General features: G+C 43.2%; 16 protein-coding genes across 22 annotated transcripts; 9 read left to right on the plus strand and 7 right to left on the minus strand.

Moving 5' to 3' along the window:
* The first annotated feature begins 1914 nt into the window (after positions 1–1914).
* LOC306712918 (parvalbumin alpha-like) lies at positions 1915–4207 on the plus strand. The gene is made up of 5 exons (XM_079182395.1): positions 1915–2020; positions 2542–2622; positions 3128–3260; positions 3537–3646; positions 3764–4207. Exons 2-5 carry the CDS (start codon positions 2562–2564, stop codon positions 3787–3789), a joined length of 330 nt encoding a protein of 109 aa, XP_079038521.1. The 5' UTR covers positions 1915–2020; positions 2542–2561; the 3' UTR covers positions 3790–4207.
* A 2481-nt stretch (positions 4208–6688) lies between these two features.
* pvalb9 (parvalbumin 9) lies at positions 6689–10312 on the plus strand. The gene is made up of 5 exons (XM_079182173.1): positions 6689–6907; positions 7898–7965; positions 8729–8861; positions 9243–9352; positions 10034–10312. The coding sequence occupies exons 2-5, from the start codon at positions 7905–7907 to the stop codon at positions 10057–10059; spliced, it is 330 nt and encodes a 109-aa protein (XP_079038299.1). The 5' UTR covers positions 6689–6907; positions 7898–7904; the 3' UTR covers positions 10060–10312.
* A 1299-nt stretch (positions 10313–11611) lies between these two features.
* Positions 11612–14024, minus strand: LOC306713409 (zinc finger BED domain-containing protein 4-like). Its single transcript, XM_079183084.1, has 5 exons — positions 13918–14024; positions 13530–13653; positions 13175–13314; positions 12022–13087; positions 11612–11942 (listed from the first exon to the last, which is right to left on the minus strand). The coding sequence occupies exons 1-5, from the start codon at positions 14014–14016 to the stop codon at positions 11617–11619; spliced, it is 1755 nt and encodes a 584-aa protein (XP_079039210.1). The 5' UTR covers positions 14017–14024; the 3' UTR covers positions 11612–11616.
* A 109-nt stretch (positions 14025–14133) lies between these two features.
* On the plus strand, positions 14134–22505 carry ccz1 (CCZ1 homolog, vacuolar protein trafficking and biogenesis associated). Its single transcript, XM_079183014.1, has 17 exons — positions 14134–14214; positions 15073–15121; positions 15226–15322; positions 15433–15530; positions 15858–15951; positions 16042–16122; positions 16217–16264; positions 16404–16487; positions 17101–17276; positions 17846–17927; positions 18272–18333; positions 19162–19273; positions 19547–19580; positions 19784–19901; positions 20877–21035; positions 21751–21878; positions 22002–22505. Exons 2-17 carry the CDS (start codon positions 15108–15110, stop codon positions 22055–22057), a joined length of 1443 nt encoding a protein of 480 aa, XP_079039140.1. The 5' UTR covers positions 14134–14214; positions 15073–15107; the 3' UTR covers positions 22058–22505.
* Positions 22506–23114: 609 nt separating this feature from the next.
* dlgap5 (discs, large homolog-associated protein 5) lies at positions 23115–29238 on the plus strand. 2 transcript variants are annotated; one of them, XM_079182202.1, is made up of 19 exons: positions 23115–23204; positions 24095–24342; positions 24433–24620; positions 24792–24869; positions 24975–25014; positions 25114–25194; positions 25324–25410; positions 25509–25583; positions 25718–25755; positions 25854–26101; positions 26267–26440; positions 26536–26624; positions 26715–26875; positions 26961–27062; positions 27185–27434; positions 27554–28155; positions 28258–28408; positions 28777–28820; positions 28972–29238. In XM_079182202.1, exons 2-19 carry the CDS (start codon positions 24105–24107, stop codon positions 29077–29079), a joined length of 2754 nt encoding a protein of 917 aa, XP_079038328.1. In that variant the 5' UTR covers positions 23115–23204; positions 24095–24104; the 3' UTR covers positions 29080–29238. The 2 variants fall into 2 exon arrangements, with proteins under 2 accessions (XP_079038328.1, XP_079038329.1); XM_079182203.1 differs by having other exon boundaries at positions 25721–25755.
* A 528-nt stretch (positions 29239–29766) lies between these two features.
* Positions 29767–34738, minus strand: rsph10b (radial spoke head 10 homolog B; the record flags this gene model as incomplete). The annotated part of the gene is made up of 17 exons (XM_079182876.1): positions 29767–29981; positions 30086–30185; positions 30638–30769; positions 30876–30980; positions 31179–31327; positions 31469–31548; positions 31928–32036; positions 32156–32345; positions 32437–32541; positions 32588–32698; positions 32836–33012; positions 33124–33244; positions 33324–33409; positions 33481–33654; positions 33806–33874; positions 34195–34285; positions 34371–34738. 17 exons carry the CDS (start codon positions 34736–34738, stop codon positions 29767–29769), a joined length of 2382 nt encoding a protein of 793 aa, XP_079039002.1.
* A 184-nt stretch (positions 34739–34922) lies between these two features.
* Positions 34923–40411, minus strand: pms2 (PMS1 homolog 2, mismatch repair system component). The gene is made up of 15 exons (XM_079183047.1): positions 40257–40411; positions 40021–40160; positions 39715–39801; positions 39523–39625; positions 39251–39434; positions 38504–38671; positions 38138–38235; positions 37926–38025; positions 37647–37731; positions 37410–37562; positions 36451–37297; positions 36186–36353; positions 36003–36103; positions 35707–35876; positions 34923–35286 (listed from the first exon to the last, which is right to left on the minus strand). Exons 1-15 carry the CDS (start codon positions 40268–40270, stop codon positions 35143–35145), a joined length of 2562 nt encoding a protein of 853 aa, XP_079039173.1. The 5' UTR covers positions 40271–40411; the 3' UTR covers positions 34923–35142.
* A 538-nt stretch (positions 40412–40949) lies between these two features.
* eif2ak1 (eukaryotic translation initiation factor 2-alpha kinase 1) lies at positions 40950–48828 on the plus strand. Of its 2 annotated transcripts, none has more exons than XM_079182307.1 (15): positions 40950–41297; positions 42384–42551; positions 42699–42835; positions 42988–43031; positions 43127–43226; positions 43325–43405; positions 43499–43592; positions 43707–43752; positions 44012–44396; positions 44506–44614; positions 44737–44843; positions 47430–47544; positions 47652–47731; positions 47864–48097; positions 48375–48828. In XM_079182307.1, the coding sequence occupies exons 1-15, from the start codon at positions 41102–41104 to the stop codon at positions 48498–48500; spliced, it is 2022 nt and encodes a 673-aa protein (XP_079038433.1). In that variant the 5' UTR covers positions 40950–41101; the 3' UTR covers positions 48501–48828. The 2 variants fall into 2 exon arrangements, with proteins under 2 accessions (XP_079038433.1, XP_079038434.1); XM_079182308.1 differs by lacking the exon at positions 40950–41297 and adding an exon at positions 42057–42195.
* Positions 44707–47006, minus strand: LOC306712866 (ankyrin repeat domain-containing protein 61-like). Of its 2 annotated transcripts, none has more exons than XM_079182309.1 (5): positions 46790–47006; positions 46439–46533; positions 46080–46245; positions 45679–45876; positions 44707–45558 (listed from the first exon to the last, which is right to left on the minus strand). In XM_079182309.1, the coding sequence occupies exons 1-5, from the start codon at positions 46970–46972 to the stop codon at positions 44974–44976; spliced, it is 1227 nt and encodes a 408-aa protein (XP_079038435.1). In that variant the 5' UTR covers positions 46973–47006; the 3' UTR covers positions 44707–44973. The 2 variants fall into 2 exon arrangements, with proteins under 2 accessions (XP_079038435.1, XP_079038436.1); XM_079182310.1 differs by having other exon boundaries at positions 46439–46568; positions 46790–46926.
* Positions 48829–49292: 464 nt separating the features above from the next.
* On the plus strand, positions 49293–57894 carry usp42 (ubiquitin specific peptidase 42). 3 transcript variants are annotated; one of them, XM_079183167.1, is made up of 18 exons: positions 49293–49362; positions 50775–51024; positions 51427–51633; positions 51793–51903; positions 52135–52234; positions 52759–52826; positions 52934–53004; positions 53437–53519; positions 53624–53735; positions 53822–53962; positions 54325–54425; positions 54548–54716; positions 54843–55535; positions 55657–55739; positions 55841–56950; positions 57198–57505; positions 57615–57680; positions 57823–57894. In XM_079183167.1, the coding sequence occupies exons 2-17, from the start codon at positions 50784–50786 to the stop codon at positions 57674–57676; spliced, it is 3660 nt and encodes a 1219-aa protein (XP_079039293.1). In that variant the 5' UTR covers positions 49293–49362; positions 50775–50783; the 3' UTR covers positions 57677–57680; positions 57823–57894. The 3 variants fall into 3 exon arrangements, with proteins under 3 accessions (XP_079039293.1, XP_079039292.1, XP_079039294.1); XM_079183166.1 differs by lacking the exon at positions 57823–57894 and having other exon boundaries at positions 57615–57750; XM_079183168.1 differs by lacking the exon at positions 57823–57894 and having other exon boundaries at positions 57201–57505; positions 57615–57750.
* Positions 57895–60711: 2817 nt separating this feature from the next.
* LOC306713475 (cytohesin-3-like) lies at positions 60712–86897 on the minus strand (the record flags this gene model as incomplete). The annotated part of the gene is made up of 13 exons (XM_079183169.1): positions 86662–86897; positions 74782–74864; positions 74323–74387; positions 73421–73487; positions 73176–73294; positions 71246–71326; positions 71015–71127; positions 69003–69151; positions 68749–68860; positions 64769–64845; positions 63010–63081; positions 62744–62898; positions 60712–60784 (listed from the first exon to the last, which is right to left on the minus strand). Exons 1-13 carry the CDS (start codon positions 86678–86680, stop codon positions 60712–60714), a joined length of 1185 nt encoding a protein of 394 aa, XP_079039295.1. The 5' UTR covers positions 86681–86897.
* An 8400-nt stretch (positions 86898–95297) lies between these two features.
* On the plus strand, positions 95298–100427 carry LOC306712899 (ras-related C3 botulinum toxin substrate 1-like). The gene is made up of 6 exons (XM_079182373.1): positions 95298–95553; positions 96808–96879; positions 97005–97122; positions 97634–97696; positions 98310–98469; positions 98996–100427. The coding sequence occupies exons 1-6, from the start codon at positions 95519–95521 to the stop codon at positions 99124–99126; spliced, it is 579 nt and encodes a 192-aa protein (XP_079038499.1). The 5' UTR covers positions 95298–95518; the 3' UTR covers positions 99127–100427.
* A 314-nt stretch (positions 100428–100741) lies between these two features.
* Positions 100742–103229, minus strand: crym (crystallin, mu). The gene is made up of 8 exons (XM_079183022.1): positions 103029–103229; positions 102795–102945; positions 102582–102644; positions 102381–102482; positions 102026–102209; positions 101808–101929; positions 101610–101694; positions 100742–101521 (listed from the first exon to the last, which is right to left on the minus strand). The coding sequence occupies exons 1-8, from the start codon at positions 103196–103198 to the stop codon at positions 101448–101450; spliced, it is 951 nt and encodes a 316-aa protein (XP_079039148.1). The 5' UTR covers positions 103199–103229; the 3' UTR covers positions 100742–101447.
* A 2033-nt stretch (positions 103230–105262) lies between these two features.
* Positions 105263–106769, minus strand: snu13b (SNU13 homolog, small nuclear ribonucleoprotein b (U4/U6.U5)). Its single transcript, XM_079182090.1, has 3 exons — positions 106591–106769; positions 106297–106417; positions 105263–105741 (listed from the first exon to the last, which is right to left on the minus strand). Exons 1-3 carry the CDS (start codon positions 106591–106593, stop codon positions 105479–105481), a joined length of 387 nt encoding a protein of 128 aa, XP_079038216.1. The 5' UTR covers positions 106594–106769; the 3' UTR covers positions 105263–105478.
* A 546-nt stretch (positions 106770–107315) lies between these two features.
* Positions 107316–113019, plus strand: uqcrc2b (ubiquinol-cytochrome c reductase core protein 2b). Of its 2 annotated transcripts, none has more exons than XM_079182059.1 (14): positions 107316–107399; positions 108278–108379; positions 108599–108748; positions 108914–108978; positions 109075–109131; positions 109266–109390; positions 110335–110432; positions 110523–110580; positions 110732–110827; positions 110920–111119; positions 111228–111308; positions 111409–111485; positions 112479–112632; positions 112730–113019. In XM_079182059.1, exons 1-14 carry the CDS (start codon positions 107367–107369, stop codon positions 112811–112813), a joined length of 1380 nt encoding a protein of 459 aa, XP_079038185.1. In that variant the 5' UTR covers positions 107316–107366; the 3' UTR covers positions 112814–113019. The 2 variants fall into 2 exon arrangements, with proteins under 2 accessions (XP_079038185.1, XP_079038186.1); XM_079182060.1 differs by lacking the exon at positions 108278–108379 and adding an exon at positions 108156–108242 and having other exon boundaries at positions 107325–107399.
* A 951-nt stretch (positions 113020–113970) lies between these two features.
* On the plus strand, positions 113971–120895 carry LOC306712795 (modulator of smoothened protein-like). Its single transcript, XM_079182215.1, has 3 exons — positions 113971–114410; positions 118792–119004; positions 119688–120895. The coding sequence occupies exons 1-3, from the start codon at positions 114305–114307 to the stop codon at positions 119870–119872; spliced, it is 504 nt and encodes a 167-aa protein (XP_079038341.1). The 5' UTR covers positions 113971–114304; the 3' UTR covers positions 119873–120895.
* The last annotated feature ends 1324 nt before the right edge of the window (positions 120896–122219 follow it).

Consider the following 122219-nt stretch of genomic DNA (forward strand, 5'->3'; position numbering starts at 1 on the left):
TGCAGACACCCATAACCTTACTTGATGGGTTTCATCCCTGCTGTGAGATATTTGTAATTTAAACCTGATATTGAAGAAGGGCAGGAATAGTTCCAGTATCTATGGCCGAGTCGTATGAGGTGAGAGACCTCACTTGACCACGGCCAACGTTAAAGGCCAAAGACGGGTTTTATTGAGCTTTTAAGAAGATTTGAGCTGAAAACAATATATAGTGCTTTTACTCTGCCTGCTGAAAAAGCACACACCTGAAGCTACTGAAGTGGAGGAAGTGACATATTAGTCAACGTATACTTAAAGAGATCAGACTTTGTGGAACTGAATCTGGAGTTAAAATAGATTACATAAGATACCCATAGGTTGCCTGTATAAATAATATATAATACAGGTTTAATTATGATTGGGACAGGCAATTCAGATCTGCTGATAATTCAATATTAGCTTTAGTCTCAGGATCATCTCAACACTGCCACCTGATGTATGATGGGTACATGACAGCCTGCACCTGTCATGAGAGCAAATATGGACATGGAAAGACCCCCATGTGCTAGTTCATTCATTTCATTGTCTGATGCTGTGGGAGAACTCTGTGTCATCACGCAACCACACGGCGGCTTAACACTGAAGTGTTGAGTCTATGATGATACCCATGATGTCAGCTTTTGGTGTTTCCTGAAATAGTTTCATCGCCATATGGAGAAATGGCCTGAATGGGTGTAAGAGCTCCAAAAATAAAACCTGGCAGACGGTCCTCATCTGCATGTTCAGTAGATTCTGATGATATGTGCTGTTGAATTAAAGCATTAAAGTTGGATCACTTGACTTGTCCAATCAAACGCCTCCCCCTCTTTGGCCCCCTAATTACACTCTCCGATAAAGACTGGTGTACCATTTATAAAAATGCAATTAATTAAGGAGGAAGACTAAACAGCTAAACTCACTTTCTGCAGCTATTGATTAAGTCTCGTGTCGACAAAACGCTCCACTACATTGAGCCAAACGCAAGAACAGAAAAATGTTGTTGGATATATTCCTCTTGCGATCTTTGCAGAAAGAAACAAAAGTATACAAAGTCTATGAAATGCAATATGATTTTTAGACTCGGTCACCACATAACCATGGCCTGTGATAATCAATCACAACAACCAGACTTTTCTGACACCGGCATGCCAGCAAAGTCGTTGCAGGCATTTTTGCGCATGCCAACATGGCTCGTTTTCACCAAAACGGTACAGTTCAGAGGCTCATAGTAGGTAATTAATCCTGATAGGTGACTGTGGTGTGAAAATATAGGGTAGCTTGTGCTTTGCTATAGGCTACATAATCAGAAACAACCTTTTTTTATAAATGATTTCTTCGGCAAAATGAAGATGTAAAGTGACATTTAAAAGGGGCTTTCACACAATGTATTTTATAAACATACCATCCGTCACAATAAAGATGTATTCTAAAAGTCACATTGAAAAGTTGAATGAAAACCTTTACGTTGCTCATGAGAAAAGTGTTGGACGCGTGCTCATATCATGGCTCAGTCTCTGAGGTTCATAACAACAACGTCATTATTAAACATACCTGTCTGACACTCTAGGTAGCTGCAGTAACTCACTCCGTACAAACCAGCTTGACCTGCCCGACAATTTGAATGAACAATATAAGAGTTTTCCTCTCATATGCTCTGCACAGTTTAACTGATCAAAACTACATGGCCGCAGAGTATGTTTCACCCAAATCAGCAGCGTATATTATTAGCCCTATGCAATATCAAGCACTTTTGCATAGGCCCACACAGCCTACCATTTAAGCATCTTCATTTATGTGCATATAAATAGAACAGCTCTGTCTACTGGACACATTTTTCGACCGACTGCTTCGACTGCTTTGCACACAGTGTCTATTACATAGCCTATGCATCATATTTCGGCCGGGTGAAGGTATATAAGCTTGCGAGAGCGGCTGAGGTAGTCACTGCAGTGAGCACATCAACCTGAGACAATCCACTCTAGCTTTTGGAGATATCCCTGAGGTGAGTTGCACTGAGGAGCTGCCGGCCTTTCGGCAAATCTACTGCCTGACTCAGAGAGTGTTTCAGGGCTTCAACTTCATGCAACGGGATACAAATCGAGGAAAGGGCCGCACAGGGCCAGATTCTGAACATCAGAGGCTCAGAGTTGGGCTTTGGACTAACTATGGACCCAAATGGCGGAAAAAAGCTATTTGCCAACCAACCACAGCTGCAAAGGATATTTGATCTTTTGCCTCGGAGGGCTTGGTTTTGGGAGAATTGGACTACCTTTTCTGATCATTTGTGCCTTGTCTTTTGGGGCTGCCAGAGAGGAATACTCACAGAGAGGAACTGTAAAATATATTGCATGATATAATGAAGATTACTGTAGCTCCTTAACTTTGAATGCTGAATCCTGACCGAAAGTGCAGTGAGGGAACTTAACATGCTTTACAGATTCAAAGTGCAACTGCTTAATCCTGTCTGATTTGCTACAGCTGAACTGATGATCTGATGACTTGTCCTCTGCTCTCCTCCCTCAGTTAACAAAACAAACAACAAAATGGCATTAGCAGCATCCCTCAACCAGGCTGACATCACTGCAGCCCTTGCAGCCTGCCATGGTAAACCCCATCACGAACATGACACAGCATTACAGTTTAGGAGAGCCTCGATGATACTTTATCAGACCTGTGATGTCTTACTCACTTGTAGCTGAATGTCCTGCAGCATAATTCACTTGTGCATACAGAATCACATTACAAGAGTATGCAACGAGACACTCAGAAGGTGCTCCTTGCATCTTTGCAGCGTTTATCATTACATGTCCTCTGAAACCCATCATGGGGCTGGATCAATAGTACAGTGAGCATGCAGAATGTGACTTTAATGCCATTTCTGCTTGTCTGAGCACAACGGCTTTATTCCAATTCACCAGTGAAGCTACTGTAAGAAAACATCACCGCTGCAAATTAAGCTCAAATGCTGATTGAGAGTCAGAGCAGAGGAATAGCAACCAACTGCCAGACCTTGAAAACGAAAGGGCCAGTGCAGCTGCAGAGAACACTTCCGTTCCCGGTTTGATAAATCTACAATGTCTGATGTAATCCCTTATCTGTCTCCTCACAGCTGCCGACACTTTCAAGTACAAGGAGTTCTTCGCTAAGGTCGGCCTGTCCGCCAAGAGCGCCGATGACATCAAGAATGCCTTCAAAGTCATTGACCAGGACAAGAGTGGCTTCATTGAGGAGGATGAGCTGAAGTAGGCACCATCTCTTTTAGACTTTCACCTCTTTTTGAAAATTTGGAACCAAATTAAATGAATTTTATGGTGAAATCTTAAATGATACAGAACTAAATACAATAAGAACAACACAGCGAGTAAACGGCTTTGGATATTTTCTGAAATAAGACCTCGACAAAAACCTGAAACCAATCAATTCCTGATCTGGCAGAAGACATAAATAACGACCTATTTCTGGTCGAATGGCATATGTACTGCAATGCTCAGCAATTTCCCTCTGCTTGTCCTCTCCAGACTGTTCCTCCAGAACTTCTCTGCCTCTGCCAGAGCTCTGACCGACGCTGAGACCAAGGCCTTCCTCAAGGCCGGTGACTCTGATGGCGACGGCATGATTGGAATGGATGGTGAGGAAAAAAAGAAGAGCTTTATCTGGAATTAGAACCAGTTCTAAATATATGTGAAGACCTCCAAAGATCTTTAAGCAACACTGAAAATTCTCTCTTTCTGTCTTCTTTCTGCAGAGTTCGCCGCCATGGTCAAGTGCTAAATGAAGAACTGACGAACAGCTTACTTCATTACTCTAAAGGAACAACTTGAGCCAAGACATACTCCTCTCTTCTTCTCTTCTCTCTCGCTCTCTCTCTCTCTTCAACTCTCCACAACAGTTTTATACATTTGACCTTTCCCCCCCGGACCGTAAACAAACTGCTCCCCCCTCCTCCCTCTTCTCTCTCTCTCTCTCTCTCTCTCTCTCTCTCTGGGCCATGCTCACCCCTTTGCTGTCCAGGATGAATGTACCTGACTAAGTGTATAGGGTGGTTGACTTGTGTCTTTCTCTCTCTTTCTCACTCACTTCTGTCCTCGTTTTACTATGTGAGTTTTGCTTACTGTGAGATCAGTGATGATGCACTTTTATGGGAAACGGACAGACGATGAGAAAACAATAAAGGTTCTTTTTCAATAACTTTGACCCTGGTCTTCAATACGGTTGTGATTCCCTAAATCAAAGGAACAAAAAAGAAAGTTTTTTGACAGAAAGCTAAACACAAAAACAGTCAAAGGCATTGGTCTCAACACTGCCATGGCTTCTTAAGTTTTTACACCAAAGAAGATTATTTACATGAGTCTGGGAACAAGAAACACATTTTCTTGCACAGCAGAGCAAGTGATCTAAAACTCTTACATTTAAAATAAAATAAAAAGCCACTGAGGCCACAGCAACCACAGTGACCAGTGACACTAATGCTAAATGATAAGCATTTAGCTAAAATGCTAATCTAATGCAACAGCAGCACAAGTCGGAATAATTCAAAAAGTCACAAGCTAGACTCAATGATATGCACTATATTACCCAATGTGTGCTAACATTAGCCACAATAAGCTACTGGTCATACCAGACCAAGTAAGGCTGTATAGCAGCATAGCCCCTGACTGTGCCTACACATACAGTGAGATGAGATTAAATTCCCTGGCATGTCTTGCTCGAACTAAAGATGGCTCTGCATTGATAGGAAGCAGCCACAAGGTGGTGCCTCTGATCTGTCAGTAGGTCAAGAGGCTTTCACTCGCCTGATGGTTTCACATTGAAAACTTGGGAGACTTGGAAATACAGTGAGTTTGCTTTCTGAGCTTTGCATGAGTGATAGTTCGCTCTTTTACTTTAACACGCTTAACACGCTTCTGAACGAGCTGTCAGTGTTGAGCCAGAGCGTCGCTGCATGTGATTCTTTTAAGAATAATGAGATGTATTCCCTTGGTTCTCGTTACAAAATAAAGCATCCCTCCCCTCTCTGCTGTTGCCATTAGTGCTGACTGGATTCGCAGGAGACGCTGCTGTGTCGGATGGTTTGAAAGGCTTCCCTTTGCACACAACAGCCTCATCGGTTTAGAGTGGCCAGTTGTCATGGTGAGCAAGTACAAACCTTATAAACCCTAAAAACAAAAAACTTCAATCCCCCACCCAACCCCTCATTTTACAGCATGGCTAAATGAAAACCATAATACACTAAACTCACCCAACATCTCAAACTCTATTTATTTCAACTGAATAGTGTTGTATTTGTCCTCTACTGCCACAGAACTAGATGTTTGATGAAGTAGATAGGTTACTTTGTAAAGTTCTGCTCAGGATCAACACGTATTTCCAGTTTGTAAACGTCCTCAACGACTAAAGATCATTTAAAAACAATTATCACACACAGCGATTAGTAGAAAACAGAAGAAATCACAAGGGAATGGAAGCTGGGATCAGAAGACTCCTGAGGTGCGGAGAGAGGACTGAAGACCTGAAGACTTGAGCTCTTATCGTCTGTAAACTCAGGGCAGGACCATAGCCTGGAATTCTAGAGGAAGAAAAGCATGTTGAATTGTGAATCGTCTGCAGAAATAATTACTTAAGGTGGTGGTCAACAGTTTTTGAATCGTCCAAATACTTTATCCTATTGATATTGCTGGTAACTGTACGATAGGCAAAACCTGGGAGTAGCATCTGACTTTTGGTGTCAATGCGGATGGTTTCTATACTGAAACACAACTTATAAACCCCAAGAAAAAAAAATTCAATCCCCCATCCAAGCCCTCATTTTACAGTAAGTCAGGTTAGTTTGTGCATTACAGCATATCTAAATGAAAACTATAATACACTAAACTGACCCAACATCTAAAACTCAAACTATTTCAACTGAATAGTGTTGTATTTATCCTCTACTGAAACAGAAGTAGATGTTTGATGAAGTAGATAGGTTACTTTGTAAAGTTCTGCTCAGGATCAACATGTACTTCCAGTTTTTAAACTTCCTCATATTTAGACATGCAACACAGTTAAATAATCATGCTTGTATTCCGCATACTTATTCCCTGCTCCCTGCTCCCTTTATGTTATTGATGAATCAGCTTGCAGTTGTGTACATTCATGCATTATTGTTGCACATAAATGGGATGAGGAATAATTTTAGAGCATTCCTCTCCCTCTGATGACATCTGTTAGAGATGTGTTAGAGATTGGTAATAGGACACCACATGGGTTCTTTTTAAACTCAGTCAAATACAGAGCCTAAATAGAAAAATAAGCATTAAACCCCTATAACACAATATAGGGCCACAGACAGAAAACGATAAGAATATAATGAACGAAAATAAAAATGCACCCAGTCAGACAGGGTTTTGCCTAGTCCTTATCTTTCACTGACAATCATTGTGTATCAGTGACATAATGTCATATGAGGATAACACTGAGTCCTAAGATGATTTATGACCTGCTGCTCTCATCTGAATTTCGCAGATTATTCACTAAAACCAAAGAGAGAAAGGGGACCTGATTAAATTTGAGATATTTAAGCTTCCACATATGCACCTGCAGAGACAGAGGGTGGGGAGAAATTTAGGAAAGAGTTGATCGGACAAGTTGATGACAGCAAGGGTGAGACAGAAGGAGATATCAGTCAGTGCACAGCAGTTACAAACAGCGCAGGTTAATTGGCAGGTGAGGAACACGAGAAGGGGGCGGCTGGCTGCGGAAACATTTGATCCGCCGACAGGTTGGAAACTGAAGCATCTTTCGGCGTATATAAGACGGAGCCAGCTGTCAGCGGGCACCACAAAGCCTTATCTGCTGCCGCTGCTGCTGCTTTGAACCTGAAGCCGGGGAGGAACCCAAACCAACAGCGGTGAGTCCCACAGATGCACGGGACACACACACACACACACACACACACACACACACACACACACACACACACACACACACACACAGGTGTTGGCCAGGTGTGCTGCTTGCCTCCTCTCGGAACAAGCAGTGGAATCATAGCCTATACTATTTTATTTTTCACTTTTATGCACGTTTTAGAAATGTTTAGCCTCGTGTGAAATTCTACGTTAGCCGACTTTATTTTGCCACCAAATCCTCCAAACTATGGAATAAAAGGAGCTGAGCAATTAATGACTTGATACAAGTTTAACATATTTGGTCAATAATAGGATTTGTTTTCAGCTCACTAAGCATGTGATTCCTATAAGTGATTCCTATAAGGTGATAAACACATATAAAACACTATAGGCATAAAAACACTATTTGAACTTAAATTACTGTACTAAAAATGTTAGGGGTGGCAGGGGGTCAGAACAAGTTACGTATTTTTTTTATTGTTACACAAGCAAGACAAGTCTGACTTTCAGAGCAAGAGAAACCTTTTCTGATGCTAGGTTTATATTTTTTCCTTTATTCTGGCGAAAATGTTTGTCTTTTTAGGAGGATGGACCAAATATTAACAACACTGTCGAGGATTTAAAAAGATATATATATATATATATATATATAAATATATAAGCTTCACCCCCCCTTCCCACCCCAATAACTTGTACAGTCCCTAAGTGCCAAATCTCTTGCACAACTGCCCAATCCAATTAACTAGTTCAAAGAAGTGCAGTGAATAGCTCAGTTATTAAGAGGCCGTGGGGAAATCCAACCAGGACGTTTGCGGGTCTCGGTGATTCTCTACATTTTATTCTGACAACTTGAGCATATTTGCCAAACAATCATGACTTGCGTTTTGATGGGATCATAATATTAACCTAGACACATCTTTAAATACAAAAGTAGGTCAATCCAGCATGACACAAATAATAATACAAATATATTTTCTTTTCTTTGAACATAGGACCAACATGTCGCTCACCTCCATTCTGTCAGCTGAGGCCATTGAAAAGGCTGTCAAGGACTGTGAAGGTAGCATCTCCACACACACACACACACACAGAGAGAGAGAGAGAGAGAGAGAGAGAGAGAGAGAGAGAGAGAGAGACACGCCCTGCCCTATACCAATGCTTGAATCGAAGTTATTTTTCATTTGACTGCGAGCAAGGAAATTATGCAGAATATGAGACTCATCCATGCACTTCGACATTACAGCACCTGAACAGGAGTAACAGCTTTATCTCTCACTAACTAAATAATCCACAATTGATAAATCAACCTGCTCATAATCTGTGTAGCATCCAGTCACTCTCGAATATTCAAAACACTCTCCGGCTAAATCGTCTCTACGGCTGCATTGTTTTCAATATTCTACAGTATCCTCTCCACTAAATGTTTATCCAGCTTTCACTGAATTTGAAAAGGTTTTCAATCATCTTGTCTGTTTTAGCGGAGGCATGTGCCTACTGGACTTAAAGGATAAAGACAGGGGTGGAAAATCTCCCACCTGGACAGCAGCCACATGCTGTTTTAATCTCCACATCAGCTCCCAACTTGCTGAACCTCGCGGGTCAGCCCTAACCCTATTTTTACTTCAGTTCTTATCTGTGCGTGTGTGTGTGTGCGTGTGTGTGTGTGCGTGTGTGTGTGTGCGTGTGTGTGTGTGCGTGTGTGTGTGTGTGTGTGTGTGTGTGTGTGTGTGTGTGTGTGCGTGTGTGTGTGTGCGTGTGTGTGTGTGTGTGCGTGTGTGTGTGTGCGTGCGTGTGTGTGTGTGCGTGTGTGTGTGTGTTTCCAGCTCCGGACTCATTCTGCTACAAAAAGTTCTTCCAGCTGTGTGGCCTGTCCTCAAAGACACCCCAGGAAGTCAAAGATGTCTTCAAGATCCTCGATGAGGACAACAGCGGCTTCATCGAGGAGTCTGAGCTCAAGTGTGTGAGACAATGACCGGATGTATAATTGTTCTCTGTGAGACATGATAAATCTAAAACTTTGATGCCTTTACCCGCATATACATTATCCTGATGCTGATGCTGTAATTATTTTGTACCTTGAGTCACTGTAAACACAGTAATGCACTGGAAACAATCAAATATTGGTGGTAGTAGTATTGTATGGCACCATTGAGCCGCCTCGTGATAATCTGTTAATGGGCAAAGTGTTGTTATTGCCTTTGTGTTTTATAATTCCATCTGAGGATCGGCCCGAGCCGTGCAATTTAGGAATTGGTGCATTTATGTGCTTATTAAAGCGCACAATTGACTCTAATAATTACACCACATATACTTGTGTGTGTGTGTGTGTGTGACTAGGTACTTCCTGCAGCGATTTGTCCCCGGGGCACGGACACTGAGCGAGGCAGAAACTAAGAGTTTCATAACAGGGGCTGATGATGACAGTGACGGCAGAATTGGAGCAGATGGTCGGTATCTAATTTCTCACATTGTGTTTGTACAAACTCATGATGTAGGCAGAAATGATCTGAGAACACTTTCAACTTACTTACTTAGAAGGTTTCTACCTTGGTGATTTCTTCAGCATGTTCACTCAATTTTGAAATGTTTAATTCTAATGCAATTCAAGGTTTTCTCCTGAAACACTGTTGGACCTGTACTGAGGTTTAACTCAGTGGATCATGCGGTTTAGATTTTGAGCGATTTGCTCCTGATGTTAAAAAAGTTTTGTATTGAATGTCGTCTCTGTGCCGTTCCTCAGGCTTCTTTACTTGCAGTAAACAAAGGACTGACTATTAAAAATAACAGCAACAACTTGAACATTTTTACTGTTGAGGTTCGGTCGAATCCATCTTTTGAGCTCAGAGTTGACATAAAATGTTTCCTTCGATGTTCATTTGCAGCAGAGAGTACTTGAAATGGTACAGTATTTTGAGGATCTTTGTTTAACCATGTTGTTTCAAGTCAGTCATCCGCATTGACACCAAAAGTCATAGCGTCCAGATGCTACTCCCAGTTTTTGCCTATCGTCCAGTTACCAGCAATATCAATAGGATAAAGGATTTGGACGATTCAAAAACTGTTGACCACCACCTTAAGTAATTATTTCTGCAGATGATTCGCAATTCAACATGCTTTTCTTCCTCTAGAATTCCAGGCTATGGTCCTGCCCTGAGTTTACAGACGATAAGAGCTCAAGCCTTCAGGTCTTCAGTCCTCTCTCCGCACCTCAGGAGTCTTCTGATCCCAGCTTCCATTCCCTTGTGATTTCTTCTGTTTTCTACTAATCACTGTGTGTGATAATTGTTTTTAAATGACCTTTTGTCCATTTAAACACAACAGGCTTTTCATGTGTCTTTCCTACGGGTACTTCTATGTCTTCTACTCTGTGCACATCTGTCAACGAATGAGATGAATAAACATGTGGAAACACAGATCACGTCTTTGTACTTATGTCCTCTGAGATTAATTAGTATGGGTAAACAAATGCTCTAAAATGATTCCTGATTCCATTTATGTGCAACAATAATGCATGAATGTACACAACTGCAAGCTGATTCATCAATAACATAAAGGGAGCAGGGAGCAGGGAATAAGTATGCGAAATACAAGCATGATTATTTAACAGTGTTGCATGTCTAAATATGAGGACGTTTAAAAACTGGAAATACGTGTTGATCCTGAGCCGAACTTTACAAAGTAACCTATCTACTTCATCAAACATCTACTTCTCTGGCAGTAGAGGACACATACAACACTATTCAGTTGAAATAAATAGAGTTTGAGATGTTGGGTGAGTTTAGTGTATTATGTATTATATTTTGATATAAAGTTGCTAACAAATTACAATTATAAACAAAAAATCATCACTTCATTGAACACAGACAAGAGAAGATGTAGTTTAGAGACAAACATACGTGCAGACTCATTATTCATAGATCATCTAGCAAAATGTTTACAGTTTAGCTATTTGAATTTAGTATAAGTTTAGTTAGGCTTTAAATAATTACATTTGTTTATAAATAAAATATATGAAACATAAATTGGGATGATGTGAAAGTGTTTGTGTCGGTATGGAGGAACTTCTTTCTTAATTGAAGTTAACAGCGTCATTATAATCTTTACAAAATATATCTTCAAAAACCTGAATGATATCTAATACGAGACTCAGCTTTAAACAAATATGAATGTATTATTAACCCACACCATTGCACATTCAAAAGTGCTTTCGATATCCCAGAAGTTACTCAACTTCGCAGTATGGAGTAGGAACCTTTATTTGTCCTGACATCGATTGTACACGAACAGTTGAACTTGTGACACCGCGCTGTCAAAAGCAGGAAGTTAAACATGTAAAGTATTATGCGGCATCTCCATGGGCATCTCCTCTTACTGATCTCATTTCCTTATTTTAATTTAGGCACTTTCTAACCAGGAGCACCTGGAAGTAGTGATGGGACGATGATACCTCAAGGAGTGTATTGACACACTAAACAAACTGTGTCGGCACTGTATTGATACTGTGTTGGTCACCCAATAGTGACCCCTGCAGTAGTTATAAAATCATTGCAGGTAAAGAAAGTCCTTGTTCGTGTAAATGCTAAAACTGAGTTGGTATGTAAAATATAGCAAATTAGAGTAAAAATTCAGAGTTACAATTTTGTAACTTATGTGCACATTTGTCAACTTAACTGTTAAATCATATGAAATAAAAGACAAAAAAGTGATCAGTTCATGAATTTTTATTGAGAAACAAAAGTTTTTCGAGTGTCTTTGCTCCAAGGCGATTTCTCCTCTTACACACCAGCTCCCCAGCCTTGGAAAATACTCTTTCGCATGGTACAGACGATGATGGTGTGCAGAGAGTTTTAAGTGCAAGTTGATGAAGATGTGGGTATATGTTCTGGTTCCATTTCCAATATTGCAAAGGATCTTGGTTTCTGGGTGTGTTTGTTTCTGCCAGGTAGCGTTGGACTTCAATAATGGAGTCAGCTGTTGCGTTCCTCGTCTTCTGGGTCTCTGCAACCTCCATATCGAAAGTCTTCCAGAGATTGTGCCCTAAAAAAATAGTCAATCATTACTTCATTATCACATGATAAATCATATCACAAAGTGCCACAAAAATGTATTTTCATACCTGAACTGGGTTCTGACCCATGTGAAGAGCTAGGCTCTCCTTCTCTTGGGTCAGGCTCTTGGCTCCTCATTTCTTCTGCACATTCTGACTGCAGTCTCTTCACCGCTTCACTTGCCTTTTGCTGACTAACAAATCCATTCTTTTTAAATCTGGGATCTAACAGAGTTGCCAGAGTCATCACACTGAGAGATTCTATGCCGCAAATAGCGTCAGTTAGCCGCTTCCTCAGGTTTTCAGCCAGTTGCTGAGCAGCTGTTTGTGTCACTGTTGTGGCCTGACGTTGAAGCTCAATGTGGAGCATTCTCATCATGGGAATGACCTTCGACCCAGAGACCCTTTTTTCCTCAGACAGTTCTCTTGTAGCTTGGTCAAAAGGAACAAGAACCCTGAGCATCTCTTCAATGATCTGACATTCTTCTGGAGTCAGTGGAGTGATGCCAGGTTTTAATAAGGCCAGTGACACCCAGACTGCCTCCTTCTGCTCAGTCATTCTTTCAAACATTTGGTAGGTACTGTTCCATCGTGTTGGCACCTCGTTTATTAATTTATGGCCCGGTGTTCCCAGCTGTTGCTGTATTTGAGTGAGCTTCTCTTTAGCAGTCACGCTCGATCGAAAGTATGTCACAATGTGTCGTGTTTTGTTGCGTATTTCAGTCATTGTTGGGATTTGATCACATGATTTTCTCACAATTAAATTCAGGGAATGGGCTATACAAATGGTATGCCGTATTTGCAGCATTCGAGCACATGCAGTCATGTTTGCTGCTGCATCAGTGACAAGACACCTGACCTTTCCTGCTATGCCCCACTCCTCCATGAGGCTCCTTTTAACCGTGGCAATGTTTTCTGCAGTGTGTTTCTGAGGAAAATGCTGCACTGCCAAGACTGATGAATGGAGTTCATGGCTTTCTTTGTCCACATAGTGGCCAGTAACAGCTAGATATGCCTCCATATTCATGGACGTCCACATATCAGCTGTTAAAGTAACAGCAACAGCACTCTGGAGGTCCTTTTTGGTTTTCTCCTTCTCCTCCTCATATCTCTGGCTCACCAAGTCCTTGATGGTCTGAAAATAACCATACAAATACTGTTACACCAATAAAATATAGTTATATAGTTAGTACAAACATATAATTAAAATTCTTAAACATACCTTCCTGCTGGGTAGAGCATACGAGGGTACAATAAGCTTCAGGAGCTCCCTGAATCCCTCATTTTCAACAAAGCTGAGTGGCTGACAGTCTTTGATGATCATATTGACCACTGCCTCATCCACTGCTTGCTTGTTAGGAACTGCAAGCCAAAAGGAACTATTTTGTCAAAAGCTTAATAAAAGGACTGTAATTCTTACAAACAATATCAAATAGACATAAGACGACATGGTGGTGTAGTGGTTAGCACTGTCGCCTCACAGCAAGAGGGTTGGAGGTTCGATACCAGGCCTGGAGCCTGTCGTTTTGCATGCATGTTTTTTTTTAGCACAATTTTTAGAGAGAATTTTAACATACCTGGGGTACTCTCACGAGTATCTGCCAATTCTTCATTGCCATGCCGAGCTCTATAATGCCTCAGCATTGATGAAGTGCTCTTATTGATATAAGATAGCTCTGTGGAGCAGAGCCGACACTTCACCTACAATAACATAAAAAGTTAATTTATCTGAAAACAATTCAAACCTCTTACCAGAACATTGCATTCACTTGTTAAACAAAATAGACACCCTATCTCATGATTACGAGATCAGGATCTCATAATTACATGATGACATGAATAAAGCAACTGTAAGGCTCTTTAACTGACTATCATATGAATCACAGGTCATTCACTTGATAAACTGATAAAGTGATTGCAATGCGCCACCGTAAAAAATAGTATATAAAGGAGAAAAAGATTTACCTTGTTTGGCGTCACGAGATCAAAATTATTCCACACCGGGGAAAACTTCCTAGGACGATCCATGATCAAGCAAAACTCCATCCGACAAACCCACGACATGTTGATACAGTTTGTTTCCTGATAAACACACTTTGGCGCGGCACATCCAAACGACACAGTTCCTGTATCGGTCACGTGATTCTTTCTTAAAGCAATACACGCACCGATACGAGGTTTCCCTCTTGAGCTCTCGGCACAGTGCTGATGCACCAGTGTCGCTCGTCCCATCACTACCTGGAAGTGTTCGCGCTCTGTAAGGTGAGTGTGACCGTCGTGTTATTCTTCCACCGTCGCGCTTCACTCAGTTTTCCTCCGCCTGGAACACAACTCCACAGCTAGCAGAGACAGCTAGCAGTTAGCTAGCTAACTAGCTGCTCAAACTGACTTAACGTCGTGCTTCTTAACGTACAGAGCCACTGTACCGAAGGAGAAGCTTAATGCACGTTAAGGTTTTAACGTTACACTCAACACCATGCTACCTTCAGAGGGTTGTTGTGGTTACCTGACACTTTGGTAGTTTGTTGGATCGGTAAAACAGAAATATTGCACATTCATTCATAAATCCTCGAGGAGCCTGAAGGAGAATGAGTACGTTACCCATGGTGCATGCATTTTACTGCTGACAGTTAACATCACATTCCGTTTCCAGTGAAACTAATGCATTACAATACAACAGCCCTGCAGTAATAACTCCTACACCTTCATGAAGGTTGTGTCTAATTTTTTGTTTTACATTCAACTTTTATGTCCACATTTTGGGCCATAGTTTGTGATGCAAATGATCAGTGCATCCCTAGTCCAGGTGGCTCAGTGGGGAGAGCGGGTTGGCCTTTTAACCCCAATGTTGGCGGTTCGATCTCCGGCTCAAACTGTCTTAGCACGTTGAAGTGTCCTTGAGCAAGGCACTGGCTGCTCCTAACATAATTAAGGATGTGTTGAATGCAGAGTGTGAGTGTATGTATACAGCAAAGGTAATGAAGTGTTGTTGTTTTGTTTTTATCCCTAGTATAAATGTCTTCTGTACTGTGTGTGTGTGTGTGGACCCTTGAGAAGTCAATGATTATTATCTCTAGATTTGTCATGTAGTAATGTGATTTACTTGTCTTCATTCTGCAGGCACACGGCATGCAAACCACCGGCGCGTTCCACTAATGCTGATGATTAGGTAAAGCGGACGCGTTTGTGTTGATGCAGTAATATATCTCGAGGTCTTTCAGCTTCTAGCTGTGTTATCTGCTTCTGTCAACTTCCTCTTTGTGTCCGTTACAGTCCCAGAATGGCCTCAGGAATGCAAGAGAAACAGTACACAGCATCCCTGCTCAATTTCTTCGTTTACAACCCCTCATTTGGGCAAAAGGAAGGAGAGGTGAGGAGGATTCCCTCGATGACGATAGTTGATTGAATCACTTCATTCTGGTAATCAGGAAAGCATTTCGGTGGTGTAAATTGCTAATTCAAGATGTTTGTTTTTTTTAGGAAGAGAAGAAGATCTTGTTTTATCACCCAAGTGATGTGGAGAAGAATGAGAAGATCAGAAATGTGGGCCTTTGTGAGGCCATTGTTCAGTTCACAAGGTAAAGAGTTCCGTTCTGTACTTGCAACAGAAGCCGAGTAAAGCTGGAGCAGCATTGTCCCAAACATCCTGAGTGGATTTCAATGTTTATTTAGCATCCTGGCATCTTGTCAAGACTTGAGTGGATTTAAAAATGGCGTCGTTTGATTGTCTGTGTTCAAGAAAACTGAAAGGAAAGTTCTATTTCTCTGAACCTGAGGTATAACAGAATAGGGAAATGTCGCAATAAGTGGTCAGACACACACTGATGCATATCTAATGTCTGTAAAAGCTCTTGTTTTGGGTGTGTCTCCTTTTGTTTTCACGGTCATGTCTTCTACCTTTTCAGGACTTTCTGTCCAACAAAACCAGCTAAATCCCTGCACACGCAGAAGAACCGGCAGTTTTTCTTTGAGGCCGAGGACAATTTCTGGATAGTCATGGTATCTCAAAGGCTTCCGTGTACATTATTTGTTCAGTATTCACTCTGTTTGTCCTGAGATTTTGTTTAGCTAATCAAATTCATTCCTCAGGTGGTTCGAAACCCAATGATTGAGAAACCAAACAAAGATGGTAAACCTCCCACAGTAGAATATCAGGAAGAGGAAGTACTTGTGAGTACCGAGAGATACTCATCAACATCTGTATTTCTTTCATTGTATATCATCAGGTTAAAGTTGTACTTAACATGCCCTCTTGCCTCTGTAGGACACTGTTTATGGTGCAGTGGTGCGGCAATGCTACAGTATGTACAAGGTGAGTTTCAGGATGTTTTGGAATCTGTCTACAACGTTGTTCTTTTGCATTTTTCCTCTTCTTCTAAAAGCTGCACCCAGACTCTTGATAATGCCAAAAGAGTCGTCTCGTAACAGCGATTACTCTCCTTGTGCTGCAGCTCTTCAACGGTACGTTTGGCAGAGCAATGGAAGCCGGCGGAGTGGAGCTGCTAATTCAGAAGCTTGACAAGTTCTTCTACAGGGTAAAAAGCTCATCCGTCCAAAAACATCTTTTCTTTTCTAAGCGGATGTGTTTTCTCTTTACATGTCTAGTGTAATATGCTAAAATATTCATTTAAATGTATGCGCACATAGTTAATAATAATAACCACAAACTCTATTTGATTTGCACCTTTCATACAAGAAATTAAGAAGAAGAAGAAAATAATAATAATTTATTATTATTTGTCTACATTAGCTGCCTTTGCCTCATGCAACGGTCATTGCCGGAGCGACTCATCTTTAAGCATTAACGCTTATGTAAAAGTATAAAAAATTAATTTCTAATTAAGGAACACCCTTCTTAAGTTAACACAGGCTTCCCTCCTCACCATGTAACCCAAAGACGGAGAGAAAAAGAGAGGCTGTGGTGTGGGGTGTCAGAGGTTGAATGTCAGGATGATGCAAGCGTCTCCACAGAGCATCAGTCGCAGCGTTTCTTATTCCTCTGTCTTTATTGCGCTGTAAGCCAGCCCGTTATAGGTGGGTAAACTAACCCCTTTCTCCTTTCCTTCTCCTCTGTCTCTGGGCTGTCTCCCGTTTTTTTTTTTTTTTTTTTTTCTCTCGGTGTGTTCGTGCACCTGCGGGCGTTTCCAGTATCTGCAGACTCTCCACTTGCAGTCCTGCGACTTGCTGGACGTATTCGGAGGCATCAGCTTCTTCCCACTGGACAAGATGACCTATCTGAAGATCCAGTCCTTCGTCAACAGAGTGGAGGAGAGCCTAAGCCTGATCAAATACACAGCCTTCCTGTATAACGACCAGCTTATCTGGTACAGACTGAACACTTGTTGAACCTATGTGTGTGTGTGTTTGGGTGTTTGTCCCCCTGGATGTGTTATTGTAGGGCACAAACTTGTACAACCCTGCACATATTTGCAACCACACACCAATGTAAAATCCCAGCTTTGATATCTACAAACAGATCAGGGCACGCTGGATAAACAGAGGTGGCTTTAAACGCCACCTGTTAGCCTCTTTTGGTTAATGTGCCACATGACACGTCGTTGCCTTTTTAATTGTGCTGACGGCTGGGTGGGTGAGCACGGGGGGGGGGATTACGTGATTCCTAATGAAATGACTCGAGAGCAGCGTGACCTTTCATCGTGAACCGTCACTGGCCGTTTAATTATTGTCCAAATTAAGCGGTGTTGCTCTGGAGTATTCATTAAAGCGTAATTACAGCCAGGAGACACTCGCCTCATGATGCATAACACAATTGACAGCACACACACACACACACACACACAAAATGTACACAGCCACACATTTTGTTGTGCGTTTTAGCAGGGTGTGTGGTATAATGCTGCTGCTGTTGTTGTTGTTGTTGTTGGGTCTGCAGGAGCGGACTGGAACAAGATGATATGAGGATCTTGTACAAGTACCTGACCACCTCGCTGTTCCCCAGACACTCTGAACCAGAGGTGAGTGAATAGCTTTAGGGAGACAAATTGAGGACGAAATGAAAGAAACAAAGGATTAGAGGGCGTTTTTGTAGGATGAAGAAAAGAGGCTAACTGCTTCTAGAAAACCATTATAAAGCTTATCTCTTATAACAACATGACCATCTTGGCAATGATGGCGTGTGCCCTCTAATATGCGTCTCCTTGATACAAGAACGTCATGTGGCTTTTAGTATTTATGACCCAGACTGACCTGAATATGAACTCTGAATATCACTTTCAAAGCCATGCCGCTCATTTTCACTCGAACCCTTCCTCCCCTCCTCCTCCTCCTCCCCCTCCTCCTTCTATCTGTCGTCTTTCAGTTGGCTGGCAGGGACTCTCCTCTGAGGCCGGAGGTCGCAGGGAATCTGTTGCACTATGGGAGGTGAGTCTGTTTCTGCAAACACACACTTCCTCTGCAGAGGGTAGGATAAAAAAAGACATGTATGGATTCTCTTTAAATGTCTGTGGATGTGTGCATAATGTTATGTAAGCGTTCACATACGCTTCGGTGTCTGTGTGCCAGCTTCATTTGTTTTGAAACACTTGACAGTAATGAGGTTTCCTTCCAGTCAACCAAATTATTTAAGGAGAACACTCCCTTGGCTAACACTTGTTTAAGCAAAAGAGCTGGACGACCGCCGCCGCTTCAGGGTTAAAATCCACTTTGATTCAGTTCCAGTACACATATGTAACAAGGGAGAGTGAGCTCAGGTGTTTGCTGTCTGACAACTTGCGTCTGCATAATGTCTGAAGTAACTAGTTTCTGAAGGTGAAGTGAAGACGCTGCAGTAGTCCGAGTCTGACTCCTGGTGCCCTGTCATGGGATAAGAAACGCAGATTTGAATGCTCTAACTGGATGACACACCAGATTATAAAGAGTATTTGATAAGGGACAGAAAAAAACAGTTACAACTAGTAACTCGCAGTAAAGTAAGATTTAAAAGACCCATGCAGGCAAAGCTACACAGGAGAGGAGCAAGTAACAACACATGAATGGTTCATGTTAAGTGGCATATTTGGAATCACGTGCATCAACAGCACAACAATGGATTCCTTGTTCCGTTTTGTGATCTTATCTTTTGGATCAGTCATGAAGAAGTGAGGGGGTCAGCGGCTTCCGGTCCATTTTTAGTCTTGTTTTTATCAGGTTTGACTTCCACAGATGTTCTTTGAATATTAACCCAGCCTCTGTCCCCTCCGTCCTCTCCAGGTTTCTGACCGGACCTACTAATCTCAAAGATCCAGAGGCCAAATTCCGATTTCCTAAAATATTTGTCAGCACAGAGGACGGCTATGAGGAGCTGCATCTGATTGTGTATAAGGTAAGGAAGAGTAAATGCGATCAGACCGACTTCAGGCTTAATCATTCATACAGGAGGGTTTTTTTAATGTATTAAAGTAGAATGAAAGTTGTTGTTCATTTCTTTTTTTTTAGAATGATTTTTATAATCTGTGATTTGTATTCCACTGCTCTATCAAACGATATGGATTTTTTTTAAGGATTAGACGGCTACATTTTTAAAATGATGAAGTACGTCCCACGTTGCTCATCATCACGTTAATGTAATTTCTAACCTGTGTGACCTTGATTCCAGGCGATGAGCGCCGCAGCTTGTTTCATGATCAGTGGTAAGTGTGCACCGTCACCCACCTGCTGTTCTGACGGTTAACATTCACTTCAACTCTCCTGGTTGATGTCTAAAAACTAAGTGCTTGTATTTTTGGTGTTTTTTTTTTTACTATGTAGGCCGTTTTACTGTTCATTTAAAGCTAAAATATGATTTTTATTTTTTCAGCTCATGTCCCATAATGCCTGACTTTCTTCTTTCCAGCCTCTGTGGAGCTGACGAGGGACTTCTGCGAACAGCTGGACGGCTTGGTGGGCCCTCAGCTCACTCTGCTGGCATCTGACATATGTGAACAGTTCACAGTCAACCGCAGGATATCGGGGTCAGTTGAGAATCCACCACTGTCCTAATTAACAATTTACCACCGTCTGAAGAGGCCTTTGTCTTTGAGGGATACGGTCCGTCTTTTAACCGTTCTTGATTTAAATTGGTTTACCTCATTTACATCATTGACGACACTAGACAAGCTTTTAAAGCTTGAATTGATTACAGGAGCGTCAATCAATTAATCATTTTAGCGCTACGTCATATACAGACGAAAACCGCAATGCCATTTAAACTATCAGCATCATCTTGATCGTTGAAAACATTTATCGCCGTCATCAAAAGTGTAGTGTTGCAATTTATTACATTAGCCATGTTGTTTTGGCGTCAGTCTACAGTCAACCTTTTGCATTGAGTCTGCCTAGCTGGCCGCGTAGAGGAGACTCTGATATCTCTGGATATTGTCGGGGAACTACTTGGAGGTAACTCGAGCAGCAGAGCTTTAAAGACCGGCATCCTGGCTCACTCTCCTTTAACCCCAGCAGTTAGATTCGTCCTCGTCTGTAATCCAAGACCGGGCAATTTGATGGGCTCCATTTTTTTTTAAATCACCGTAGTGAAAAATCCACTGAATAAATAATGCCGTCCCGAATTCCTCCGTCGTCATTGAGGTCTGTGTCCTGATTTGGCCCGGTGTAACTGTAGATAATTAGAGGCAGCATATATAAGACACTGTTGTACGCCCTGTTTGAATATTTACCCACACTTCTCCAGCGATGCAATCACAGTACCGCTGTGTGGTAATAACCGTGTCCTCGGCTCACTTTGACGTGAGTGGAGTAGGCTTAACTTAAAAGCACAACTTGCCTTTTATTGGATGTTATCATCCAAAGTGGTTTGGCTTACTGTATCATCTATTAATAATGTTTGTGTTCCCCAGAGACACCCAGCGGGTCAAATAACTTTGAAAGGATTGTGTGGGCCCAGAAGTGGCCGAAGGCGCTGATTTTTTATTTATTTTGTGTCCATTCAGCCCAGAGAAGGAGCCCCAGTTTAAATTCATCTACTTCAACCACATGAACCTGGCGGAGAAGAGCACCATCCACATGAGGAAGACTGCCAGCGTTTGCCTCACGTCTGTCCACCCGGACCTCATGAAGATCCTGGGAGACATCAACTGTGACTTCGCCAGGTACAGCAGAGAACATTGGCTTTGTTAAGCTGCGTCTCTTTCATCTTGAGCGAATGCCTCCAGACATTTGTTCAAACATTTTTACAGTGACTGGCCACCAATCATCATCATCCTCCTCCTCCAAGCAGAAACCCAATAGTAGAACTAAAACTCTCTTCAGCTCTGAACGTCAGCTGTGCAGAGTTTTTCAGATTTCACAAACCCAGGAAAGAAAATATGTGAAAACTACAAACTCTCTCGCGGAGATATCAGCACATCTGTGTTATTTTACGTGTGACGCTCCCGGTGTCTTCTTCAACTCGCTCCGTTTTGAAGCGGTCATGAGACTGTAGTCATGTGAGAAGTGTGAGGGACAGTGGCATAGACGATTAAAGCAATTATGCCAGTATCGCTATCAGTTCCTCTTTTAGTGCAGATGTTGTGTAGCTGCTGCTTGTCGGCACACTCAAAACATGATCACGGTGCTATTTGTGTCATTAAATATCAAAAATGTAAGTCATTTTGTGTGTTTCTAATAAGAAATTACACTTCTTAGTATTTTAACTTAGAACATGTGTGTCATTTCTGACACGCAAATGTTAAATTGTATGACTTGTTTTTATGGAATTTTGTGGTCTGTGTTTTTGCAGCTGCCCTCAAATACAAGGAACCTACTGTAACTGTGGTAGCTGCCTTTTTATTTGATGGTGCTTTGTTTTTTCTATTTTGCTCCCAGGGTTGACGAGGACGAAGAAATCATCGTAAAGGCGATGACAGACTACTGGGTAGTCGGCAAGAAGTCGGACCAGAGACAACTGTATGTGATCCTGAATCAGAAGAACGCCAACCTGATCGAAGTAAACGGTATGTCTGCACCGCCTGGCGATGAGTACATCTGTGTCATTACCGTCCACCACTGTAGACGGTCTGCCTTGATGCTTAATCTCTTCTTCACCCTTAATGCCCTTTGTCTCTTCTCCTCCACAGAGGAGGTTAAGAGGCTTTGTGCGACGCAGTTCAACAACATCTTCTTTTTGGACTGATGGAGCCGTCAGACGGAGACCGTTTTCACCACACTAAACACTGTCAGTGTTGCAGGGTATCATGACAGCATCAGCGTAATGCAATAATTGCATTGTAAAATTAAAAACAAAAACAAATTCAAAGCTTTGTAACTAAGTTTGTTTTTAATTTAACCTATACAATTGTAATTTTCTCTTGTAATTAAATGTAAATCCAGATTTTTACTGTACATTTACTTTATTTTCTTTCATTTTCTTTGTACATACTTGTAGGGTTTAGTTGGCTGGTAATTTGGATATCTTTCAAAACAAAATGTTTTTCTTTTCTTTTTTTTTTTTTAATGAACACATCATGACAATGTTTAAAATTAATTTATAAACTGACATGCACAGAACAGTTTACTGCAGGTTCCTTTGATGATCAGTCATAGTTTTAAAATAAGATGTCATCATGTCAAAAGTGTTGTGGTTTGCAAACAACTGTGCTATCTTTAAATAAATTAAGGAGTAATTTTACTTGGTGTAAGATAGTTGTTGTTTTTTTGGTTGAAGATGCTCAAAAAGTAAAACCTTTGGGCAGCCTTTTAAACGGCAACATCAGAAATCATTTATTAAACAGTTGGACAGCTTCCATTTACTTGCACAACATTTGTAAAGCTGCTTTTATTGTGGGATTCTTTTGAAGGAATTGTACCTTTTTTAGTGCTTTTATATCAATCATTTCTGCATCTAAAACGGGCAAACAACCAAAGAATTAATTTGAGGATTTACTTAAAATGTTTAAAACTTCGGGCATTGGAAAATATTAACTGTTTCATGGCCTCGATTGAATACTTTTGTGGGAGCCCAGTATTCTGAGATACAGACAGGATTAAACTCTTTAATTATCTCGTCACACTCCAGACCAATGGATGTCATCGACTCCTAAAATGGTTACCACAAAAAAAAAAAAATGTATCCGAAGAAGAAGAAGAAAAAGAACCAATCAGTGATCACCAACCCAGTCGATTTGCAGCCAATCCGCGTCACCGTAGTTAAAATTCAAAAAGTCCCCCGCCATGATTGTTGTGTATTTCAGGCTGGACCAGGATTCGTAACTCTTTTTACTGGACACCCAGCAGAGGAAGTTAGTTTTTATAAGTGTTTTTTTTCGGTGGGAGAGAACAAGGTAAGATATATATATGCAATTTTATATTATCTAAGGAGAAAGCTAGGTGTTTCACTGCTTAACAAGGTAACGTTAGCTTAGTTCGACGAAGAGAGTTAATTAGGTGGTGAGCTTGACGGCAAAGTTAGTTGAGTCCCTTTAGCTAACTTTGTTTGGTAACGTGTTAACGTTACGCTTCGCACTAATTCAACGTGTTGCAGTTTTCACGGACATTCTCGTTAACGACGGCTAACGTTAATCACGCGGGCTTTGAGAAGTATTAGCTTAACGTCTGGTTTTGAACGACTGCTTTAAGCTAGTGTTGGGTAGCTAATGTTAGGTAGCTAACGTCATGTTGTTGTGTAACGTTACATTGTCAGGTAAAGGTTTTTCTCATATACACAAAAGGTTACAACGCATTTTCTATCTTCGTCTAATGCCGTTTAGTTTTGGTTGATATAACGACAGTTAACGTTAGTGACTTTTTTAAAAACTTTAATTCGCTAACGTTATTCTAACGTACGGTAAACTGATGACCAACGTAGGTTAAGGACGTGCCAGTGTCACGTTGTAGTTGAGGTATGTAGCTTTACGTTAATGATTCTTGAGAGGGTTAGCTTGCTTCAGGTAAATCCTGATGGGCATGATTTGCCATCATCTTAATGACGATTGTTAACTTAAATTGTAACTCAATTGAGTGATTGTCTAATTCCTATCCAGTTGCGTTGTTATAGCTGACCACAGTTCAAAACAAATGTCAATACGTCTGTCTCTGATTCCTCTTATTTTGTTACATTTTCAGTTCATACTTTTTTGCCAGATGGCATAACTACTAGCACATCCAACATGATGTACCTCTAATTACTATGCCAATAATGGACCATCTTCTGCCCCGCTCCTCTTCACTCCAGATACCTGAACATGGATTCTCAGTTTGCTCACCTGCGCCAGCGGGACACCAGTGTGTCGATGCTGAGGGTGAAAATGTCCCGCAGGAGGTCTCAGTCCCAGAAGGAGAACCGAGAACGCGTCGTGAACACCCGCAGGCAGCTGGCCGAGCTCCCAGAGCTGGAAATGTCTTCCCTGGATGCCTCCATTGCGACGGCCAAAATGTCAACCATTCAGGAGAAGACATTGAACAATACCAAATCTGCTAAAGGTACGTCTGCACTTTACATCGAAGCTACAACTCAAACCTAATAACATGTTCACGTTAAGGCACAGCAATAACCCTCCGTTTTTTTCACAGACGTGGCTGGAGAAGAGAGGTTGAAGCAGCTTGGGCGCTGGAAAGAGCGCAAGGCTCTTGAGAAAGAGAAGGACAAGAGGGAAAGGGAGCGTAAAGGGGTATTCAAGACAGGAATGTATCATCCGAAAGACACCCTTACCATTCCCTCTCTGCCCGTAGTCCCAGCTGCCTCAACCAGAGCAAAGGAGGTAAGGGAGGACTCCTCAATAGACTTGTTTACACTATTTACTGTAAATATCTACCCCACTACTCCTATTAGATACAATGACATGAACTATAACAGAGGTATGGCTCTTTGTGGCATTTACAATCATGAATTACTCCAAATGGTCAACATGTAATTTTTGCTTGTTTTTCAGACAAAGGTGAACACGACTTCATCCCAGAGTTCCAGAGTCACTCGTTCAATGAAGCAGCAGCAGCAGCAAATTGAGAGGGTAATACTCCGTCTAAGATACCTTTCTCATTATGTTCTTATATTAACTTCCATAAAAGTAAAATCTAATATGCACATTGTTTTTCTTTTGACAAAATGTCTACAGCCTCTGAAGAGGCCGGGTCCAAATGCTGTGGCAAAAAAAGGTAAATAAATCTAATGTCCCTTTTTTATTTTAAATGAAGCACAGCGTCTTCTGTGACCCGGTGTATTTTTTTAGATCTGACCTGTTACCCCTCCTACAGCTCAACCTGCTGTGGACCGAAACACCAGGAGCCGGGTCGCTGCGCCAGCTCCGGCTATTTCCAAGATTAAAGTTTCTGCAGGTGAGTAATACGAATAAAATCCCCACACATAACTGGACCTTGAGACCGGCTGTTGTGTTGGTTTCACCCCATCGTGTTCCCTTATTTGCATCTCAATCTGTGTCTCTGTGTCACGCCATCCTAATTAAGTGGAGCCTGTCGTACGAGCTTTGAGGACCAGAGCGGCCAACAGGCCTCCCGTTACAGCGGCTCCTGTGGTGACAGACAAACCGATGGGTAAGTTTACAGATACGCACTGTGCCAGGGCCGCAGTTTAAACCGTTTTTGCCATCGTTTGACAAAACCGCTCTTAATATTCCTCTCCTTACCCTCAGATGTAAGAAACACAAGAAGCAGAGCGTTCGTCCACCACGTGGCCCCCTTTTCTTACAGAGAGAACAACTGTAAAGGTAAATCATTAAATGTGGATAAAGAGCCATTCAATTTAAGATGCTGTTGGATCAGTTTTTACTTTTCCCATGTGACTAATTGCTTTTAACACCTTCCACCTTTTTATGTGCGTCTCTCCTTTTTGAATACGCAGCAGCTTCCAACAACACTGATGAGCCTGTCGTGGCCATGGTGAGCATTTCTTTGAGTTTCTCACACAGTGTGTTAAAGCTGCGACTACATTTTTACCAGTAAAACTTGATTAGTTTGCTGTTTTTGTTGTTGTGTAGGAGACTGAGATGCTGGAGCCAGAGGAAAAACCTTGTCCCCCCAGCCCGGCACCCTGCTCTGACGAGACGAACATGGCGGTGGACCAGGCTCCGACCGACTCTGTCCCGGATGTGGATCCCGTTGAAGCGTCCACCTCTCTATCTTCTTTTGCTCCACAAGGTTTTATATTCCAGGCTCCCACTGGCTTGTCGTCCTTCAAGTTCGAGCCTCTCACTCCTCGCTCAGCAGACGCCTTCCTCACACCGAGGTCTGTCTGTTTTCAGTTTGTAGTTTTTATTAAGATATTTAAAACACTGTAAATATGAAACGACAAGGTACCAGAGATTTTTGTGTGTGCCCTTGATCATTTCTCTGGTTTGAAACGTAGAGTTGTTTCCTATCCCAATGCCATGCTGTTGCTCTTCCTACCTAGCCCCAGCTTCAGTATTCCAGAGGTCCCCGCTTTCAACATTGAGCCTCAGGCTGAGCCAAGTGAACCCTCTCCCCCAAAATCCCCTCGCCGCTCTCCTCCCCACACAGCTCCCACAATGGCCCCTCCCACTCCAGGCAGCCCCCTGGAATCGAATCACGACGTACAATACTTCAGGTGACATCCCTTTTTTAAAAGTATTCCTAGTCATCTATTGTTCAGATTTTCCAATTACTTTTTACAATTGTCTCTTTTTTGTGTGTGTTCTTCAGATCTGAAATTGCCAACGAGACAGACAGACTGATGACTCTGTGTGTCCAATGGGAGTCTAAAGTGGAGGATGAGTCCATCCCAGAAGAGAGTGAGTGTGTCGTGCTGAATATGTGACTGTTTTGTTGTGTCCCTAATTGGAAGAAATGACATTATTTATATTATATTTTTGTGTGTTCAGTGAGAGACCAGATGCGTACAACTGTGGGCCAAGCGAGGCTGTTGATGAAGGAGCGCTTTAAACAGTTTGGCGGTCTGGTGGACGACTGCGAGCTGGTCCGGGGGGAGAAGATCACCACCTGCACTGACCTGCAGGGATTCTGGGACATGGTGTATTACCAGGTGAGTGTCCACAAGAGAGGGACAACACACTGTTCCAGACGCATAAGGAAATGGATTATTATATTTGCTTTGTGCCATTTTTCAGGTCGAGGATGTCCACAAGAAGTTTGACGCTCTAAAAGAAGCAGAGAGCCGCGGCTGGGTGGAGGAGCACAAGCCACCGCCACGACAGAAGAAAGTGGTGAAGGTGACGACTGTTTCTAAATGTATTGTTTTTGTCTCCAAATTGTATAGTTTGCTCTGTTTAGGAGCAAAAAAGTGTCATGACATGGATGTAAAGACTTGATGCCCGTACTGTGCTTTTGACAGAAACCATCGGCTGCACCTGCCAAGCCAACGGGAACTAAAGCGGCGGCCAAGTCTCGCCTGGCGGCTGTGAAAGCGGCCATGAAAGCCAAACAGCAGGCGGCCGAGGCAGAGAAGGCAGCGAGAGATGCTGGCAGTAATGGAGACAACCCCAGCCTGAACTCTGAGGAACCGCAGTCCCAAGCAGAGCCCCAACCGACGGTGGTCTTTGACGGAGGCTTCTTCCAGGTGGAGAGCCCAGCCAAACCATCGGGTGAGAGAAAAATAGCTAATTGCCAAAAGGCCGTGCTTTTCATGCCATTCGTCAGCGTCTGCTTGTGTACGTTTCCCCGCTGGACTAACGATCATGTCGTCATATCGTCGTGTCTGTAGGTTCGGCGAGGAGACCCAGCCGTCTGATTGCTGCCGTGCTGCCTCAGGCCTCTCCGTGCTCCAACTACCTCACCCCTAGAAGAGTCACTCGGCGCTCCCTTGCACTGGCACAGACCCCCGTCCACACTCCTGCCCTCGACCGAACCCCAGCACAAGCACCGAAGTCTCAACGTGGCACTCCGCAGTCATCCCAGAACAGAAAGGACACTGTAAACGTCTCCCTTTGTTTCTCACCTGTCAAGGAAGTGCTTTCAGACGACACCCAGTCCGAGGGAAGCCCTGCGCACCAAGAAATGGTCGCCACGCAGGACAACGCTGCTTCTGCTCCTGAACTGAGCACGCCCGCAACCGTGCGGTCACTTCCATCCATTAATGTCGTCGAGGAGCAAGGCGAACCAGCCGAAGCCGTCGCCCTCCCCCTCTCTCCATGCAAAACAACTCCAACTGTGCCCCAGGCCCCTGAGCCCTCATCATCCCTGAGTTTCACGTTGTCACCCTGTGTGACTCCCAGCCAGCCTCCCATCTCCTCCCCTCCTGCTGCGCAGGGTCTTCTGGAGGCCCACGGGTCTGTGTGTCTTACGCCAGACATGCCGGTTGTTCAGGTAAACACATCTTCGGGCTTCACTAAATGTATTTATTAAAAGGAATATCGGCCTCATAAGATGCCATTTATTGAAATATATGATCCAAACTGTTTATTGTAGGAAATTCCTGGGTTGGACTTTGAGCGTTACCTCCAGCCGTCACAGAGATGCAGCCTGTCGCCGCGGGAGGTTTTGTCCCCCATGGTGGTGGATGTAGAGATGGAGAGTCCAAGTGGTCAGATAGGGGACCTGCTTACTCTGCAAGAACCAGGTATGATTGATGCCCATGGGTCCTGTGCATGCGCACACTGTGTACACCTGTGTTTTATACCGTAACAACACTAATTTATACTAAAACTGCAGCAGACAGGATTTTTTTTTATTGAAATGTGTTTGAAGAAATCAAAACTAGGATTTATATTTAGTAAATTGAGTAGTTCTCTGAGTGCCACTGATGTTTTTCTTTAACTGTCAATCCTCAAATATCAGACCTTCATGCTGCAACTTTCAGAGAAACTGTTTGTGATTGCCTGGTTTATAAGGGAATACCTCACTGGGCTTTCTTCTGGCATGAGCTTGTTTTTAAATTGCACTACTTCCTTCCCTCTCTGTCATGCTCACTTCTCACTGTCACCACAGCACATCCAGCGGTGCGTTCAGCGTTTACTCTTCAGTCACCACAGGTTAAAGTTTTTCCTTTCTTTAAAAAAGTATTTACTTCAAATATTGGCCTTTTTTAAATCCACATTGGACTTAATTATCACTTCTCTATCTTTATTTCAGCCTCATCATTGCTGACTAGTCTTACTGTATTTTTCTTTGTGCGTTTCTCAGTCCCAGACAGCCGACGCTGCCATGCTCCTCTTCACCCCGGACCTGAAGGACCGGATACGGCAGTCTGTCTGTCCAAGTGACCTCATGGTCTTCACACCTCCGCTCTGATGTGTAGCCTAGAGATTCTCTTATGCTTTTAGCTTTTGCATATATTGACTACTTATTTTCGTTGAAAAAAAAAAAAACCTTGAGTGATTATGACTTTTATTTTTAGATGCTTGGAAAATAGTTTTGTTATACAATTAAAGTTCTATTTACAACAAAGTATTGAACAGTAGTTTTCATTTACATCCAAGCGCAAATCAGCAGTACATTCAATGTGTTTTTTATTAGTCACTGTATTTAAAGGCATTGGTTTATTTGACTGTGGATAGAACAGATCCAGAGACGCGTCATCGGGTTTGTCTGCTGCGTCTCGTGTGATTCATCAGCCTCCTGATGCCTCCGCTCTACCTGTAACACAGTACAACACTGAGCCTTACACACGTCTTTGGCACAATAACGTGAGTAAAGGAGCAGTAGTGTGATCTTTGGTGGAGGCAGAGATGATACTGGAATGGAAGCTTCGGGGAGGGAAAGTGATCAGATGCCATCTAGTGGCTGCATTATTAAAGCAACTCATGAAACTGATCGGCTCAAACACACCAGACTATTTCTACACATAAGTCCACGATGCATACAGTAAAGAAATACAATAAAATAAAAGTTTGTTCAATAAGTTTGTCATTTAGATTGTAGAATACTGCGGTTAAATCTTGAGACATACAATGATTACAACATATTCTCTGGGAGTTGCTAGCAATGTGCTACCTGTCTCTTTGCCAGAGCAATAAGTCTCTGGGCCTCTTGGCGTCTCTGGGCCTCTTGGCGGCGCTGCTCCTCCACGTTTCTGGACACCAACTGGTTATGTTCCAAAGCCGGGAAGAAGTGGTGGTTGAAGAATTGATGGATCGTCTGGTTCCAGAGCTCCACTTCACCGTCTTTGGCCTTAGTTCCTCTGGTTAGCTCGCCTTTTTCGTCGCTTCTTTGCTCTAGAGGAAACATGACACATGATATTTTCTACATCGTCACTGCAATGAATATTTAGATTAGTGAGAAAATGAACAAAACAAACCTGCAGACTGAGGTTTCTCAGTGACTTCAGTCTTGACATCTTGTTGACTCGGCACGTCCTGAGCAGTGGATAATTCTGCTGTATCACTTGATCTCCTGGTCTATAATAAGACGCAAATACAATTATTTAGTCTTAAAGCCCAGCTCCCAGCATATTTCATTAATATCAACAGAAGAGGTGTTCTCCAACAAATTACTGATATCACTACTAGATATTTTGATTTATCTTTTCACATAATGGGATGTGTGACTTCTGATACATAACTCATGATGTCAAATCATTGCATAGGTGAGGCCCTAATTGTGAATAAATTTTTTTCCCACATGCTAGATTGCCCGTTGCAACCAACCTCCACCGATGTGGAACCGGAGATTTCAGCAGTGATGGGGGAATTCCCTGGAGCGGCCTCCTGGATAGAAAGAAACTGTATAAAGTTTGTTTCCTCTCGTGCAGGATTCCCAGCTTTACTGGGAATTCCTACAACTAAATCACAGTAATACGGAACAAGTACAGTCTTCACATCCAGTGAGTAAGGGGCTGTTTGTAAATCACCTCAGGTACATCCCTCCTGGCCTCAGCGTCGGGGCTGGATGCTGACTGGCCCTCCTCCAGGCCTTCAGAAACCCGCTGACACTTCACCTCAGCAGAGCCCAGAAGTACCTCGAAAAACTCCAGGAATGTAATCTGAAGCAGAAGAAGCGGGACAACAACAAACGTGATACAGAGAGGGCTAGGAAGACACACACACAAAAAAAAGGGTCAAGTAGATGAATGTCAACTTCAGGCCGACCTCCAGCTCCAGACAGGCGGACAGGTTGCCGGGGTCTCGGCTTTCTGCAGTGATGACCTGCAGTAATCTCGCTGTGGTCAGGTTAGTGTCCAGCAGATGGAGATCCTGGCAGAGGTCACAATAGACTAATCACCACTGTGTCTAAATGAATGTACCGAATGCTGGTTTTATAATGATTTAACTATTTAATCTAGTAACTCAAAATCAACAACATAAACTGCATCCATTTCTTATGTTCAGAAATATAATTATTTAAGAAGGAAGCTAATTTCATGGTAATCTTCGTGTTACAGTCTGTGGCACCTTGAACATCCACAGCAGCTGTCGGCAGGTCATGGTCTGGTCACCTCTGGGGGTTACATTGACTTTGCAGTAAGCCTGGTAAACGTCCCAGCACTTCTTTGAGTAGCTCATAGCCACCACGGCACAGTCTGGCTGCCTGAACAGGAAGCCTGCATCAACACAGCTGCAGTTAATGGGACTATTACTGCATAATATAGCGCTTAAACTATACCTAAAAACTGATAATGACAGTTTGCTCTGTCAACTGATACGTGTATGCACATGAGCCTTTAATATTATACTGTTAGCACCTTTTACGTTCTTAGAATTAGGAAGGATGTTGTCAGTCATCAGTTTAGAAAAGCAGGCTGCCAGAAGGTTGTTTTGTGACCTGTGGAAAAAAAGATGTTTCTCTGCTCAAACTTAGTTACCAAAGGATAAAAAGTTAATCTTTAAAATGTGTGTCCTTGTGTTATTTCTTGCTGGGGTAGTTATTCTGTGTCCCCATGTTGCCTTTTGAGTGAAAAACCTAATTTACAGTTTGAGCAACAGCTGTGCTCTTAAGCTAAATGCTAATGTCAGCATGCCAACATGCTCACAATGACCACCTTACCATGTTCCCCATCTTAGTTTAGCATGTTAGAACATTTTTTAATTAGCAGAAAACACAAGGTACAGGTGAGTCTGATGGGAATGTCATTAGTTTCGCAGGTATTTAGTCCTGAACCAAAGTACTGGACTAATTCATTCTGTCAGAAGTCATTCCTTACACCGCGTCCTGATGGTAGATGTGGTAGGCCACAATCACTAGACAGCTGACGAGCCTATGCAGAAGAATGGAAGTGTAAGGAGAGTGGACCTCAGCTGGCGTAGCATCCTCTGAGACACAAAGTAAAAACATTATGCACTCAAATACTGTAGTTATGAAGCTATCAATGTCCTGCCATGTATATGTAAGGTGGATTAAGTATGTGGGAGAGATTGTGAGGGCCCCTCACCTCTGGTGAAACGGTCAATCTGCGTCAGAGTGATGCCGTGATGGTGGATGTTACAGTCTTTGAGCAGGCGCCAGAACTGCAGGCTGGACAGCAGGAAGGTGTTATCTGGGGAGTGGGCATGGCCAAGTCTGCTGTAGAAACCATAAACAGACCTCAGCTCTGCCACGTGCCTCAGCACCATGAACTCCACCTGTTTATACGTGAGCCAGAGTATCAGGGCAGGAAGTGGGAGAGAAGACAAATATGTTGACGCTGTCGCAGTGTGAAGCGGGGACCCGGACCTTTTTGAGCTCACCGCCGCGCTTTCTCTCTGGGATTTTCTCCAGAAGACGTTCAATTTTCAGAGGCATGACTGTCCTTAAGGTGGACGAACCTGTAACCAGACACTGTTTATTATCACCTCGATGGCAGGCCGAAACCCTTTGAATGCACTGTGGGCGACTTACCAGGCGGAGCGGTGTTACCGTTCAGGATGTGTGCCATCATCTGGTCGTCCACAAGCTCCCCTTCAACAACATGCCCATCCTCAAAAGTGAATTTTGCCTGTGAAACCATATAGTACAGTAACTTTTACACATTCGTGTAACTATATACGTGATGCCATCATCTTCTGCTCTTTTTCACCCTGAATTTAACTGAATTTATTGAATTTTTTGAATGTGTATTGATTATTGATCAACCTTGCCATGTTTTTCATCCCTTCTCCATTCTTCTTCATAGATCGCACCACTAGCGTAGTGAATGGTTCCCTGCCCGTGCCTCTGACCCTGAACGAAATCCCCAGTGTACCGATTGCTCTGGGAATACTGAGATCCATCCGCTCGCCTCATGACCCACGCATGTGTGCCTCGTCCATGCTGCCAGAGGAGAGGGCAAAACACATAAACAGGTTTATCGTTTTAAGCAGCTATCGTCCTTTAATTTGTGCAGTATGGATATACGTTGGTGTCAGTGGCGCACTCTCATACTTGGACTCCATTCTGCCACATCCCAACATACTGCTGTCCCAGTTTCAGCCACCTCATCGTGCCCTCTCCATGTCTCAGGTTGTTCTTCCACTCACCGGAGTAAACGTTTCCAGAGGGGTAGCTGTTGAGACACCGGTGTCACCTTTGGGCAGTTCAAATACCACTCAGGTTACAGAATAGATTCTGTACTCCATACGTACCGCCTTACTCCCCATCCCTCTCTGGTGTTCCTCACCCAATCTCCTTTGTACCAAGAGGTCCTATCCCGGTTATAATACACTGCACCCTAACACAAAGAGAACCAATTACACACAACATGTATAGGGACTATACCTGATATGAATTGGTGGATCCTACCTTGCCGTGCCTCTTGGCCTGATCCCACTGCCCTGTGTAGGACACACCATCTATTGCCCATGTGTAAGTCCCAGTCCCATGTCGTATACCATTGAACACTTCCCCCTTGTAGGAGCTGCCATCTGGCCAAGTGTAGGTGCCCTTGCCCATGGGCATGTTGCACACAAATTCTCCCTGATGGATTAGATATTAAAAACCTTTTAATATTATATTTTGTATGTATATATGTAGGATGTTTTGTACACATGGGCTGTTGTTAAGCACTTTGCTTAATTAAGAAACACCCAATAAGATTTAAGTTCATTGCCGCTATCATAATATATACCTCATATTTCAGTCCGTCTGCTCTTGTGAAGACACCGCGTCCATCCATAAGTCCCTTGGAAAACATCCCCTTCACAAAAACAAAGAAGTGACTGGTTTTATTTCCCCTTATGGAAATAAGAGCATCGAACACACAGTTCCGGTGCATTTTCAGAATATATTTGAAAGTGCATTTTAAGGCATGTCAAATTGACAACATGCATGCCTTTAAAGAAATATATGTTAGAAATGTAATTGCAAATGTTTGAAACATCTCAAATTGACTTTAATAACTTTTTGTTAGGTTCATACACATTTGTAATGTATGTAAATGGTCAATTAACTTACTAAATGCTCAGCACTTGGCTTAAGTATGCACTTACTGTAGTGTTGAATATATTGTCTTAGTACCTCGTAACTATGACCTCCTTCAAAACTAGCCACCCCTTCTCCATGGAGCTGGTCTTCACAGGTCTCCCCTTCATATCTGTCAATGAGACACCAGGTTGTATGTAAACGTCACGCTTCAGGTCACGTGACACTGAACATTACCGTTATGAGGGATGCTTTACCTCTGCATGATTAACCTTAAAAATGTAGGGTTTTCATGAATGTCGTCATCGTCGGGCTGCTCATCCCGCAGGTCTGTTTGGTTCTGTCCCAAATCCCGCAAACAGCCCGCAAACTCTCCTATCTCGCTTTCCTCCGCTGTAAGAGGCAGCTCTGCGGTTCCGCGCGTTTTCTCGTTTTCATCCCGCAGGTCTGTTTGGTTCTGTCCCAAATCCCGCAAACAGCCCGCAAACTCTCCTATCTCGCTTTCCTCCGCTGTATGAGGCAGCTCTGCGTTTCCGCGCGTTTTCTCGTTTTCATGTTTATTGGTTTTTATTGTAGTTTCATTTTCTTTCCCTGTTTCCAATTTTTGCTCCATCTGTGTTTCTCTCTTGTGCCTCTCCATGGTAACGGTAAAGCACGCTCACAACTACGGCAACCTCTATCGGTCAAAAAGGGCAATACAGTGACATCCGCATTACTAACGCAGTACCACTGATTAAACAAAATAGATAACAGATTACTTCCTCTGTCTAAAGTATTTGTAAAATCAATAAAAACATTTTAAAAGAAAATAGATAACAACGTGACATATCATGTTTATTTACCCTATTCATCGGGTGTTAAAATATAAAAAATATATATTTGATCATGCAAAAATAAAAATAGAAATAGAGCATAACAGATATAAAAAACATACCAAACAGTCAATAACAAGCATTTGAACCACACAAAAATACAGTATCTATGATTTGGACCCTTCTGTCAATCAGTGCAACACCCCAGTTATATGAAGCACATGTAAAGTGGTCAGTCTTGTGAGATGAGGTCCAGGTTGGCGAGGTGTCTCATGGTGGGCCTGCCGTGAGGACAGTTCCATGGATGGTCAATCTCCCCCATGTGGACCAGGAGCTTCTTCATCTCACCGACACTCAGAGCAGTGCCAATCATCACCTGGAGATGGATGTCAACAAAACAATAGATGATGTGTCCGGAAAATAGTAACGCTATTAAATTGGTCGACGACAAAACAGTTGGTGTTATCGTAGCTATTTAAAAAGTACCATCACAGAGTTTTTAAACTACATATCACAAATACACCTGACACTACTTACAATACTTGACGTTTTAAATGTGTGGGTTTTATATATATTTAATCTTCCATGCAGCCATTTCTTTCCAGTGCAGTGCTACGCTGTTCAAAAGTTTCTGGAGATATGCACACGTCTACTTTTTTCTTTCAAATTAACAATATCATTGCGATGGCAATTTAATTAACAGCACGCACTAAATTCATAAGTCTGTGTTACATTACAACACCATAACTCCCAATACTTGTCTCAAGTGTCTTGTTTATCATCGGCATGAACTCACAGATTTTCGACAAGCTCGGGAGGCAAACATCTGCCTGACGCGAGACGGCCGACACATGACCCCTGGGCTGTCACTCAACATGAAGATCAGCTCTTCGATGTCGGCTGGGCCAAATGTCCAGTTTTTACTGGTGGGCAGAGATACCAGCTTAACCCTCTCCATCACCTGAGCTGCAGTCACAAAAAAATAAAAGTTGGTTTAGTGTGCGTAATCATCAAAGTGGGAACGACGGGTTTTGAACTTGAGATAAAAATCACGATTAATTACTCGCATGTATAACAGTTAAATGTTCATACCGTCCTCGTCGACAAGAAATTCAAAGCCATTCTTTCTGAAAATCTCAATGTTCTCCATGAGGACGTTTTCACTGACAGCGGTGAGGTGAAGCTTCTGAGGGCTGCGAAAACAACAACAGATCAGTAAAGTGGTCATTCGAATGAACGCAAAGCAAACTCCCATCAACCGAGTCAGATTCTCACACGATGAGCTTCTGTCCTTGGAGCACGGTGTGCTGCTGCAGCATCTCAAAGTTGTATTTCTCATCTGTGGCGTGTTGGTCAATCATGAAGATGTCAGAGTTGAGTTTGGTGATAATGAAGCCCAGGTTGAACTGGCCGATGATCTCCATCTCTTTGAACTTGTCTTTACTGTGGGGATAGAAGATTATTTTTTTTTACTGTCATGGAAAGAACACTTTAATATTGGAAAGCTCAGCAGTAGTTCTTGATGGGAGTAAAAACCCACCTGATCTCTTTCTTGAGCTCATCCTCCGCGCTCTGGTTTTCTCCGGGGTTGATTTTGGCCCTGAAGCGTCGATAGAGCAGATCCTCCCCGGCCCTCTGTTTCTGCAGGTCCTGTAGCCTCCTCACCTTCCCCGCCAGCTCCTGTAAAGAGAACTGGAGGGGCGCCGTCCTCTTCTGTAGGCACACCGGAGCATCCACTGTCGGGGAGGATCTCGAAGAAGTGTCGGACTTGTGTTCAGCTGGGGAGCGCGGCTTCTCCGTCCTGGCCCTCTTGGCATCCGGGCTCGCAGCACGGTCCTCGTTGGAAGTGCACGGCTCCGGCTGTACCTCCGGGTGCTCAGGAGCAGTGTGACTAGTCGCCGGCGTTTCTTCCAAGGCTTCTATTTTTACGCCGTCAGTCGGTTCAGGGGAACAGACCTCCGGGCCGGAACACTGGATATCTGGTGTTGCCACCGTGGCGTCACAATCCGACAAGGCGCTGTCTTTTTCAGAGTCCGTGCCGCTGCACGACATCCTTCCGTACCTGAACCCATCGAGCACCGACTCTCCCACTGCGGAGCGTTTAGCTAGATCGCCTGCGGGTTTCGAAGGCGATGTTACAGGAGGTTTGACGGTGTCCTTAAAAAAAGACTGCAGTGTTTTCTGCGTCGGGCCACTGTTGGCAGCTTTTGCCGCACTTGACTTGTCCCCAGAATTGGAGCTGTGATGACTTGAAAAAGCAGCTTTTAAGCCGGCCAGGTTTATTGACAACTTTGAGCTCCGAGATACTGGTTCCATGTCCTCTCCGGGTTCTGGCATGTTCTCATTAGACGGGACGACAGGACAGATTTCGGATGCAGACTTTGTATCTAGAGACAAGTGACAGACAAACAGTCAAAGTAAAAGCACTGGAAAATCTCTCAATTATATTACTTTCAACATAAACATCGTTTCTATGCAGGCTAAATGTCATGTTCTTACTGGTTCTGGGTACGAGTGTATAGTTCAGGCTGATCTTGTTGACTCCAGCCTCATACATGTTGATGAGAGAGGTCTTTAGAATAGCCAGCAGGAGTTTCTCCTGCTGAAGGAAGATCTGCCGTTTGTCCGGGGTTACGTTCACGTCCACGCACTCTGAAATAACGCCACAGAAAACGCTCAGGTGGGACAGAAAGTCAGTAGCGGGTTTCAGAAATGACTTTTCAGCGATTGTCTTACCAGAGGCAACGGCTATGTTCAAGGCGACAAATGGATATTGATGTCTGTTGTACATGTGGTACACTTCATTCACAAGTTTGGTCACCTGAAAATTGGGGGAAAAAAGTTGTAATAATAGAGAACATGTCTTTGTAGGAGAGGTTATAATGTTTTGATCAATAAAAACTTAAAGTGGCCTTATATTAGCTCACAACGAGATAATAGTGTGTTCAAAACCATTTTGAATGTTGGCATACTGCTTATAAATAATGAAATGGGGAGACTTAAAACTTGAATTACCTTCAGAAGATCACAAGGCCGGTTGTTAATGAAAAAGAACTGCCTGTCAGTAGCACTTCTCCCGACACCGTGGTCTCCTCGTGACACGAACCCCGCCATGCTGCCAAAACAGAGTTCTCAATTAGAGAAACGGCCTTTTTTTTTTTTTTTTTTTTTTTTTTTTGCAGAGAAGGGAAGAGAAAACTTACTGTACATGCAATGGTGTCACTCACCAAAAAAGCTGCTGAGGTAGATCTGCATCTTTGAGTCCATATTCTTCAATAATATTTTCTGCGGGAGACACTTGCTGAAAAGGTATAAGACTCTGCAGCTGCAGCACACACAAGAACAAATGAAATATTTAGCCAATAATAATAATAATAATGTTTGAAGAACTGAAGAACTACACAGTTCCTGTAAGGGATCTGGCTTACTGGCTTTAATACCAGTTAGACTCAGTAAATAAACTCAACAATGAACATGAAGATTGAAGTTTTATTTAGTTCTAAGCAGCGTCTTAAAGAGCAGTAATGTGGTCAAACTGACGCCTTCTGCAGATTGTAAATAAACAGCGTAGTCAAGAAAACCGATGTTCCAACCTGTTTTGGTCCAAATATGGCCCCTATGTTGTCTCTCATACTCTGGCTGCCACTGGTGCTGAGGACTGTGCTGCGCTTTCCCTGCCCATTTTGGTTGGAGCAGGTAATGCGCACTCCTGTAGAGATGACACAGTAGGACTGCAGGACATGTATCATTTTGGCATACTCCTGGAAAAAAAACAGAACAATGAAATATTGGGGACTATAGACAGATGACATAAGCAGGTACTTTAATTAGCCAATGATTGGCTCTAAACTATTTAATTCAATACAAAATGTTATATTGTGTTCTCTCGCCGTTTCTGTTTTTACAGTGTTACATTTCTGCAGACTATTTTCATTTTTAAGTTCATAATGTGCTTCTCCCATCCACATGGCCTTCACTGGGTTCCAGTCTAGAAACTGGTTTGAGATAAAGTAGGCGATCCATCACACCGAACATCTAAATTGTGTTATAATTGAGTTATAATACATTTGAAAGTATGGATTCTAAATCAAAAGTCTTCCAGGTGGTGTGTTCGTGTGCTGGTCAGACAATCAGACATCCAGAGACTGGTGCTGCCCTGAGTTTACTTTCACCAACAGTTTCATTTACAACCAATATTGTCAGAAAATCTCAGAGAAGGATGCTGGTCACACTCACACTGAAATGTTCAACATCTGAGTTTCCATGTGTAAATGTATGTGATTTGTGGTCCCATAGACTAAAGTATACAGAAACATAAGAATGATCCTTAAACGACTGACCTTCTTTATGTTGCGTTGGAACTCCTTGTGTCGAACAGCCAGGGTGTAGAAGAGCTGCTGCAGGCTGACTGTGGTGCCTTGCTGCCGGGGATGGGGAGACCGCTGCACTAAGTGGCCTTTGTGGTCAAACACCAGCTTGGTCCCCACTTGGCTGGACTCGTGGCATGTCACCACGCTCAGGCCACTGAAGCAGGGGGGTCGGAGGGAATCTTTAGATGACGAGGATCAACAGGTGTTCGTGCCAATAGAATGCGGCCGTTTAAGCGTTTTACCTCAGAGCACATAAAGAGCTGAGGGCCTCTCCTCTGAAGCCAAATGTCTCCACACGGATGAGATCAGAGAAATCCCTCAGCTTTGACGTGTGATGCTTCAATGCTGCGGAACAGGAGGAGGTTTTTACTTAACCATGAAGATGAGGCAGACTTTAACTAACACGGAACGGGATAAACAACACCGACACTTACTCAGTCCTTCAAAGTTGGCCTCCTCTACCCCTTTGCCATTGTCCGACACTTCCACTAGTTCAGCTCCACACTCCTTCAGCCGGACATCTGGGACATGCCACAGAAACATGATATTTGCTGATTCAATATCTCTTATTGTACTGGACTGTGAAAGATGGACACCATGTACTTTTGACACAGACAGCATTCACAAATGTAGCTTCCTACTGAGTGATAGGTGGGCAATCGAAAGCTCCAGAACCACGTGTCAGCTTTTCAAAAGAGACAGATTAAAGACTGTACGATATGGCATGCATCAATCCTTACCAACGTTAGTAGCCCCTGCATCAATGCTGTTTTCCACCAGCTCTTTGACTGCAGTGGCCAAAGTCAGTACCACCTGTCCTGAGCAGATTTGATGCACTGAGTGCTTGTCAATGGCCTTGATGGCTCCTGCAGGTTCAGAGCTGTTGAGAAGAAACCCAGTGCTTAGTGACAATGATGCATAGCCTAAATGTATCCTGCTGCAACAGATTTATACATGAACTTAACTTAAAACTTACCAAGCATCGGACATCTTCAAGGACTGAAAAGCTTCAGGAAGAATTCATTCAAATTATGACATGTGACTTAATCTGAAACAGAGAAAAGGAAACGACGCTAACTAAAATGTTAGCATTAACGCAAATGTAGCTGGTTTGTTTTCATTAACTGGTCAAATGTGTGCAAAAGCTTCACGACAGCAGGTTGTAAACACAAGAGAAGTTGTACCGCGCGCACTGCACAGTGTCGCGAGCATCACCCGTGCGCAAAACTCCGCAGGTTGACTATTAAAATCAATAAGATAAAAATGCAACTTCATGAACAGTAATTTCAAAAAAGATATGAGCGATAACGGTATCAAAAATTATATCTCGCTGTACATAAATAAGTTTGATCAAAACCGTTGCCTCACACTTTGTAGGATTTCATCACCTAGCCGCTAACCCACCGGAATCGGACCTAGCAAGATGTTAGGGAGCGTCTGCATTTACCTCATATAGCTAAAAACGAATACATGGCTTTATTGTTGCCGAAGTGTTCTTAGAAGTTTGAATCTGTAGTATGCGAATTATAATAGAAAACAACAGGAGCAATCATTTTATACTGTTATTCTGTGGTAACTGTTTTTTCTATCCGTTAATACTTTTGTAAGCCATGCATGTACATTGCCAGATGGTCCCTAAACTGTTAAATCATGGCCGTCTTCTGACAGATTAGTCCATATGGGACTTTGGAGAGATATATTTAAATGTCTCTATATTTAAACACCGGGGAAGGGCCGATGTAACGAGTCGTTTGACGATACGAGGTGATTCGTGTGAATTCGGCAGCGTTTTTTAAAAAAAAATAACCACTTTATTTTGTCATGTCAACTGTTCACATACAACAAATGTACAGTTCAACATCCAACACCGGACTCATGAGGGCAGAGGGAAGTTCTGGAAGCGGCAGTAACCATTGGGTCGTCCGCAACCTTAAACCCATCCGGAGACATGGAGCTGAGAGTGACGTTAGCCTCTTCAGTGCGGCGAGCGAAGAGGACGATGAAGTCCACTTTGACAGTAAGCAGCGTCGCCTCCTGTACTGTACTCCATGTTGCTGCCTGACGTAACGAGCACTGGTCCGTATTGATCTCGCTTCGGAGGCGGTTATCCTACATTATGACGTAATGACCAGAATAAAACGTCGCGGCATTAATAGTTTAAGACTTTCGTGCTTTTATAAACAGGTAGGGGCGAAGTTGAGGTGTAATCTAGGCCACGTGACCAACTTGATTCTGACCCCCCCACCCTGCCTGTTTTGCAGCCATGTTTTTAAACGACATGCCCCCCCCCCCCGTTTATAATGTTTGGACCCTGATGACATCATCCGGGTTATTCTCTTTATAAAGCTCCCTCCAGTGCCACAGAAGACTTTATACAGCTGTGTTCACAGGCCAAGTCGTACTCTCCATGACAAGTAAATTAACCTCCATGTATACATATGGTGCAATTCCTCTTTACTCACAATCCTATACAAACCTGCAGTTGTCAAAAAGGTTTGCGTGGGTCATTGTGTGTGAGATCAAGTCAAATATTTAAATCTAGCCATGAATTTGTGCCTCAGAATGAGTCTGGACTTGCCCATCCACTCCTCCTGCTGTAAAAGGAAATGAGAGTAGAGACATGTTGGACAGATGAAGCTTTTCCTTCCCATTCTGGCACCGTGACCAAGTGTGTTTACAATCGGTGAGTGAGCACAGTAGGCGGAGGAGGCCGGCGTCTGCTGGTAAAGGCAGATAAGTTACTGCTGTGCACGCCCCCTTATGTACAAACAAGACCAGGTCATTTCTTTATGCATTAGAGGTGAACAGGATAATCGTTAGTACGGCTTTGAGTGCTTAATATTAGTTTTTATACAGAAAAATGGACCTAGGGGACAGAAACATTGTTGAAATGATAGCAAAAGTTATTGAAGAAGGTAAGACAACGGAGAGGAGATACTGTGGTTATATGAGTGAAACATAATCTAATCTTGTTTACAGCTACAAGAAGAGAACCGAGCATAGTATTATGTTGAAGCAGTTCATTCTTTCTTCCTCATTTACCACCGGTTCCTCTTTCTCTCTCCTTTTTTTTTTTTTCTTCTTCAAAATGTTGTATGCTCAGCTTCCGACACAGATAATAACCGCGAGGTGCTGATGGCTGGTAAACATTACCCGTCCATCCAAGAGTTCGCCTCAGCAATCCCCAACCACCTCCTCCTGGGGTCTCTGCTGGAGCACCTGTGCTTCGTCTACGAGAGCAACCCGACACGCTCACGCACACTGTTTAAAGGTACGCACCGAGATGTTGGGACCTGAAACTCGACAGTTAGTTTAAAACTTGTATGTTTACATCATTGTCCCTACACCAGGATCTCAACATTATTGTTCACTTATTCCAAATTTAGTTACAAACTACTTTTGTTGTTTCCGCTGACAGTCATTGGCCAGCGTTTAGCTGCCATGAACCTCCTCTCACCGTTGGCCATAAGTGATGAGTTCAGCACCGTCAGACTGCAGCACAACCGGGCCTTCACTGAGCTGCTTCATGCTGCCAGCTCCTCCCTGTATCCACAGGTAACTGGACCACTGTTGTCAGTTTAGGACTAGGACTGTTATGTAAAGTGGGTAATTTATACTTGGTATAATAGGCCAACTGCACAGTCTAGTGTGGATTGTTGTCATGTCCACGGTGTGGCTAGTGTGTTTATCCTCATCTCATTTTTCAGGGCCAGCAAGGTGACGGCACAAACGCGCACAAGCCTGCTGTAAGGTAGGCGATGCTTTGAGTTGCTTCAATGGAATATTAATATCTTAATAAGTATTGTGTAAGAGATGATTTTTTTTTTTTTTGTTGCCTTCCCGCAGACCAAAGGAGGGACTGTTTCAAGCACAGACGTCCCGGTATCTTAGTGAATTTGAAGAAATATTTCGACTCGGAAAAGGATCTTATGGAAATGTTTTTAAGGTATTCCACTCTGTTCTACTGCATGCTATTTTTTTCTAACAAACTCCTCTAAAGAAGAGCATGAGTTGAGTTTTTTTTTTTATCTCTTCATCTTGAAGGTTATGAACAAATTGGACGGACAGTATTACGCCGTGAAGAAAATCCTCATCAGAAAAGTCTCAAAGGATGACTGCATGAAGGTAGGACATCCGTGTTTGATCAATACAGCCCTTATGTGTCCATATTCAGAGATATAACGTAGTAATAATACGATTATTTTTCTGTTGCTCCAGGTCCTCAGGGAAGTCAAAGTGTTATCCAGCCTGCTGCATGTAAACGTTGTGGGCTATCACACTGCGTGGATGGAGCACGTTCAGCCTGCGGCGTGTGAGTGCTTCTATTCTGTGACAAGTTTCTTGGGCTGAGAACAAGAACTGAGAACAATAACACTGACTGGTTTTATCACGAGAGAGACTTTATGTGAAAACATCTCTGTTGCAGATCCTGAGTCTCTCCTGCCTGCACTGGAGTCATGTGAACAAGACAGGTAGGATCCATTGACTGTTTTCTGTCATTGTATAAACCGATTGATTGAGAGATAATCGGCATATAAAGTGATTTTGATTCTATACAGAAATAACATGAAATTAGATTTTCTTTGTTTTGTTTTTTATGCCAGTGCAGCAGGTGAATAAAATAAATATTTCAAACAGTATTTACAGTATTCATCTCAGGGCATGTAGATGCGATAATAGTCATTATATTGTCCAGCAACACTGAATCCATCTCGGCTCCTTCAATCGCAGTTCTGATGAGCGCTCTGACAACATCAGCAGCAGCTCCTCGATCGTTTTTCGAAGCCTCAGCCAAGCACCAACGGACTCGAGTGCCAGTCCACTCCCGAGAGCGTCCGAGCCCGTCGAAGCTTTGGTTCCGACCCCAGAGACGGGCCAGGTGGTGTGTGCCAAGACGATGCGCCGGATTCCCACGAACTACGTCCCCTGCGTGTTCCTGGGACAGGGAGGTCCCCCGAAGACCTCCAAATGTCCCGCCATGGGCAGGGACAGCTCGGCACTGTTAGAGGAGGAGGAGTCCAGCAGGAGTAGCATCGAACTGAACAACAACTCCTGCGTCGACAAGGAATTTCAGCAGTGGGCTGGCAAAAAACGCACAACAAAGCCTTCTAAAGAGGTAGGCAGTCAGAGAGGCTTTCAGTGATCAGACAAACAAACAAAGATCGCCAAACGTGTGATTTGTTTTTTTGTACTTATTAAAACGTATGGTTGGTCTGTATCTGCAGGTACAGTTCCACCTGATGCTCTACATCCAGATGCAGCTGTGTGAGCGCTCACTGATGGACTGGATCTCTGAGAGGAACGCCAAGCCCAAAGAAGAGCAAACCCCAAAATGTAATTGTTTAAAACACGCACGACTTCACCAAATGATGTTGTTCCAGTAGAAATGACAGATAAAATTACATCAAATACACTTTTGGAGAAAAAAACCCCCGATATACTTTTGTTTTTTTCAGGTCCTTACGGATGTGTTGACACCGAACACACACTCAGCCTGCTGAGAGGGATCCTTAAAGGAGTGGAGTACATTCACTCCAGGGGGATGATGCACAGAGACCTGAAGGTAAGGTGCTTCCATGGATTTCGTTTGATCAGCATGTGTTTGAGGTCATCTCTGTAGCTTAATGCTAACTTTTGCAGTCGCTTATCGTCTGCATTGACACACCGGTGTCAAATAACGTCAAATAAGTCATTCAAATGGTCTTGGTCACGAAGGAAATGTTTTGTTCCCAGTAGTTGAACACAAAGTCACACAGCTTATCAGGCAGACGTTTTCTCAACTCTTCGCCCTTGCCTTGGACGTATTTTAGATAGATGTCACTCCTGCAGATGTCCCGAAGCCTCCTCGGCTGCTGAGTGAGTTTTAGCAGCTGGTCTCTCTGTTTAAAGAAACACGGTTGCGTCAAAGTAGAGGGCAGCTGGCCACTCTGGTCGTAGACGGTGAGCGGGGAGGTCAGACTGAGGAGTTTCCCCAGCAGAGAGCTGTTCCTTACATTAGTCATGTGGTTCAGGAACAGGAACAGACAGCTCTCCCCCGCTTTGCTCAGCCTTTTGATGTTGGCTCCATACCTGAGCAGCACGTCCACCAGCTCCGTGTTGCCCATGCGGCACGCCTCCTGCACAGGCGTCATCCCAGCCTTGTTCACCGCGTTGGCCTCGGCCCCCTGCTCAAGCAGCTCGGACATGCAGCTGATGTCGCCCTCCGGGTTTTTAGTGGTCTTCATAGATATTGCCACAGCAGCGAGGTGCAGAGGAGTGTTCCCAGAGTGCGTCACCCTCTTTAAAATAGTCAAGAATTAATGGAATTTATTGTAGGACAGATGTAGAACCTAAGGCATATATTTCAACAGGCTTAAAAACACCGATTTATATATGCAGATATAGACAACAATGCGAACCACGTTCACGTCTGCTCCCTCCTTGATCAAGCTAGCCATGAGGTCCTTATGGAGGATCCCAGCAGCCATATGCAGGGGCGTCATCCCACTGCTGTCCACAGCATTAACATCAGCACCGAAGCGGGCCAGAATTGGGACAGCAGACAGAGCCGTGTAGCGTACTGATAGGTGGAGAGCCGTCTGGTGACTCCCCTCAACCTAGAGAGCAACCGCAAGAAATAAAAACCAGAGAAATAGGGCATTTACAAAAAGATATATTTGCATTCTTGAGGATCTTTTTGTCATGATTTAATTCAAACATTACAAATGACTCATTCCTACTACTCTGCCTGTTTAACTTTGCAGATAGGAGCTTGATTTAGTACAAAAAGAAGCTTTTTTTTACATTAAAAACGTTTTACCTTTGCATTGATGTTAATGCCGTGCTCCAGGAGGAGCCCTAGACAGGCCTCTGACTGCCTGCGCACGCCACTCACAGCAGTCTGGAACTTGGAGCTCGGTTTAGTCGTCAGGATGCTCGGCCAACCGGCTATCGCCAAGTGCAGAGGGGTTCGACCGAGCTGGTCCCTGTGACAGAGGCAGGGACGGTGAAACTGGTGGGACCAGTGACATGTGTGTCATTGTGTCATCACTTTGCACGAGTTCATTTAGTTTGTATTCTATCAGAGGCCTATACCACAGGAAGTACAACCTCAAGACGGTAGTATAGATCGGTGGGATGTCTGTATCCTTGTTCAGGTGTGTGTGTGTTAGTCCTGACCTCATTTCAGGGTCCGCCCCCGTTGACAGCAGACTCTGCATGCTCTTCACTCTTCTGTAAGAGGCAGCCAGATGAAGGGGAGGTGTAGCAAGGCCCTGAGGCAGGACGAGACAAGACGAGTCACGACAAACTGGAAAAGTTGAAAATACAAATATGTTGCAGTCGACTACTACTCTCTTTTTTGCTTTTAATTTCACAAATATAATGATCACACCAGAGCGTAAAACACTTGACAAATGATAGTATTTACTCAGCTGTCTATATGCGTCATCAATTGTCTATGACTTTGTGATATTGTTATGTATTAGATACATTTAACACAATTCTCACAAGTAACATCGTTGCATTTACCTTCCACAAAACTTGTCCGGGTGCCCCGTGTATCTCGATAAGAAAGTTGCTCCCATACTTATTGGACAGGTCTTCTATACGTCCCAAGTCTTCGTCCATAATTGCAGTATAATATGCATTGTTGGGAAACTTGACAATGTTACTGCTCCTGTCCCCCTCGTGTCTCTTGCTCTCCTCCAACATGACCAGGCATCGCAGCTTCACTGCTGTCTGTGTCAAGTCTTTCAGGAAGTGAGCGCTGGTTGAAAGCTGGTTATTCTAGTGCATTGCGTGATTTCATCACGTCCGTTTTGAGAGTTTTATATCCTCCTGTCACATCTGATAACTTTGTGTTGCTTGCAGGGCCAATAATGGCGACCGGTGACACCTTTCTGGCCTAATTTATAGTTGGGTTTTTTTCACGCTTGTGGCACTTCAGTATTTTACTTTGAGGAACTCACGGAAAGGATTACCTTACAAAAGCTTCAAATGCAGCAATTAAAGTTCAGAATTTGAGTTGCCTGTGTGATATAAAGAAGCTACATGTTTCAGAATCATATCTCCTTTATTCACTTTCAAACCCCTTGGAAATCAGTATCTTTACACTCACTGACATATAACATAAAACTAATTGTAATGTGTTTTTTTTCCCCCCCCACAGCCCAGGAACATTTTCCTCCATGGTAACGACTGCCATGTTCGAATTGGGGACTTTGGTTTGGCCTGCAGGGATATAATAATGGATGGCCATAAAGGCACCTCACCTCCCAGCAGTGGTAATACCTCACCTCTTAGCTCGTTTCATTTTCACGACAGTACCTCACCGATTCACCAGTAGATGGCGCCATGTGCTTTAAAGTCCCATCTGCGGTGTATTTTGCAGAATCCTCACACACGACAGGTGTCGGCACATTTGTGTATGCTGCTCCAGAGCAACTGAAGGGCTCCAACTATGATTCAAAGGTAAACATATTAACAGTACGACAACTAAATTAATATAAATTCACACAGAATTTTTCATTAAACATGACACATATTTCCGTGCTATACTTTTATCATTTATCAACTTTATTTGTGACGTTTTTGCTCTCTCAGTCAGACATGTACAGCATCGGAGTGCTGGCGCTCGAGCTATTCCAGCCCTTTGGGACCGAGATGGAACGGGCCCGGACCCTTGGGGACCTGAGAGAGGGGAAAATCCCGGACCCGTTCTGCCAGAGATGGCCGGTCCTGACGAAGTTCATTACCAACCTGACGAATAAGGAGCCCAGTGTTCGTCCCACAGCCAGCCAGCTTCTACAGAGTGAACTCTTCTGCAATAAAGACATAGTATGTCGGCCTGAATGGATACATATTAGCCCCCTGATGACTTTTGTGCCATTTAAAAAAAAGTTTAAGGAATAGTTATTTTAGATTACTGAGCTAAAATCTGTGTGGAACTGTGTGGAAACATGTCAGTTCCAGGATTACTTATAAAGTACAGCTTTTTTTTATTCTGTATGTGTAGCTTTGCTCACCAGAGAGTGCTCTCTGTTGGCTCCAACAAGGCTTATAACACATTTTAAGTGATCATTTGAAACTTTTTTATTTATTTTCCCCTCTCCAGGTGATCCATAGTTTACAGAGACGGGTTGAAGAGCAAGAGGGAGAGATCATGCAGCTGAGGAGACAGATCAGTCGGCTTCAGAGCACAGAAGTCGTAGTTAATTTGTCTGATTCTGACCACGCTTAAGCCTTAAAGACAGTCACAGCATGATTTATTCAACCACTGCTGTACTATGTTTCGGTAAGTTGGTACAAGTGCTAGAGCGTGTGTGTGTGTGTGTGTGTTTGAATGTGTCTTGTACACAGGGATGTAAGGGTGCAATTATTTATCTTCATTCAGCCGTTTAATAAAACCTACTTCTGCTACATCTTGTTGGATTTACAAGAAGCAATATGTGATGTTTGATTATTTGAGATGTTGCTTTTTAAAGTAGTACACTTATAACAAATTGGGAAAAATGACATATAGGCAGAGTTCACAATGTGTATTATGATATTGCGCAGCTTCTTGGTCCTTCCAGATTTGATTTTATGGGGATAAAATGGGCATGTTTAGGATATTCAAACATATGTCTTTGTTCTCTCACCTGTACATGTGGCGATGGTGGTTGTAAAGTTAAATTACTGGTCACAGGGAATGCACTCAGTTTTATTGTGAGAAGTTTTAAAAGTATACTGTGGGTACTGTGTAATCTATTTTGAAATGAGTATGTCAGCATAAATATAACAATCTGTGCTTTCAAATTGGTCTGCTTAAAGCCAAGTAATGATTCTGAAACCACTTCTAGTGTATATATGGGTGTAAAGCACGCAATGTTGGTTGTACATTATGTACACAAAGGTCAGAGAAGTGTTCATGCGACGGATCTTCCCGAAAGACGTTCCGCTCAGAGAACCGGCCGTGTGAACCAATCAGAGACCTCGTTTCATCGAAGGTACCCGGATGTACCCGTGGGGCAATTAGCTACGTCATTGTTCACCGCCGGACACCCGCTGGAAATAAGGAATGGATTTACAACCGCTATTAACGTATTCATAACAGATTCCAGGTGAGTGTGTTGTTGATTTTACGACCGAGTGGCACTTGAACTGTACAGCAGTACTATTTTAGTGGGCCTGAGCCGCTGAGATCCGTTGTAGTAGCCTTACACCGGTTCTCTGTCATGTCGGAGAGAGCAGCGCAGTGAGCACACACAGCCGCCGGTGTCGAGCCCCTCCTTTCTCGGCTAGATAGACGTCCCGTTACCCGTGCCCACGCATTATTTAACGAATTTATTTCGAAGTTGGAACACAAAACTGCACTTTGGCGTTCATAGTATATGGTTTCGTTATTCTCCGCCATGTCAGTCAGCCTCCATCGTGCCGAGCTAGCGTTAGCTAGCACCACTAGCATCAATATTGCCGCACGAGCGCCACCACTGCACGTAGCTCGCGCCGTTCGGTAGCTAACACTAATGTGTTACGTTCGTCGTTTCCATGGTGTTCGTGACTTCTGGAGTCACTCGCTCTTCATCGGTCACTCTATCCGGGGCATCGACGAGAAAGACGAGCTTTTAATCGGCGCACTGTCTCCCAGACGGGCTAACGGAGGTTTAATGCGTGTTTTGGTGAGGTTTAGCGACGCTGCGTGTGAAAGGCCTAGCAGCCGTCTGTTAGCCAACGTGAGCCAGTGTGTCGGAGCAGGTGGGAGGGAACAGCTGTTGTTGTAAACGTGCTTCCGACTAGGACACATCCTCTGTCGGGGGTCTGAACTAACGTTAGTAACGTGCACCTGGTAACTTTAGCAGAAGTTGGTCCAATTGAACATAATAAAAACTGAAGTAAATATCCGCATAGTGTTTTCTGACGTTTGTGAAAAATGAAACATTTCAACATACCTTTTACTGTGCTATCACCAAGGGCCAACATCAAGCCTTTATGGCATCTTGTGTGTGTGTGTAATTTCCTCATGACATCCAGTGTTGGATCTAATATTCAGGGCTGAGAGTTTTAACGCTAGTTATTTCAGACTGCCCCCACTGAGTTTGTTACTTTATGTATAAAACAATCTGCTATTCAGTAGCTGGCACGTTAGTGTACTCTCGCAGTGTATGATGTCACTGAGAGTGAAACAAAACTGTCTTCTCCAATACAATAATATCAGATTTAATATTACATTATGACTGTCAAAAGGGGATAGTACTAGATTGGTGTGAAATTGGCTAATTCCAATATTGCAATGTATTTATTTGACTGCACTTTTTGAGTGATTTGTGATAAATAGTAATATTATGGCTATTGCATTGATTGGTTGTAATCTAATTGTGCTGAAATGTTATCCAAATGAGTTGTGGGACACACACACACACACACACACTGATAAATCTACATGTAAAGCCACATTAGAAATGAAAAACAAAACGTTGAACTTAATCTGTATTTTCAGCAGTTGTATACTTCTGTGTTTCTGCCCCTCGTACAGCAATGAACAATGACCATAGTTGACAGATCTTCAGAAAAGTCTGACCACGAGTCAGTCGGGTGTAAGCGATCTCCCTTCACCAGTGGAGACCTGGGGATGGACGGTAGCTGCTCCAGCAGCTGGGCCATGGGTCCCACCATGCCCAGCGACTCTCCGAGGCTGAAGGCTGCAGGAGGCTGCCTGGGCCCAACGCCTGGAGCTGCAGTCTACAACAGCTCACCCTCCTCTGGGGACCGGCCCAAGGAGCAAGGTGGGAACGAGGGCCAAGCTGCACTAATGAAGCTACGCTATGTGTCACTGTGAGAGTGTGGCCCAACTGGTTTTGTGGGTGTTGCTGCTTCATCATCGGTCTCATGAGCTTGTGATACAATTGTTTGATATAAGGAGCAGCAGCCTGACTAGTTTCGCAGAAACAAAAGAGAAACTCTTTCTTGTCTTTCCTCCTTTAGCTTGTGTTACAGTCGTACTCGGTAGTCAGGATCACATCATGATATAACTCCTAATACTGATAGCTATGGCTGTACGGTCCCGAAGGTTCCTTTTATCGTTATGTACTTACAGAGGTTACGTAGCATAGATACTTGTTTATGGCCTGGACCTGGTAAATTCATTGAATTTAACTTTAGTAATACTGTTGGCTCTGTGTGTACAGTGATGAGCAGTGGTGATGGCATTGACTCGCCCCAGAAGGTCCTCTTTCCTCCAGAGCGGCTCAACCTAAAGTGGACACAGGTTCACCGCATTGGCGCGGGCCTGCAGAACATGGGGAACACCTGCTTTCTCAACTCGGCCCTGCAGTGTCTCACCTACACCCCTCCGTTCGCCAACTATTTGTTGACACGGGAGCACTCCAAAACGTGTAAGTTATTGTTTCACGATGCTTCTTAGGACCAAGGAGGTTCTTGTGTACGTGTACAGCCATGCAGTCATTATCACATCACGCTTGTATCTATGAGCAGCCTTCTTGTCTGATTCATGTCTTACTCATCAATGTTTTGTCCGTCCGTCGCTGCCGCAGGTCACGAGCCGGGGTTCTGTATGATGTGCACCATGCAAAACCACATCATTCAGGTCTTCGCAAACTCTGGAAATGTCATCAAGCCCATTGGTGTGCTCAATGAGCTCAAAAGTAAGTGGTCGTCTGTTGAGTAAAACACTGAATTTGTGCCCTTTTGATCAAATGTTTACCTGAAATGAATCACAGGAGGCGCTGTTTACCTTTTTCATTTTGGAGGGAAATTTCTGGTGGGGGTTTATAGTGTGCTGTTAAAATACTTTTGAACTTACCACCCATGTGCAAGTGTGATATCCTACAACAGCTTCTTACATATTTGACTGTTTTGTGTTTTTCTCCTCTCAGGGATTGCTAAGCACTTCCGCTATGGAAGCCAGGAGGATGCCCATGAGTTCCTGCGGTACACAGTGGATGCTATGCAAAAGTCCTGCTTAACTGGAACCAAGTAAGTTTCATACATTTCCAAAACTGTACACAGCTTAGGATAATTCATTTTGTAATATCTATATAGGCCACCAAATAGGAAGGGAAGTGTTACTCTATTCTATGTATTCTGTGTTGTGCTGATACATTGAATATTCTGCCCAGGTCATTGCCAAAGTAGGTTATGTACACATACGAAGCTGACATGCATGTTTAATAGATACCCTGGGCTGGCCAGTGTGGCTCTCAGGGGACCGAGAGTGATCTTAGGAACCTCAAGCATCAAGTCATTTGTTATTCTGTAATAACAGGTGGCCTCTCATCTAATTACTCTTGCTCTAATTCTTCCCTTTCTCGCTCCTGCTCTTTCGGCTGCAATATGTTGCGACTTGACAGTGCAAATTACTGTAAAGTGACATTTTTTTCTCTGCTCCAGTGCAACCTGGAAATATTTTTGTTTGTTTGTTGGATTAGTTAGACAACCAGTCGGTTATATCTTTACCCTTGTTGGTTGTTTTTCATCCTCCATATTTCTCTTTGTGACAGATTGGACAGGCAAACGCAGGCAACCACTTTCATCCATCAAGTATTTGGCGGCTACCTACGATCTAGAGGTACGTTAGAAGTGTTGATTTAGTTTTCGTGATTTGATTTTTTTGAAGTCTTTTTTGTTTTGTTTTACAGCTTTCCTGGACTAATAAACACTTTTTTTCTTTTTCAGTTAAATGTTTAAACTGCAAAGCAGTCTCGGATACATTTGACCCTTTTCTAGATATAACTCTGGAAATTAAGGTAAAGAAAGAATCTGATGTGCCTCTGTTTTGCATCTTACTGCATAACAATTAGTCCTGTCACGATAACTACGTTAGTCTGACGATATATTGTCCCAGGAATTATTGCTAAAAACAATATTATTGTCATTTAAAGACGATTTTATGTGACTGAAAAAATTATAATATATTAGTGCAAGTACACCGTTTTAAAGAGCAATGAACTTTTAATTCTTACTACACAATCAAAGCAAAATGAACTCTTGGGCTCTGTTAACAAAAATTCACAATGTTTGCGCGATGCGGACAAACAGGCGATGGCGATGGAGGTCATGTCCATATAACATATGATAACATAATTATCGTGACAGGCGTAGTAATAAACCAATTAATTCTGTTTTTTTTGCAAACGATTTTAAGAACAATACCAAAACCCATTTTTCTCTCCATGCAGACAGCTCCCAGTATCTCCAAGGCTCTGGAGCAGTTCGTCAAGCCAGAACAGCTTGATGGAGAAAATGCCTACAAATGCACCAAGTGAGTTGTTTTACAGACGAAACCATGAGGAGAAAGAGTCTGGGTTTTATTTGCTCATTTATTTGCGTTTGACAGCGAACTGACCGAACATTACTTTCCCTCAGGTGCAAAAAAATGGTCACGGCCTCAAAGAGATTTACCATCCACCGCAGTTCAAATGTGCTCACCCTGTCACTCAAACGCTTCGCAAACTTCAGTGGAGGCAAAATCACAAAGGTAGCCATGACGTGTGTGCACTATAATATCAAGAACATGATATATTATGAATCATTTATGTTAATCAGCCGTCGTTTGGTCTTCAGGATGTGAAATATCCAGAGTTCCTGGACCTGCGGCCCTTCATGTCTCAGTCTCAAGGGGAGCCCCAGGTCTACGGGCTGTATGCGGTGCTGGTCCACTCTGGATTCAGCTGTCATGCTGGACACTACTTCTGCTATATTAAGGTACTGGCACTGCTGTGGACCTCTGTAGTACACATGCACACATTTGTCTCTCCAGCAGTCGATCAACAGCTCTTTAATGAAGAGTTCATACAACAACTCTTAGCAGTCTGAAGTCTTGACTTTGATAAATGTTTCCCCAGGTCTAGTCTTTAAGTATAAACACAATATAATTATTCTATTAAGATATCTATGTTTACACATTTATACATCATTTTATTTGTTCTTGACAGTCAAAAGTTTCTCAACTTTTATTATATTTAACACTTTAAAAAAGAAGAGAATTTTAAATGGAAGATGTGTAACAGAGATGATTCTGTTTAGCAAATATGTTAAAACCTGCCAACTCCTCTGTTGTTTCCCAGGCGAGCAATGGGCAGTGGTATCAGACGAACGACTCCTCTGTGTCCGTCAGTGACATCAGGTCTGTCCTCAACCAGCAGGCCTATGTCCTTTTCTACATCAAGTGAGTAAATCATCATTTTTAAATGACACTCTTAAGAGATTTAAAAAGTCTCAAAACCTTTTAACATGAACCCTCCCACGCATTTCAAATGTTGCTAATGTCTCGTTCATTTGTGTCCCTAGGTCCAGTGATGTGAAGAAAGCCGGGGACTACAGCCACATGAGCCATAACCCAGGCATCCCGGGTCAGTCATCTCCACGACCGGTGGTGATTCCACGCATCAACACCACCGTCCACCACAACAACAACACTGGCTTCATAGGTCCACAGCTGCCTCCACACATGACCAAGGTACTGCAGGCCTGCTATCATTGTAATACTGGTGATCATATTTGAATGTTCATATCATTTAAGATGAATATCCAATGTTTTAGACGCTCAAAACATGTCCTTGTGTGCTTTTTGTTTCCTCCTCAGCGCAATCTCCACGTTAATGGGAATGGATCTCTAAGGGACTATCCCACCAACTCCAAGCCCAGCACCAGCAGCAGTGTTGTGGGAAAACCTAGTCATGGACTGGCCTCTTCCTCCTCTTCCATCTCCCACTCAATCAGCAGGCCCACTATGATCCCAGACCACGACAAGCGCCAGAAGCTTTCCTTCTTCATTGGACAGGGCAAACCGAATCGCCCGTCCTCCTCCTCCTCCTCCTCCTCGTCCTCTTACAGCCAGCCGTCCTCTGCCAGCAGCAGCTGCTCCTCCTCCTCCTCCAGCTCTAGCTCTTTATCCTCCTCACAGTCTACCTCAGACGTTCGCTTTGTTCCACGTCAGCTTAACCACGGTAACGGCATGTCTCGCAGTAACGGGGGTCACCACACGGGGGGGAACGGAGCGTCTTTCTTGGTGCCGTACGGCCAAGAGTCGTCAGAGGAATCGGACCAGGAGAACTGTGGCACTTTGGAGAAGGGCGGTTTGGCCAAGTGTCACCTTAACGGAAACAAGCGAACGGGAGACGTCTTTGAACATTCTGCTCAAGCCACCAACGGACAGTCGGGAGTGCACCACAACGGCAACGGATTAAATGGACCGACCAATGGTGTCTCTGGATCCAGTCAAAATGGGCACCATTACGAACACCACAAAGTGAACGGACACAGCACCCCTGATAAAGTAAATGATACGCTTTGTGTTTCTGCTATCTCTTCATAGTGTATTAATAACCTTATGAACAGAAGTTTTATGTCTTAATTGCTGTATTATAAATGAATCATGGCTTGTTTTTGCTCCTCAGGTCCCCGGCAGTAATCATGGAAGTTCATCCTCTGTGACTACTGTTGCTGCTAATGGACTAGACAGTGGCCATAGTCAAACAGGGTAAGATCACATCTTCACAGTACACACAGACATTGAACCCCAAAAGTATAATACAAAGCAAGATTTGAATGCTTCATGTTTAGTTTTGTTTGTTTCGACAGCAAAGAGGCACAACATTCTGCCTCATCCCAGGCCAGCTCTTCTCAGAGCATCCACCCTGCTGCCAGTGAAAGCCAGCACCTCTCCACTCCTGACACGAGGGCTACACATGTGTCTGAACCCCTCCCTCAGCATACAGCATCCTCCGCTGTTAGCTCTCCACCCTCAGCTACTGCAACAAACACCCATTCTGTGTCATCTAAAGAATCGGCTTCCTCTTCTCCTCTTCATTGCAACCCGACGGCCTTATCCATCCCGCCAGACTGCTCCCAGAAAACCAACGGGGCCGCTGCAGCTCCGCAGAAAGTTAGCAGAGGTGGGGAGGAGGCAGGAGATCCACCACAGACCAGTGATCCGTCAGCAGGAACTGAAGGACGCACAGATTCTAAGGAGCAACACCAGTCCAAGCCCAGTTTTAGGGGCAATGAAGTACAAACTTACCGAGACAGGGAGAGAGACAGACTGTACTCTGACTGGGGCAGAGACAGAGAGAGACACTACAGGGACAGGAGCCACGAGCGAGACAGTGTCGGCGATCGGCATCGTTACAGACGGGACTCCAGAGATCCCCAAAACCATCAGCGCCCGTACAAGGATCGCTGTCCCCCTCACAATCGTTCCTCCAGGGACTGGGAGTCGGAGCACCACCCGCACCACCCTAGGGAGCGTGATCGCGACAGGTGCTCGAACCATTACCACCACTATCACAACCGCCGCTACAGAGAGGACTCGGACCGCGAGCGGAGGGGACACGGTTATCCCTACAGCGAAAAGTCTCACAGTCGAGGGAGGTGGCAGCCAGACAGTCGAGAATCACGGGTGATTAGGGACAAGAGCAATGGCAGGGAGAGGGACTATTGTCCGTCAAAAGAAGAGCATTCCTCGCCCGCCACAGAGCCAGAAACCGCCACAAAGTCCAAAGGCTCGCCGCCTCAGGCTCGGCTTTCCACGTTTGAATCGACTCTAAACCGAGAGGATCAGAATCACAAAAGGACGGCTGATCCTCTGAGCAAAGAGAGGGACGACAGCGCTGAGGCCCGGCGCTCTAGAAAACACAAAAAGAGCAAGAAAAAGAAGAAGTCAAAGGATAAAGACAGGCACCGTGAGAGCGGGTGAGTAACACCATCTTTGCCTCCATGCTTCATGGCACTTTGTGCAAATTTGTTTCGAATAGTTGTGTTTGCCATTTTGCATCTTTTCACTATATTTCTACAGATTTAAACGATAATGAAAATAGCCTTGAGCTGTAGCCCTACATTTCTTTGTCTTTAGCTGTTGACAAAGCCCGACTCCTCGGTCAGATTTGGGATTTAGTCGAGAATTGGGAATAATCGTGGCGTGTTTTCTGTCTTCCCCTAGAAGCTCCGAAGTGGATTCAGACAGAGCCGCTGAAACAAAGAAGAAGAAGAAGAAAAAGAAGAGGCCGCGGGACAGCGAGCAGCACAGCCCAGGAGCAGCTCGGAACCACAAGAGCAGAAGCAGCGAGGAGGAGGAGAGCCGCAAGCGACGATACGACGACATCAAGGAGGCTAAACAGGACCGCGCTTTTTTGCCCGAAAAACGCAGGTGCACGGACTACAACGATGGCATCAGTGAACATCTACTCTCCTCCAACCACGCATCACCCACAAGCGCTTCAAGTCACCACCATCTCAACGGATACAAAGGTATTGAAGGTTTTTCTCCTCCAAAGTCGTCCTCAAAAATAACCAACATGCGGGAATGATGCTGCCGTGGAGCTTGTCGATTTTTAAAAGTGTTGATCCTGTTTTGCAGGAAACGGTTACAGCCAAACCAACGGCGACTCCCACGGATTCTCCAGTGGCTTGAAACACTGACTCTGTGAGTGGGCGCCCCTTTCAATGATTATCACAGTTCACAATCAGTGCTGATGAACAGTAGGAACTCTCATCGTGGGTGCAAAATATTTCTGCTCCTCGCTATGCAAACCGATTGTATGGAGGCCTCTTCTTTCTCATTTCAGACGCATCGACACCATTTTAACAACAGCAGAGGAATGACATCAACGACTTTTTTTTTTTCTTTTCGACGTGCTGCTTCTTCGTTGGGAGCATATTGTATTTTTACCACAACGGAAGTGTTTTAAACTGTTTTTTTTTTTTTAAGGCAGATTCATCTGCCGTAATCCTCCGAACTATTGATAACAAAAAGACAACGGTCACCCGATAAACATTTAAGATGAAAAATATTAATATATACTTGTATGAACACAAACAAAGCCTGGAGCTTAAACACGTCAACTGCTGCTCAGTGGAACTCAGGACTTGAAAACTTGTTAACATCCATCGCGGGAATCCGCCTGCATCAAACACGGATGAAACTAAAGGGAAACCGCGAGGCGTCGTGCTGGCTGCAGGTTTTAAAGACGTCACCATATCTACAGAGCCGCAACGAGTTCTTTCTCTGATCCCACTGGGAGCGGACAGACTAATGGAGGGCGATGTTAATGAATGAGACGGAGGAGCGACTGATACCTCCACATTAACCCTGGACAGAACTTGAGGACATTTCCCAGCTTTTTGGTTTTAATTTGGTTTCCATTGTTGCTCTGAAGCCTAAGATTCACCCTGTCATTTTTTAACTTTTTCACAGATACAGAGGTTTTTCTTTCTTCTGCATCATGCCTCTCTCTCTCTCTCTCTCTTGTATTCATATTTTATTTTTAAACGTTTAAAACAAAAACAAAAAGCATCAAATATCTGTTATTACAGCTGTGGACCATTTGAGTTTGCTTTTTAATGAAAAATACAGTTTGTGTCTTCTAGCGTCATAAAAATACTGTGAATTTAATTTTGAACTGTACTATCAGTTACTTTTATACGTATAAATCCTGTATCAGGGTTATCAGTAGATGTTTTGTTGCTTTGTTTTTAGAAACATTCACGTTGAATTTGACCATATATAGACATTGGGAACGAGTATGGTCTGCTCTTTTCTTTATTTTTATTTTTTTTAACTTTACTTATTCCTTTTTAGTTTAGCATGTCAGAATTTATACATTGTATAAGGTCAAAGCCTTAAAATACATTTGTTAATGTCAGAAATTGTAATTTGTTGGTCTTTGACTTTGTTTACAAGCTGCGTTGAAATGAATGAAACGTGCTGATTGAGTTGACTTACGAGTTGTCGGGGATTTTTGAAAAGCTCCTGTCTGCCTTTTGTATAATATATTAGGAATAGACCGATTGTATCCGAGCTTCTTGTACATCAAACTTTCCACGGTAGTTAAATTACGATGTAGATGCATTGAGTTTGGATTGAAGCCGATGGCACTCTTCTGTATTCACACACACACACACACATACACATTTCTAGCTATTGGCAAGATGGCTCAGCTGGCTCTGTGTTTTATTCACGACACTGTTTCCATGTTTGGAATAACCAAAGACCTGGGATGTTTAGGGAGTCGAGCACTTTTTACTGAATTCACATGCACACAATGACTTGTTTTCTGATCAGCATGTCATTTTATTCAAAAGTTTTCATCAAAGTATTCAGGAGCAGTTTTCCCAAACTAAGATCAAGTCATGTTTAACTCTCACAACTCCATCTTCTGAATGAGAGATTAGGCTGCCTTGTTCTTGATCTGTGTTTGGGGGGAAAGCAGTCCTCAGATTCCAGTCAGCATTCACAAGTCTCCAGTATCTCTTCTGTTTTCGCCTTTTCACGGGTGTTTTGCACCCGCCTATGTTCTACAATGTCCAACTCAGCATCGTGACTTTTTACTTCATAAAACATGTATTCTCTGATCTTCAGTAATAACGGTGTGAGGAGGGTTCACTTGCTCTGCAAAGAAAGCTGCACAACGTCCCTCTTCCACTATTGTAATCTGTAAAGCTGTTAAACTAAAAAAGTTGAACGGGTATAGGCTACAGCCATTATGATTTACATGCTACATAAACACAACAAAGAAAAAGGGGGAAAAAAACAACCAGTATGTACAATATTCTATACATGCATAATGTAAGTTGGGGGGCTGCCTCTTTTGTTAAACAAATTAAGAAAATAAATACAAAAGAAATGAACTTGAACACCAGAGGTGGATCTTCAATACGTAAAATGACCGTTGACAGAATTAATACAGGATGTACATAGCTTTTTAAAACTGCTCACATAAAAGCTCCATTACACTCAATATATCTGACGTATTCAGTCAAACTGCATCAAAGAGGAAACAAGTGCGCGTAGAATAAATCTGTGTTTGCATATACAGATACAGTCACCTTGAGGGTTTACAATCAGACCAGCTGATCTATAAGATTGAGGCTTTCTGTAGTTGCAGGAAACTACAAAAACATTGTTGTTGGCAGTTGTCAGAAGGACATTTCAGCTGAAGATAAAACGGTAGACTGGCATCTGGGAGTCTTGTTGGCAGACAGCAGGCGAGCCAGTCCGGATGAAAGGGATGCTGCATATGAGGAGGACTGTTCAGGATTCAAGCCCTCCCGTAGATTTAATTCCTTGTATGTCCAGCAGAGGGCAGTCTCGTCACAGCCACACTAATGCAAAGATTTCCCATGATTCCAGTCATTGGCTTTAGTCCTTATTAAATTTGTCCGTTTGTTTTCATCCGGCTTAGTAAAAGTTTTGCACGCAAAAAAACGAACATCGGCGTCCAGGGTCTGCGTCGGATAAAGAAGCCAAGAGGCCGAGGTGCAGACAGTCTTCAGGTGGAAATGAGCTAGAAAAACTCCCAACCCGTGTCTGCTGCTCGTCCTCCAGACCTGAAAGAAGAAACGAGAGGGCTTCATCCCCCCCCCCCCCCCGTGACGAAACGCACACATACACCCTCGAGCACTCTGCTGGTCACAGACACGGCGGCGATGCAGGTGTGGTTGAAGGCGGGCGCTCATCATTTCTTATTGGCTATCCTCCGCTTCCTGGTGGCCAGCATGTCGTAGAAAGGATCCCTGCTGATGCTTGCTCTGCAAAAAGAGAGAGAGAGAGAGGAAAGAACGGATCACTGATCCACTGGTTCCCACTGTATTACTGTTTTCTATAGAGAGGAGGAAAACACTGTTACACACGATCAAGTCGGGATGTTTTGAACATTCGAGGAGGATTTTGGGCATCAGTCACTGCATCTTAACCAAAGCACATCCCGTCATCCCAACACACTGAGCAACAAGATGCACCCAGTTACGCCACATAGCTGTTGTCAGCTAGTCAATTTAAAGCGGACTCAGGAGAAAACTGTCGATCGGAATGTACGTAGGAAAGTCCAATTATTCTTGATAAGTGTGACAGGTTACTGTCATTACAAACAGTTGCCTATTTGCACACCCAGCAGACACGAAGCAACATTGTCATTCGTTTGAAGTCGTGTTTCTGTAAGTCACTCTGATGTTCACTCTCCTTTTTGCTCTGCTTTGGTCTCCACCAACTCCTGAGGGGAAGTGTCTTGCTCTTCAACTGAAACATGTTCCACTTTGTTCACCAGCTAGTTGCTTTGTCATTTTTTTTTATCGGGCAAGTGACTTAAATGGCTCCACAGTCTTCCACGCTCCCTGTATGACACTATAAGCCTCATAAAAAGCCCTAAAGTGACTAAACCGACGATGAGAACAACGCTGAGTAACCCTCAGCCTTCCCAGCAGCAGAACAGTAGTAACGCTGAGCTGGCACAGTCCTATACGTGTGTGTGTGTGTGTGTGTGTGTGTGTGTGTGTGTGTGTGTGTGTGTGTGTGTGTGTGAACAGAACCTCACACCACAAGAGCAGTTTCCAGCCTCACAGATGAGTCAGGTGGGACAGCGTGGCTACAGTGTGTGTGTGTGTGTGTGTGTGTGTGTGTGTGTGTGTGTGTGTGTGTGTGTGTGTGTGTGTGTGTGTGAGAATCTGCTGACCACAGGACAGTCTGCCGCCCCAGCAGCTGAGTCACGTGAGAAGGTGTTTGAGGCAGCACAGCTCTGTCCTTCTGAGTCCAATCTCTGATAATTCATTCTTCCAACAATGGCCGGAAGAGGCTTTACATTATGATGCTCCAGCGCAACAGGGCTAAAAACACTGCTGGTTCACCACCGAAAGCTCTGAGACGTGCTACAGCCGTGTGAAACAGACAGTGTGTGTGTTAGCTGAAGCTCAGTTGACTAAATCTCCCAAACAGAAAAGGGACCACCTCTCTCCTCTTTCCAATCACTTCAACTGTGCGTGAAGCAGCCTCACCCGGAACAAGATTTCCAGTAACTTTCATTTAATGGATACAAATATGTCAATGCTAAGTGTATTTTTCAATGTAATTAGAGCATGGAAGCGTTGTGTAATATGATTTCTGCTGCGGTATTGATCATATTTTCCAGAGTAGCTGAAGCTGAGTGGACGATAACCAGCGAGCTGATCAATTACTAATTTAATGCTGCACCTCCACTCTTCTTACAGGTTAACGAGGCAGCGTTTCTACGTGACGAATCAGGTGTGAGGGCTGCCAAAACACCTCTAACAGAGCAGCAAGGCAAAGTGTCTGAGTAGGTGTGTGTGTGTGTGTGTGTGTGTGTGTGTGTGTGCCTCTGTGCCTGCTGAGCTCCAATCAAAGGGAAGCAAGTTTATCCAGCAGAGCAGAAATCACCTCTGAGTGTTATCTGTGTAGAAGTGTGAGAAACAAAGTCACATTTAGTCACCAGCGTGTGTGTGTGTGTGTGTGTGTGTGTGTGTGTGTGTGTGTGTGTGTGTGTGTGTGTGTGTGTGTGTGTGTGTGTGTGTGTGTGTGTGCTGGTCTGCACATTTCTGATTAAGCTCACAGCTCTGTGTTAGTGTGTGTGTGTGTGTGTGTGTGTGTTAGTTTCTCACAGTCAAGGTCAGACATGAGAGTCTCACATGGGAGCAGCCCGGCGATGGTTAAGTGCCCTCTCAGTGTAAATGGATCCACACTAACACAGCGTCTCTTACTTGATGGATTTGATCCACTCCTCCTTCTCCTCCGGCGTGGGGGCCGATATCCTGTACACCACGTGGTTGCCCTCAACAACTCGCCCGTCCGCCTCCGTCTTGCAGGCCTTGATCACCTGACCTTTGTGGCCGGGGTTGAAGAGCTCGAAGCAGTTCTGGGGGAAAACAGGAGGCAACCAGTTGATATACATGGTGAGAAAAATATATACAATCCGTGGGAAAATTTCAATTTAAAAGAGAGACAGAGTCTAGAAGTTGGTTCTTACAGGTTTCCGGGGCTCGTCCACCTCTCTGATGCTGAGGTTCTCCAGAGGAATAATCCCACGAGGCTCTTTATCCTGGAAACACACACACACACACACTCAGCGTTAACACATTCAGGGCGCAACGACACATAAGGAAGAAAGGAATCCTGCCCAAATAAAACCACACACTCGAGTCTTTGAAGAAACTGAATGAATTCCTCCTCATTGTGTCCGTAGAATAGATCATTGTCAAGTCAGACTGAAACCATCGTTAAAACATCAGGCCTCTTGGTCCTACCACTGTTTTCATTGTTGCTAGTGTGTTTTTTTTAAATAAGTGCACATTTCCCATAAATCCTGTCAACAAGAAACTTCCCTCTTCAGTGGAAGATCTTTCTTTGTGTGGTCTTCCAGACATTAAATGTCTTACAGATATACAAGAAGACTATTTCCCCAGCAAGGAGCAAAACTACTGATGCCACAAAGTTGATGGAGTAACATTTTTCTACGTCCCACGGAGCACCTTTGGTTTCCACCAAAGTATTTTAACCATTATCTCTCCATAATGAGCCCGCCGCCATCAAAGTAAAAATCAAGGTAGTGATAAAAGCACACTTGACATTTTTATTCATCCTGGTCATGTAGGGGACAGCGCCCGAGGGAAACATAACCCTATGCTCCCTACATCCTCCATCTTCCATCCTCCAGCGACTGCTTTTGTGTCTGCGGGGCCAGATGTGAGGGGGGGACCTTGAGGAACAGCCTCGTGTCCTGCCTGTCATCTTCCTACTAATGAGGGGGCACAGCAGGGGGAGGAAATGCCCTGGGACGGCTGCTCACAGCTGGCTGTGTGTGCGCCTTTTTTTGAGTGTGTGTACCCCCACTGCAGTGTGTGTGTGTGTGTGTGTTTGGGGAAGGGGGTGTTCTCTGAAATGGGGTGAAGCGTGGGTTGACAAGGCAGCGGGTTGGGGGAGGCACTTGGCTTGCGGCTTAGCGGTGCCAGATGTGCACCGTAGACTTTGCAGATGTTTCCTATGATGCTTCATGTCAATTGCTGGAGTGAGGTTCATTTAGGTCAAAGGGGCTGCATTTGTTAAAGTGCAGAGCTCTGTCTTTAACTGTGTGTGTGTGTGTGTGTGTGTGTGTGTGTGTGTGTGTGTGTGTGTGTGTGTGTGTGTGTGTGTGTGTGTGTGTGTGTGTGTGTGTGTGTGTGTGCGTCTGTGAGAGATTACATGTGTAGCCTTTATTCTTTATGTTTTCACTTTACTTACGGTTTATCCAATTTAACTTAACCTGACTACATTATAATAATTTACACATTAGCTCTTTCACACACTTAGCTAAACTACCAATATTGGATTTAATATTTTAAAATGTAAAACTATATTTATTGAGAAATTAATATGTTGATATTTTTGCTTTCTTGCTGAAAAAAAACAGCCAGCCGTTTGTTAGCTTAACCGAGCATAAAGCCAGGATATGTACCCCAAAAAAAGCCCCAAAAGTGTAAAAACAAGAATTTCTGGTTTTAAGGAGGGTTAAGTGCTGCACAATTTCCTGGCTGGGCACAATGACTTCTCCATGTCGTCACTGTGAGTTGGCCAGGGCAACTAGTGGAATCTCCGGAGAGTCACCACTCAACACATAACCCCCCATAAATCTTCTCATCTAACTCTCCGCATGTCCCTTTAAGATCCACTCCGATCAAATATGTAAACAACAGAAGAACCCAGATTGAGTCCGTTCTGACGCGTAGGAAAACGTCAATCTGCCTACTTACTGTTGTGTATTCAAAGTAATAGAGGCAGTTGTCGGTCAGAATGAACCACCGTCTCTTCCACGTCTTCACCCTGCCGCCTGCGGAGAAGAAAATTTCATGTTTGAGTTCAAACTTAAGAGGCGACAGTGTTTGTGCATGTAGAGGTTAACCTGCAGGAGACCTTAGCTCCACGTGCCACATCTGGTTCTGATCATCGGCTCTCTGCATTATTAGGCTCAATCAGAGGCCTCCAGCACCCCCTCCCAGTCTCAGGAGACGGATGCCCGAGGGCTCTGCAGGGCTTGTTCAACACAGTGGTACCTTCCAGGAGAAGCCCCCAGACAGGTACACACCACACACACACACACACGTGACAACTAAAGCAGGAGTGCACTCGACTTCTCTGACCAACGAGAGTGACGGATGTTATGAGCTTGACTTGAGAAAAGCCAGCTTTAAATGTAAAAAAAAACCGGAGGCAGAAAACTAACGATCGTTTGAATTTGGAAAATACAAGAAGTGAAACACTTTGTTTTTTTATGATACAATTAAACATCTAAATGTAGCAATAAAATAAGGATGTCTCCTTATAAGAGACACATCCTCTCCATCTGCCTCCCGCATCAGATAAAAGAAGATTAATGGGATTATTGGATTTTCTGTTAATTACATCAGCAGTGATGCAATTTACCTATGTAATCCAAAAAAACACAGTGTGTCTGATGTCAACGGGCAGTCTGCAATATGTGCCCCATAATAACATGTTTGCTGACTTAACAGGATGAGCACAAAGCAGCCGTTACTGATGTAATCAATATGTAATGTTGGCTTGACCCAGATTTCACTGTATACTGCCAGCTAGAGTGAAATCAAAAATCTGTAGTATATTATTTATGAGAAATGTTTACTTTCAGATGCACTCGCATGCATTTAACTCATTAAAATGTAATGAGGATTTAAAATACGGTGTACTTTGGTTGGGTTCATACAAAATATGAAGTTTTATTTTGCCGCTGACAACATGGAGGTCTGGAGAGCTATTTATCCCATTTAGCCAGTTGTTGAACTTCATCCTGAAAACCCTGACGTTCATCACGGATTTCCGCTGCAGGACCATGTTTTCATGTCTCTAATGCTGATTTATCACTCACTTGTTTGTTTATGGACGCTCCGGAGAGGGAGTATATGTGCACAAGTGTCAGGGAGTTAAAAGTCTTGCATCTCTCAATTTCATAATTTGAATTGTTGGAACAGGATTAAAAATGTTTCCCACTCGTGTAATTTAGTCAACAGCTGCTATGTTGGATGCAGCTGAAGTCCTTGCATGCAGAACAGGCACAATACTGGTCATTTATCTCATCTAAATGTCGATTAGATGGCGTGTTTGTCTGTTTTCATGCTTTGCTGAGAGAAGCCAGTCAGGGACAAGTCCAGATATAATGCTGTGACATCACATCTCCCTGTTCCATTCACTTCAGTTCAAATGAGTGTGGAGGACAGGAAAAGGTCTGTCTGTTTATTCTGTCCCAGAATACAAGCTTGGCTGAGCTCTGACAGTTTTCTCACATGACCAACAGGGCTGTTTTGTGATATGAGGCCTTTTTAAAAAATATATATGTTTAAATATCTTTTATTTTAAGACATGCTGTTCATACGTGATGATGATGGATTCAGGCATAGCAGCAGGCTCAGTCCTGGATCATAATGAAGTGTAATGAGAGCTCAAGGAGCTTCACAGCCTCATAGCAGTGCAGCAATATAACATATTGAGCAGCCTGACAGGCCACCCGAGTGCTTCATTCAAACAAAAGCAAAAAAAAAACTTCTCTTATAAAGCAGGGACTTTGCTGATGGAGCTCAAATTAGCGTGGAATTCACTAATGGGGGGGGGGGGGAACTGGACCTAAAATGATGTGACAAGTGCAGCTGATGGGATAGAGAGCAAATGAGAAAGAGGGGGGGTCTGCAGCAGCGTGGGACAGGAACAGAGGGAGAAGAATGACAATAGGCAAGGGTCTCCTTAATTTCACTGCATGACCAGCCACGCAGCGGTAGCTACACATTCCCACAGCGCAGACTCAAGCGGCCCATTCATTCACTAAAAGCTGAGCGCGTGCGTTCCGGCAGACAGCTACACGGGAGCTGTGTGACGCGTAGGGCCGTCTCTAATGGTACAGCGCGTGAGGCGACCTGTTCAGCTGAACTCTGCTTCAGGGAATCTACGAAGAGGCAGACGCCATTTTTTTGTCGCAGCAATGCATGCGAGAGTTAAAAATCAAAGCATGCAGCGGTTTGATTTAGTTGTTTGGTTGACTTGCTAATGTTTTAAGGGGTAATTTGCGTTTTCACTTTCTTGCCGGGAGATCCCACGCGCACGCCTGTGAGCGAAATATGAAGCTAACGTTACGGCCAGCAGCTTGGTTAGCTTAGCATATCACAGAGATTGGAAACAGGGGAACACACAGACACGTCAGTGCTATCAATCTTATCCTGCAACTCTCAGCAAAAATGCAATTAAAGCACATTTCACAAAAGTTGGCACTATTCCTTTAAACAAGTGCAATCAGTTGTCTTGTCCAATATGGATTTGAACATGAAGATTGTCAAACTGCATGCACCGCAACTACAGTGAATACAGTAAATAAAGCAATTTTTGAATCCAAATAAGGAGTTTAAATAACTTTTTAATTAATATGAATTGGTTTCCAACTTGCCTGACTACGAATGATTTGCTTATGACTACATAACCTTTCGTTTTTAATCTGGTTATCATGGCACATGTTGGTGAAAAGAGGCAGGATAATAAAGAGACCGTGTACTGTGGTTATGTGAGGTCGACAGTTGTCTTTTATGCTGAGAATTCTCGGGATAAACGTTTGTTTTTCGGCGTGCACACCATCTGAGACGAGCCCTCTGCGTCATCCAGAGCCACAAGAGGAATGCAGCCAATCCTCATGCAGAATTAGAGAGATCACTGACCTCCAACTCGCCTTGGCTTTGAATGAGATAACCCATCACCTCACAATGCTGTTCTTATTAGCCCAATAACAGCTCTGATACAATAAGCCAATTAAATGTTCAGGGGCCCGGTGTTCTAAGGAGATAATGGTAGCCAACGCCTGTGTGAGGGCACTCTGTGATGAACCGAGAGGATGGAGGAAGGAGTGTTACCTACCTCCTTATACAGACAGTTAAGAAGGGACAGCCATCACAGAACAGAATGAGAGAACAGAACAAAAGGTGAAAGTGTGAAAGGTTAGAGAAAAGGAGTGTGGAACAAAAAACAGAAGGATTTTGAAAGACACAAGCACAAAAATCACAATGGCAGTAATCAGAAAAAGGAGCATGCTTTAAGTGAGAGGAGAGGAGAGGAAGGAGAGACAATACGAGACGAAACCAAGAGGAGAGGTCACGAGATGAAGGACGAGGGAAGAAAAGACACTTTGCTTCAATGATCTCCTAGCAATCTTATCAAGCACCATCATGAAGGTGGACAGTTTATGGGCAAATATTAGTTTTGTCTTAGTCTTAGTTAGCGCAAAGGGCTCACAGCTAAAAACAAGCTAAAAGTCTACAGCCATGCTAGTGACTTAGTGAGGCTGTACTTGGATGGTCTGACACCACTATAGATATATTTCTCCATTTTGGACTATCAAGTTTTGTCCGTTCCCTCAGAAGTCAGCGCCATCAAGACAGTTTACAATTGGCGTAACGATGCAAACTTGTGTATCAAAGTTCACCTCCACTAAACTCGCAAATTTCAGCAAATCTGAGCAGTTCCCTTGTAGTGAAATAATTCAACATAATATTACAAATGCTATTTTCCGCCATTGTTGCCCATGAGCTGTCCACCTCCAACATGGCCGCCTGAAAGCCCATCGTAAACAACAAACAACACTCATCACCAGGGTATTTCTCAGCAAAACTGATGTTGAGGGTATGCTTACAAATGATAAAATCAACACAATCAAGGTTACTTTTTTGACTCTAAATGCACATACCGAGCTTTAAGAGCCACCCTTCTCTGTCGGGGTTGAAGAACGTGTGCGTCAGATCGTTCCCATCATCTTCTGGGATTTTGAAGGGCTCGTTTTTGATGCTGTCGTAAAGGTTCTGCAGAGAGGTGAGGCAAAGTATTAATCAAAAAGGTGAACAGTAAGGGGAATGCCTCACTTGTAAGGAGCAGTCGTGACTAAGCGCTCACAGAGATCAGTCATTGCACGGACAAATAAACGCATTACAGACAAATCCTCACCCTGAGAAGCTCCTCTGGCAGATCCCCTCCTTCGTTGATGCCTCTGTTCATAGAGATGAAGCGTTCCACGGGGGGCTTGTCTCTGACGTTGGGGTTATGGAGGCTGGTGTTCAGCATGATGATAGCAAACGACAGCACGTAGCAGGTATCTGAGAGCAACAACAAGGGAATCAGATAGATCAAAAATACATCACAGATCATTAATATCCAGTTTCTATGAATTTATTATTTACTTTGTTTAATTACAACCACATTGTCTTTAGCGTGGTGTTACATTTACAGGTTCCAGTACATATAACAGGATGTCATCCGCATATGGTGATATTCTTTCCTCATTTCCGTTTCTTTTTAACACATTGTTTATAGTGCTATTATAGATAGTTAAGTGGATTGGAAAGTGAGTCCTAATTCCTCTAAATGTAGATTTGATTTTAGTTGTTATTCATTTAAAGGAACAGACAAAGACTCAGAGAATAGACGGAGTGGACTATTCTTTTTCTGTACTGCATTTGAATTTGAGGGAGAGAGAGGTGGAAGTGGGATCAAAAGTCGGGGGGAGGCAGGGCTTTAGTCTCTCTACTGTGAGTTAATGTTCAGACACACACGGGCCAGTGGCTGCCTTTAAATGAATCATTCATTCCTCTCTGTCTGCCTCCTCTCACTGACACACTTTGGGTCCTGGCAGTGCTGCGATGCCTATTGTCTGCCCACTAACACAATTCTCTGTAGGAAAAAAAAAAAAAAAGAGGAGCTTTTGCACACAGTGTGTAATACGGGGCGAGAGCAGCTGCTAACTGTGAGAGGAATGTCAGTGTATTGAAAAACTCGATGTGCATGATGAAACACAGAGGGAGAGATGGATTGCTCATTCCATTGGTGTTTGGTTGCTGTTTCATACATGGAGCTAAGCTGCTGTTCTGCCCTGAACCCACAACTGTCTCACACATATATGCATGCATGCATGTGCAGAGATTGTCACTGTCTGTAGAAAACCCCATATCTCTAAAAAGCCTTCTGTGTGGCTTAACCACCCTATATTATTCCATTTTATTTAGTAGCATTTGAATTTGCTAAACCCATACCTGAGCTAAGTACTACCTCCATGGGACCGCATGCACCCTCAACAATCTCGTACACAATACGTTGCTCTAAAACCTCTTTAATTATTTACTGACTGTTGTAGTTGTAGGCGTTGTTTATCACAAGACCATGTATCACTCAGCCTGATTCAGTCTTCCTTAAATAATGGATGTCCCTTGTTTGTTGCCGGTTGTTTACTCTGAACTCATCTTCTGCAGCGAACCGTGATCTGTAGTTACTGTAATCTGCTTAATCCCCATTGAGCTTTAGTTACAGAAACTCTTATGGCTTAATGATTGAAATGAATTAAAAAAACACAGGCCATCACTCAAAGCATCCTAAACCCTCGGGCAGCACCTCCGTTGGCACATTACGCTAAATTGCTTATCCGTGCATTGACTTTGTCCGACATATTGGATTTCCCACTTTGCTCTTATGTATCCCGGGGGGTACTTTTGATGTTTCTAAGGGGTACGTGGAAAGTTTAGCTCAATTCATTAAAGATCATCTGAAATTACGATTTGCTTAAAAAAAAGAAGAAGAAATCTGCACTGAGTCAGCTGTAACATCAACACTCTGGCAATTAAGAATGATTAAAAACTATGCAGCAAGAAACCAGAGAAGTCTGAACAGTTAGCTAAAAGTAATGCATTAAATGGCCAGTATAGATAGCTAGATCAATGGCAATGGAATAGCTAAAGTAATGGACAAATTATGGAAAAGTCTATAGGTAATTGCTTAAACATCTAGTAAAATTAATTGATTAAACTGACCTAAACATTAATTGTTAGATTGCATGAATACAAATATTGTAACAGTATTTACTCATATAACTATATTAACATCCAAATCAATTCAAATGAAGACATTTGGAACCTGAAAAAGGTTGGGCTCCTCTAGTTTACGCTGCAGCAGCCTGCTTTGTGTCTGACCTGTCGACTGGAAGACTCCGGGGTTGCACTGGCAGTAGCGCGAGGCAAACGACTCCATCATACGGTCGATCTTCTGGGCTTCACCTGGCAAACGGAAACTCCACAGGAACTGGCTACAATTTAGAGGGAGAGGAGGGGATTTCATTTGTGATGCCCACAGGGAGTCAGGGTGCACATTGACACAGCTGACTTTCTTTCTGCTCAATATTTTTGGTCAATCGTTCTGCTGACCGTAGTGCTTGGACCAGATTGAGGTCTGCAAACTCGTGCAGCTCCACAAACGTATGCAGCACCTTGAGGTTGAAGTCATCCCTGGTGGGGAAAATAAATACAGATGAGAAAATCAGATTTCCAATATCATGCTCTCTCTAAGCAATTCCTTTTATTACAAAGAGCAGGAAGACCATCCAGAGAAGATGCAAGATAACTCTCTACACAATGTGAACCCAGAAGACATGCTGGGGAAAAACACATTTCCTCCCTGAAAGCATTTCTCAGCCTGAATTCCTGTTTCTTAGCATTCCTGTCATACATGTGCACTTATTCATACCGGGCGCTGAGCGTGCGGTCTGGAAGCAATTTAAACAGCTGGCTGATGCTGAGTATTTCTCTACCCTGAGGGGGGGGAAATGGTGCGTTTGACTGATGAAAAACAGCTTAAACCAAACCCACACAGGCCCTTTTGGTCAGAGGTTTGTTTGGCCATCGCTGGGACTTTAGTAGGAAAAGTCAACAGCTGCTCTCAGGCTGCGGTCACAGCTTCTCTGATCATGTTTGTTGTACATCAGGAGCCATGATCCTGATCCTGGATCGTCTTTGTGATGTGTATTGTTCAAAAGTAGCCGGGAATTTCCTGACTCAGCATTTGGGGTTTATTTGTAGAAAGACATTGTGGAAAGGCTGAGAAAAGAACAGAAAGTGTCGGCTGACATGAAACAAACATCCAACTTGTTTCGCAATAACTGTAATTATTTGGTCGATGACTTTGGGGCATTCGTCTTCTTGTATCCTATACTGGCCAAATGAAATGAATCCTGTCCTACGAGGGTTCTATATAATGTATTGCTATTGGTACATTTATTACAAAGAAATGGGAATGTGGCCTGCTGTTTGTAAAAAATGAAATTGCATATATACAATACGTGTCTCAGTATGATCGCAATGAGCGTATTGTATGCAACAAACAAAGCTGAATTATACAGGAACAATAAAAAGGTCTGGTTGCGTAATTTAGGAGTCAATCACCCACATCCATCTCCCACGATCTATTCTCCTTCTAGCTATTTTTCTCCTTCTTCCTCCTTTTCATGTGTGCTTCCCTCCTGTTTTCCCCTCTCTTCATCTCCCTCTCCACTCAGCATGTAATGATAGGTTCCTGCTCCCTGCATAAGCTCAATTAGTGATAATTACTGAGCGCAAACCCTCAGCCTGTGTTTAGTGTGATTTCCACCGGGTAGGTGGCCTCTTTGATGATCCTCCGTGAGTAAAGCCTATTGCCAACAAGAGGAGTCCCCAGAGCCCCCCCCCCCCCAACTTTCAGCTTCATTCACAATGTGTGAGTGTGTGTGTGTGTGTGTTTCATCGCTTCTGCTGCTGTCTACCGCTGAACAATCAGCACCTGAACTGAGGTAAGATAATATAGACTGTAGTCGATGTGATTCCCTGCATAGAAAGAGTTCAGACAGTGCTGCATTTATCCAGGATCCACTTTAAAATTAATATTAATTTTGCTAAATAATGCTTGTTTGTTTTATACCTTTTCCTGTTTCATTTAGCTATACTTCCTCTCTCTATGAACTCTTGCAGCTCCCTTTTCCTGTCTTTTTATTTAGTGTATTTTGGCCTCGTACAGTGTGTTCAACCATCTAATCTCACCCTCAGATAACACCATATATCTCCCTGGCTGCAGGACTTCCTTTCTTCTTCATCATCCAGCAGTCTGGCCTGAGATCTGAGGAGCTGGATGGCCCTTTTATTACCAGTTATAAGTCCACAGGGGTGGACTATGACAAGACACCCACACTGACTCAAAGATTCATGTTGGAGGGGGTCAATCGGGCTCTCTATCAATCCAGTCCATAATGTCTTTCTCTAATCACAGGGGGAGCATAAATCTCATGCAAGGACTTTCTCCTGCAGCCTGATGGATGCTCTGTCTCACCGCTCGCCCAAGTAATCTCCGATGACGGTCTTGTTGAGGCCCTCGCCTTTGTAGAGGAACTGGGAGATGTCTTCGGGGGTGTGCTGGAGGAGGTCGTTCTCCAACAGGAACTGGATTCCCTGAAGGCGAAAAAATGAGAAAACAGGATGGTTGATCGTCTCAATTGAGTACGGATGAAGGGAAATGTCAGGCCTGAGAATGAATCGCTCTTCAGACAGCGGAGTCCGTTACAGGACACGCGGTACCTTCTTTGGATCCATGTTGAACTTCTTCCTGCCCATGGCGATCTGCTTGTTTCTCTGGGATGATTTACTGCAAAAACAGACGCATTTAATTAGCGTTACTGGCACGTATCCACCCTAAACAACACTGAGAATAACAGATTGTCAAGTACCTGAATGTCAAAACACAGCAATATACTTTATTTAAAGTCCCAACAGTGATTTTTTATTTCCTGCCACATCTGTTCCCATTATACGTGTGTGCACATAATCTGGAAGAACATATGCACGGAGACACCTGGCACATACGGTATGCTGTACATTGACTCTCATTATTTGTTTCATGCAGCTGTTGTAGTCAATAAGTCAATATTTGATGTGTAAAAACCACCAGGTAGCTATGGCAACCATATATTTGACATATATGACGTCCTTCCCAGCTATAGCTCAGCCTACACCTATGTAATCCAACTGCCTTTGACGTCTCATGAGCCTTCATGCAAATCCGGAACTCTCTTTGAAGCCTATTATGTACAGAAACTCTAATGCACACTAACTGCCTTCAAAGAATAACAACATCCACAGATCATATCACTGAACTAAATGTATAAATAATATATAAATATATCCAAATTACAAGAACATTGTAAAGACTATTGCTTTGGCCCTGGTGTCATCGTGTTTCTAGTTAAATTAATGTACAAGGTACACCTACAATCTAATGCAATGCAATACATCCGCTCTACATTCTACCACTAAGAAGCTTATAATGTTCAGTTTTTGTCTCAATAAGTTGAATTTAAACATTCACACACACACCGTGTTGCCAAGCCACCAAGTGCCTGAAAATACTTGATAAATACTCTGTTGCTGATACATTAGAGATGTAAGCATCGCATGCACAAACTGCAACTTCAGTTACTTACCTTTCTCCCACACACGTCAGCTGCTCGATCTCCGTCATGACCTCTGCTATCTCAAACTTCAACCTCTGAGAGAAAAAGAGTGAGACGGTTGGTTTCTTTCTTTAAATTGAAACTGGGAAAAAAGGTTTTAAAGGCATGCAAAGGCAGAGGATGTACTGGACAGTAAGCAGTGGATGTGCTGCAGGTCTATTTGCATTATGCACAGCATGCAAAATAGACCTGCAGTAGATAGGCAAAAACAATTAACAGGTCAGAAATAACTGACTAACAAGTACTGTGCTCCTGTTTTGGTTTCCAGTTCCACATTAAAATGATCTGCTATCGATACAATACATGACAATTATCAGGAACAACACAAAACTATCAACTTAGCTTCAATGCACTGCTAATGAACAGAGGCCTCAGCTCAAATGTATCCTGAACATATCGTATATTATACTCGTATGTGCAAACACACACCTCAATGTCGTCGAGCAGCTCTCTCTTCCTGCGTCGGATGTTTGAAAGCTCATCCCTCTCCACCAGAGACAGATCCTCAGGAACTGAAACATGTGATGGAGAAAACACAGCAGGCTTTAACCCTCATATGTACACAGCTCGCATCACGGGCACCCACCCGGCTCACTGCAGAAAACAGAAGTGAATCAAATCTAGTGACTAGTGTAGAAAATCAAAAAAAGAAGACATCCTCGGCATGCGGTTGAGTGACGGGGCTGCTGCTGCTGCATTGACTGTTTCGGCTTGTTCAGCAGCAGCAGCACATATCACGAGCCTGCATGTTCATCTTAATTAACCAGAGAAAGAGAGAAGGCCCTTAATTATTCCACTTCAAAGGGTTTTGCCCCTTCCCTCGCCCCCGTCTCCACTTGGCTCAGGGGGGAATTCTATTAATAAAACCAATCCAGATTACGTTTTCTTTCATTAAAAGTGAATTTGCTCATTTAACACGGCCTGCGACCTTGATTCCCCGGCCGTGAGGGTTTCACAGCTCCGGGCAAAAAGAAGGGAGGATAACTCGCTTTCTGTTCAAACGTTTCCTTCCCCCTCTTCATCACTTTGTCTTTCCTTCTCAATCTTGTTCCTTTTTTTGATCCCACTCCTCTCTCTCTCTTTTTTCACTCTCCCCCACACACATTTTATTTAATCACTCTCCAGCACAAAGCGCAATCTCGCTTCATTAAGACAGCTTAAAGGCAGAAAACGCAAATCTCTCAACGGGAACATGGCACGTCTACTGTCACAGCTCTGTGCCTACATGTTGCTACAGGAGAGATAAAAAAAATAGATATCACTTGTTATTTTCCCTTGCAGGCGGGAAACAGCGCCAATTAATGAAAACAAGGTCAGTGGGCTCAAGAGGAAGCATTCAGCCCACTATTAATTCAACAGCTTGTGAAAGAGTTGAGTTCAGGGGAGCTTAGCATTGTTAGACAGTATTCACATTAACACTGGGACAAAAGGTGCTTCCTAACCGAGTTATGTAATCCTCAAGCACCGTGATGAGGGTCAGGTAAACAGCAGGAGAAACAGCTGAGGGATTTCCTTTGTGGGCCGTGTTGTTAATAGACAAGACAGGGGGATAGAACTGCACAAGGACGGAGGGGACGAAAAATAAAGATGTTAATTATCGTTGCTGACCTCCGGCTACCTCACAGCACTTATACGCAATACAGCTGTGAGCGCTCTGAATGTGGCTCCAAAGCCAATTAGTGCTCTCAAAAAGTTCCACGGCTGTTTTACACAATTCCTCAATCTTCTACTTGAGGAGTGCTTTCTGCATCCGTCCGTTTGCCCAACAACATATCTCAAACAAAGCAGACGCTAACCTGTTGGTGACAGATTGCTGCTAAGGGTTAATGCTTGAAGCAACAGTTCGACATTTTGGGAAATACTCTTGCTATCTTGCAGAGTTAGATAAGAAGATTAATACCACTCTGATATCTGTCCAGTAAATATATATGGCTGTTACTTTCAAACAGCTAAGGCTTCAGGTTAGCCGTTTTACCCGATTTCCAGTCTTTATCAAATATCCATTTGTATGGAGGTTTGTATGTGTACATATGTAGCTCAGAGGAAGATGAAAGCTCCGTGTTTTCCATTTGCCAGAGGCCGTGCATTAGCTAATGGAGATGTCTACTGGCTGTGTGCATGATTACAATCTTGATTCATTACAAATCTAATGAAAAGCAGAAGATGCTCCCTTTAATGAAAGCCTGTCACCATTAATGGCAGAGCATTGCTATTATCCTCAAAACCAGGTCTCTCTTACTGCGTTATATACTGTAATACATGTCTTTCAAACCACACATTTGATAACAGAAAGGACTATAAAACCAGTGTTAGGGTTTCTGTTCCAGTAGATAATCTTGTTTAGTGGTGGGGGGGGGGGGGGAGCTCTTCTACAGAGGTGGTCCACCAATTACATTATTGACACACCTCCCCCTGTGACCCTCTATGACTCATTCAGGAAATGAGTTTAGTGTCTCCAGCAAGAGAGGTCATCGCAGGGCTGGTCTTTACCTCCACATTGGCTCTAACCAAACACAGCCACGCTTGAATGTTAATCCACTAAAATCGTTTGCGGGGCGAGTCATTGCTTTGTAGTGATCGATAAGACCTTTGGGAGGGTCGCATCGTCCAATAGTGGGCTAGCTGTATTTGGTGAGGTGCTCATTTAAATTTGTGCGTGAGAAACGTGACTTAAAGTCAAATAAAGCCGCCGTATGGAAATCCACAGAATGGAGTGGTGGGTTGAGAGGGTCCAAAGGGTTTAAACTCCAACACGTGCGCCACAGAACAAGAGGCTCGGGTAATTTCCCCCCTAAAAACAAAATCCCTCAAAATCTACTTAAAAGGCGTAAATCCCCTGCTGCTCTTCACACCCAAAACTAACAACTGTCCCCGGCCACCCACTGAAACCAGAGGCTTTGATGGCATTTAAACTAATGCAGGGATACTTTGACACGCACAAACCCACACCAGTCTGCAGCAACCCTCAGTTTCAGAACTTTCACCGTGCTTATTTTGGTTCACATATCAATATGCTTAAGCCCTTTGTTAGAGTGGACGGACAGAGAGGGGAAATAAATCAGATTTAAAAGGCCTTTTGAAGTGATCACCAGTATTCATCCCAGTGGCGAGGTACTCGGAGCACATGGAGCTCAGAGAGTGAGAATCCCACGCTCACTTAACACTGGCCGCGCTCCCAGTTTTCACTGACTCGTGTGAGTGAGAGAGGATTTGTCGAGATCTAGTGGCTTTAGACCAGCGACTTTACCGGCTGTAATGTCTTTTAAAGTGGATGAGCTTTAAAAAAAAAAAAAAAAAAAGATAACCCTGTTACTCTGGTTGGCCTTTCAGCACAATGGGACACATGCAAGGAAACAGGAAGGCGAGGGAAAGTTGCTCTTGGATCCAGACTCTAATCTGAAACCAGCCACCCCAAATCCCTGTAAGTGTAGACGAAGACATGCTCTGTATTAAATAAAGCCTGGGTCAGAAAGAGACAGACAAGACAGACAGACTTGTGCACAGAGCCGCACATGAGCACATACACACTAAGACCAGCTGGCACTAATCCCACACATTCGCCCTCTCCGCCGCTCTGTGAGCCCAACACGAGTCTGTCAGAGCGGAAGTGTGATGTACAGTAATTTACACAGATGTTGCCGTCAACCAGCCATTGTCTGGCACTGCCTTTAACCTACTTTGCCTCAGTGATGAAATGATGCGACAGAATACGCTTCAGCACGTAGTCTGGCGTAGCTGTCTGCAGAGGCACTTTGGCTCTGAGCCACAAAGCAGGAATGCTGGGACGTTAGCACAAAGGCCAACGTGAGGCGGTGAAGGAGGTCATGATGCAGACGGTGAAAGGTCAAGCACACAGGTGTCTGCGTGCATGTGCGAAAAAAAAAGCCTGCTGTCACGTAGCAATAGCGACGTGCTAAGTGAAACTGAGACTCCAGCGTGACAAAAACAAGAAAACATCATTCAAGCATTTGTGATTTAGTTGCCTTTAATGACCAGGACGGAGCAGAACTTTGTACACATTTAAGACGGCTAACACACTGGAAAATGACAGAGAGCATCGGTGAATATCTTGGATATGGAAGAAACCACACTGCCACACATGCACATTTTTCATGGGAACTGTAGTGTGTTTAGTTAAATGTTGTTTACATTTTTTTTGAATTGCTGTTTAACTTTGCTGTGATAGATGCTCTGGAATATGGAAGGTAAGTTTTGTTTAATTTTCTTTAGAAAGACAGATTAGTCTCCTTTAACATCTAATTTATTAAATGTTCACCTGCAAGTCACTTAACGTCATGTAGGTTGCTCTCTTTTCTTTGTTTGTTCAGCCATGATGGCTGTAGCTCCTAATGATAAATACCTACTACGGTTCTTCTTTGTGTTTTTTTTCCCTTCAAACTGCTGTTATTTCTGAAAATTCAAATAATGAAAACACTATTCCTTCATAAATAGAACATTTTGTCTTATACGCAGATAACTTCCTTTCAAATTGTTTGAGTTTTTTGCGTTCAAATCATGCATTGGTACACTGTGCTGTAGCCTGTCCAGTAGTAATTCAGTAACAACAGTCCTGGCGGTCGCGTGAGAAGAGAGATTTGGGGAGCTAATATGGCTTCTAGTTTTTAACCACATCTGGGGTCACGGGGAGAATCTGGGGCTCGGGGAGCTGAAGAGCCCTCACGCTGATTGCTCTGGTTAATCTGCAGTTTTGGGGAGGGACCTCCTGCTGCGAGTGCATTTGTGCGAGTGTGTGGTTGCATAGAAGGTGGTCTGCACACGATGTCCTCTTTATATCACACATCTGCTCGGCATCAGCACTATGTCAATATTTGATTCGATGAACACCGAATCGGAGGGGGTCTTCCTCTGCCGTACGCTGGCGGCCAAAGTAACCATAATCTGATGATTTGATCGGCCTGAGAATGGATTAAATGGATGCTGTTTCTTCTGGCGTCCGGGCAAGATGAGGGGCTTTCACAGGCTGAGAGCAGTCCAAGTGGCTCCCTGTTCACTCGCTGCAACAGATGATCAGCCAGGTTTTAGGCAGATATTTAGAGGGAAGCTGTAGAAGTTTAGTCTATAAAATCTATGTTAGAGAATATAAGAGAAATATACTAACGTCGAGCACATCTAAAATTCAACAAAAAGTGTCTGAATACTGGTGTCACATAGAGGTAAAGCCTCTGTACTGAATCTAGTTCACATTACTCCCAAATCACAACTGTCGCTGTTCCGTGTTAATTAGCAAATATTAGCACGATAGCGCGCTAAACTAAGATAGTGAACATTAAACATTATACTTGCATAGCAAGCATTGTCATTATTAGCATGTTAGCTTGCCGGCTTTTGCATTAAGCTCAAAGCATGCTAACGACGTCGCATAGCTGCTAGCGTAGCGGTCGAGTGTTTTAGCAAAATTCACACTGAAGAACAAAAGGATGGAAGACATGCATGTGACAATCATTTTTGAAAGGCGACATATATTTGAGGGATCATTTCCTGACAGACACAGGCTGTTGCTTCCTGCAGGGTGTCAGGTGATTGACAGGAAGCAGAATGAACGAATGCTTTATCTGATGTGAACACGCTCACCTCCATTATTGTGAAAAGATATCTATCTTGGGAGGCAATTTTGAAATCCGTACGGCTGCTTTTCATTCTGTACGCCTTCGAATGAGGGGGAATACGTTTTGATACCTCTGATGATGCTGACAGTTGCAGACACCAGAGGGTCAACCTGGATGATTGGCACTGACTTCAAGCCTTTCGGTGTGCAGCTCTGTTGACCAGGGACGTGTAGCTCTGTGTCGGCTTGGAGGTCCAGGATGTTCCTGTGGTGTTAAGCGCGCCTGCCCGCAAAAACACTGACTCTGGCGGACAACCCTTATCCCATTCACAATGGCACCAGAGCGACCTTTGATCGTTACAACAGAAACCACCATGCAAAGTTGAAATGATTTGTCTCTCTTGGCTCTAAGTTCCCTACAGTTCCTTATAGATGGATCACGTTTAATATCAACCTGTCCCATGGCTACATGCTGGATCAAAGACAGCTCTGGAGCCTCAATTATATTTGAAATGGAACATGAGGGAACATATACACTTGATCATGAAAAAATAAAAGAAAGTGCAGGAAATGAAATGAAAGAGTGCCAGGGCATGTTATTAAGGTGAGAACGAGCTGGGCGTTGGTGTGGTTCTCCATTTCCATTGAGCCAGAAGCCAAGAAACACACGCCTACCCTCCAGACTCTCTCTCTCTCTGAACACCCCTCCCTCATGTCTGTATGGTCAGCTGGACCCTGTTTTCTCCTTACCCTCCTTCCACTGACATTAGGTGTGGATTACTCACACACACAGTACATCTCTGCTGCCGTTAATGTCTGTCTGTGTTCTCCTCCCAGACTCCCGCTCATTCAATTTGCCGTTCCTTTTGTCTCCCATCTGCTCTATGTCTCACACTTAAAGAGGCTTCCCCCTCTCGACAGCTCCGAGCAATAACTCCAGGCAAAGGCATACCTCTAATCACAACAGCCGAAATGTTGCCTTACAATGTCTTGTATTCCCCTCCCACACACACACACACACACACACACACACACAGACACACACACACACTGCCATGGTGATGTGAACATGTCAGGAAGCCTCCCCAGCTTTTCTCTCTCTCTCTCTCTCTCTCTCTCTCTTAATCAGGTCCATATGTAGTCGTCTCTCTCAACAATTAAGTAGTGCAGTTTGTTACAAGCTCCAGCTCAATCCCTGCACATCACGCGCCAGCACTGTCTGCGTTTGTGTATTTGTCTGGTTGCATGTGGTATACTTTACTGTATATTTAATCTTCTAATGTTGTACCACAAAACCCGTAAGCCTGGCAGTCAAAATGAATTTCTGTTCTTTCCAAATCTCCCCTTAAGCCTTGAAACAACACAGCCAGCCTGCCGGGTCAACCAAAGAGATTGTAAAGAGTACATTTTAGCACATTTTGTCGGCATCTGTGTCGACACACAATAAGAGACGCGTTTTTCCTTAAACGTTGCCGACATTCATTTCAGGCTACTGGGGTGTTTCAGGAAATTTGGAAGTGGTGAATTCGATCCAGCTCCGTGTTTTTATACCTAAAGGGAGAATTCTTTCTGTAGCCAGGTGAATAAAACAGATGTGAAGTATGGAAGGAATTCACATAAAAGCAAAGGCTTTTAAAAGGATTTGTAGCTTAAGATACACCTATATATCACCATGCAGTGTTGGTGGTATTTGTTCTGGTCAAACACTTGACAGTTTGGGAAATAAACTTAGCTTAGCACAATGAGGAGGGGGGGGGGGGGACTTCTCTGTCGAAAGGTAATCAAATCCGCCTGGAAATAGTCTGTGACACAACACCTGCAAAAACCCAACATGTCACATTTCACAGGCAGTTTTTGTAGGAATTAAACAAACAAGATACAAAGTTTTAACAAACAAGCTTCTTGTTACGTTTGGACGGAGCCAGACTAGCGGTTTCCTCTGTTTCCAGTCTTTATGGAAAGCTAAGCTAAGCTCACTTGGCTGTAGCTTCATTTTTAACGCATTGACATGAAAGTGATCTTCACGTCTAGACGTCGGCAAAAAAACAAATATATTTATTTTCCAAAATGTCAAACTATATCACTTTATCTCATGATGTCGGGACAACTGTGGAACAAATGTTGGCGTAACCAGCTAGAAATGTCATCGTCTGTTCCCTAAAGATAGACAGGTCTCTTTGTTTACGTTAATAAAGGAGGGTAGAATGCTGCAAAACTCAGCATCCATATATAGCTTTATTACATTTCTGTGATGCCTTTACTTTTCACTCTTGAAAAGATGATTTGAGCTTCAACTAACTATGGACGTATGATTATTTATTTTTTTCTCTTGATAAATCTAATGCATGAAGCAGTGAACACAGACCGCTCGGTGACGTCTTCATGTTTTGTCTGATCAACAGTCCAAAACCTGAAGATATTTAGTTTACTATCATAGAAGAGCATAACCCCCCCCCCCACAAAAAAACAATTACATTTGAGAGGGTGGAACTAGTGACCAGTTCTTTGCCATTTTTGCCAAAATACCTCTAATGCACTTCACCTATAAGCAGATTCCACATGCGGTGCATCTCCAGGGAGGCGTTAGGTAGATGACAAATGTAGCTGCAGAGAGACGCAGATGTCTGAACTCTGTTCTGCGGCTATCTAGCCCTTCAGCACCGACCACTTTACAATAAGCCAGCCAGACTCCCTGGGCGAAGTTTAGCTAGTGACTCTCTGATGTCCTCCCACACACTCACCCTACAGCCACAACAAAGGCCGTGCCCTAATCACACCAACTTCCCCTTCTTACCAGCTAATCCCCCTCAGAATTACAGCACTATATAGGCGCCAAGAAATCACACATACAGAGGGTTGATTCAGGTTTTCCCCTGAAAGCCACCCTAGCTTGGGTTTCATGCCTGCTGGGTGAATGTGATGTGAAATAATTGCATACAGTCAGATGTCCAGTAAGTTTGAGGAGAAGATTACAAAAAGAAATGCAGAGAAGAAAGGCACTTTTTCTTTCTACTGGGAGATATTTTCAGTCACAAAAGCCGAGGCGTGACACTGCACACAGACACTGCCATGTGTGCACCATTAAAAAGGCCCCTACAGACAAAAACAGCAAGTGCTGCAGTCAGATACGATTTGTTATTTCAGCGCACATTCACACATTCGGTCCAAAGAGAATAGAAGAATCGAAGGAAAGGCCTTTCCCATTCAACTTTTCCCACGGGCAGATAGACGGAAGAGTGTTGATTGACACAGCAGGGTTATCACGACGCTCACACAGGATATATGGTCAAGGCCGCCCCATTAACAAACATTTCAGCACATTTTGTGGCGTCCGAACCCACAAACACATGTTGGCATGTTGGAGCCTCAGTCGTCACAGGCGTCTTTATTTAGGTGCAAGGCATTTTTAAAAAGGTGAATTCTATTCATTTCAGCGTTTTAAGACCCCATACTCCCAAAACAGCTGTTTAGTCAGCCCATATTAATCCCTAGACTGCAGCATAACAAAGCTGCTATAAAGAAGAGAAAAATACAAGAGAGCCAAGTGTTCAAATCCGTGGCCTCCGTCCAGACGTTCAGCGAGCCGCTTTCCAGCCAATTTCTGCTTCTGTGTTTTTTCCACTTCTCCATCCAGCTATACGATGACGCTAAAAATAGACATGTGAGTAATAAAAACACTTAGAATTTCGAGCCTGTTGCCGATTTTCATCCATTTTGAGGCCAGGCTCTGTCTGCTCTGCGGGCATGTTAACGGAGCAGAGAAGCGCCAACTCTGATTAGCGAGCGCCGTAAACATGCACTAATGAATCCCATGCTACGGCTGAGAACCGCAAAAATAACGCACACTGCCACCTTTTGTAGTGGAATACATTGTGTGGATAAGTTTAGCTGAGAAACAAGCGTGCAGGGCCGTCTCCCTTTCGCTGCAACAACCGCCAATGACGTCCCGTACTGCAATGACGGGCTTTCCACGAGTCTGCAAAAGGCCTCTCAGTTCAGAAACTTCCTCATTTCTTCCTCAGTTTGGGGCCCTGGTTCATCAGTAACTCTGATCACCTCAATGCAACCCCCCCATCCCCACATGCTGTTTCAGCCTCGTGAGAGCCTTAGCCGTTCATATAACATTTATTAATCCTAAAGAGTATCATGGCATCTGTTCACTCTGGTTTACTGGCTGCAGAACAAATCATAGCCCCAACTTCGAACATATGTTGCATAGTTTGCATGCTGTACTGTAAACGCAGGCGTGACAACACAGTCCCTAATGCACAGATATGAGGATAATGTGCAGATGTGTTGGCACACACTTCTAAACACAGGGTGGATTCACAGGCACGGAGCGGAGAGGTCCCTAGAAATGGCTTAGGCATGATACGCTTTGTTCATTGTCTCGTGATATTTTGTTGGGATGTCCGATCCTGTATTTAAATTGACTAAAATGCTGATTAAATACGTATCTGACACATTGAAATAGCAGCTGTAGGCTACAAAATCTGACACATCCTGATCCAAACATTGCAGGTCCTGATTCAAAACTATGAAGTTATCATAGCAAGTTTCTATTTCTTTTATTTTGCCGCAGCAGTTACCCAGTGAATGAATTGTCTCTTGATGTGGGTGTAACTGTGACTTCAGCTGCTGGAAGTGACTGGTGGAGACAGATTTAGCTCCTAAGTGCTCATGCTGTGATACCAGAGTATATCAAGGTGTGCATGTGAACAATGTTAAGTGATGCGTGCAAGAGAGCGAGAGGCAGCGAGGGTGTGTGAGTGAGCGACTGAGAACTCTTGATTACTTTCACATTTATGGTAAGTTATTTTAATAACTCTCTCACAGGCTGCACACAATCTCTTCTGGGCTTGTGTCGTATGTTTCCAGTTTGATCACAGACAGCGAGCGCCTGTGCTCTCTGACATCCTGTCACATGTTTCAGTGACCGGTATCTCTTTCTTTGACTGGCCTCATCCGTGGCGGGCGGAACATGCGATTAACAGATATGTATGCTCTATGGCACGCATTGGATCACAAAGAGGATATCATTACTTTCAACAAGCCTCTGAAACAACATTTAGACCACGGTGAAGACCTCTCCTTTGAAACACCCCCCCCCCCCCCCCCCCCCCGGATCATGAATATGCTAAATTACTTTCATGGTAGTTTGCCCTTTATTTGGCCCAGATTTTGATATTTCTTGTGTACAATTTGTGCCCGAAGTTTCACTAAAGGAGCCATCAGGGGGGGGTCACCAAATTTCTGGGACATTTCATTTGAATATACAGCAGTGTTTATGAAAATTCCCCAAAATACAATTAAAATCTAGCATATATAATAATATAAAGACATGAAGAGTATGATTATAGAAAGGCAGGAATAGTTACTACACCCGAGCCGATGTCTGCACAAGTCTAACTGAAATAGGTCAAACTGGGTCAACCCCACTAGGTTTAGGTAGAACTGTTCAGACACTGAGCATAATGTGTGTGTGTGTGTGTGGGGGGGGGTGGGGGGGGGGGGGGGGGGGTGGAAGTCCAGATGAGGGTCTCTCCTGGATCATGCTAATCTCTCACAGTTTAACTGACAAACTGTTATCAGAGTATTGCCATTTGTTTACACTATACCGCCTTCGAGGCCTTCGGCCCTCAAGGCGGTTTGGATTATCTGCTCGGACGCATCCTGCATGCGTGTTTCAGCACACATATCATAAAAAAATAACTGATATGGGACTCCGGGGCTGCAGCCGCCATGTGAGCAGTAATCCTGGTTAGACATGCAGAGCTGCACGGGGGCTCCATTCATTCAGACTTATCACAACACCACACATTCAGGTCTATGGCACCAAATACTCCTCTATGCCTGTTTTAATACTCACTGTTGGGTATAGCCCAATGTGACTTTAGTGTCCTTAACCTCCACCTATAGTGTTAGCTTCTGTATGCAACTCAATAAACGCAGTCCCTTATTGTCCTTAAAAGGCACTTCTTCACTTAATATGCATGTTTTCTATACCAAATAGTGTTTTTTTCTGATCTGTTATAGTCGATATCATTGGCAAATACTATATTTTGCACAATTTGCAGCTTCTGCAGAAACCTAATCATAATGTGTTAATCTCCCGTGGTATTACTATGACTCAAATATCACAACAAGGGCTCATTTTTCTTCATTTTCTATGTTTTTTTGTACAATGATGTAGATCCTGCTCGGTCTATCCTCCATATGGAAGGCTGCCAGTCAGATACCTTATCAATTTCCACCGGTTTAGAGGCTTCAAACGGCGCAACGAGATAGTGGGAGCAACTTCAAAGCCTTACAGCAAGACATCAAACAGATGGAAAAGGTGCATGCATGATAAAAAAAAAATTGCCTGCTTATTTTTGGTGTGTGTGTGTTTTTCAACCATGACTTCAGCGTTTCTAGACATGTTTCTGTACAGGGGACTCTTTCTCACCTGCGAAAAAAACCCAACCGAGTCGCACTGTTTTTATGAGAAATGCTCCTTTAATAACAGGTCATAAATCATGACATCCTACCGTTGTTGTTTTTCTGGGCAGGTCTGCATAAAAAAACAACAACAACACAACATCCTGGTTCTGAAATACCTCCATGCATCTCCGTACATCCGCGTCTCCTCCTGACTCTCACACACACACACATTCATGCCGTGCATCCATCCCTGCACACGGGCTGAGGAGAGGAGAACAATGTGGGTCTGCAAGGGGACCGAATAAAAAACACAGCCTTACCGTGGTTGTCTTCGTCCATATTGATTGTAGCAGTGACAGGGCAGTCCGGCAGGAAGGTGTGTATGTAGAGTGTTCTTAACGGGGTTTTTTTTTTTTTTTCTTTGCTTTCCCTGCTGGCAGACAGTCCAAACAGCCGGTGTGTTATCGGACAGAGGAAGTGTGGACTGGACTGGTGCGAAGATGTCAACAGAGAAAATAGTATAAAAAGGTGAGAGGAAAAAGAAGCCGCAGGGAGGTCCTCGGATACCGAAGGGCTGTTTCAGAGGTGTCTGACGGCGATGTGAGAGAGCGGCGGCGGCGCTTCTCCCTCTCTGCTCTGCTCCATCCCCAGCTGTCTGCATTCACACGAGCTACGCTGCGTCCACGGCGACGTCATCAAGCCCCGCCCCTGCTAATAGCACCCCCACGCTACACATATTATTACACACACACACACACACCCACGTATATATACACCCACAGACACACAAAGAACACATTCTAAAGGCAGTTCAATTTAAATATAGTCTATAAATGCTTGATTTGTTATTCAAACTTACAAATATAAACTAAAAAGTAAAAAAAATAAGTAAAAGAAGCAATATAAAACTGAAAAAAAAGTTAAGTTAAATTAAGATTTTAGGGGGCAATACTTCTCTCCATTATTTAACAATTATTTGCTGAATCCAGTTACATTAAAGTCCAATAGGGTATGTTGTCAGTAAACATGTCATTAATTAATCCCAAATGTTATCATATTATCTAATCTATTTATTTAGAAGTGTTAATTATTCCCCTCTTCATTATATATCGATTTGACAGAGCATTTTTCACCCTTATTTGTTTCAGATAATTGGGTTTACTGGGGTTTTATTTACAGCATATGTCTGGCCCTAACTAATTCTGTTCTACTGACGTTGATGCAATGTTAGAGTCTGTGTAGAATGTTAATTGGTGGGAATGATGGCCAAAGATACACTGGGAAGAACCAGGGTCTCTTAACCCTTAAACTTATTTCAAAAGTCACTTAACGTCTTCATTAGATGTTTAAAACAACACACTGTATTTCCTTTGTACCATCTAGTCCTGGATTAATGGAGATCCAAAGTTTCATCCAATAAAAGTATCTGACAAAACAATGCACCACGAGATCCATTAGTGGCACTATTGTTTTCAAGGTCAAGAATGAACTTTCAGTCTTCAGTAATTTTAACAACACACTTATAATAATAAACTAAATTTGCTATTGTTACACTGTCTTATATTTTTTTATTTGACTGGATGTCTCTGAATCTTTGCACACGATAGTGCCTCTTTAAATCTCACGTCTGCATATGAAACCCGTGAGGTTGCAGCAACTGAATTGTGTGGACAAGATAAAAGAAGCCAAAACCGACTGAAGATAAAGTCAAGAACCAGTTTCACACTACTTCTGACCGCACACATCACTCTCTGGGTTGTTCACAAGTAGATCCTTCTGCAACTTAGAGACGCTGTACAAAACACAAAGACTTCCAGCCAGTGTTTAGTTACTCTTTAAGGTCAGAGGACAGGCTCCTTGAGTTCAGTCAGGGGTTAAACTCCTTAATCAATGATGTGAAGGTGAACTGATAAGCACAAGAAACATGCAAGGACCTTTGGTTTTATTGCAGATGAAATGTATCTGCTTTATCTCTTGAAGCTACTTCCACATACGTTCGAAATAAAACATACTGTTGCAAGTTTACATTGTGTCACTTTATTTAACATTTATGATTTACAGTGAAATATTTCTTATAATTTGCTTTATTTGTGATTCATACATTTGGTGCTTCTGTCATTCTGACCTCATACCTCCGCCTCTCTTTCCTTATTGGCGATGCAGGCATGAGGACGGGACACCTTTGAAGGCTTGTGGTCAAAGGAAAAAAAAAAACAGCTTCCTGTCTGTTCCTGCCCATATGAGCTCATGCCTCACTGAGGCTTTTCCAGGGAAGATCCCGGCCACACCAGCAGTGATGTACAGCAGTGATGAAGGCAGGACCCAGTTTGTCGTCCAGTGTCCAGGAAGGGAGTTGTGCTGAGGACTTATTGTGCAGCAATGCAGGCGGACAATGGAAGAAAGTTACAGAACAGGAAGTGGTGCGATCGGCCTGCCCTCCTCTACCCATAATATGCTATGTAATCTGATCTGACCCGTGTCACTTCACTACCAGTGGTGGAATGTTACTAAGTACATCAAGAACTATTCTGAGGTACCCACCTTCCTTGAGTATTTCTATTGTAATGCTACTTGATACTTCTACTCCACCACAATTCAGAGGGAAATATTGTACTTTTTACTCCACTGAGTACAATTGAAGAAACTTAATTTAGAAATACACAACATGGAAACATGATATATAATAAAGGGTGTTTAAACAAGATTTTGACATTAGGTTACACTAGTTAATAACGCAGGACCTTTCTTAGTTGATATCATACTTTATTGCTGCAAATTTGTGAATTAATACATTTTGAAGTCCAGGGTTTGTGGCCTTTTTTTGCCCACTTTGTAACCCAGCCTTCTGGGGTTTAAAAAAGTCATGGGTTTGCTAATAAGTTCCAAACTATAATCGTGTGAGCAGAACATGCTTAAACGGTGTTCATGCAAAGCTTGAACTGTTACGCTACATGTATCGTGAGTAGTACACTGCTCCCACCTTATTAACCCTTCTCTGGTACAAATCTGCACCTCTACTGTTTTGAAAGACCACCTGCTGGCAGTACAGCCATGCTGACGTAAACTGATGCATGAATCTATTGTTTCATCCACCAGGAGTGACCTCAGCGTTACTGGAAACAGACTAAATTTACACACATTTCCAATCAGTGCAAATTCGAGCATACTGCAGTGCTGTGTGTTCCTTTCATCAGCCTGTAATGGTCAAATCCTCAAATGAACAAAGCTCAAAGAGTCGGCATGGTTTGATTACCGTCCTTTAAGTATCGATTAGTTCCGTCTCAAAAAGAGTCAGTCTCATGATCCGATCACATGTTACTGATACAAAAGCCGCTTTCTCCTGGGACATAAAGATGACTTTCCTGCATTTCCTCAAACGTATATCTGGCTGAAATGTTCTATTACAAATGGATGACAGCGTACTGTGAAACCAACTATCCTTTCTCTCCTAAAATAGAAAATGAATGGTTTCACATGTCTGTCCCCCCCCCCCCCCCCCCCCCCCCCACACACAAAAGCTCCAGGCATAAACAAATACTGACTGCACAGCATTGGTATTTCAAATTAATTTGTAGCATGATCCCATAAATTCCCAGAGGTCCGCCTGCAGCCAAGAACCAAACAGAGTTCCAGGGTTTCATTTTCACTCAGAAACTTGTTGGCCTGGCACATCCTCTTCATCTACAGCTCTCTTTTTCTAAGACCTATCTGCCAGTGGATCTCCCTGACAAGCTCTCAACAAGTACAAGGGGTTTGTGTGGAGGCAAGTGAAGGACGTCAGTTTTGGGAATAATCCTGTGTTCAGTGCAGATGTCCGGACCAGCACAGGAAGAGGCTCCGTTTCCAGTTTCAGCAGAAACAAAAAGGGCGGATTCCAGCAAGAGCTCTCTCCATGCTACAAATCAATTAGCTCCGTCTAATCAATTAAACACAGGAGTTAATCCATTTGCTGTACACAATGTGCCCAGTGTTTAGTAGGATTTAGCTTGGCTCAGCCTCTTTGATTCATTTTTGACCCATCAACTTGGAGTCAGTATGACGTAATTTTTGCCCTCAATCAAATGTAATATATTTTTCCCCCCCATTTACAAGCCAGCAGAAAAAAAACGTCGGATGCACTCTGGAAGCAGGGGCCTATAAGGCAGCATATGTCAGCCACATTAAAGCATCTCAGTGAGTGGATGGCCTGACCTCGAGCCCTGGTGAGTGGTCGTGGACGACCATCTGCATGTGCTGCAGTCTGATTACAGCTGGGCGCATATATGTATGCATGCGTGTGAGATATATAGGGCTATGTCAGTTTTGCTGATGTCTCTTTGTTCAGACAGATCAAGCGGATAATCGGGTGAATATGTGATTTTACTCATTTTTGAAGAGACATTCTGCACAAAAAACGTGGTTCAGTTTATTGCAGTTTGATATTGTTTAACAAAAACAGACAGATGATTTATTCTGAACCAATTTTTGTTGTTTGGTTGATTATGTTTATTATTCCCCTGCAAGTCAACAAATGTAGACAAGATGTCATGGTGAGATTCTGTAGTTTGTGCACTAATTTCACCTCTGTCAGTAGCCTCAATAGACCAGAATGCAATGCAGCTACAAGACGTGTCCTTTATGAGTATATGTGAAGATTCAATTCATCTTTAATGCTAGCGGCTAAAACACAGAGCATGGCTGAGGAGAATGTGAATAACCTAAGTGTTGGTAAAGACACGTACTTTCTGAGTATGTGGAGTCTCACTTTTATTTTTATTGGAAAAACATGTTGCTGTTGCGATCACAAGATTATACCCAACAGCAAGAGCATGCAACAAGTTCTACTCTCTATCTCACAAACCTTGAGGGACACTAGGGGCACCAAAAACAACAATTCATCAAAACCGGGAGAAAAACAGCCTTTTAGTCCACAGAGAGACACATACAGGTCATGCTCTATGCTAACAAAACGCACACACAAAACCACACAAATACACTCTTCTTACAGGCTTTTCTCCTGCCTCATATCAGTGTGGATGGTTTCTGCACAGTCTTCAATGGGGCTTTTTTCTGTCCTCCAAACAGGTTCATCCAGATTTTGGTGGCCTGAATTTTTGTCCCACTCATCAAGGAAGTGACCCTGTGCTGTGTGGGACCGGATTTCATCCAGCGCATCTCTCGGCTGCTGTTGTTCGGGCCGCAACGTTGTGAGCGAGTAACCTGCTTCATGACCCATACTGTTATAATGAGGTAGCTGTTGATCAGAGCAGCTTCAGAGATTCAGTCGTCTGTTGTAGTCTGATTTATTTTTGATGGAGACACGCTGATTATTCAATGTCTACCCGGCCCTCCAATATGTCTGTTTGGCGCGTGGTGACATACGTAGAGAAATAACATGCCTCATTTATCTGGACTGTGTTCAGCATGTTAGGCTAAGTCAGCTACACTTGATTTTATCGCCACTCGTGTGCCAGCGAGGAGAGTCTACTGACAGTAATGACTGTGTACAACAACTTCAGGGTTCTTTTAAAAATACGTTTATTGTCGCATGAATAAATACTCAAATCTGGGAACCTGTCAGGTTTCTGAGGAATTCCTGAATCCTGTGAAAACCATCTGCGACACACATTCACATTCACAGCAAATGTAAAAACACAAGTAATGTGACACACTTCCTTTCTCACAGTGGCTGAGAGAGTGAAGCAGGCGCTGTCGGTAATGAACGGAAGAGAGTGGAGAAAGAGAAACACACACACACACACACACACACACACACACAAAATGAGAGGGCGGACAAGGGAAACGCGTCAGTCATCTGTCCAACTGGGAGCAAAATGCTGCCATTTGGCTGGAAACTTCCCTTCACATCCACTGCAGCAGCATGTGACTCACCTCATGGCTATAATAGATTTGATCGAATCTGTATGCAGAAATGACGCATTGGTTGGATGTCATCAGAGAAATAAACAGCTTTGTGAAAATGATGGGACTGGACACAGGTAATCCCACAGGAGAAGTCCTCTTTCACCTGATGACTAAAGCTCTGAATATGCTGCAAGTCACTGCTAATGCAGAGTGAGGACTCCTTCAGAAGTTTTAATTCTAAGGAAGTTTAACATCTGCTGCCACTGGCTGATAAACAAGCTGCACCTAGCTGCCTGAAACCAATCTGAGGCAAACTGTGAATCCTTCTGTCACCGCTCAACATGCGGTCGGATGTTGGAGGCTTGCAGGCCGCATCTAGAGGCCTGTTATAGCTTTAAAAGAATAAAAAGGAATTCACTTCCATTGCTGAGACATTTCCACGTGGAATTTGTTGTGTTGTGCAGCTGTACGTGCAGCTTTAGCGCAAGTGCATTTTGTAGTTTTGTGCATTTATGAGTGTTTATGCGTAGTGTGTGGTTGAGTCTAATTGAAAGCCTTCATGGGTGGCAAAGCGTTATTCCTTGATGCAGCTGTGACAATAAAAAAAAGCACTGTTATTAAATCCTATCATCAGATTTGCAATGCCCTAATAAGACTCGCCTCCACTGATAAGTTCTCTGAAAATCAATCAGATGCCGAATGATTCATAGCGACGCTTGTATAGGATCTGGCTTTCTCATGTGGGAACTGGAGATAGCAGCAGCACAACTGCCAAAGCCCGGTTGTTGCATCTGCTTTATGCACTCTGTTCGGCTGAGATGATGAAATCCAATGAATAACATGTGGATACTCTCATCCTTTAGCTTCCACTCCATTAGTCATGTTGACTTTCTCCACATTGTGTGATACCAGACTTCCCGCGGACTCTGTTGTGAGTGCTGCTGTCATTACAGAGCACATTCTGGCATTTAAGTGTTGATTGCCTGCAGACAGTCAATCTGACTTCGATGCAAATGAGAGCACCATGACAGGGGTCATTAAATCTTGGTGATTATTTAGAGAGCTAATGGTTAAACATAATGACCCGATAAAATGAACTGCATTGTGAAGGAAGGTGCATGCGGACTGAGGGCGGCAGGGAGGCAGGCGGAGAGCTGAGCGTGACGGTGCACAATGAAAGCCTCACCAACAAAGTTCTCTTTAATAGTAGTTCTGGCTTGTTGAACCCTCTGATGTGAAGCTCCAGCACCAAACTTTCCTCCAAAGCCAGGCTAGCTGTTTGCAGTCGTTATGATAAGCAAAACGAACCAGCTTGAATATAAGGTCATTTAAGAACACAGAAGTGCTGCATATTTGGGTTATGTTGTGTTGAAAGACAGTTAAAGCAGTATTGTTTTGCTATAAAAGTGGTCTAACAAGAAGCCCTTCATGAGCTCCGAAGCGGCCAAATCGTCTGTGTAAAGTGCACGGGTAAAAACAGCTGCCAAATGACTCAGTCAGTCAGTAGAACAGCACGGAAAATAATAACAACACATGCCTTACACAGAGATATTGAACTGAAAAGAGGAACTACTCTAAATGGGATATGTTGGGTAAATACAGTAGTTGATTTGCTGCTAATTTGCATGCAACCATTGTGAACAACCTTTTTGAAAAGCTCCGGGTCCGTGAAACTCATTCAAAGCACACTTAATTCTAAAATATGCTGAGTGTTTTTTTTTTTTTAGATGTGTGGATGCCTCAGAACAGATTTCCTCTTTATTGCATTTTCTCCGTTTGACATCCCGAGGTCCCACAGCGTGACTCCACTGTGTTTTACAGCCTCCCTGATGTGCCAGCGACAGGCCTGTTTATCCTTCATTAATCTCTCTCCTCTGCTTTTCCCCCCCCCCCCCCACCCGGTTAATGGCGACGTTTATTCTATTAATGTGTTGTTTGCTGGGAAAATCCCCCAATAACATGATCCAGAGTCAAGGTTACTAATGTATTGATGTGTGTGTGTGTGTGTGTGTGTGTGTGTGTGTGTGTGTGTGTGTGTGTGTGTGTGTGTGTGTGTGTGTGTGTGTGTGCGTGTGTGATGCACTTAGTGGTTGCCATGGAGTCAGTGATTAATGGATGGAGAAATAAAACCATTATAAAGATGATACATAATACTTTAGGCATAAGAGAAACTGTGATGACAGACAAAGAGTGTGTGTGTGTGTGTGTGTGTGTGTGTGTGTGTGTGCGTTTTAGATTTTGTCATCAAAGATTTGGTATTATCATAGAAGGCATTTTGACAGTCAAACTGTAAAATTGTAAAATGCTGTCCTCTTGTGTTCATATGTACATATTAACCAGTAACTATAGCTGTCAGATACATGCAGCGGAGCAAAAATACATTATTATATACAAAAATAGTTGAGTTCAAGCATAAAAATAAGATCTTACACTTCTGCATTAAGATGAGCAGAAGCCATATGTAAGGGTACTCATATGGGCCAATAAAGTAGGTGCTTTGTTTTGCCGTTCACACTTCACACATCCAGACTCAGTTCTGCAGGTTTTTATTATAGGGAAGTCTGACATGTTCCTAAAATTGCTGTCAAACATACCAGTGGTGGAAATAAAATGTATTTATTTATTTACTTCAAAGTGTAAGGGGTACTTGTAGTTTACTTACATATTTCAATTGCTCTGCTCTCTGCTTGTACTCCACCACATTTCAAAGAAAACCGTTATAGATTATATATCTACTTATATAGCTATCAGCTATAGTTACTAGTTTCTATAGATAACAAATTAGCTCCACCTCGACCAGCTGCAACGTTAACATTATTCTAACACTATGCATTATGAATTATTATCCAACTAACTATACTGAGGGCTATTCTATTGCATTTTATCTTTGCAATCTCTGCTCCCATCACCGTAATTAACGAGTGGTTTTGTTGCCTCACACCGGTTCTTCTTCTTGAACTCAGTGTCATGCTCCGTTGTGACCACTAGATGGCAGCGTTTGACCGCCCTGCTCTGACCGGATATGACTCGCGGGGATCTCGGGAGCAGCAGCTTCCAAACTGTGGGCGTTTTTTTCCCCTCAATCGTCTTTTCTTCTTTCCTGGGTGTTGCCTGCCTGGAAGTTTCACCGGGTGTTGCAGAGAAGGAGAGACAAGCCGGATAATATCTGTAACGACATTTATCAACTTTATTTTCGGACTGCAGTCGAGGCGCCTCACACTTTGTGCACGTGGTACTTTCGCAGTCGACACCGGACCGGTTTTGTTGTAGCCACCGTTAGCTCGCTAAGCTAACTGGGGATCGAGCTGCTGTACCGTTGGCTGGAGGGTTCCGATGCAGGCCATTAAGTGTGTTGTGGTGGGGGACGGGTACGTTAAAACATCCTTTTTTCATTACTTCGACCTCTAAAATGTCCCAGTTTTACTCTTTGACTCGTGCAATACGGTTATTTAACCGTTGTCTTCGTTGACCCAGTTACCAACACTAACGAGCCTCCGATAACATGGCAACTTGAGCGACAGCTGTTGTTGTGCCTGTTCTCCGGTCCAGCTGGGTCAGACGGATTTATCTCCACGATGGGTTAGGTGTGACTGAACGGGTCACAGCGGGTCAGTTAATAGACTCGGTGCCATGTCGACAGATACTCGGTGATTCGTGCTGCGTGGAAGTTCCTGGATTGTTCACTATTGAACTTATCGTAAATGTCACACTTCATATGTGTGTCATCAACATACAGCCATGTAATGCATCCTAAATGTATAGCACCCAGTGATTAATACAAAACTGAATACCAGTAGGTATCCATGGACTATATAAAAGAAAGTAAAATCTATCTATTTATAGTCTGCAAATTCTGGGTATTTTTACTTGATACTTTTCCGAAAACTGTGATCTCCTAAAGCCTCATTCCTCCTTGGGCAGGAAATGTTAAAAAAAAACATTTATTTCATAAAATATTTAGTTATCAGAAGTGTTAGAACAACATTTAAACATTAAAGTAGATAAAAAGCTTATGTTTGAACTTGGATAGATGCATAGAGAATTTTAAATGTCTGATAGGAAAACGCCTTGTGTCATGGTTTCCAGGTATTAGTTCTGACCTCTTGATAGTTTACAGTATTAATGTCATTCAATATATGCAGACATGATTGCATTCTTTGACCCACTCAGATTTAGTTAAGTTTGTAAACCATGTTTCAGCTCAGCTGTGGACATTGTCACAAGTGTGTGTTATAATACAAAGTTACACCCCTACAGTTTTGTTGTCTGCTTTTGTAAAAACAGTTAACCATTACAGCAGATCATTTAAAGTAGTAGGTCAGTATATGGCCTGCGAGTGTAGGACAGTGTCTTCTTAACCCAAGCTCAGTACTGACAAAGTCATACTTGAAAAATGTCTAATGTAATTTACACTCAAACCCTAAAAGCTTAACTCAGTTGATAACAGTTAAACCAGGCTTTCCTTACTTGTAAAGATACTATACATTCACTATAAAACTGTCTCGCTCTTAGCTTGATTTCACTGACGAATATTCTGTAATGTGACAACAAATCGAGCAGCAATCTTCAGTCATCATTGAGTTTTCTCTCTCACTCTTTGCTCCTCTGCTTTCTAATCCCAGGGCTGTGGGTAAAACATGCCTGCTCATCAGCTACACTACCAATGCCTTCCCTGGAGAGTACATCCCCACAGTGTAAGTCACACACACACACACACACCTCTCATGAACAGCTGTGAGATGGTCAGAAATGATGCACAACTTCATCTCTTCCCTGCATGTTTGATTTGGATCCTAATGTGCACCTCTCCGTCCTACAGCTTTGACAACTACTCTGCCAATGTGATGGTTGATGGGAAGCCAGTAAACCTGGGCCTGTGGGATACAGCGGGACAGGAGGACTACGACCGGCTCAGGCCTCTGTCCTACCCTCAGACAGTATGTATATGCATTCACGCATCGTAGGAACAACTGCTCGTCTCACACCACTGCCGTGCACAGCCGGACAATGTTGGCACGAACACTGCTTTCACTTCAGCAGTTATTCACTGGCTTGTAACGCTTAAGACGGAGTCTTTGCACTCGGCAGAGTAGAGCCCTGTATCCATAGTACCTATACACTGTCTGGAGGAAGTGAAAGGGAGCCCTTGTTTGCACTCTTTGTCCCGACAACAATCTGGCCTCTGTGCCAACGACTCGCAGGGAGCTGAAAGTGGGAGTTTGTGTGTATTTACCCAACAGAGTCCAGATTTGTCTAGTTTTGTGAACCCTCATGTCTGAACCTTATCAGTCCATTAAGTCAACATTGTATGCTATCTGCTTATTGTCAGCATCACACTGTTGATTCATTACAACGTTAAGATTCTTGTGCCAGTTGTAACAGAAACGTGTCCACGGTGAGGAGTACGTTTATAATGTTGTGTTGATGTTTATCGTTTTCTCTCCTCAGGATGTGTTCCTGATTTGCTTTTCACTCGTCAGTCCCGCCTCCTTTGAAAACGTCCGTGCCAAGGTGAGAACAACCTGCTCTTTACAACCGCAGTGTGTCACATCTGTCAATAGTCGCCATATACGGTCAGCTGTTTTCCATGGCACGGTGAGATCGGCATGTGTGGAGGAATAACAAAGACGAATCTGGGATTTCAGCCATTAGACAATTACCATTTTTGACACAACTCTAAAGCAAACTTACTCAGAGAACTTTATTTTCAGATATTTAAGTTTATAACAAGATAGAAAAAATGCAGAATTGAATGATGGTATGCAAAATGACTTTCCAAATGTTGTGTGTGTGATGTAATGATGCAGCCATAATAAACATATTCCCAGACAGTGAACCATTGTTTGTCAGTGTTGGTCATGTGCAGGTTCACCTCGACTTGGCCGTAATTCAGATTTGCGTATATGGAGCATTGTATTGCTTTATGAAATGTTAAACTACCATGTTAAAACTACCTCAAAGGTAATAGTTGAACAGAAGAGGATTATTTGGAGTTCAGTAGATAAAGTAACAGGAATAAATGCCATACATTGTAACAAAATATTCATTGAAATCTCTTTTTAATGTTAATTCACTCACATTTCATGCTATCTGCCGTGCTGTCCCCCCTCTCTCCTCCCCTCAGTGGTACCCTGAGGTGAGACACCACTGCCCCAACACGCCCATCATCCTGGTGGGCACCAAGCTGGACCTGAGAGACGACAAGGACACGATCGAAAAACTCAAGGAGAAGAAGCTCTCCCCCATCACCTACCCTCAGGGCTTGGCCATGGCTAAAGAAATAAGTCAGTTCAAACACCACGCATGCACAGATAAAAACGTTAGAATCATCTTATGGTCGAGGCTGTTACGGTTTCTAAACGAAACACCCTTTTTTTTTTTTTTACAGAGTCGTGTTTAAGGGCGTTGAATCATTCAAATATCTGAATTTTATCACATTACATTTTAATTTCAGTTGTTGCATTTGACATTTGTTCTCTGGGACTGAAAGATGTTGGACATGATGTCCCTCAAGGCACTATTTCCTATACTGATGAATTATTATACGGTTTAAGAGCGTGTTTTGTTTACTCAATTTCATTGTTAACCTCATTTTAACATTTCCAGCTGCCAGTCATTGGGTTTTAAAAGCCATATTAAAAAAACAAAAACGTATGCACCCAGTGATGAGTGTAGAGAGATTTAGTTTAGATTTGGCATTGTATAATCATGCTCATCAAGCCTTAACATATTTACTGTATGTCCGATGATGACGGCATGCAACCAAAAACCAGCTGGTTTGCTGACTTGTTCCTCTGCTCTGCCCTCCAGGCTCAGTGAAGTATCTGGAGTGCTCCGCTTTGACGCAGCGCGGCCTCAAGACGGTGTTTGACGAAGCCATCAGAGCGGTGCTGTGCCCCCCGCCCACCAAGCGGAGGAGGAGGAAGTGCAAGCTATTCTAAAGGACCACGGGGGAAAAAAACGAAAACACGGTTGCAGTAAGAACTCGCCTACTCGGAGGGAAGAAGATGATGGCTGGGTTCCCCAAATATCTATTCACCCCTTGTGTCCTTGCTTACATAGAAGCTCCGGTTAGCTCACACCTCCATCTGAAAACAGATTCAAGCAGTGCCCGAAGGTTTTCTTTCAGCTCTGGTTTCTGTTTACTTACATCTGTTTAGTGCTTTCAGTTTGACGGGAATGGCGTGACTTTGTTCAGGCCTAGGGGAATGTGAGGGTGGGGGGGGATTTGATCTGGGGTTGATTAAGGAGAAAGAGGGAGGATTTTACTAAGAAAAAGCCATTTGTGTCATTTTTCTCAGACACTGTGGAGAAACACTACTCGTCATTACTGTGGATTTAACTCTACAAGAGAAGGAGGTCCTGTACTGCACTGTCCCCCCCCCTACACACTAAGAGATTCCTGCTGCCTTGATGACATTTTACTTTCAGAAAAAATGTTGTTTAGAAGTTTTAATGTCTCCTGTTTTCATCGTCCTGCCAGCTCTGCTTTAGAGACCGTTTTGTTTACATGTGTCGCCAAAATTCAGTCAATGGTCATTACTTTGTAGTCACTCCACGAACACTAAAATGTCTCTTCTTTTTCATTTTGTTTTTAACGTTTACAAGATGACATCATGCAGAAAGAGTTTAACCCTCAGACGACTTATTACGATTGTTGTAGCAGCTGCTCAAATGAGTAATAATTACTAGTCTCCATAATTAACGAGCATTTAAAACACAGTCTGCTAACATCTTGTTTCATTCTTAAAGCTGTCTAGACGAATCCCTTTCTCTCTTCTCGCTACGTGTTAAGTCAACACACACACAGTATTTCATGACTGACTGTCGAGCATGTGAAGGTGCAGTGCAGCCGGTGTTGTTGTGAAGGTTCATTCTCAATCTGTCTGTAACGGTTATGATTTCATGTTCCCACTAAGTTCTTATTGATTTTGACCACATCCTGTGTTTTATGAAGTCGAGGAGCCGGTTTAGTCACGCTCGAATGTTGCAACAGATTTTAATGTCTTTGTTATGCAATATGAGCATTAACTCTTCCTTTTTATTTTGTAATGAGCAATGATCAGATTGCATGGGTGCTCTGGGGAACCACTGTAAATCTGGACTAATTGTATCCGTGATTCAATGGTGCAGTGGAAGTGCACACTTGGATTTACTTTCTTGCTAAATGCGGTTTAATTTTCGCATAGTAATGTGGTGTTTTTATTTTATTTTTTAAAGCAAATAAATTCATCGAAAATGCTTTGTTGAGTGAGTAATCATTTCTCTCCCAACATAACAGTTCAGGGAAATAGTATGTCAGACTGCAAGTAATGATTGTTTCATCTCACAATAAAGTATATGTAAAAGATTAAAAAAAACACAACAGTATATTGTGTCATAGTATAGTGTGTGAAAAAGTCAGTCGTAGTATAGTTTGTTGAAAAAGTTGTAGTATAGTAAATTCATAAAAAATAATTTAGAAACGAGTCAGTCATAGTACAGCATGTTGAAAAACGTCATAATAAAGTCAGTGTAGTATGTCATAATAAAGTCATAATAGTCATAGGATAGCATGTTTTTAAAAGCTTTTATTAAATCAAACTTGATCACAACAGGTGTGCAACATGTGAAAGAAACTGGTGAACTAAGAAAACATTTGTTATATTTAGTCAGGGTTCTGTTAATAAAGACATGTTTATATTAACATCAGCTTACTGTCGGGACATTACACACTTGAATATAAAAGTCTCAGATTTAAATCCTCAGTGCAACAAATCAGACATTTTTGATTTTAGGTTAAATTTAAACAGGAGCCAACTGAAGTCCTGAAGAGCATTGCTGTGGAAAACAACCTTTTAGAAAGCTTCAAAGTATAAATTAAAAGGTAGCGCTTTGTAGAGTCTGCTGAATGAGTTCACACATTTGATTCAGTTCACTTTTTGACTAATAAAACCAATCCAGCAGCCGTAGTCAATTTTGTCTTATTACAGTAATGTAGCGTTTATTTGTTACCCGTCTGTCTACAGGTAGGAAAGCTACATGGTTTAGTAATACAAACAAATGCAAATTGTTATTTGCACACATGGAGTTGATATGCTCGGCAGGTGTATCAGGTTATACGGCAGAGGCTTTTTTTTTTGTCGGGATGGGTAATCTGAAGTAAATCGATTTGGACTGAACTATATTATTTCTTGTCCTGTCTTCTATTGCCTTGATCTTGATTAGCTTGTGGGCCATGAATGTGTAACAAAGAGGTTCAGGGCTGAAACACACGGCCACCTCATGGTAGGCTGCCTTCGGCTTTCCATTGGTCAAATATCAGCTTAGCAGACACGGCGTCTTCAACTCCCATTCCTGTAAATAAAACAAGTCATGATGTACTGAATTGTAGAAAAGTGCTTTCCACGCAATATGGACTGGGCACATGTCAAGTAGTGCTTACCGAGGGATTTGAACACTGTTGTCTTCTCTCGGTGTGCAGGTTTTGTCCCATTAATAACATCTCCAAGCTCAGCAAACACCTCAGCCTAAAACAAAGAGATCTACTATCATATTTTCTACTCGGCATACATTCTGCAAAGGGAGCCAATAACACACACTTCAGGTATCTTATTGAGGCAGTGAGAAAGCCCAAACTGACCCCAGAGAGGATGACGTCACCGGACTCTGTCATTGCGCCCTCCCTGCTGTCACTGTACACCACCGCCTCCTTCATCAACACGTCGTCCAGCTCCCGCCAGTTTGGCCTGCAAGCTCCCACCGCTGCTCAGCAACAGGAGACGAAACACAGTGGGAAATGCAGAAATCTCCCTTATATTCCCCTTTAAATTTTGTTTCCGCGTTATCATTTCTTCTCACCTGCCACGTGGGCTCCTGGTTTGACCCACCGACCAAAGAGCACCGGCTCCGTGCTGTTGGTTACCGTCACTATGGCGTCTGCTCCCCTCACCGCCTCCTCCACCGAGACGCATGCCGTCACCGGACCACTGACGGAGCGGCAAAACCTCTCCGCTCCCTGTCTCGTGCGGCTGCACACACGCACCTGTCGTGAGGATGCAGGGGAAGTGTGACAGTAGCGGTTTTGCCTTTGTTTCCAGTCTTTATGTTAAACTAAGCTGAGCTAAGTGCTATTAGCTTCACATGAGTGGTATCAATCTTCTCACACAACGCTGGGCAAGAAAGCCAATCAGTTTATATATTGTATTGTAATTACCTCTTTAAATGGAAACATTTCTGTGAAGACATTGTAATGAGTCAAGGCCTGTTTGCCAGTCCCCAAAATGGCCAAAACCTCTGCTTCAGGGCACATCAGCAGCTGTGTGACAAAAAAACACAGCAGGACGGTGGCATAATTAGAACATCGCAAGATTACAAAACGGGCATGAATAGTAGTTGGGGGGGAAAATGAAAGTACCTTAGCAGAGATGGCCGAGACCGCAGCGGTCCTCATTCCTGTGATTTCATCTCCATCAATGAGCTGCAGGTTGGAAACATGTTATGTGGTCTGGCTTGGTGAGGCTGGTAAACATACCCGCAGGACCTAAATGTTAGTGGCTTTTATGTTTTACTAGAGCCAGCCTATTGTAGCTTCTTTAGATTCATTTAGGCATGCATTAGTTTTACTCACAGCCTTCACATTCCCATACTCTGGGTCCAGCAGCATCACTGTGGCTTGTACGGCTGGCAGAGTTGAACCAGCCTCCCTCTGGTAGAAACACACAAGCTTTGTGCACAGGACTCCATCATTCTCCATGTACGTCGGCATTAATCCTAGGAAGCTGTAAAGGGGAAGGCGTGTCAATGAGTGTCAGATTGTTAATGTTTGATTTATGTCTACGGTTGAAGTACAGTGCAGGCCTACCCGTGGTGTTTCTGCAGGGGAAGCGTGCGACGCTCAGGCTGGATCACCTCTGCGCTGTCTCGTCTGGAGAACTTCCCCAGAGCGTCCTCCAGACGGGGGACCAGCTCTCTGTAACGCAACAGGCGCTGCACTTCTTGCTTCCATAAAATAACAGGAGGTCCGCCGGCCATGACTTCTGCCTCTGAGAGAAAAGTTTGAGCTACTCCCTCAAAAGGAGGGAGTAGCTCAAACACAGGCCGTCTGAGTCACCGCTGATGGGCAAAGTTCTGGTTGGAGGACGGGTTCCACACATGCGCAGTCCAATAATTGACGTGGGTCGACTTATGAATCATTATCGCAGGTGGTTGAAAGCCGTCAGATGGAGATACTGGCCAGATGGAGATACTGGCCGCAAGTCAGCATGGTATGCTGACTTAGCCTAAGGGAATTACCCACAAATCATTGCAATGTGACGTTAAACGGGGTAACCAGTGGACGCATGGAGACGTAATAAAAAGGTAAACAAAGAGGACGGCTCACGTGTGTTCAGCCTGGAGTATTCAATTTACACAGAAACATTAAGGGTTAAAGATGGAACAAAAAATAAACATGAAATCAGAGAATATTTATTTATTCATTCATCAAATATTAGATGTTGTCATTGAAGTTGACAAAAACGTGTAAATAGATTATATGAAATTACTTCTCATCTTGTGAGTAAAGATCCTGGAAGACGTTCAAATCAGGGAGTACAAAGTATAAAATAAATACACACAATTATACATAATATTTGTTGTCGTTTTCATGGTAACGTGATATGTTGCAGCAAAGTGCTGTCCCATTCGTATTTACACCATTTTGAGCCCTCAGTCTCTCACACTCAACCACTTACCAGGTGACAGTTTGAGGGTTTAGGGGGGACATTGGGATTTGGCCATCATCTACCTATCGAACGCCTAAAACATGCAGGAACGTACAGCCATTTAAATAAATAAGGGATCAAACGTTGTTTTATATTGACTGGTATTATATATCGATGTGTGGAATAAGTAGAGTAGGTCCTTTACCCGAGTGAAAGTAGTAATTCCTCAATGAAAAACTACTTCAAGTTAAAGTCCAGAAGTAAGCGAAATGTATTAAATTATTAAAATTAGGCCTGGTACTAATGATGCATAAGTACTTTTTAGGTGAGCCTACTTTACTCAATTATTTCCATTTTCTGCAACTTCAAACTTCTAGTTATCTACATTTCAAAGATAAATGTTGTACTTTTCACTCCACTGCTATAGATACTTTACATATAAAAAATAATAAAGTGTAAGCTTATAGAATATACTGCAGTGCTAAAGGTTAAACCAGTGCCTCACAATATTGTGGGCATGTAGCCCCTTACCAGAAACGAATAACCTGGTCGGGGCGTTTGTCTACTTTCAGGTAACACGAGGTTAATAGCGGCTCCACCAGAGATTCCCCTCTGCACTTCTCAGACGGGTTTGTTTAATACTACTTGAGGTTAAAGTGTGAAATACTTCACAAGAAATATTTCAAAAGCATTTTACAAGAATAAATAACAGATTTTTAACCCTTTGGAGGTTTGTAGCTATGTTGGTCTTAACTACCTGACTAACGGGGAAATGCTGCATCAATGCAATTATGTCATAAATAATAAAAGATAGTCACATGGGTCATTTTTAGGAGTAAACTTTCCATACTTTTAAGTACATTTTCCTGAAAATACTTTTTACTGAGGTAAGATTTTGAATAGAAATTTGCTTGCAATGGAGCAGGCCTATTATTCCATTGTTACTAGTAATAATGATGCATTTCAATCTAGTCGCTGGGCAACATATCAAGTATGTTAATAAATGGTCTCAAATATAATCCACTATTTTCAAATAGGGTTAATATTTTTAATAAGATCTTGTTTGTTCATTTTTCAGTTACATTCTGGTACGTTCCATTTATTAGACTATGTAAATGAAGAATAAACAAAAGACCTCTTAAGCAATGTGAGGCTATTAGCTAATTACTCTTAACAAACTCAGATATTAGATGCTGTTGCATTTGGTTCCAATGAAAACATGCAAATTACCTCTGCAGCATATTGCCCTACCTAGGGCTGAAATTCATTTTCATCCCCAAATCTATCAACTAATATCAATTACAAATGACATGGGACACTTCTGAGGTTGTTTAAGGTAAACTACACAATCTGAATGAAAACGTGAAACATTGAAATTAACAGAACACTAGGGTTTAAATAAAAAAATCTTTTATTATGAATCAGGTGATGCAATGGCAAACTGATACACACTAAAGTAGACGCACTGTCCGAAGAAGTAAAAAAAGAAAAACATCTGTACTCTCTCGTCATGCATTACTGCTTTTTTAAATCAAAACAGAAGATTCACTTCAATCTGGAATTTGTCTTGTCCTTTTTTCAGGCAGACGTCGCAACAGTGCAACAGAAATCAGACGAGCAGTCTCTCAATGGCCAATTGAACCGACTGAATCTGCGGTTTGAGCTGAGACCCCTCTTTTATGGTGACTGAGGTAGCTATGACGGGGCGAGACACCCCACATGCCCGCCCCAGGGCCTGCTTGGAGCGGACAAACACGTACGGGACGTTCTTGTCCTCACAGAGCAGCGGCAGGTGGAGGATGATCTCCAGCGGCTCAGCATCAGCAGCCATCACAATAAATTCAGAGATGCCTCTGTTCAAGGTTTTAGTGGCTGGGGGAAGAAGGAGAACACAGTTAGTACTATTGCATCATCATTACTTCAAATCAGTGTTTAGCAGTAGCCTACTGGTTTTAAAACAGATTGTGAGATTAGGCTGCAGACTTCTTTCTTTCTTGTTTAATCTATAAACAATTTAAATAGTGCAAAACATCGATCACAACCTCCCAGAACCCAAAGTGATGCCCTTAAATTGTTTAATCAAAACAGTTCAAAGCAAAATCACATTGTTTGTAATCATAATTTTGAGAAGCAGTACCAGCAAATAATGCACATTTATGCTTGACAAAAGTTGATTAATTGTATGCTTGACTTAAATCTATAACAGTGGTTTGATAAAGTCTTACAGTGATACAACTTTACCAGGTCAGAGTCTTTTAAATGCACAGATTTGAGACACCCAACACAACCCAGCTGTGTTTAGGACCACGCTTCACACACTTCTCTGCAGTTACATTACCTCTCAAAGTAGTGGATAATCAAATTACCATCTTACATGAACCCACTAACGTAAGTTACATTATAGTCGCAAGAGTTTGGTCTCCTTACCTTCATTAGCCCCCTTCCTCAGCTGCTTGTAGTTGGAGGCTTGCTGCACCAGGTCCAAGATAGTTTTGGAAAGAATGGCGTCGGCCAGCGGGTAGGCCTTCGGGTTGACTTGGGGTTCAGACTGATCATGGTACAAAAAAACGAACAACCACATTAACAACGGGAAGAAGGCACATAGAGCAAAGAAACAAGTGGACGTTTTGAGTTAAAGGTTAGTTCTCCCTGCAGCCTCGTTACTTTAGCTAACGTTAGCTAGTCTGTTAGCTTGTTACTTCATTCTGAAGAAATACTTACCATTGCGAATAGTTTGGTTTCTTGTATTCCGGCCCTCTCGGCGAAATGCTTCACGGAGGACTATTTTCTTTCACCTGGTCTAAAAAGGGCAACAAAAAGCCGAGATAAGTTGTTTTGTTAGTAATATTTAGTGGCGCTACGAACTCTCTAAGCTCTGTTGCATGCAGTCGGTTCAATCGTTCACCCCACGTGTGGAATACCACACATGCGCATTGGCGACACACGCTGAAAACGACCGGAAATACCCTTTTTTTCCTCTGGATGGTTGTTAAATTAAATTGATAATGCTGAAATGTTAAACTGTGTCTAACAGGTAAATATTGATTATACCAATAATACAACAACTAAATAATGACAAAATAAAAATACTGAAAAGCATTTAAATATATGTGTCAATAATATAGAAACAACACAATAATGATATACTATGGTATGAAACAGAAAATAGTAATATACATAATATACATTCATGTACATGACATTTAAGATGTGCTTGTATGTTTTTCTATGACTTGTGAACCTAAACAATTTATTAATTTATTAAATAAAGTAAAATCCCTCATTCAATCATCAGTAATGCCAAAACAAATATGGCTTGTGCAGTCCATAAGAGTCTTTCTCTACTGTTCAGTTTGTTGTTGTGTCACATTCAGCTCCCTGCCAGCAGGGGGCGCACGCACATTATCCACGAGGTACTTTTGCGAGCAGGGAACGCGCTAGGGATTGTGGGTAGGGCACTTTCACGTCAGCCATATTGCTCTGGCTGAAGGAGAGACATGAAGGGGATTCGGGGAATAAGTCAGCTATCGGTAAGGACTCCGTTACAATCCTGTATGTTTTTGTGTCGGGACAGCGTTAGCAGTCCGTTTCACTCCTCGTGTGAGTGACGGACGGTGTAAACACCCAGGGTCGTGTCTTGTCAAGGTGTGATGATGAGCAGAAGAGGAAGCAGCTAGTCGTGACCCTTTACACAACTAGCACTAACCAGGCTGACAACGTTACATAATAAACAACAGACAGGCCGGTACACGTTCACATTCACTGGTAAACTCAATTTACTCCACTCAGGGTCTGAGAAGTGAGAGCTAGCTTCATGTAGACTTAGCATCACCTCCACAGCTAATGTTGAACACACTGTTGTAATGTGCTGACTGAAGTACTGATGGAAATAGAATTGTAGAAGCTGTTCTTGAGCTCAAAACATGATCTTAATCAGCATAATTATAGAGGTTTCTGAGCACTTGATGGGCTTTTCATCCATAACTGCTGAAGAAGATCAAGCGAAAGCTCCAGAAGAGATAATACATGGATTTTGTGGTGGGATTGTCACAAGGCGGCACTGCAGGGTGTCAAGCTACACTATATCATAATATGTGAGGAACCGTACATACTGAATATTATTTATTTAAGTTGAGCGAGAAAATGAACACCACTGCTCCCATCATTTCACCATCTTACACGCCTCTGATTTCCCTCCCCTTCAAACTTCCCTTGCATCCGTCAGCCATGGCAGTACAACACATCAGTTGTAATGTCCCGCCTTCCCATCTTCTCTATTTTTCCAGACGAGGCTTTACGCGGCTCAGGCTGCCCGTAAGGTGGAGTTCACCGGGGCCGCCGAGCACGTTAAGTTTCAGCCGCAGGATGTGCAGGTCAGTGGTTGTTGACTTGTGTTTCTTCTCCGCAGAGACGCTTCCATGTGGCTGCCAGAACAGGCCAGTCCCTTGGTCAGCCCCTGGCTGGCCTCAAGCTCTCTCCGGGGGCTGCCCACTCCCTCCAGGACGTCCATGTATGTGTTGGTGATGAGGATGGGTTGGCTCCGTCCAGACAGAGTGGTTTCTAAATCTTAGAATGATGAGTTGGTTTTGTCGGAAAAGATGTCGCTCATGTTTGAGCGTTTAAAGTTTAAAATGAGGATCATTGGCCGACATGTTTGAACTTAATGTCTATCTGTTCTTTATGTAATGGAATGATGAAACTTCAGGACATATCTCTGTGTGCTGTCCAGGTGACTAGACTGCCCAGTGGACTGGTGATCGCCTCCCTGGAGAACTATTCTCCAGCCTCCAAGATCGGAGTGTTTGTCAAGGCCGGCTGTCGGTATGAGACCCCTGAAAACCAGGGGGTCACCCACCTCCTCCGGCTGGCCTCCAACCTGGTATGAAACTGCACACTTTGCTACAAACTCAAACAACTCTTGGTCATTTGGTATTTGGTCCTTTCTCCCCGAGTTTTCACATAGTATTATTCATACCCAATGTCGAGCGCGAACATTTTCCATCTGTCTTAGCTCGGCGTTGACTTTCATGTTCTGCTTCTCCAGACAACCAAAGGAGCTTCATCTTTCAAGATATGCCGGGGTGTTGAGACAGTGGGAGGCAACCTGAGGTCAGCCACCTCTTAGAAAGGTCATAACAAACTAGTGAACACAAGTTTATTCCATGATCAGCATGCTTATCTGGATATCTGCATGTTCCTCTGCAGTGTGACTTCCTCCAGAGAGAACGTGATCTACACCGTTGACTGCTTGAGAGATGACATGTGAGTCTTTGAATAACATCGACACGAGTCACAAATGAACAGGAATCGTGACGTGTCCCATGTTTATAGACATGTATCTTGTAGTTTAAGCTCGAGCTTACATGACTTTCTCCCTTTTCGTTGCTCGCCTGCAGTGACACAGTGATGGAGTATTTGATCAACGTGACCACCGCCCCAGAGTTCCGACCATGGGAGGTGTCAGACCTCACGCCCAGAGTAAAGAGGGACAGGGCCCAAGCTGCACAGAGCGCTCAAATAGGTGGGCCGTTAGTTCCGTTGCAATGCACACACAGACTTTTGTCCCCTTTCGACTGCAGGAGCTTCGTTTTTTTTGGAGATGTTTAGAAATGCTGCTGAAGCTGTTTTAGTTTGAATACGCTGGGGTTGCGTTTGAGTCTGGACGGGCAGAAACAGATCTTTAAAAAGAAAAACGATGACACAGACACCCACGTTTGCTTCTTGATTGGGTCTTATCAGTCACAACGTGTCCTTCCAGGACCCGATCACATGATCCTTTTCTGGAAGAATACAAACAAAATCAGCACGGACTACCAGTGGTAAATTCAACATGGATAACGAATTACAAGCGCTGCTGATCTTGTTGTATGCGAGCAGCTGTTGTGCAGTTAAATACCGTATTTTACAATGCTACTGATGCCTACATGCGCAAGTTCATTGAAAAGTCGTCCCGGGACTAAAATTGCCATAACGTTTTTGGTGGAAACACGGTTTATGGTTATTTTGCCTGCAATAATCCGACTGTGTGTGGACCTCATCCCAAATATTGTTAGATTTGTTTGTCCACATTGGTTGATCAAAGAACTACCGCCCGCCTGCTACAGAGCATAGCCAGATGAAGGACCTCGTTGATGCTTGATTATACTTGTTGACAGCACTGCCACAATTAAAGCTGCGATCCTTGACCTCGTCTCGGCTGTAAACGACAAAGAAGATGTCAAAGCATCCGGTGTCTAGGTTAAACGTTTTCAACAAAAGTCTGGTAATTCCCATAAAAATCTGTTATTTACTTTAGTGATAAAAGCAGATGACTTTAGAACGGTGCACCAAATTCAATCACTGTCTCTTGGCTGGCTCCACCATATCAGGCAGATGTAATGATTTATCAATTAAGAAGACATAAGAAATGTCAGCTGTAAGATGAGAACATTGCATTGTGATCGTGCCTCTTTCTGTCTTTTCCAGGTGTGATTGAAGGTCTGCATGAAGCCGCCTACAAGAACGCTCTCAGTAACTCCCTGTACTGTCCTAAACACATGGTTGGCAACATCCACTCTGGGCATGTAAGTCTTTTTCAAATGTTAATATCCAAAGACTTATGGTGCAAATATTACCCATTTAAACCTTTTCTAATGTTTGTATTTTTTCTCCAGCTGCACCAGTTTGTCCAGAACAATTTCACAAGCTCAAGGATGGCTCTTGTTGGACTTGGTACGGTTCATTATCATTTGTCATTTATAATGATAGCAGTGTTGTATGAACTGGATGTGTTTTTATGGCACGTTATAGTGAGTATATATACCCACTGATTTCCTTAATGACCTAAAGATCATTAAGTGTAAGATGTTCGTCCTTCCTTCAGGTGTGGACCACGCGGTGCTGACGCAAGTTGGGGAGCATTTCCTCAACATCCGCAGCGGGGCCGGCACCACCGGGGCCACGGCTCAGTATCGTGGAGGTGAGCTGAACCACCATTTAAAAAAAACAAACAAGAACTGCCACCGCACGGCTTACACTTTGCAATGTAACGCCCCGAATTCCGCTCTCTAGGTGAGATTCGCCTGCCCGGCAACAGCAGTCTGCTCCACTCGGCGGTGGTGAGCCAGTCGGCAACAGCGGGCAGCAGCGAGGCTCTGGCCTTCAGTGTGCTGCAGCATTTACTGGGAGCTGGTCTGCATGTCAAGAGGGGCTCATGCCCCTCCAGCAAACTGGTCCAGGGTGTTGCTCAGGCAACTGCGGACCCCTTTGATGTGAGTGATTGTTAGTTTTTGATAGAAACTTGTAAAACGGTTCATACGTCGAGGCGGTGACTGGTTTGAATCATAATTTCAACATTTATCCCCATTTTTCTGTTTCAGGTCAGTGCTTTCAACACGAGCTACTCTGACTCCGGTCTGTTTGGAGTCTACACCATCTCCCAGCCTGCAGCTGCTGGTGATGTGAGTATCCAAACGGCATGACAAGAGTCCGTTCAACAAAGTAGCTGCAGGAAACAGTAAGGTGTGTTGCTGTAATATCTGTCCTCCTCCGTCTCTCCAGGTGATTAAGGCCGCTCTAGCCGAGGTGAAGGCTGTTGCTGATGGTGGAGTCACAGCTGCCGACCTCACTCGGGCCAAGTAAGACATACAGAGACACTACTTTAATATGTTGTGACCAATACTTTAAAGTAATTTAGGGTTTCTACCTCCAGAACCTCTGACTGTAAGCGTGAGTGAGCATGGAGTATGTTTCAATGAGCAGTAAAAGGAATAGTTTGATATTTTGACAAATTCGCTTATCGGCTTTCACGGCTAAAGTTGGATAAGAAGATCAAATACCAGTCTTGCAGCAGGTTACCGTAGCTTAGCATGTAGACTGGGAACAAAGGGGAAACAGCTAGCCTGTATCTGTCTGAAGATCACAAGAAATACTACTGCATATTACCCCTTTTAGAAAGTCAAATTGTTGCTATTATTCATTGGTTTCCAGATGGATTAAAGAAACCAGGTTTATCTAACTCTTGTCCTTTGCATGTCTCAAGAACCGTTCGTCTGATCTGCTTCAGTTTGCGAGCGTGTGTTGCTGGTAACTCAAGGGAGTGCGTTGTCAGATGTGGCACACTTTGGCCAGACGGTGGCTCTAAAACCAACGTTACACTTTGGCCTGTAACCTTTTAAACCGTACGTCTAAGAAACAAAATAGTTTCTGTTATTTTGCTGCTCCTCCTTACAAATTTTTAGCAATCGTCACCAAATTTAGTACAGAACATCTCTGGACCGTCCAGAGATGCTACAACTTGCCCTCTGAGTTTGCTTTGTGAGCATCGCTTATATCACAAAATAATATACCTCCTGATAGCGTTGTCCTATTGCTTCCACATTTGGTGGACATGTGGAAATAGGATGTCTGAGTGATCGTCACACATTTGGTGCCAGTTGTATCTAACTATAAGGAAGGACGTTTTGTCTGTCTGTGAATGGTATAACTGGCATTTGCAAATCTTGAGTCAACTGGACTATTTAAAACATCTCATTTCACACTCATTCTTAGCATTCAGAAGAAAACACATCGAGTCAAAGGCTTTCCTCCTCGTTGGAATTATTGTACCGTCGTCTCTGTTTTCTCTGCAGGGCCCAGCTGAAGGGGCAGTTCCTGATGTCGCTGGAGACTTCGGAGGGTTTTCTGGAGGCCATGGGCACTCAGGCTCTGGCCGAGGGATCCTACCGCTCCGCCGAGGAAGTCTCCAAAAACATTGACAACGTCTCCTTGACTGATGTCGCCAACGTAAGACGTCTGCTCCTCGGTCTTTCATTTACTGTGTGAAAAATGTTGTTTTGTAGTTGGTAATGGTGCGCTTAACTTTCTTCCTGTTTATTCGCAGGCTGCCAAGACATTTGTGAATGGCAAGAAGACTATGGCGTCCAGCGGCAACCTCGTAAAAACTCCCTTCGTGGATGAGCTCTAAAGCCCTTCCCTCGTTATATCTTATACTCTACACAAACAGATGTTGTTTCCTCTACGTTTAGACGTCATGACACCTCTGGGTATTTATAGGTGTTGTAACAATATATATTCAGTTGATGCTGCTCTGGCTCATCACAATATTGTGCTCCACTCCATCTGTCCACATTAACTGTATAGCTAATGTAAAATAAAGAATAAATTCTATCTACCTTACAGAGTTGTGTGTGTTTCGTTGTGGTGTTTATGTTTTTGATACTATCATATCGCATGAGTTTCATCTTGACATTGGAAACAAGCATTTCACTAAAACAATCCTAACTCCAGATCCGCTTGCTTACTTCGTTCTTGAGCTGAATCAGACTAAATATAAATGAACTGTCAAGTCAACATGGATGAGAAGTCCAATGAAGTGCTCAAAATCATGGAAAAACAACTACAGTTCTGTGGTAATTGGGCTAAATTCATCTGCTGATGAAAACCGTGTAATACAGTCGAAAGCTCCAGAGCAGCCAGGTGGACCTCACGTTTTATTCTTTTTTTTTTTTTTGTTACAAAATAAGTGCCGCTCTGTAGATGTGAATACATGAGTGTAGGGTGTTACTTAATGCCAAAATGCACCCAGACATGTTTTGGGAAATCATTTAAATGGTCACTCCTGCGTAATCTATGATGATGCAAAAAAGTACCAGCAGCGCGAGCAATTTACAGATTTCTCTCGCGAGAATTGTTCACTACAGACACGGAGATGCGAGCTGACCTGCATTTGAGTTGTAATTGCGGAGAGAGGACCGTCTTGCTGCAAAGACACTTGCTCCGCGTTTGAGAAGGTTGTTAAATAGACGAACCGACGATATTCCGCATATCTGTGCGTCAAGTGCGACAATTTGAAGCACCAGAAAAGCGCTTTTATTTTTTGAGCATTGGGCGGCGTTTCCCGTCCGTGCGGGTCCAGAGGACAGACACGGCTTCCATAAGGGGGAAGGGGGGCGGGGGGAGAGAGAGAGAGAGCTCGGGGCTCCACGCAGACTCAGGAAATAAGTCGACTGCCTGCATGAATCCTTCTTCACTGCTGGAGATTTAATCAGCGATCACTGCGAAAGTCTCCAACTCGCTTTCTGCTGATGTCTCCGGGATGTGGCGGAGCATCCTGGAGCTAAAGTGATCCATGATCCCGTGCAGGGACTCGCTCTCCTCCGGGGGCTGAAGAAGGGCCAGCAGGGTCGGGTCAGGCTCGGCTGTTGGGGGAACTAAATGAAACGGGATGTTGTGAGGGACCATCCTGCTTATCTCACCGCCTTGGAGGATCAAACACGATGTGCAGACAGATCGTGGATCAAGCCGACCCCTTCACCATCACCGCAAGTTCCCTAACGATGGCTGGCTTCAGGTTACTGGCTGCTACATGTCCCGCCTCCCTTTAGGTGAGAACGAGAGAGAGAGAGAGAGATAGAGAGAGGCACAGACACACTGACCTCCACCTGGGGCCACAGACATGGATAAACTCACCGTGATATCAGGATGCCTCTTCCTCGCTGCAGACATCTTTGCCATCGCCAGCATCGTTAACCCGGACTGGATCAGCACTGGCGAGTCAGCTGGTAGGTTGTTGTTGTTGTTGTTGTTGTTGCACTTTGTCCCACTCCTGCACAGTTATATGTGGTCAGGTCATTGCATATCACTGTGGAAAATGGAGCTCTAATTGTTTTCAGCCCAAATCAGCTAATTTAAAGGCAACAGTTGTAAACAAACACTGATAAGTTGTCAATGGAGTGTGGTGGTCAACATGTTTGGCTTGTGACCCTTTAAAAAGAATCAATGTCCTCACAGGTTATAACAGGTAACAGATGTGCTCCTTTATTTGGTGGCTGCCCAGATTGATCTCGGGACCCTTTGGAGAGTCCCGACCCCAGGTTTTAAAGGATTGGACAGAGAAGTTACATGTAGAGAATGAGTGGCAATGACACAAAAAATAAAAGGAAACGGTAACGATCTAAACTGTCTGCTGAATTTAGCAAAGGTCACGCAAAGGTTTGGGTAACAACGTATAGTGTCACCCTCTGTTCTGTGGTATTTGAACATGTTTAAGTGCCCGTCATCTTCTTGCAGGATCATCTGCACTCGTCTTTCAAGGTAAAGTAAGGAGTGTGGCGCTCACAACATTAGGGGATTCTCTCCAGGAGCCACTCATACTGTAAATACATGCTGCGTCATTATAGTGTAGTGGACTTTAAAGGCCCTAAATACTCATTCTCTCAATCAGCCATTTAGTTCAACACGGAAAACAAAATTTTCTGCCAAAGTTTGAACAGTTTTGGTTATTTTCCATGCAGGATTTCTGTATTTGTATCTGTTCCTGTCTTACTGGTCTGAAGGCGTTTAGCTGTATGTCGATGTACATCCACCGATCAAGATTTAGCGATACTTGAATGAAAATGTGAGTACAGTTGTTGTGTTATTTAAAAAACACTATCAAAATTCACGCAGCAGATCCAGAGATATTGTCTTTTTCATTCCACTTCCTTGTGCCTACGTTGCCCACAATGCAACTCGACAATCGACAATTCTGTTAGAGGTTTAGGCGTGTTATGCTAGTAGCTGCTAATGTCTGGAGCCGCTAGTCTCAAGCGGCGATGAGGAGAGCTCACTTCTTTATAACTCCACACCTCCTGATTTATCTCATTTTCAAACCTGTAGTCTTCAGCTCCAAATGGCATCAGATTCCAGACAGCTCCCTCTGGAGTTCCCCTTTTAACTTTGAACAAATCCCAACTAAGGATAATTTACATAACTTTACTTTGATTGTTTCGTATTTAGACAATGGATATTTAATGTCATAGTGACGATTTGAAATCATGTTAAAATACATTTACTTTGCACCGCTAGGGACAAATGATTGTGTCTGATAGGATCATTCAGATTCACATCTACTTCAATGTCAACAGCTGTTGTTCTGGATTAAATGACTACTTTAGTTGTGACCTGTATGATCCTTGTAAAAGTCCGTCAGGATCATATTTGAAGGGAGGCACATTTCCTTGATTGTACACTCAATCCTAATTAAGCGTTGAACACATGCGTTGACCGAATCCCACAGCCTCGCTGGTTATTAATAGAGTAATATTCAGATGCAAAGTCCGAAAGCTAAACATTGACTAAAACTGATACAACACACACACACACACGCACCATACCACCGCAGTATATGCACAGCTGCCCGAGGTTCTTGTCTGCCTCCATCCCAATGCCACAGTGGAGCAGAGATAAGCACGTAGCCGGCGTGCCAAGTGGTTATTACAGGATTTGATTTGTTGTAAGAACAAATACTGACTGACGCAGCAGGTTGAGTAGATAACAAGCAGTTTTTTGTTGCATAATTAGATGAGTAACCCCGCACCAAATCGTTCTTTCTAAACGGTCACAGTACAAAATGGACTGTAGTTCAGACCAGCTCACGCACTGAAGGTTTCAGTAAACAATGGTGTGACATGACTACTTACTGTACTAAAAGCTTTTTGTTCTCGCCTAATTAGCCAAATAGCAGTAACCTGAAGGCAGGAAGTGTTGTTGGGGAATAAAGATGTGTGACTTTTAATTAGGCCTCCTGGGAGAGTAATTCTTCCCACCTGGAGAATTAAAGCTCCTCAGGCTCAGTCGTGACGTATTTGGAAAAATCGTTATTTATTTTTTTCTCAAACCGTTATTTCCCCAGCTCTGTCATTCAGCTCTCTAGATTTTTAAACACATGGAAGAAGAAGAAGAAAAAAATACAATAAACCTATAATAATGATAATATAGCAGGCTCACCGTGAACATGCACGTTGATAACTTCTTAATAGTTCATCAAGAATCACACAATCATTGCTTATACAGTGTTCCATAACATATCCGTCCGTTTCCTGTGTAATACACTAGTAATACCCGACGTTACCATACCAAGATAAGCATACACAATTGTCGTGGCACGTATAATGTACAATGACTAATTTACTGCTTTCACTTTTTCTTATGCTGGCTCTCCTTCATACTAACTCAAGTTTATTCATTATCGCTCTCAATCATACTTTCATTCAAAACAAAAGCCACTTTCCACACTGGCATGAGGCAAAAACACATTTATGTTGGACTTGTTTTTGAGTCCAGTATGCAGGGGAAATAAATGCCCTTATTTACGTTGTCCCCCACCCTGCGGCATGAAAGGATGTGTTGAAATGGAAGAGGATATCCTGTGTATGAGGGGGATAGGTCAGCCGGCAGGAGGATGTGGTCCAGGCCTGATTGTTCCCTTCATGGACCCAGCACTTTATCCATGATCAGGAACTGAAGCCATTTCAACGATAAATATTTAAAGGGCTGATGGATATGGGAGTCGCTCTATGAGCATGAATACAATCTGTTTCATTGTGTGTTGCATATTTATTTTAAAATACTAAACGGTTCAATGTAACTTAAGGGGTCTTAGTGGCTTTAAGTACCAGGCGTTATTCAAAAGCAGCTTATTTTTCTCTTAATTAAATGATGTTTCAGTTTTTCTGCACCCCGTTGTGATATTGGTTACTTGTAATTTTGGCCGTCGTGACAATTATATGAATTCTGCAGTCGCTGGGTTTAAATCGCCCCTGAATAAATCCATAAATCCATAACATGTTTAAAGCTCCTCCTCCCTTTGTGTCTGCTTGGCAGGCACTAACTGCTTGCTGAGGACAATAAGAAAGAGAAAGGAGGGAGAAAAAAACAGAATAAATGAAGGTGTGGGAGGATTTAATTTAGCATATTGTGTGCTGTGTCTTCCATGCAGCCAGACTGGATGCAGAGTAGAGCAGATGCAGTATCTCTGTTGGGCTCCGAATGTGTGTGTGTGTGTGTGTGTGTGTGTGTGTGTGTGTGTGTGTGTGTTTACTGTTAATATGCTCCTACCTGACATGGTAGCAGCCACCAGGCTTTGTGAGGGAATCAGAGGGACTCCTGGGAGGTCGTCATGTCTAACTGAGTTACATATCAAAATGCTGGCGATTACATCCGAAGGGTTACATCCGAATATATACTCTTCTGTAGAATATAACATTTATTCTGTTGATCTGATCCAGTTTAAGTTATATTGATGAGCCGTTAAGTTTGACAGTAATCAGGGTGAGCATGTTGAGAGGTTTACACTGCAGGGTTTAAGTTGATGTTTTGAGGACTTTCAGCTTAATTGCTCCGTTTAATGCTTAAGAAAAGTCACCAAAAAGTAATCAGATGTACTATTTGAAATAGTTGCATTATTATATTTTTCAGCAGGGTCACTGTAACCTATTACATTCCTCAAGTAACCTCCCCAACACTGTGAACATATGATGATGATATATGTTGCTGTGCATCAGGCTGAGTTTGTTATATGAAGCATGCAAACTCGTCAAACAGGCTGCCAGCTGCCATCGCGCTATAACTTATCATTTAATGCATTTAATGTGCAGTAGACGTCAAGAGTATTATTTTAACGAGTCACTTTCTGAATACCATCTGGACTGACGTGTCATTCACTGTGGAGCACGGCTGATGTTTTATCTCTTACAATCAATGAAAAACAAATAATCAAAGCCCCTAAAAACTGGATTTTAAATCCAGAGTATTTTGAAAGCAGCTATCATCAATACTGTTAGAATAACGATGTGAAAACCATGTGAAAGGGTCCGCTCGTAGTGACGAACCCACAGAGAATGTGACCAAACTCTGCAGTTCCCCTCGGCTTTACTGGGCTTTAAATCAAGTTTCAGCTCATTGATCAGCGGCTGGTCCACAACTTGAAGTGTTTTGGTTCAGTCTCGCAGCTTTAAGTGTCCCCAAGTTTAAAAAAAAAAAAAAGGTTGAAAGACTAACGACTAAGTAAGCAACAATTAAACTAAGTAAGCTAAAATACGTTCTCAGGGTTTTGGGTCGTAACATTTTGATTATTTTCTCTGCTGTGCACGTTACCTTCTCTGTTTTTCTGTCTCCGTCCAGGCTCTCTGACGGTGGGTCTGGTCCGGCAGTGCCAGACCATCCACGGCCGAGACCGGACCTGCATCCCCCCGGAGCTGCCCCCGGAGTGGATCATCACGCTCTTCTTCATCATCCTGGGCATCATCTCCCTCACCGTCACCTGCGGTCTGCTGGTGATGTCCCGCTGGCGGCGCGAGGCCGCCCGATACGCCCGGTGGATCGCCTTCACGGGGAGTAAGTGTTCACGGTCGCCCTCCTCCATCACAGCCACGAATGTCAACCAACAGGAAAATGAAGTTGAGAGAGCAAAACACAAGCAGCCTCAAATGTTCTGCATCAGAAGACTGACGACATATTTTTCCTTCTAAAGCATCGGCAACCTCAGCAAACAGAATTGCTCTGTCCAGTTTCCAGCTGCTATATAACAGGATTTATGAAAATGGTTGCTTTATTGTCACGTAAAGCACCACATCAAGGGTCAGAAATGAACTGCAGGTGGTTTATAAAATGCCTGTGAAAGTAAAGAGACGCTACTTGAGAATCTCCTGTGGAATAAATGGGGCTTACCTCGACATCAGACTTTCAGGAAAGCTTTTAGTCTGGTAATTATGAGCACCTTGACAAAGTGGATCCAGATGAGATGGTTTCTATTTTTAAAGGAAAGAGACAGTTTGTCTATGAAACCGAGCAGGAGCTGCACTCCACCTTGGCTCTAAATGTGGAAAAATATGAAGCAGGTTCTCACTGGAGGCAGTTTTAATAACACATGTTCATACCTGAAAGCTGCTTTAAAAAGGTGGTAAAGAAAGTGGTTTAGGGGTTGATAAGAAGAAAACAATATTTTATGTTGAATCAAGTGTTGAGTTGACAGTTGACAGGAATGTTTAATCTTCTTTCTGTTTCGTCTCTGTCTACAGTGGTCCTGTTCTGCATGGCTGCTCTCATATTCCCCATCGGCTTCTACATCAAAGAGGTTGGAGGACAGCCATACAAGCTGCCCAACAACACGGTGGTGGGCTCCTCCTACGTACTCTTCGTCCTGTCCATATTCTTCACCATTGTCGGACTGCTGTTTGCGGGGAAGGTATGCCTGCCCGGCTGACTTCCTCCTCTTTTCGTGTCATTTGGAGGTAACGCCACAACTGGAGGCCAGTTTTGTTAGAAGCGACTCTTCCGCGGCAGAGCAGGAAGTGTTGTGGAAGTAGAACTAAACCCAGAAGCACCTGTGTGCGTTGTCCCTTTTGGATGAATTGTCATGGGAGCAGAAATCATCGCGATTGTTCCGAGACTGAGCAGAGAGCTCTGAAGCGGCCTCCATCGTCGTCCGTCCTGAATGATGACTGAGAGGTGGTAACAGAAAGAAGAATAGTAAAAGAAATATATATACATAACATGATGGAAATGGACTCAAACATCCGGACTTACAAGGGGGAGCCCTGTGGTATTTTCCGTCATCTTAAGATCTAATGACAGATTAGATGCACATAGACTGATGATGTCGGGCCCCGATAGCGGCCGGTTACCTCGACTATGATGGAGGCTCCTCCCGACCACAGCGACATGGAACAATATGTAATATACACAGCGGACTTCTACTTTCTAGGCTCAGTTTATTTATTTGTTTAATGGTTCAGTTACGTCTTTTTGTAAAGGCAAAATCTTATGAAAAGGCCCAATGTATCCCAGTGGTTCCCCGCCGTTAATGTGTGGTGGATCACTTTGCCTTAAAAGAGCTGTTAACCTTTAAAAAATATAGATACTGATGAGTTAGTGGCTTTGGATCAACTCTAAAACTCTGGATAGATGACGTAATTTAGCATAGAAATATTAGAGCTGGAACCTAAAATGGGCATTATGGGAGTGAGTATTGTAAAAGGTGCATCCATGGGTGTGTTGCAGGACGATGAGCCGGTCTCTAGCGGGTCGTTGAGCAGGTCAAACCTGGTTCTGGTGTCTGTTCCAGCGTTGTTACTTTTAGTGATAATGAATGTGTCCTCCACGGTTTTTTTGAGCATTTCCTGTCGTTTGAACACTGTATCAAGAAATGACTGAATCCATGACTAGTTTTGTTTTTTTTTATTTTTGAGACGCCGATGCTGACTTCAGTTCTGTATAAATGAGCAGACAGCCAGTCAAACACTGATGTTCTTGAAGGAGCATGGAAGATCTCATCTCATTAAAAATGACTCATTGGAACACCGATTGGCTCATCAATTGAACATTTTCTTTAAGAAGACCATGGTGCTGTCGTTATTTACAATCTCAAGGGGTCAGAGTTGGGTTCATGACAGAAAAATATCCATTTCTTCCTTCTTAATTCAAAGTGACTGTATATTGGAACGTCAACATATAGCTGCTGTATAGTAAAATCCTATTGCTATGTTTTAAAACTTCAGCTGAAGGTTTTTCTCTCAGTAGAAAAAAAAATATTCATTCCACAGCTCATGTAATAAAGTAAAATATATCAAGATTAGAGCTTTAAAAAAGGCCTTCTTGCTTTTCAAATCTTAGATTAGATAAATGAATCAGATGCTCCTGCAGTGAAGCAGCGGCTGTTTAGACCATACTCTCACACGCACACACATTTCAATCCTTTGTATGGATGCACAGAATGTTTAGGTCCTATGGCAACCTAAACAGAATGTTTAGGTTGCCATAGGAACGTCTAAAAGAGAAAAAAGGTATCTGGTGACGTGTGTTGGTGTTTTTCTGAAAAGATTCAGCCGGCTAATGAGTGAATCCGGTCGTCCCACTCTGCTCACTGCTGCTGCTAAAAGTGAAGAATACAAACGGCCTCTGACGTTCAAATCTCCCAGTCACAAGCGCTGCTATTTCAAGTCCTGAAATATTTCTGTCTGAAATCTATTTGGTCTTTTTTTATTTGTGTGCAAATGTTGCAGCTCTCAGGGTAACAAACAAAGTAGGAGGAGAGAGAGACGTTGGTACTGGCACCAAAACACGACGAGTAGCTTCTCTCTCGCTCTGCTGTGAAACAGATTTAAGTCACCAACAATGGCAAACTAGATGCTAGATCAATGGTTAGAAACTGGTGGAGAAGTGAAAACACTGTATGATACAGACACTGTTGTGGATCATACACCCGTAGTACTGAAGGAACAGTTCTCAGAGAACCAATGTTGCTGCAGTAATGTAACATTTTTAAACTGCACTTCAGTGGAACAAATATTTATTACACATTTTCAGTAGAAAAACATGTAGCTAACATGTTATCATACATACATACAACACTTTTAAGTTGTACTTGTGTTCCAACACTGCAAACTCACACGCAACAAACAAATACAGCTTACAACAAATAATCGACATTAGAAATATAGACAATATGAAATGTTGTGAGAATAAAAATGCATCTATAGATCTTAAGTATCATGAAAGTTTTAAAGTGTGAGTTTCTTAGTTTAGTTTGGCACATTGCATTCCTATAGTAT

The sequence above is a fragment of the Pholis gunnellus genome, assembly GCF_910591455.1.
Source record: "Pholis gunnellus genome assembly, chromosome: 21".
Classification (NCBI taxonomy): Eukaryota; Metazoa; Chordata; class Actinopteri; order Perciformes; family Pholidae; genus Pholis; species Pholis gunnellus.

Excerpts from the sequence above, each read along its gene's own strand:
- LOC306712899 (XM_079182373.1), top strand. The coding sequence starts at position 95,519 with ATGCAGGCCATTAAGTGTGTTGTGGTGGGGGACGG. Across the intron at positions 96,880-97,004 it reads GGAGAGTACATCCCCACAGT|CTTTGACAACTACTCTGCCA; the intron begins GTAAGTCACACA and ends TCCGTCCTACAG. Across the intron at positions 98,470-98,995 it reads GGCCATGGCTAAAGAAATAA|GCTCAGTGAAGTATCTGGAG; the intron begins GTCAGTTCAAAC and ends TCTGCCCTCCAG.
- LOC306712918 (XM_079182395.1), top strand. The coding sequence starts at position 2,562 with ATGGCATTAGCAGCATCCCTCAACCAGGCTGACATCACTGCAGCCCTT. Across the intron at positions 2,623-3,127 it reads AGCCCTTGCAGCCTGCCATG|CTGCCGACACTTTCAAGTAC; the intron begins GTAAACCCCATC and ends GTCTCCTCACAG. Across the intron at positions 3,261-3,536 it reads ATTGAGGAGGATGAGCTGAA|ACTGTTCCTCCAGAACTTCT; the intron begins GTAGGCACCATC and ends TGTCCTCTCCAG.
- uqcrc2b (XM_079182059.1), top strand. The coding sequence starts at position 107,367 with ATGAAGGGGATTCGGGGAATAAGTCAGCTATCG. Across the intron at positions 107,400-108,277 it reads GGGGAATAAGTCAGCTATCG|AGACGCTTCCATGTGGCTGC; the intron begins GTAAGGACTCCG and ends TCTTCTCCGCAG. Across the intron at positions 110,433-110,522 it reads GCAACATCCACTCTGGGCAT|CTGCACCAGTTTGTCCAGAA; the intron begins GTAAGTCTTTTT and ends TTTTTTCTCCAG.
- pms2 (XM_079183047.1), bottom strand. Across the intron at positions 37,563-37,646 it reads GAACATAGCCGTTGCCTCTG|AGTGCGTGGACGTGAACGTA; the intron begins GTAAGACAATCG and ends GCGTTATTTCAG. Across the intron at positions 37,298-37,409 it reads TACACTCGTACCCAGAACCA|ATACAAAGTCTGCATCCGAA; the intron begins GTAAGAACATGA and ends ACTTGTCTCTAG.
- LOC306712795 (XM_079182215.1), top strand. The coding sequence starts at position 114,305 with ATGGATAAACTCACCGTGATATCAGGATGCCTCTTCCTCGCTGCAGAC. Across the intron at positions 114,411-118,791 it reads CAGCACTGGCGAGTCAGCTG|GCTCTCTGACGGTGGGTCTG; the intron begins GTAGGTTGTTGT and ends GTCTCCGTCCAG. Across the intron at positions 119,005-119,687 it reads GTGGATCGCCTTCACGGGGA|TGGTCCTGTTCTGCATGGCT; the intron begins GTAAGTGTTCAC and ends CTCTGTCTACAG.
- crym (XM_079183022.1), bottom strand. The coding sequence starts at position 103,198 with ATGGCCGGCGGACCTCCTGTTATTTTATGGAAGCAAGAAGTGCAGCGC. Across the intron at positions 102,210-102,380 it reads AAATGTTTCCATTTAAAGAG|GTGCGTGTGTGCAGCCGCAC; the intron begins GTAATTACAATA and ends TCCTCACGACAG. Across the intron at positions 101,695-101,807 it reads GTGACGTCATCCTCTCTGGG|GCTGAGGTGTTTGCTGAGCT; the intron begins GTCAGTTTGGGC and ends TCTTTGTTTTAG.
- snu13b (XM_079182090.1), bottom strand. Across the intron at positions 105,742-106,296 it reads GAGGAAGGGGGCTAATGAAG|CCACTAAAACCTTGAACAGA; the intron begins GTAAGGAGACCA and ends TTCTTCCCCCAG.
- ccz1 (XM_079183014.1), top strand. Across the intron at positions 15,323-15,432 it reads TTGGGCAAAAGGAAGGAGAG|GAAGAGAAGAAGATCTTGTT; the intron begins GTGAGGAGGATT and ends TGTTTTTTTTAG. Across the intron at positions 16,265-16,403 it reads AATGCTACAGTATGTACAAG|CTCTTCAACGGTACGTTTGG; the intron begins GTGAGTTTCAGG and ends CTTGTGCTGCAG.
- LOC306712866 (XM_079182309.1), bottom strand. The coding sequence starts at position 46,972 with ATGTTGGAGGAGAGCAAGAGACACGAGGGGGACAGGAGCAGTAACATT. Across the intron at positions 45,877-46,079 it reads GCATTAACATCAATGCAAAG|GTTGAGGGGAGTCACCAGAC; the intron begins GTAAAACGTTTT and ends GTTGCTCTCTAG. Across the intron at positions 45,559-45,678 it reads AGGGAGCAGACGTGAACGTG|AGGGTGACGCACTCTGGGAA; the intron begins GTTCGCATTGTT and ends ACTATTTTAAAG.
- pvalb9 (XM_079182173.1), top strand. The coding sequence starts at position 7,905 with ATGTCGCTCACCTCCATTCTGTCAGCTGAGGCCATTGAAAAGGCTGTC. Across the intron at positions 7,966-8,728 it reads GGCTGTCAAGGACTGTGAAG|CTCCGGACTCATTCTGCTAC; the intron begins GTAGCATCTCCA and ends GTGTGTTTCCAG. Across the intron at positions 8,862-9,242 it reads ATCGAGGAGTCTGAGCTCAA|GTACTTCCTGCAGCGATTTG; the intron begins GTGTGTGAGACA and ends GTGTGTGACTAG.
- usp42 (XM_079183167.1), top strand. The coding sequence starts at position 50,784 with ATGACCATAGTTGACAGATCTTCAGAAAAGTCTGACCACGAGTCAGTC. Across the intron at positions 52,235-52,758 it reads TCCTGCTTAACTGGAACCAA|ATTGGACAGGCAAACGCAGG; the intron begins GTAAGTTTCATA and ends TCTTTGTGACAG. Across the intron at positions 54,426-54,547 it reads TATGTCCTTTTCTACATCAA|GTCCAGTGATGTGAAGAAAG; the intron begins GTGAGTAAATCA and ends TTGTGTCCCTAG.
- dlgap5 (XM_079182202.1), top strand. The coding sequence starts at position 24,105 with ATGGATTCTCAGTTTGCTCACCTGCGCCAGCGGGACACCAGTGTGTCG. Across the intron at positions 25,195-25,323 it reads CAAGATTAAAGTTTCTGCAG|TGGAGCCTGTCGTACGAGCT; the intron begins GTGAGTAATACG and ends ATCCTAATTAAG. Across the intron at positions 25,756-25,853 it reads ATGAGCCTGTCGTGGCCATG|GAGACTGAGATGCTGGAGCC; the intron begins GTGAGCATTTCT and ends GTTGTTGTGTAG.
- LOC306713409 (XM_079183084.1), bottom strand. The coding sequence starts at position 14,016 with ATGTCGTGGGTTTGTCGGATGGAGTTTTGCTTGATCATGGATCGTCCT. Across the intron at positions 13,654-13,917 it reads ATCTCGTGACGCCAAACAAG|GTGAAGTGTCGGCTCTGCTC; the intron begins GTAAATCTTTTT and ends ATGTTATTGTAG. Across the intron at positions 13,315-13,529 it reads TACTCGTGAGAGTACCCCAG|TTCCTAACAAGCAAGCAGTG; the intron begins GTATGTTAAAAT and ends TTTGGCTTGCAG.
- eif2ak1 (XM_079182307.1), top strand. The coding sequence starts at position 41,102 with ATGTCAACTGTTCACATACAACAAATGTACAGTTCAACATCCAACACC. Across the intron at positions 43,227-43,324 it reads CTTATGGAAATGTTTTTAAG|GTTATGAACAAATTGGACGG; the intron begins GTATTCCACTCT and ends TTCATCTTGAAG. Across the intron at positions 48,098-48,374 it reads TCTTCTGCAATAAAGACATA|GTGATCCATAGTTTACAGAG; the intron begins GTATGTCGGCCT and ends TCCCCTCTCCAG.